The sequence below is a fragment of the Pempheris klunzingeri genome, chromosome 7, assembly GCF_042242105.1.
Source record: "Pempheris klunzingeri isolate RE-2024b chromosome 7, fPemKlu1.hap1, whole genome shotgun sequence".
NCBI classification, from domain to species: Eukaryota; Metazoa; Chordata; class Actinopteri; order Acropomatiformes; family Pempheridae; genus Pempheris; species Pempheris klunzingeri.
The window spans coordinates 7690059-7834237 of NC_092018.1; the positions used below are offsets into that span (position 1 = coordinate 7690059).

At 41.6% G+C, this 144179-nt stretch overlaps 4 protein-coding genes across 5 annotated transcripts; 1 reads left to right on the plus strand and 3 right to left on the minus strand.

Annotated features, from left to right (window-relative positions):
• Positions 1–13502: 13502 nt before the first annotated feature.
• On the minus strand, positions 13503–19036 carry plk2b (polo-like kinase 2b (Drosophila)). The gene is made up of 14 exons (XM_070834209.1): positions 18851–19036; positions 18651–18758; positions 18420–18536; positions 17961–18090; positions 17554–17737; positions 17127–17325; positions 16845–16992; positions 16568–16662; positions 16146–16278; positions 15872–15952; positions 15510–15669; positions 14965–15094; positions 14728–14838; positions 13503–14552 (listed from the first exon to the last, which is right to left on the minus strand). Exons 1-14 carry the CDS (start codon positions 19034–19036, stop codon positions 14361–14363), a joined length of 1974 nt encoding a protein of 657 aa, XP_070690310.1. The 3' UTR covers positions 13503–14360.
• Positions 19037–20796: 1760 nt separating this feature from the next.
• Positions 20797–22673, minus strand: LOC139203584 (adenine nucleotide translocase lysine N-methyltransferase). The gene is made up of 5 exons (XM_070833399.1): positions 22506–22673; positions 21506–21610; positions 21223–21363; positions 21084–21134; positions 20797–20982 (listed from the first exon to the last, which is right to left on the minus strand). Exons 1-5 carry the CDS (start codon positions 22671–22673, stop codon positions 20797–20799), a joined length of 651 nt encoding a protein of 216 aa, XP_070689500.1.
• A 6484-nt stretch (positions 22674–29157) lies between these two features.
• rab3c (RAB3C, member RAS oncogene family) lies at positions 29158–37873 on the plus strand. Its single transcript, XM_070833463.1, has 5 exons — positions 29158–29211; positions 31037–31261; positions 34662–34780; positions 37445–37569; positions 37682–37873. The coding sequence occupies exons 1-5, from the start codon at positions 29194–29196 to the stop codon at positions 37870–37872; spliced, it is 678 nt and encodes a 225-aa protein (XP_070689564.1). The 5' UTR covers positions 29158–29193; the 3' UTR covers position 37873.
• A 4997-nt stretch (positions 37874–42870) lies between these two features.
• Positions 42871–99089, minus strand: pde4d (phosphodiesterase 4D, cAMP-specific). Of its 2 annotated transcripts, XM_070833179.1 has the most exons (16): positions 99023–99089; positions 98895–98990; positions 72837–73028; positions 69055–69091; positions 68900–68976; positions 68433–68482; positions 63397–63509; positions 50010–50103; positions 49575–49750; positions 49326–49424; positions 49071–49235; positions 48751–48850; positions 47163–47317; positions 46935–47057; positions 46483–46665; positions 42871–46395 (listed from the first exon to the last, which is right to left on the minus strand). In XM_070833179.1, the coding sequence occupies exons 2-16, from the start codon at positions 98981–98983 to the stop codon at positions 45865–45867; spliced, it is 2184 nt and encodes a 727-aa protein (XP_070689280.1). In that variant the 5' UTR covers positions 98984–98990; positions 99023–99089; the 3' UTR covers positions 42871–45864. The 2 variants fall into 2 exon arrangements, with proteins under 2 accessions (XP_070689280.1, XP_070689281.1); XM_070833180.1 differs by lacking the exons at positions 98895–98990; positions 99023–99089 and adding an exon at positions 80824–81215.
• Positions 99090–144179: the final 45090 nt, after the last annotated feature.

Here is a 144179-nt window from a genome sequence, read left to right on the forward strand (position 1 = left end):
CCTATTGAAATAGACTAGCACTGTCTCCTCTGGTCCCTGTTTGCACTCTAACACTTTAGAGTAACAAGCCTGTCCTCTGTAGTGTTGGACTATTCTACCATACAGTGCCTCTGTCCTCTCATGGTATTGCACATGTCCGAACGAGATGGGTACGTTATTTTCAAAGGGGTCCCACGTCCCCTTCACCAAACACCAATCCTGTTTCACAACACATCGCAGGACTCTCTCAGTCTCCACTGTGTCCAGCCTGAAACTGTCACACAGTCTCTTTATCTCTGTTAGGAATTCTTCCAAATTTAATTTGGGATAGACGATGCCAGCAGCAGCTTCTTTTACATCTGCATCAGTCCATGGTCTATACACTCTGACAGTGGGGGGTTGATTACTCTGTCCTGCTCTGGGATTTGGCATTTCTATCATAGGAAACATTTCTGCATCTTTAAGTCCTAGATTAGGTACTGGTGGTGTTGGACTGAGGTAATGTAAAGGATTGTATACATTACCGCTTCGGGTCCGGTGTGGTGTGTCCACCCCGGACAGAGATGGTTGTGCAGTCATGGATGATTGAGGCAAGTGGTGGGAGGCAGATGAGGAGGAGGACGGTCCTGGAGGTGAGGACTTTGAAGTGACTTTCCCCAGGAGAGGCCTAGACAGCAGAGGTGGTTGTTGAGGATCCGAGTATGGCGGTAGACTTGGGAAAGGACCCAGGGGTCTGTATTCGTGGTCCTCTCGCTTATCTCGGGCAGAATACAACACAGGATAAAGGTTAGGAATTTTCATGTCCCTTTCTGCTTCCTTCTCCTTTTCTCTCTGTCTCTGCTTTTCCTCCCCCTCTTTTTTCTCCCTCTGGCGCTGAAGGCCAGCTTGTTTGAGTGCTTTGTTTAACCACACCTGGGCTTCTGTAAGGCCTTCCTTTCTTGCTTTTATCTTACTCCCCTTTGTATTTGTTTCAATCTTTGCCACTAATTCTCTGCAATCTCCTACTTGCAGTTTTCCCTTAAACTCATATTTATTTTGCCATTTTTTCAAATATTTTACATTATTTTTTTTTCCTGTTTCATGCGCTTCGCATCCCCTTCATACTGGACCTCGTCAGGTCCCTGACTCCGATAACAACTGCTGCAGCAATTACCCATTTTTTTTTTTTCTTTTTTTTTTTTTTTCTTTTTCTTTTTATTTCTTTTTTAATTTTTTTTCATTTTAATTTTATTTATTTTATTATTATTTTTTTTTTTTTAATTTTAGGGAAAATTTATTTAATAAAAAAAATTCTCTGTGAGTCCCTGACTCCCTGAAGTCCCTGACTTCCCGACGTCTATTATTGTTAACTCAGGCGCTGAGAGATTAGTTTTTTGTCGTCCTTCTAAAGACGCTTTACCGTAAGTCCCTGACTTACCCTAGGTCCCTGACCTATCAGTCTTTCTGAAGACATTTACCGTAAGTCCCTGACTTACCACAAGTCCCTGACTTGCTATAGGTCCCTGACCTATCCTTTTGTTTAACTCACCCCTGTTGTTGAGTCCCGGACTCAGGGTAGCTGGTTCGTCACTCCTCTGCTACACCCCGTCACCATCCCTCTCTCCAGTGGCCCTGGCCTCCCTGTCCAAAACGGGTTTTTAGGAATCCCGCGGTGGAGGTCTTACCTCTGAGTTTTTTCACTCAGCCTTGCGCAAGGTCTGTGGTTTTCACCGGAGGAAGAGAATGGATATTGGGGTCCCTGTTCGGGCGCCAAATTGTCAAAAGACTTCTTCTTTAGGTAGAGGAGATTGGAGCCAGCTTGCAAGTTATAACAAAGTTTAATCTTACATGTAAGAGGAGCGTTTGACAGTGCAACAACATCATGGAGGTTACAGAGTAAAAGGCTCATCTGGTGAGCATATACAGTTAGGTTTTATAATGGGCATTGTGGGTGTAGTTCTCACACATCGTGTTATCATCTACTTCTTCTTGTCCTTGTAGATATGAGGCTTCACACCATTGCAGAGCACACCCTCGATTACCACTCTGTCTGGCAATTCGTGAGCATGTCCTTGGATGGCAATTCTCATAACACTGGTCTTTGCCTTGTAGGCTCTTGTTCAGTGTGTTAAGGTGATCAGTGAGATCCACTAAAAATGCCAACCAGAGAGGGTCACTGAGCTCATGAAGAGGTCCTTCTCTCTTCAAAACTGGTCGATTTCTGATCTCAGGAAATAAAACCGCTGCAGCACAGAGCCACGACTTAGCCAGCGCACATGAGAATGCTAGAGCAGCACCCGCACCCCCCCCCCCAGCACCAGCACCAGCACCAGCACCAGCACCAGCATCAGCATCAGAGAGGGAAGCTTGAAATAGTCTGTGCTAGAGCCCTGGTGCTTGAATTAACAGTCTTACCTCCACTTTCTTGCCCCTCGGCGGACACCGTAGATTCCTTTGCGCTCACCTGTCCCAGCTGGAGCCCCATCCGTCGTACCTCCACACAGCTCCTCCCATTTAACTCCCATCATGCCAACTGCATCTGGCACAGCTTCAAAAACATCCTCACCCGTCGTGGTGCTCTTTAGACTGCTAACATCAAGCAGCTTCTCCGTAATGCAAAAGTGATCGTCATTAGTTATTAGCTGTGCTCTCATCGCACACCGCGTCTCAAACTTTCTACACTCGCTCTCTTACGTTTCCTTAATTCTGCCATTTTGGGTCACCTGTAGCACATTTCTTCTTCTATTACTCATTTTATAGAGAAGCTGCCTCGTTCAAGACAGTTACTCCACCTAGCGGTGAGACTAAGAAGTACAACACAGTCCAGCACAAGTTCCATGTGTGGGCCGTATTACAAAACATTTTTAGAATTTCCTGCGGGCCAATGAAAATTGGCCCGCGGGCCGTAGTTTGGACACCCCTGATCTACTGTATACACTGTACAATTAAATGGCATTTTAAAAAAAACATTTGTCTTAGTGTCCTGTTTTTGAAGTGGTTTTATATTACTCAAGTACATGTTTCCATACACCATCAAACAATAACATGTTTCTAAAATCTTGATAAAAAGTAAAAACAGTTGCTTTGCAGAATTCGCTTTAATTCTCTATAATCATCTTCTAACCCTCTTAAACTGCCAGTTCATTTTCTTTTTGCTATGATATGAGCTTATTGATTAATTTACATCTAAACACCTTACACATTTCTAATAAATGAAATCTAATATTGAACAAATGATAAGTATGTGTCATCTGCAAATGAATGACACTTAAAAGATACAATTATCATTGATATATATATAAAACTGAAAGTATAGGCCTAATACTGAGCCTTGTGGGACTCCAGATAGCAAACCATACCAAGTTATATCATTTATGAACTATCCATCTAATACCATAGACATTTATTAAAATACGTCAAAGTCTATGTTGAGATGTTACATTTCCAGTATTGTTTTTATCACAATGCAGGTGCTGGTGGGGAACTTTCACCTATCTGCATGTGATATAAACATTACTATTCCATGCAGACATACTGTATAATCAATCATACATACTTATTGTAAAAGCACTTAGGGTACTGTACTCAACTGCACACGTTTTGTTAGAGTCAAAAGCTGATGATAGTATTACAGCTTGTGGACTTGCAGTATACAGTACAACACAGTTCTAAACACAAGATGTCTCCTCTGTGTTACATAATCTTTGAGAAGTAAAAACTTGATGTATTTTTAAAGACATCAGTCCCCCTGAGGGCCCTGGTGGTAAAATTTCTCCTCGTCTATGACACAAACACTGATGCTGGAGTCAGTCTTAGTCGTATAACATCGTCTAGCCAATGCGTCACACTCAGGGGAGATTTCCTTTATTCTGAGTAACAAAGGAGAGAGAGCAAGAAGAGAGAGACATATGTTTGAGACAAACTGTCATACGCCTACAGCTTAAAGCTGGAGTTTTACTGCCTGCTCGAAAATAGTCTGCCTCCTGTGAGTGGACACTAAAGCATGTGATCTGATTTTGTGTGTGTCCCATGACTGCTGAGTATTGACATCATCATGTAGAAATCCTGATGAGAAGCTTTATTGTGGCATCAAACTTTCTGCGACAAGTGTGTGAGGGCTGACTCAAAACCAACTCAAAACACAGGAAAGGATAGAGTGATAAAAATACCTGACAGGACCTTTCAGTGAACTGAATGGAGCCTTCATTCCCAGGTGTTGAATTAGAGATAACATCACTGAGAATCCTCTACCTGAATTACCATCTATTCCTGGCATTCTGTTGAATTTCAGTGACAGCGACAAAAATAAAGTGACAGTAATTACAGTGCTCATTCCAGTGGTTTTTGCAATACTTCCCTAAATGCTGAAAATACTTAAATAGAGATTGGAAAGACCCTGACGTATGTGCATGTTTGCCTCTGAGTGCATCTCTTTCTCCCACTTGGTGCATTCCCACTGGAGATCTCTGGACGCTGAAACAAATGCATTAGGCCGATAGATATCTATTCCCCCATGTCTCAGAGAAGATAGCTGGCGCCCACCTCATGACTTCAGACATGCACATATCTCCACATGGTATCTGGGCATCAATATCTTCCTGTAGTTTTGGACAATGGATCCTCACATTAAGAAACATAAGGAACAATGAACAACAGCCTCTTCTGCTCAGAGATGGCAGAGGCAGATTGCAGATAAAAACACTGCAGGGCACAGGGATTGCCCAACCTTATAAGTCTTCTTCCTCATTCTTGATATGGGAGGTTTGAGGGTTGACACTGAAGCATGTTTAGACTTGTTCATACTGTTGCAAAGGCTTGCTTGTGGAATTGATTTCTTACATAGAACTTCTTTGTGCTTTTGAAGGGTAGTCAAGGAGCATGTTTTCTACCACTCTTGTCTGATTGTTGACAGCAGAGAGAGCTGGACTTGTGCAAGATGCTGTAGACTGTATCCAACAAATTCCAGACTAATAATGAACACAAATCCATTCTGCTATCCTCTACAGTTGTTTGTTCACACTCAGGGCAACAGGGGGCTCACCACAGCATGTGTATATAGTGAAAGAAGATGGAGAGGTGAGTCATCTCTCCAGAACCATCTTTCAACACATTCAGCTCTCCAGAAACACCCACCTCTGTCAGCACAGTGATTCCTGTGTGGATACACAGTGGTTATTACAAGTCCTTTACCTGGATAAAAGCAATGATACCACACTATAAATATATACCCGTATATACCAACAGAAGATTTACACTTACATTTATAGTTTAGAGTCCTTTGATCGCGTGAGCTGCATGTCTTCGAACCTTGGAAAGAAAGCCTGGGGAAAACCCACAGACATATGGGGAGCCATGGAAACTGCTCTGAGCCTGTTTGTGCAGATCCTTGCAGATGCACATGACACCATAGATACCTTTAAAAGGTGTTCGTCAAGCTTAGATGTGGGTCTACAGGTGGGCTTTTAGCTGACACACACACAGATGGGCAGAGAAAACGTGCTATAAAAAACAGCCATCACATCACTCTGAACTGAGGGTGAGTAAAGCTGCTTGTCTGTGCTGCTGCTCTCAGCTGTTGTAGTCACACAGGTGAACTCAGGAGAGCTTCACAGTGCATGATGACACCTGCTCCTCAGCACGGAAAGTTAACTCATCTGGAAACCAGACAGTAAGTCCTTATATGGATGTTAAAATACCAAAACAAACGTACATACGCTGGAAACAGAGTTGAGATTGTCTGAGAAATCGTTGTCCTTGGTGTTGCTGTTTAAAGAATATTTCATGAACCTGGGTGACTTCTGTTTCAAATTGTGATTATTTAATATCATTTTCAAAGAATCTTGTTTTTCTCAAGAAAAAAGTAAGAATTATCTCAAACTTTTGATGTGTGACTTAATTAACTATGGCAGCAAACCAAATTTCTTTTGGGAGAGAATAAGGATAATTAAGATGAGATTTTAAAAATTGCATTACCATTTAATTATCTTTAAACTTCATAGATTTATCTCGGGACCCTTTTAGGGAACCACTGTCTTACAGCTCGATATCAGACTTGCCATAAGCTGTATTACTTTAACAATGCCACCAGCATGCTGCTAGATATAATCATATTTTTTGGTTTTGTCAGTAAAAGTGTGTTTTGTTGTTTTGACTTTCCTATTATTTGTTCCATAGGCCACATTTAAATTTAAGAATTTGTAAGGCTGCTTATTATCTTGTCTTTTCTTAAATGCATTCAAACCATTGTATTATTACACTTATTAGTCTTATTATTACACAAGGACTTTCAGAGATTGTAGTCCGCCTCCTCCTTCTTCTGCCAGCCCTAAACTCATCTGGTTTATTGTTCTTATCCTATCCGCCGTGCTAAACAGAGGAAATCCAGTAGGATGTGTTCCTGTTCACTTCCCCTGAAAGGAATACAAACAGTGACAACAGCTATTGTCCTTTCACATGGTTAACAGTAAATGACATGACAGTTTGTCAACATCATTGTGTCACATTTGGCTAGTTAAACATTAATCCACTCCTTCTCTGTTATTCATTAGTGCCACAACAGCTGCTGCTGCTCATTATTTCTTTAACAACCAGTGAAACTGTGATTTTGTGACACTACCTCTCAAACAGCCCATTATCATTCTATACCTTATGAGCATGCAGCTAAAAAAAAAAAGCTGAATCTTATAAACAGATGTGGGACATGTGGTCACCAGTTACCACTGATGAGTTGACTTTTCCATTTTGTCACATTTATATTCTTAGATTGTTACTGAAGGTAACATTTTTGGTTGTTTTTACAGCGCATGAAGTTAACTGATGCTGCAGCTAAAAAGAAATGGTTGAAATGAAGCAACATTAGTGAGATAACACTGTTTGTATAGCAAAATATTTTTGCAAAGGTTTTATCTGGGTGGATACTTCCTGTGGGAGTCTGGAGAGTAACAAAAAGGGGAGTATAACACTTGTGCAAAAATGATAGTGATACAGTTGATGGAAAAAAAATAAGATAAAGAAAGTTTCAAGCAAGAGTTATGACAGCAGATGGTCTCATCTGATAATGGAAAATGAGTCCTGATATCCCCAAACTATGCTGACTGTATTCAAAAACAACTAGAAATCATTTAAAGGTCAGCAACAACCTGCATGTTCAGCACAAAGTCTGAAAACTTCAAATGGTTCTACCCTCTAAAATCCAGATATTCTGTGTGCAAATGGATTAAGAATAATGCTAGCAAACAATTTGCAACCAGAGATGTGCTATGATTCAAATGGTGTGTGTGTAAAGGGGAAAATCATTCAATTCTAAATAAAATAACCAGTGTTACAAAAGTACCAAGTGTGACAAATGTATGAAATAGTATGATTACAACGTTTAACTGAAGAAGTGTGAAGGCAGTACAGGATGACTAACAGAGAGCTGCCAAATGAATTGCAGCTGGATGTTTACGTGCGAGGATGAGAATACCAGTTGCCATGGAAACAGTAGTGTGTCTCCCCCTCAGCTCAATGGGAGAGCAAGTGGAGACTGCTGATCTATTATCAGAGATGATGCATTGATTGGATCATTGATTGGGCTGTCAGACAAGTCCTCAGAAAAGTTGCCCTACCACGCTAATATCATGTCAGACTTCTGGCATTTTGCCTTTTTTTCATGCTGAAGTGAGATTTTTCATGAATGAGAGCACCTTGACACACAAAGTGTTCAGCAATATGTTTAACAGACAGACATAATTGCTGTAAAACTGCCACCTGCATAAATGTAAAAGTACTTTTCATTCACTCATTTCATTGTAATCGCAATTTCTGCCTTAATGAGAGGCGGTTCTTTTTTCTTGCTTTTGGAGAATACATTCAGCCATTAGCCTGCACACAACAACTTGTGAGTAAATAGTACGTCATGATTCTTCTGTACAATTGGATGATGCGCCATACAAAACATTCAGCGGAACATAAGGCTTAGACAAGGTTTTTGTCTATGTGTCCTGAAATGCCAGCACACTGAAGCGTCATCAAAGTATAAGAGTTGACATTGTGGACATTCATCTTCCCTCAGCCAACATCATGAGGCCAGTGCTCCACCATCCAGCACCACATTCGTCCACCCCTGCATCTGTCCTCTGCATGCTGGGAGAACGGCAAATTGGGAAAACATTACCTTTGGCATTTACCAGACGAAAGCTTGTTTCAGTGGGCTCAGAGAAATGCCAAAGGTGCATGGATTGTGTCACAGACCTCTCAGTTACTACTGCTGAACAAACTTTATAATACTTAATAGTAGTCGAAACTTCTTGAACTGAAGGTGCAGATTAAATAAGTGATTTGTAGGAAAAAACATACCTTCACTAAAGGATAAGAACTTCTGTAGTGCTTCACAAATGCACAGTGTTTACTCAGGAGGACTGATTATATATAGTTTGCAGTTTTATTGGCACTAAAGTTTGTGGACAGGTTATGACATTGTGGAAGCTGTAACAGTGAATCAAGATATTACCTTGCATCAATAATTTTGCATCTGCTAGTATTAACTGTGACACATATTTATATGGAAATACAAGATTTACTTGTTGTGTTGTTGCCACCTAAACACCTCTGTATCTGGCAGTGACTATGGAAAGTAAAGCTGCATCATGAACACAGAGATGGACATTAACAGTCAACTTGTTAAGCAACACAGCCCCACCTAAATCCAAACAGAGATGGTGTGTGTGTGTGGTATGTAGGATTTGCTTTGTCCTTTTAACGCTACTGTGAGTCACAGGATTGAAACGCTGCTGCTGAAGCCTTCAGAGTCTCCTCCCTCCACAAGGCAGGGCTGTATTTACACACTTGCCACACTTCACTGATTTCTGCTAAACGCTCCCAAAGGCCCCTTTCCACAAAAAGTGATACCAACAGCACTGAGCTTAAATTGCCTTTCCCACACGCCTACAAGCTAGTTAGCACGATAGAATGATGGGAGGATATATATGGCTATGAGCAATTTGTTTTGATTAATTGTTGGGCATGAGAGACAACTCGTCCCTACATTTTTAATCTGTGTGCATGACATAAATGTATATACAGAGAACCAGCACAACCAGCTGACGGCATGCCACTTGTGGTTCGGTGCCATATGTGGACCCCTATAGTGGTAAGCTGTCCGTGTTCCACTGGCACATACCGTTTCATAATGGTTGGTGTAGTAAAACTACAGTAGTAAAAATGTAGTAAAACCTGGCCTTAATATATATTTTTATCTCCCTTTGGCAACTCTAGAGTTTTATTGGACCTAGTCACTATTTTTCTGATGCTAAAATCACATAGAGGAGATTTGCAACCTTAAAAACTATTGTACAGATATTATAGAGCAGCTTTTGCAGAATAATCAACCTTAAAGTTGATCTTTATCTTAATCTTTAAAACTGCACCTTTAAGTCATTGTTAGAACAAATTAAAATGTGACCAACTGTCCTTGATAAGCAGTTAACTTGCAGACAAGTTGAAACTTTGCAAAGAGGAATTTGAGCATGAGAAAATGAAATTCACTGTAGTGCAACCTTTCATTTGCTGGTATGGATGGAATGCAATTTCTACTTTGATGCAGCTATTCCAAAGAAGAGCTCAAACAGTAATTATCTCCCTTCCCAGTGCATGTCAATGATCATCTGTAAAGCTACTGCGCTATAATGACAGGATGGGGAGGTTGATCCCTTGGGACTTTTGGACAAGCTTTAGTTCCCACAGGAATTTCAACCAAAAAGCTAAACCTCTGGAGTCACAGACAGGTTTTACTGTTGTTTCTGCCATCATGCAGATCTATGGACCTATAAACTAAATTTATCAATGTTTTTTTTTTTTAGATCTATGATTATTATATCACAGAGAGAAATATCTGGCCTAAATACTGGACTGACTGAGTGACCAACTTTATAGAGCAAAGGGTTTTCCCATTGAGATAGAGGAGCTGCAGGAGGTCTGTAATTTGAAGTATTATGTATAGTTCATTTGTTAATGCTGGCTTTTTTTTTACATTCTAGTAATAGTATAGCCATTAAGTTGTATTATATAATTAGATTTACTACTCATAAGTAATGGCTCAAACAAGTTAAATCTTTTATTGCAGCAGAGGATCTTGCAGAGATTTTCTCAGTTTCTCTTCTTCAGTCTTTGCTCTTTGTCAGAAGGCCATCCACATACAACCATGTGAGGATTTTATTAAAAAAGTCAGACGATTCTTACACCATTTCGAGGAAGTCACACTCTCTGCTGACATCATGGAGGAGGGCATGTAACACAATCTGTTATGATAGAAAGTGAGCAATTCAGTCATTCAGATATAACTATGAGCTTGTGATGCTCAGCCACTGCATATGAAAGATTTTCAGGCAATTCAACATGTGACGTAGGTTGTCTGCAGTGATTCATCTCAGTTCATTCCACTTGAGTTAGTCTGATGTGTGATTAATGCCTGACTAAAGAAAACCTCCATACAATCATAGGGTAAAAACAAACATTTAATATAACATGAAGGCCAGACATTTAAGTAATTATTGGAGCTTGGTGCAAATGTTATAGATTGATTGTATTTGGGTATTTCACTCAGGATCCTCATGTTAAGGTTTAAACAATTTATTGGAATAACAATAAAACACATTTTAGCTTGGCTCATGTGATGCTCCGACATGAATCTGATCAAGCATGACAAATACTTCTGCTGAGCTCACAAACCCCCCTGACAGAGCCTGAGAAATACTTAATTTGAGCATGAACACATAGCAAAAGAAATACTTAGAATTCAACAAATTTGCAGGAATCTAAATGCTTATAGTAGGAACTTGGGCGATACAGCGTGTTAAGCAATTTCCCCCTGAGGATTATTAAAGTAATTCTGATTCTGATTAAACTGATGAAAGCAAGCAGTAGTACAGCAACAAGGATTCAGTGCTGCATGATGCAGATGGAATAACGTTCATATCTTCTGCCTAGTGGTAAAGATTGTGGACATACATGACCTGATGTGAGATGAAACATGTGACTTCAGTGCTTTTTTGAACAACAAGTCTCCATATGCTACAAGCTAAAATGCTATGGACAAAAAGAAGCTGTGATTAACAAAAAGCTTATATAATAAACCTTAAATAATAGAGGAAAACATTACATTGAGTGTAAGATTTACATTGCTCAGACTGGTGATGTCGTCATCTGCTCATGTGATTCAAAGAAGACATATACTTGAGTATACAGCAACAGTCTGCTGGTAACAGCATACTTAATCGTCCATTTAGTACGCAGTATGCAGTGTAGACACACACTAAACACTGCATGACAATCTCTCAAGTTTCTGACTTGGACTTCCGACTACAATGATCAGTCCACAGCACTTTTCTGTGTCTGAGGTTGTTTTTTCCGCAATTCCAGTAGTAGTATTCCAGAGTAAGAATGGCACACCATTGGGCATAAGTGACCACTGCATTTTACACTGTGACTCATTCTCAACATTACAGATACTTGATCACCTGGAAGGAAACCTAACATGTTGAGAGGCAAACACATGCACACCTTCTTACATGCTTGAACACACTTAGGAGACACTTTTTTCTTGGTAAGACTATGATGTTTGAGCAAGTTTGCTCTAGCAACTTTGCAAGTTTGACTGCTGTGCATTGCTCATCTTTTGTCGATACTGTAGGCTACAGCAGCAACAACCGGCAAAACTACAGTCATCCCAACTCTCTCTAAAGTACATCTGTTTTTGTCCACATAGTAGGAGGAGGAGCGCTGACATTTGATATGCAAAGACCTTGTAATCCCCCAAGTGCATCGCAGTGTGTTCACATATCAAAGCATGTTTTTTTCTGGCAGAATGTGCCTACTATCATTTTCATTGCCAAACTGACTCACTCTTTTGCCTGCAGAAAACTTTATGATAGAAGCTGAGGTATAAAGATCTCCGTTGTCACTCCAGCTTAGACTCATTCCAGGGCTAAGCCTGTCTGCACGCACAAGACTTTTCCCACTGTCAACGTGGCATTACAGAGAAGCAGCTTTGTGTGGGTGATACTGAAAACTAGCAGTGTTATAAAAAAAATTTCACATGGCAGTGACACTAAGAACATCAAGTGAACTCACACTCAGAGCTTTTTGAACTCTGCAGGGTTTCCTAATTAGTTAACTTCGTGTTATGCTCACAGACGTGTAGAAAGTTCCTATGAGGCCAATAAAGCTGATCGGCTAACATTTGCTGACTCATAGAGGAGATCCCGACCTCCAGAATTTTCACTTAGCTACACTAAATATTATAGCAGCTGAATCTACACTGGACTGATAGATGTTTTCACTCATATAACCTCAGAGAAACTGTCACTTTTGCTCTTGCTTACTTGGAAAGAGCCAGCAGCTTGTTATAAATTTGGTCAAACCCATGACCTCCATCTGATGGAGATGCTGCACTCAGTTCCAATGTTAGGACCAGGGGTAAAAATGCCTTCGAAGGCCGGAAAACGTCACTGACTGAAGCATCCATTCCAGGGGCTATTACTGTCAAAACGCACGCACTCAGACCTGGAGGTGTCGTCATGAATAATTCCAGCTCCTTCTTCTTGTAGGCTTCCTGTTCTGCTTCTGTCTGCGTGGGTATGTTTATGCATGAGGCATTCATTATTAAACTCTGAAGAGCACAGATATTCTGAGTGAACATCCGAAAGGATGACTCAAACATCCACGTTCAACTTCCATCATTACATAAGCTTGGAAGGTGAAGAGGTGTTCAACAGACAGCCGGATCAAATACTGATGTGGAGAACAGAGAGAGTGCAGCGGAAAAAGCCAATCAGTAGCAAAAGACAGGTGTAATCATTTTAGCACAGGAATATCAGGACACAAGCTCTGACGCTCAGCAAGGAGAAGCCGGATGTCTTTTATGCAGCCTTCACAGATTTCTGACACTCACCAAATTGGTCAGTGCTTGCTTGTTTCCATAGTTACAGTCTGTAAATGTGAAAGGATGTCCAAGAATGATAGTAGTCCCTCTGCCTCAAAAGCTCTGATGCAATGGCTGATATAGTGTAGTCTGTCTCCCCTGTTGATCGGTGCCCTTGTTTGAGAAATAATGTGTGCCTGTGTGTGTGCATGCGTGCGTGCATGTTAGTGTGAGACAAGGTCATCCACATTGCGCAGTCCAGTGTAAACATACCCTCTATCATGTATCCATCTCTCTGTATCTGCCCCTTTCCTGTTAGCAAAGCAAGTTTAAAGATAAAATACTTGCTTTGACTTGGACCAGTGCACAGATATGATCTTAATTAAGATTAATCTTAAGCATGAACTAGGGGAGTACTTATTCCACATGAAAGAAGTACATAGTTCATTTCATGTTTGCTCAAATGTTTTATAACACCTTAATACCATCTGAAATATAGCATCTATTTTGAGGACACACTCAGAAAATGTAATAGCACTAAACATCTAAAAGCATCTTCAGGCAGGCACAGCACTGATCAGTGGACAAACACTCAATGAGAAGGACAAGTACTCCGGAGTTGATTTTTTTTTATAGAAAATGTTCTTTATTATTAAATAAATAAATACTGCACTTTTTTACACAATAAGTTACTTATGACATTTTCCACCAAGGTGATAATGGCTCTTAATTGATCTTAGATGATCCCTGGTACTTTTTAATTAGTGTCATTCTCTCATCTAGCACCACTCCCGCCACCTCCCCTCACATCCCTCCTCTGGTTCTCAACTCCATCTGTCAGTAAAGAGAACAAATCACAGTTTTAAAAGTTGGTGTGATTATTACACCCCTCCCACATTCACACACTCACACACACATATATATACAAACTCTGCAGCATCCACACATTTTAGCAAATCATTCCTCTCTACTGCCAAGTTGGCAGTGACATACACTGTACATCATTTACAATATTCCACAGTCTAGCTCTGATTGTGTTCAGAGCATCAATTCATGGATTGTCTCTATGAAACAGCACCAATTGCACTGTACACATTTACGCTGGTGCCAGCCCAGCATTTGCCTTTACTTCCCAAACATCCCTCTTCATCCCCAAACATCTGGGATTCACATTTGTACCAACATGCTTGCTCCATTACGCTCAGTCTTTCCTCTCCTCCAACTATCAACATACAAATCAGCCCTTTAACATCCACTGTCAGTGTGCTACATTTCATTTCCCCATCCACAGAGTCTGTCCGTATTATTTTTTTTCACCTGCACCTCTGCTGGGTCATAGAGGTGCAACAGTGAAGGTACGTTAATTTACTTTTCACAGGTCCGCCCTCAAATTCGCCCTCCTGCACAGATCCTTCCGAATCCTGGTTCCACTGCAGCGCTACAGTAACGGCGCTGGTGGGTAGATTTTTCTGGTGAACTCTTTCCAAAACACATTATTGTAGGTTTAGCTGCATCTCTGCAGAAGCATGTCCAGGGAGTACACCATGCGTTCACGCAGGTCAGTGGGGCAGCCGGACGTCAGCAGGGAGCTGAGTTTGAAGGTTTTGGAGATGCGGTCCTCATTGATGTATGTCAGCATGTACTCATCCCTCTGGCAGCACAGGATGATCTTGGTGTGGTCGTGGTAAAAGTTGATCTTAAGAAAAAAAAGAAAAAAAGTTGATTATTTATTGGTTTTCTTTTCTTTTCTTTTCTTTTCTGATTTGATGTGGTCTAAGCCTCTTCATCTGAATACTGTGTCGTGCTTTGCATCTAAAACAGTGCTCCTCTGAGCATGCCCAGCAATGTCTGTGTTTCCTGTGTGTGTTTACCTGGAAAGTGCCGTCATTAAAGAGCATCATGAGGGCGCGGTCGGACTTCAGCCACTGCAGCAGGTAGAGTCTGGGCATGTGTGCATCTGTCATACTACCCAGGTCCCCACCCTGAGAAAGCACAAGAGTAGCACATCAGAATTAGACAGGCTGCAACATGAATTATACCATTTCTAATGCTCTAATGCAGGGGGTGGAAAGAGAAAGAGGAGTGGGGGAATAGAGATGTTTCCTTACATCCATGAGGTTCTCCTCCATGTAGTGGGAAAAGTACTTGAGCACAGTCACCTGGCCCACAAAGTGTTCAGGAACCTCACATGTGGGGAAGACAGAGCGCTGGCCTAACTCTGCATAGTAATGAATGGTCCTGAAGAGATGAGAGACGGAGATAAAGAAAGTGTTACGCAACCACTCAGATAAACAAATAAACAACAAGAACCAAACATAAATGGATTTCCTTGACATTTAGAATCTAGTGCTATTCCTGACTGAAAAAAAATGCTCGTTTGAAAACAGTTAAGGTGTCAATGAGAATATTAGCAACCCCACCCTGAGCCTGAAAATTCATGTTTTTCCCACTTTCTGGAAAAGAAAAGATAATGTACTTGAATCTAATAAATCATGCCATCTCTTTAATGGGACTTATTTCAAACCACTAACAGGTTCTTGAAATCAGTTCTATGTACGATGGCATGCTTCAACAAGCCATCTGCATCACATGGAGTGACTAACAACTTTCAAACTGAAGGTAGAGTGTTATGAAAGCATAGGATAGTGCATACTTTCTGTCTGGCAGGAGGCTCATGTGAGTGCCGTTGTTGAAAAGAACTCCCACGGTGTGATCGGACAACTGGTAGCCAAAGCCGTACTTGTTGGAATAGTCCACCCATTTAGTCACCCATTGAAGATTGCAGCTGTTTGAGCACTGAGGAATGTTGTCCGCTGCAGGGTGAGAACACAGATGAGGAGGATTAGAGCACAGTTACAAGGAAGATTCAAAGAAACGGCAACCTTAACTGTGCAACTGCAACATTTCAAGGTCAAATACAGATAATAAGCTTTAGCTGTATCATGAAACCTCTCAATGTGGAATTATCTAATCAATGATTACATGTATAGGTTATGGCATGTATAGTTAACTCACCTTTAGGCATATTCTCCAGACATCCTCTCAACACGCTTGCAACAGTCTCAGCAACGCTCCCTGTTGTGCTGTCTTCAAGGCCTTTAGGAACAACAGCAACAGGGGGTCATTGAGGTTGGTGTCATATTGGGGCAGTATAAGAAATTATGTTGCACTCTAGCTGCCACATCCAATCTGTCATCTTTGCATTCGTTCAGTTTTCCTGTGAGTAATTGTCAGTCGCACGAGTTACATAAACTGGGCTGTGTGTGTGAAACAAGGCTGGTGAGCTTACATTCACTGCTGCTGCTGCAGCTCCCCAGACTCCCCCTCACGATCAGACGGATGGTATCTCGCGTCGTCGGGGACTGGCTCTCTGTTGCTGGGGCAACTGGGCTCTCCGCAGATGGCGGAAGTAGACTTCCATTCTGAGGTGGGAATGACGACAGGAGTCAGAATCTGCGAGTTTAGATCATCGCTTCCTACTATGACTCAACAGTCACCCACAGATTCAAAGCTTAAAGGTTGAAAATAAGTGCTTTTGGTTTGTTCTGAAACTTGGCTTGTTATAAAGTTTAGTACATCATCAGAGTGACTCACTGGATTCTCCTCAGCATGATATCCCAAATGGACATATTTATTTAATGGCTGAATGAATAATGTGCCAGCAACCCACACTAAATATCTGATTTTTGTGTTAAATAAATGGCCTCTTACCTCTGAGATCTTTTTGTTCTGTTGTTGGCTGATGACAGTTTTCTCCAGGTCATGCTGCAGTTTGTAGATCTCCTCTTCCTCTTTGGTTAACTTATCTATTAAAGGGAAAACAGCACATAAAAATGAGCACATGACCTTTTTAGCCAACAGTATGGGACAAAATGTGATGTGCTTTCAACCATAATCTTACAAAGTTTAAGACTTGCTTAACTGGCTGGTGTGAAAAGTGGTGTTTTAAGTAGCAGATGAGTGGCTTAGTGGTTGATGTAATACTCACTCAGAGTCTCATAGTATTTGACCTTGTCTCTCTTCCCACCAAAGAGTGCAGCGGCAGCTTTCTTGAAGAAGCTCTTGGCGGGACTAGAGACGTGGAAATCTGGTGGTGAATGGCAACAGCTCGGCAGCAGACGCTCTGGACTGAAGCCCTGTGGAGAACGAAAGTGGGTCAGTGCCGGCTGGCGGGAAAGAGGTCACTGTTATACTCCTACATCGTGACATTGAGCGACGTAGATAGAAAGAGAGAGGAGCAGACAGATAGGGCGGCAAAATGGAATCTAACCTGTGTAAAGAAGTCATGCCTCAGAATGTGGTCCAGGTTGGGTCTGTCCTCTGGGGTCTTAGCTAGCAAGCTGGCAATTAACTGCCTAGCCTGTGGTGACAAGGAGGAGGGCATGGAATAACGTGCCTCTCTAATACACCTGTAGGTCTCCTTCAGGTTGGTGGTTTCAAATGGTGGTCTGCCCAGCAGCATAGTGTACCTGGAGAAGGATAGAGGTCAAAGGTGAGTCGATTTCCACCACTAAAAATCTACAAAGGCTTTATCAGACTAATGACTGTAGGCAAAACAGGAACGCACTAGTCCGTGAAATGCAATGCCAGTGTGTCTTTTCAAGCTGATTATGTGTTAGACTCTTATTCAGTAAAAATGTATATCATTACTAAGCCTTTTAAGTACCTAACGATGAATTTACAGTTTGCCCACTCACATTACACAGCCTAGGGCCCAGATGTCTGATTCACAGCCGTGGCCCTGTTTGTTGAGCACCTCAGGGGACAGGTAGTTGGGAGTTCCACAGATCGTCTTCCTCCTGTTTCCTGCTGGCTCCAACTTGGCAGCCAGACCAAAGTCCCCAACCTTCAGCTCCATCGACTCACTCACAAAGAAGTTACCTGTAGGGAAGAAAGGGAATGAAATAATAAGCACTTGATATTCAACCCAGGATCAAAGGCTGAATGCTGCACAGATACACTGATTACAGCGAGGAAAAAGGAAGGAAGTGAGTTGGTAGATAAATATATAAAAAACAAAGTAGTTGTACAGAATGCATCTTTACAACTGCGTGCAAAGTGTCACAGCACTGTAGTGTGTCACTGCTTAATAAAGATTACTTACCAAGTTTCAGGTCTCTGTGAAGGATCTCTTGTTCGTGCAGGTACCTCAGTCCGGAGACAATCTGTCTCAGATAATAACGCACCTCTGGCTCAGTGAGCACTTTGCGAGCCTTCAGAATATGAGCCAATGACTGCGGAAAAACAAAACAGAAAAGAGAGCTATATTAGAGCCGTTTCCTGAAGGGTAACTGTTCCACAGAAACACACATTTTCCTCTGTGAAGAAAATGTTACCATAATTTATGATTTTTCTTTTAATGCCACATGACTATAAGATGTTCTATATAAATATAACTACTGTATCATACAATGAATTAAAACAGCTCTTTTCTTATGTAGCCAGACTCTGCAAACTGCCAATGCGCTGCCTCACTGACTTTAGGTGCAATGCAGGTGTTATCCAAATTTGAAACACGGCAGTGACTAGGATAAAGTGCAGTGGGGACAAGTGGAGCTCTTACTTTTCTGCTGCAGTATTCCAACAGGATGTAGATGTTCTCCTTGTCCTCAAAATGGTGATAAAAATGCACAATGTGTTTATGGTGCAGGACTCGGTGCAGCTCAATTTCTCTGTCAATCTAGAGGGGGGAGAGACAAAACGGTCACGACACCAATTGAAGGCAATTTTGTGATGATGACGACGTGCTGTCCAGTCGTGCCAGTGCGCACAGGCACCGGAGCTGCGCGCTTACCTTCTCCCGCTGATGAGGTTTGGAGACGCGCGCGTGTGGGATGATTTTTGCTGCATAAACTTTGCTGGTGGAGAGGTCGGTCATCTCATAGCATTTAGCAAACCCTCCCTGGAAAGAGGACAAACACTGTTAACATGCTGCGTCTTCAGGTTAAGTGGTAGATCCAAAAAAGTGGAGAACAGATTCTATGCGTGAGCTACCTTTCCCAAAACTTTTCCACGGCAGTAGCACTTCCCAGTGGCAGGATCGGTGATTATCCTGGCCATCTCTGAGGGCGCACTGCGCTCATCCACTCTCTTTCGGCGGGGTTCACAAGACCTCTGCGTCGATTCGCACATGCTGCTGCTGTTACTCTGTTGGGACCCGATATTTCGCTGTACTTCCATTATGTGGCCGTTTGTGGTCCCGGACTCAGAATGCAGCCTGGAGAGTCCGTCTCTGAGTCTTTATAGTCTGGCACCCTCCCCACCCATGTCTGCCGCCCTCTCTCTGACGTCACAATGTGAGACGAGAGCATGAGGTCTGCCTGATATCGATTGCCTGGCATGTAGGCTGCATAGGTTGGCGGTGGTACAGAAATGAAAGCAAAGGGGATACAAAAAAAAGTGTGGATTCCCTTCTAATCTAATAATCATTATGATTATTTACAAAGTCAGCCGCCATCCATAACAGTAATAAAGACAGACGGTCTGTAGTCCTCCTGTTTTATTCATAGAAATCAGGCAGCTGATGGACCTCTAACATTTTGGTACAAATGATAATTGAAAGTGTTGGAAGTGTGGTGCATCAGGTCAATAAAATATCCTCTATGCAGAGAATCAAATGATCTGTATTCTGCCCAGGCTAACACCATCCAGTGTTTTGCACCAAACTCAGATTGGAGCACTAGCACCCTCAGGTGGGGATTTTAGATACCATTTGGGTTACAGGTGGAGATTACAATTCCTGTTCTGCCTTTGAATCTGACATATGAATGGGAAGTTGTAGAAGTGGTACACTGTAAGATTTATGTTGCTGTAGTTTCCAGGGACATGTATGTTGCAATGACCTATGAGCTCTCCATGAGTCACTGCAGGCACTACAGTACAACAGTTTTGGTGATATGCACAAGACAATACAAAGAGCCATATACCTCCACCAAGGCTGCCAGTCCCCACTTCTGTTATCTTATATTAGCATCTGTATCTGTATCAAAATAAAGTCAGAGTCAGAAAGTCCTCAGGAGAAAATCACAAAAATGCTCAAAGTGCATTGGTGCAATGGTAATAAAATCTTAATTTTGATATGAATCAAAAATTAATCACTTCACTTATTTGGCAAATGGCCTCATGCAAATTTTATTGAAATCTTTTACAAACAGTCAGACCAACACACAGTCACACATAATCATGCTTCCCAGACTTTAGTGCCCATTTCTCTCCCAAGCTACATACTCAATAGGTCAGGTGACAGAATAACATAATTATTTTAGACCACCTGTGAGGTATATGACATCAAACCATCCATGTGCCAAACCCTCAGTAGCTCGTGGAAAGAATCTAAGAAGGGCCTTGACCTCAAGAAATGGCCGTTCACGTTTTTAATATGCACACGAAAACACAAAATAAGATTCTAATAACAACCTCACAAAAGGAACGCTGGACTGAACAGAATAACATACAAAAACATTGGCTTTACAATCCCTCCTGTAGCTACTGGGGAGGTTTAGTAGCGTTGATGTGGAAGTAAAATGATTTGCAGTGGAACCGTTCTTATTTCAAATAGGAGTGTGTGACGGTATTTACGACAAGTCATCAATATGGCAACGGTTTAGCCTGTTCTGGCAGTGCAACGATTGAACAAATACTGCATGGGGTATGTGATGTCAAAATCCTCCTGACATCTGCGTTCAGAGTCCCTCTAACCCTCAGATATCTTTCAGAAGGATCTCTCCTGATCAGTGCTCTTAACTGACAGATAGCAGTGTTTATGTGAGGACCAGCATTTACAAGCACCTAATAAAAATGTGTTTTCTTTCTATGGTGTTCCTTTAAATGTCAAATGTTTGTTCATTTCTGGTCAAAGAAAACAGAGAAGTGTCTGAAGGGTTTAGTGCTGTAGAGAATTATAGTGCTGGAGAAAAAAAGAACCCAGAGACTGTGACTTGTTACACCTCTGTGCTCGGTACATTTCTCAGGTGTGAGCGCACACTGCTAATGTCATAAGCAAAAGTCTGGTCAAGACCAGAGCCAACAGACAACTGTTGTGGCCAGTTGGGGAAAGGAAAACGGCAAGCGATGACACGTGCATCATCAGGAAGCTCTTTCAACAGCTTCTCACCCAGCACCGCCATCTGTAAACCAATCAGAGAAGCCTGAATCAGTCACTAAGCTATGCTTGCTATATGACATGCATAGCAACAAAAAGTCTACAGGAAGGGAAAGAAATACTCGCCACTCCTGGAGCAAGGAAAGCTGTCACATTGTTGTATGAAGATAAATCAGTCTATGAAAGAGGAAAGTCATCACAGGCATGGTCATATAACAACTTTGATCACACTGAAGAGAAGAAACACTTTTTCTTAAGGTCTTACCGTCCAGAAGTCTTTTTTCACAAAGGTCGCCTGGCTGGATGTCACTCCTGTCAAGTGAGCCTTGCTCCTGGCGTAGGTGACTAACATGGAGTTAATCTCAAAGCCGGTGGACTGGAAACCAGCAGAAGAGGCCGCAAACACCTGGAACAACAGAACACACGTGTACACAGCACAGTCATTATTAAACTCTGGGAATTTATTTTCATAAAACATGGAGTCTCATGGAGTCAACTTTGGCCGCATGTGAATGTGTATTTTTCTGAATAAATTGCAGCTCACTAACCAGTCTTCCATCTCCTGATCCAAGATCTGCTAAGCGACCTGTTCGTCCCTCAAGCAGCTTCATAGTGTTCAGTGTCTGATCTCTACTGGAGGGCACATAAGGAACCTGGACAAACATACAACACAGCTAGTAAAGTAATTATTGTAGACATTGAAGGACATCTTATCAAGCTGGGAAATTAGATCTTGAAAACAGAATATTTCACAGTCCCCCGTTGCAGATGAGTCTATTAAATTTAGAAAAGGAGAATTACAATTCAAATCTTCTAACATTCATGACACTCCAACCAGACACTACAGCAATATGAATTTCTTCTTTTTCATGTAAAAACATCTCTGGATATGCTTCAACAGCCAAGTTGTCTGAATGCTCTGACTACAACCTTGAAACTCATCTCCCACTCACTGTCAAAGAAATTAGAACTGTTACGCCATGTATCAGTGAGAGACTCAGCAGGACTCTCTCCTGTCTCTCGCTGTGGTAAACTGGGTTTAATATGTCATCATGTAAAATTCCACTTTTATCATAGCGTAACATGTCTTCTGTCAGAAATAGCTGGCAGGATAAACAAAGCATCATGTCATTAATTCAGAAAAACTTGCAACAACAAATTCTACTAATTTTCAATAATCTGCCGCTGGTCATTATGATTTCTTGTTCATTTTGGTAAGACAGTAGAGGAAAATAGTGCATGACTCATGTTACAAAAATGGATCCCTGGGCGAAATGTTTAGCAGATTAGTGTACTGCAGAAGATGGTGCACCTCTCCATAAAGCATAATCACAGTTATAGACTTACCATTTTCATCTTTTCTCAGGCTTGTTGCTACCATGGAGCACTATGCTCCAAAATAAGCAAATCATTGTTAATGTGCAAGTTATGTTCTCTGTTGGCTTCTTGTCTTGGATTTCACACACAGACACATGCAGCATTTTATTTGAAAAAGTTGAAAGAAGGCACAGCAGGCAGGTAAAAATAGAAAAAGGAAAACTTAAGCACCTTGAGGTTCCATGGGATTTTGCGAAAGCCAGGCATAGCAAAGAGGCTCCATAGTCCATACAGGCCCATAAGCAGTGTGCCTGCACAGGCCGACAGGACGGGATGGGGTTTGTAACTAGGTACGAATCTGCCGTGGTCTTGTAGAATCACCTCAATGGAGTCCTCCATTCCAAACTGTCACAAATACTGTTAAAAGATACAGCAAATAAGGGGCGATTTTACTGCAGTCTGTAACAAATTTGAATATTCTGTAGGGAAATATCTCTGAACACCTCCATCATTCTCTAGTCTGACTGACTTCTCTTCTAGATTATTATGGTCAAGAATTATATTGACATGTGATTATTTTTAAAATTGGGTAACAACCTAGCAGCAGGGTTTTTTTTGTATTTACAGAAACACATAACATAAACATTTATGACAAGAATGGTTTAGATTTGCTTTATTTTTGTGATTCAGCTGTATACCACTGGGAGGAACAGTTGACCAATCAGAGCCTACCAGGGGGGGATTCAGAGCAGGGATGTTAACGTCCTGCATGGCTACCTGGCCTAACCTACCTATGTTCATGAAAAACAGCCACAAAAACATTTTGGCAGACATGGATGGGATTGTGGCAGATGTACAACTTATTGTAAGTTGGCTGACAGAAATACAAAATCTTAAATCAACATATTTACAGTTGCACTTAAGATTATTCAACCCCCAATAGCAAATTAGGTGTATTTGGTGTATCTGAGGAGGCAGGTGGCCAAAAACTGTCGAGTGACACCAGAGGACCTGCAGCAAGACCTGGTGGCAGCAGGCACTGAGGTTTCAGTTTCCACAGTAAGGCGCATACTAAACACTGAAGGCCTCCATGGCTGAACTTCAAGTCGTACAACACTACTGACCCAAAAGCAAAAGACAAGTCGGCTCTGATATGCTGAAACTATATAAATAAGCCACAGAGGTTTTGGGATTCTGTTCTGTGGAGCGATGAAACAAAACTGGAACTTTTCAGGTCTATGGATCAGCGGTTTGTCTGGAGGAGGAAGAATGAGGCATACGCTGAGAAGAACACTCTGTCTACAGTGAAGCTTGGCAGTGGTTATGTGATGCTCTGGGGCTGCTTTGATTTTTCTGGCACTGGAAACCTGCAGCATCCACCAAGGCCTGGCTTCAGAAAAAGTCCTGGAAGATACTGGGCTGACCGTCACAGTCACCTGACTTGAACCCCATAGAAAATCTCTGGGATTTGTAGAAGGTGGTTTCAGCACACAAACCCAAGAACATTAGAGAGCTGATGTTATGAGAATTGCCATCCAAGGACATGCTCACGAATTGCCAGACAGATTGGCAATCGAGGGTGTGCTCTGCAACGGTGGGAAGCCTCATATCTACAAGGACAAGAAGAAGTTCTCACGCCAGTAGATGATGACACGATGTGTGAGAACTACACCCACAACGCCCATTATAAAACCTAACTGTATATGCTCACCAGATGAGCCTTTTACTCTGTAACCTCCATGATGTTGTTGCACTGTCAAACACTCCTCTTACATGTAAGATTAAACTTTGTTATAACTTGCAAGCTGGCTCCAATCTCCTCTACCTAAAGAAGAAGTCTTTTGACAATTTGGCGCCCAACGTGGGGCCCCAATATCCATTCTCTTCCTCCGGTGAAAACCACAGACCTTGCGCAAGGCTGAGTGAAAAAACTCAGAGGTAAGACCTCCACCGCGGGATTCCTAAAAACCCGTTTTGGACAGGGAGGCCAGGGCCACTGGAGAGAGGGATGGTGACGGGGTGTAGCAGAGGAGTGACGAACCAGCTACCCTGAGTCCGGGACTCAACAACAGGGGTGAGTTAAACAAAAGGATAGGTCAGGGACCTATAGCAAGTCAGGGACTTGTGGTAAGTCAGGGACTTACGGTAAATGTCTTCAGAAAGACTGATAGGTCAGGGACCTAGGGTAAGTCAGGGACTTACGGTAAAGCGTCTTTAGAAGGACGACAAAAAACTAATCTCTCAGCGCCTGAGTTAACAATAATAGACGTCGGGAAGTCAGGGACTTCAGGGAGTCAGGGACTCACAGAGAATTTTTTTTATTAAATAAATTTTCCCTAAAATTAAAAAAAAAATAATAATAATAAAATAAATAAAATTAAAATTAAAAAAAATTAAAAAAGAAATAAAAAGAAAAAGAAAAAAAAAAAAAAAAGAAAAAAAAAAAAAGGGTAATTGCTGCAGCAGTTGTTATCGGAGTCAGGGACCTGACGAGGTCCAGTATGAAGGGGATGCGAAGCGCATGAAACAGGAAAAAAAAAAAAAGTAAAATATTTGAAAAAATGGCAAAATAAATATGAGTTTAAGGGAAAACTGCAAGTAGGAGATTGCAGAGAATTAGTGGCAAAGATTGAAACAAATACAAAGGGGGAGTAAGATAAAAGCAAGAAAGGAAGGCCTCACAGAAGCCCAGGTGTGGTTAAACAAAGCACTCAAACAAGCTGGCCTTCAGCGCCAGAGGGAGAAAAAAGAGGGGGAGGAAAAGCAGAGACAGAGAGAAAAGGAGAAGGAAGCAGAAAGGGACATGAAAATTCCTAACCCTTATCCTGTGTTGTATTCTGCCCGAGATAAGCGAGTGCTGCTGTCTAGGCCTCTCCTGGGGAAAGTCACTTCAAAGTCCTCACCTCCAGGACCGTCCTCCTCCTCATCTGCCTCCCACCACTTGCCTCAATCATCCATGACTGCACAACCATCTCTGTCCGGGGTGGACACACCACACCGGACCCGAAGCGGTAATGTATACAATCCTTTACATTACCTCAGTCCAACACCACCACCAGTACCTAATCTAGGACTTAAAGATGCAGAAATGTTTCCTATGATAGAAATGCCAAATCCCAGAGCAGGACAGAGTAATCAACCCCCCACTGTCAGAGTGTATAGACCATGGACTGATGCAGATGTAAAAGAAGCTGCTGCTGGCATCGTCCATCCCAAAACAAATTCAGAAGAATTCCTAACAGAGATAAAGCGACTGTGTGACAGTTTCAGGCTGGACACAGTGGAGACTGAGAGAGTCCTGCGATGTGTTGTGAAACAGGATTGGTGTTTGGTGAAGGGGACATGGGACCCCTTCGAAAATAATGCACCCATCTCGTTCGGACATGTGCAATACAATGAGAGGACAGAGGCATTGTATGGTAGAATAATCCAACACTACAGAGGACAGGCTTGTTACTCTAAAGTGTTAGAGTGAAAACAGGGACCAGAGGAGTCAGTGCTAGTCTATTTCAATAGGCTGAGTCAGATTTTTGCATCTCACAGTGGTATACCTGTAGACCGTGCAGACACGAGTAATTACAACCTACAGCTAAAAAATGCATTCCTGCTCGGAATGCATCAACAAATCTGCAATAACATTAAAAAGCACCTCGTAGGATGGAGGAGTGCAGGGATTCAAACCACCAAAGATCATGCAGAACATGGTGAGGAACAAATGAATGTAAAGAAAAAGAAACTTAAAGCTAAAAGTAATGACACTTTTATTGTTGATGACTGTGATGAATTTCCCACTGATGAATATTATGATGTTTGTTACCGAGGAAATGATCGAAGAGGAGGAGGTAGACGAGGATGGGGACGAGGACACGGAGGGGACGGCAGATGCTTCAATTGTGGCAAATTTGGACATTGGACAGAGGGCCAGAACACAGAGGAGGATCATGAGGAGGATGACGAGTGGCAACAGGACAATGATCAGTCAGCAGAATCATTTTAGATTTGCAGCTATTTTTGATCCATGGGATTTCACATGTATCAACAGGAGGGATGGTATCTGTGATAAATAAAACATTTACAATCTATGGTTATCAAAACTACTCCAAGACAAGGTACATTTCCTGAAGTAACCTACCATTTTCAAATTGTCTGTATGGATTTCATAGAACTAAACAAAAATTGAAGGAAAAAGATACTGTTTGGTGATAATAGATATGTTCCCATATTCACATCCATGTTTTACTTTGTTTTCGTCTATCAGGGAAATAATGATTAGTTATTAGGGGCAGGTCCACTTCACAGGTACGATGGGATGACCAGCCTGGAGGTGGACAGTTTCTGTTCTTTTACGGATGTTCCCATACTCAAAGTTTCCAGAGCAGACAACAGCTATTATTCTCATTGTGTACCGTTTGTGTGCAGTTAATTTTTGACATTATTGTGACCCTCTGGGAGTGCCATAGTGCGGTCACCGGGGCAGCGGGGCCGTAAGAGAATTTTCCTGTCCAGAAAGATTGATTGTTCTGCCAGACAGGTTTTTCGCTCTTACACTCCATGGGCTTTTGATATACATGTAAGGTAAAGTTCTTATATGTTACGTGGAAAGTTGCACTCTTGTGAGTGCAAACAGGAGGGAATGTTATGAGAATTGCCATCCAAGGACATGCTCACGAATTGCCAGACAGAGTGGCAATCGAGGGTGTGCTCTGCAACGGTGGGAAGCCTCATATCTACAAGGACAAGAAGAAGTTCTCACGCCAGTAGATGATAACACAATGTGTGAGAACTACACCCACAACGCCCATTGTAAAACCTAACTGTATATGCTCACCAGATGAGCCTTTTACTCTGTAACCTCCATGATGTTGTTGCACTGTCAAACGCTCCTCTTACATGTAAGATTAAACTTTGTTATAACTTGCAAGCTGGCTCCAATCTCCTCTACCTAAAGAAGAAGTCTTTTGACAGCTGATATGTGGCTGTGCATCACATAGCAGATCATAACAGCAAAAAGCTGCTCTACTAAGTACTAAAGATGCTTGTCAAGAGGGGGTTGAATAATTTTGAGACTGTAGTAGTCATTTAAAGTGGCATATTGTGACAAACTGTAATCTGTAATATTAGTTGTGTTGAGCTGTCTAAATTGTTCTTGTATCAGCTGTTCATTGAACACAGCGAAAAGTTTGTAAATCTTGCCAATACTCCTAATTTGCAATGGGGGTTGAATAATTTTGAGTCCTAACAAACACTACCGAAGCTTCTATGTCAACTGAAAATGAATATGCGAAAATACACACTAACTAGTAATGGTTAAGGATAAAGAATATAAAACACCAACAAGTCAGCAAACACAAGGGTCAGGCTGAATGACTGAAGTGACACAGATGAGCACTTCAGTCTTATTATCAGGCTTTTACTGAGGATAAATAAACTTATCAGTGCTCTCTGGTTGACAAACTATGACATGAAGACACAGTTTGTAAGTGATCTCAAACATTTGGCATTTCTGGACTGCAGTTTCTTGTTGCTTACTGGCCAACATATACGCTTAAACCAATATTGGCGATAATATTATGTCTTACTGAGTCTGGCCAATTTATTAGTCAGGTCTCTCCTTCATTTGTAAAAGTGTGACATTAAAACAGGGTAAGTTTGCTCAGGATAAAATTAACCAAACAGTCTCCTTTTGTAAATAGACTATAGCTGGAAGTCACTTCAGTATCAACACGTCAGGAGGCTTATGTAGCAACACTTATTTGATCTGTGCCAATATTGCTTTGTTAATCATTAACCACAAGGACGCCTTTGAGAATTGCCAGCAGATCAGTAGAGCAGCTTCTCCAACAGCAGATGGTGCCACCGTGGCCTTTTCTCCTGCAGAAACCTCTAGAAAAAGTTTTGTTTACTGCGTTTAGATCATGTTTGAAACACATCTAAAACAACAGCAGCTCTGCTCTGATCAGAGCGATTATGCCTGGAAAGAGGAGCTCCACCACTAGAAATGATTCCAGCACCATTCAAACACGCTAACGCATTTATTTAGGATTTCAGATTGATCTCAATCGAAATCGGACCTGAATATTTAAAAGTAACCCTACTTTGGCGCAAGATGCACACATACAGCGTACAGATTTGGCACATTTGTGAAGTTATGACACAAAACCCGCAGATTTGTAGAGACTCGGTGCCTGCACAGCTTACCTGACCCGCCCCCCTTCGTCTGCTGTGTTCTCAGTCCGCAGCCTGCTCTCACAGATCCTCCTCCACTCCAAGCAGAAGGGCTGTCAATCTGCTCTACAGCCCGCCCATCATCTCACACACGCCCTATCAGGTGCCTGCCAAACTCCAGCCTTATTACACCTGGAGTCTTCGTTTATATAATGTCTGTTGTGTCTGGTACTGTGTTGTTTCGTAGCACATCGTGGACTAATAGAAATACAGGCGTGAGATGAGTAATGGGAGATAATGCAGGCTGGTAATTTAAAGACTACACTGAAAAACACTCAGAATAACTGCTGATATGAGCCTGCCGGTGCTCACTTCCTTATGACAATAGTGCCACATTTGCATCTCTCAAATTAATTATGCAGGCTTTATAATCCGCCTGAAAGAGTTCCGACGTGATTACAATTGCAAAGATGCCCATTTTTTCCCACTTCCGCCGCGGCTTCGTCCCGCACTGCCATTGAAAGGCCCACTGTAATTATAATCACCACCACTCAGGCCTCTTATTTGCTCAGACGCTCGCTCTGTGAAGCGGGGCTGTCTGTGTGGGCGGGGGACGGCAGCACCGACCGAGAGTGACGCAAAACGAGAGGCCATTATATCTGCTTCCTGAAAGAAAAAAAAATGCTGTCCAGCTGGGAGTTTGTTATAGCTAGTGGAGTGATTTCTGTAATAGGGAGACATAATTGAGGTTAAAATGGACTTGTATGGGAAGGTAAGATGCACGACTCTATTACAGGCTGTTTATGACGGACTGGGTCAGGTCTGAGGAGTGAGACTGAACTCAGGTTTCCAGATTTATTTAATTTTAGCCTTACATGCATGATTGGGGGACTGCGGGACAATAGATGCCTGGTTCTTGAAAATGAACTACAAACCCGTTTGGTTTTTCCTATGCTTCCACAGTAAATCACACAGCTGCTGACAGCTGTGCCGCGCTGCATGCTGAGTAACGTAGTCAAATCTCTACTTTTGCTGTCGAAGCCAATCTCTGATGCGACACTGTGCAAAAACTACAACCCCCATCTTCTTAACTACCCCCCCTCCCCGCTCCACCACTTTACCCTGATGACGTCAGAGACGCGCACGAAACGCACTTTCCTTACGCTCGTGCTCACGCGAGCCAGCCTCGTCAGCTCAGGGGCGCGTGCCACATCGGAAGCGGAGGGGACAGCTCCCAGGTGCTGAAACCGGTCGGCGCTGCAAAGAGAAAGCGACACACAGAGGGGGGAAGGAAATCAACGCCCGCATTAGACACAAATATATATATATTTTTAAAAAAAAGCGTATTCTGCAGAACAGGGGCAGATACAGATAGAGCCGAGGCCTTCAAAACAGGTTTGTTCACACAATGTCCTCAACGCCTTTTTGCTAGTTTGATTAATGAATAGTTAAATGGAGGAATTTCATGAATAGATTAAATGACCTCCTGCCCAGAATTGCTTGTCTAACATTAGCTGGCATGCAGCTCCCTGTCTCGACTACACCGTGTGATTTCATATGAGATCGACTGGTTTTATCGTGGTGTGTGTAACTGCCAGCGTTGCACTGATATTTTGAAAGCGGTGTCCTTGCAAATACAGCCTCAGTGTTGGGTTTTTTTTTTTGTGTGTGTGTGTGTGTGTTTTTTTTTTTTTTTTCCATATACGGAAGCGAAGAGAAACCCGGTGCAGGATGTGCAGGATCTGGGTCCGGCATTTTTATAACCGGATAGGCTACAAGGACAGCTTGGCCGCCAGTGTTGGCCACATAAGCGCAGTAGCTTTGTCAAAACATTCACCTTGGAGCAAAGATGACTGTGCTCGTGTCATCTTGCTCGTAGTACTCTTGTCCTCTCAGGCCGCTGACTGCTGACAGCTTGCACGGAAATGCTCCGTGTAAACGCGTTGCTAAGGTGAAAGATTCACGTCTGATATAGCCTTTGCACAACAGCAGTGTGGATGGTGGAAGATGAATTTTGGTGAAGTTGACTGTGTTTCTTGCTTTTCAAATGTACAAGCGAAACATCACACACGTTTAGAAATGCTAATAGTAACATTAAGATTGGAATGTTGTACCACAGTATTTCCCCAGTACAGATCCAGTACTGGATCTGAAATGTGTTTGTGAGCTCCTCTTTAAGTTGCCTAATAACTATAATAACATTAATAAGTTTCATTAAAGGAGTCATTCTGAATAGAAATTGGCCTTATAGAGGACAAACTCAGCTTATCTAAAATCCTGGTTACTTAATACTCATCAATACAACAGCTTGCTGTGTCGGTCATGCTGGTTTGCCTGACACAGCCTTCTGTCACCTCTGATCTGTGGCCTGTACAACAAGCTTGTACTGTACTCCGAGCGCGAAATCCACCTCTTTCCCTCCCTTTCATGTCCCAGCATGCGTACATATAGTAGAAGCTGCTTTCTTAAGTAGTTAAGAGTCAAATGGAAAACATGTTATCCGTTCGGGTCCTCATCTTCTGTGCGTCACGGCTCTGAAAACCTTCTCGTTTACTCAAGGTGAAGCTCTTTTCAGCATCGGTTTTTCTTCTTTGCAGATGGCTGCCACTCAGGATGTGAAAGGGAAGGGAGAGGGAGGGGACCAAAACTTTGATTATATGTTCAAGCTGCTGATCATCGGCAACAGCAGTGTGGGCAAAACGTCTTTCCTGTTCCGCTACGCCGATGACGCCTTCACTTCGGCCTTCGTCAGCACAGTGGGCATCGACTTCAAAGTGAAGACTGTGTACAAGAATGACAAGAGGATCAAACTGCAGATATGGGTATGAAATATTAACAAGGCAGCATCAAACATTTAGAAGTTAGCCACAACAATTTGGATTCTTGACCAAACCAAGAATATAGCTATCAAATATTTGTTATTTCTGATTATCCTGCACTCCAGATACCAACTCATTATTTCCTGTTAAAGAGCCTGTTTTTTTTCTGATAAATCCTTATATATAGAAATATGTATATGACATGTATATCAGAGTGTACGTTTCCCTTTCATGTACATTTTCCTTTCATGTCACGATATCTCCTGTCATGCCAACCATGCATTTCCATTTAACTTCAATCAAGAACATTGATGAACACTGTTGAAACACAGTTAATGTCGGGGAGAAATCTGTTTCCTGTTGTCCTCCAAGGTCTCCTGGAGGACTACCTAAGCTCTAAGGGGGAAGGGGCTCTTCAGAGACACCCTGCCCCCTCGTTTCTCCTGTTTCCTCCCCTCTTTGTGTTCCCACAGAGTGACTCCTGTCAGTAAAAGGCTGTCAGTCTATGCCCAGAGCCCACTTTCTCCTGACCTCTGCCAATATCTTTCTCTGCCGATCAATACGTTTCAAGGACCGTGACAGGTTTTGAGTTGATGGCTTGTATGCTTGGCCACGCAGAGAAGTCCTGCACACACGAGATCACCTATGAATTAATTCAATTCTTGTCAGGGTTTTGGCTCTTCGGAGAGATCATGCTTGGTTGGTATGCTTGGACATACTTCCCTCTCCTTTTCAAAGTAAAGAATGTTTAAATATATTCCTTCTCCTCATTTCAGCATTTCATTGGAAGGTATATAAACAATAATAAAGGGTTTCAACATCAATATAGAAAAAAAGGACCATTTCACCCATGAAGTGTTTCAGCATTCCAACTAAGTCATTTTACAATATTAGTGTTTAAATTTCAGTGTCTCAATTCAGGACAAAATAAAAAAAAGCACAGCTCTTTGTTCCTTAGTCTTAAAAACATGTTGTGAATCGGCTTAATTAATTGAAGAAAGCTTCAGGAAAGGCAGTATTGTGTTTTCTTGGTTTGACACCCTACGATGTACGTACAGAGACAGATGGAAGTCTCAACATCACTGACTGGAGAATAGTAAGCGTTAGTTTTGCACGCAGTGGGGAAGAGCACAGAAGCAACACCTTCCTCAGAATGTGTGGCAAAACTGAAGAACGTCTGAGGCTGTTTAATTAGGAGTTCATCTGAGCTGTTGAAGCAGATTGTCTTGAAATACCTCCGAGATAGTGGGGCGATAGATTGTAGACGCTCCTCTCTTTTTCTCTGTTTCTTGCCGTACTCCACAAAACACCAGCTTTCCTTCAGAGGTTTGGTCTCTCTTGTCATAACTGTTGTCTTTTGCAGCAATTAGCCATCCTCAGACATTTGGTGTTTGCAGATGACACAAAGACACTAAAAGAAGTGCTCCAGCAGGATGTGAAACCTGGATTTGAGCACTCAAATGACTGGCTAATCGAGATAATGTGTTTTCATCATTAGCAAAGACAAGCATATTTAGAGAGAAAAAGGATTGGCCTTGCATCCAGATAATTGGCCTGTCTTTTTTAATTGGGCTCTGAGAGAGCTGAGACTTATTGTAAGTGGCCATTTAAGGTGATGGCTATTGGCTAATGTCATTTTGGTAGTCGCCCCATTAATCTGCCGGGAGATAAAAGCGTCAAAATGCATCTAGAGTCGTGCTCGCTATCGTGTCAGCCTGATGTGAATGAAACCCAGTGCTGAGCATTGCCAAGATGAACTTTGTGACAAACTGAGACTCACTTTACTGAATGAGGAAGAGTTCAGGCGAGTGTCAGCCTCCGCTCGCTACCCCCCCACTTGAAGAAGTCAGCTTCTTGGATTGATTTGGTGAGCTGCAGACTACAAGCGAAGCTATTCAAGGAGCTCCGATTCACCGGACTCAGCATTTTTTTTTTCCTGTCCTGCACGTTTTTTTTTTTTTAACTGAGAACAAGCAAACCGTCTCGCTGAAATAGCCTGGAAATGCAAAAGTCATTGTTAAGCACTTGGACAAGAATCAATAGGCTACTGAAATGTCTGAGACTAAGAATTCAGACAAGATAAAGACTGAGGTGAAAACAACATTCAGATGACTTATACATACTTATATCATGACTTGGTACGTCCACAGTAACAAAAAAACACAACATTTTCATCATCTCTTATGTTGTTCAGAATGTTACTATAGTTACAACACACCGTAGCCGCTGACATTAAAAATGCAAATATTCGCATGCAATTTTGGAGTCATTGTAAACAGACAAAAGGTCCTGGGTGCGGTGTGTGGAAGCTCGGCCGGCTGTGAGCTCTGCCTCTGTAGAGTGAAGGTCAGAGCTGTCCCCTGGCTATAACAGGCACACTGTTGCAGCCATGTGCAGACTGACAGCTAACAAAACCACTGTGGCAAATGCAATCCAGTGCTGCCTGCCGGGCTTCTGTTTAACAAGAGCCAAGTGGAGCAGCCAGAAGTCCTCCATCATGATTCACAGAGGCCTGCAAACATACTTGTTGTGGGTGGAACAGCACAGTAAACATACAGTGTAAACAGGAGGGATTTATTATTGTATAAGTTATAATAAAACAACAAATCTTATACTTACATGAACAATTACTTGCAGGAGGAGGCTTAAAGACCAGATAAACTATACAATTATTCCTGAACTCGTTTCTGTCTTCCTTCCTCATGGACACATTCGCAATAGAAACACTTCATCTATCTGCATCGGGCTCCATTAGCATTTTCAGTGACATCTCGTGGCAAAGGCTGCAGTGGGCGCTTGTTACCAGGGCAGTCTGTGTAAAATGCACTTCTTCTTGAATGCTGGGTAACCACTCACTTGCATTGCCTTTGAGCAATTCATTCAGCCTTGTCATGAACAGCAAGCATTTTTTCAGTGTTTAGATAATTTAATCTCTATTTTCAGCCCCTTCTCTGTGAAATGCATGTCACAAATTGAGCTCTGTATATCCCACCACTGAGTGTTAAACACAGCTGAGTGATTATTTTACTGAGGAGAGGAAAGAATCAATCACATCAGCCAAAACGGAATTGCTGTTTTTGGCATCCTATCAATGCAAAGCCAGCGAGGCAATTAGCATAATGATTGTTTCCACGTCATAGACACAACAAATGTAGCCTCTACAAGTATTTGTAGATGTAGAAATATAGATGACATCCTTCTCTGTGGATTTGGATGAAAGAATCTGTCTTAGTGTGTATAAATAACTGCAGATTAATAATGTACATGTCTGCTAATCTGCCATCATGAACCTGCATATACCATGAGTCTGCTGCGTGGGCTCATGTCAGTGTTGCTGAGCCTGACAGTGTAAATATCAGGCAGCTGGCTAACAGTGATGCTAAATCATGTTGTCTGTGTGTAGGACACAGCAGGCCAGGAGCGTTACAGGACCATCACCACTGCTTACTACCGCGGGGCCATGGGCTTCATCCTAATGTACGACATCACCAACGAGGAGTCCTTCGGCGCTGTGCAGGACTGGTGAGTCGTTTTGGGCTCTTTGGAGTTAATGCTGGTCTGTTTTTAACAAGTTCTGTATGTAGATCAGGTCATCTCATATCCCATTTCTTTCTGTGGGTCATATCTTATTGTTATGAGCATCAGATCGATGCTTCCAGTCTGTCACGATAGCACAATCAGTTGATGTCCTGCACTCTTGATATCTTGATATTTTTCCTACTCATGAGACAAATCTGCAAACCTGAACAGTTAACCATCCCTGTCTCATAGCAGTGACAGTACATGTCTCTCACTTGTTTAGTAGTGTGCATGTGTGCATCTTTGTCAGACTTGGAGATCTAGGGGAAATTTGTCAAGGTCATGGCTCTCTTCCATTCATGAGTCACACGAGCGTCTGCCAGCTGAACGGTAACTCCGAGCCAAGCCCAAATGTCAGTGATTTACGATGATGCATTCATGTCTAAAACAGGACTTGGAAGGCGACGTTCAATTGGCTGCAGAAACCAGGTTTCTGGGTTAGGGTTCTTGGTCCAGACACAAGCATGTTCTCATAAGCACAAACAGTGCTGCACAACAGCTGGGAAGCTTTGGTGAAGCACAGAGGAATTTCAGCTCTGCCTTTAGTGTTAAATGTGTGTTTTGATTCACATTTTGCTGATCTTTCTCCTCACACCCTGGCTCTCCACAGGTGTTATGTTGAGAAACTGTCATCCCCCATTTTATTTACACCCTGCTGTCCTACGGTTATCTCCCTCTGCCAGCCCAAAGAGATTATTGCAGCACAGAATGAGCATTTTAGAGAGGAAAGATTTCTGAATCGTTACTGTAACATTCTCATGATGTTACGCCTGCATCAGCTGCAAGGTAGATGATGATAGATGATTTGACTCGCATGGACTTGATATGGATGGAAGCATGTGACACTGCACCTGCATGCCACTCGGGTTGTACACATTGTAGGACCATGACAATCAGCATTAAGGCCAGTGTCTACTTAGACCTCATCACTTAGGGAGCAGCACTTGACAGCTTCTTTAGGAAGCGCCTGCAATGGCCAAAGCGTCTGCATCTGACCTAAGAGAACACACGATTAAAGTTATTATCTAGGTTATTATTTAAATCGTCAGCATGCATTGTGTTAAAATGTTCCACATTACCAGCCTGATTTGGTAAGAAATAAATTCCTGGTCATTCTACGCTGGGAAAACAAGGCTTTCTTGTAAAGAGAGGTCGGAGCCAGACGCACCTATTATTCTTTTAAAGGCTGTCTGACACTTAGATGGAGTACTGCAGTCTGAGCACTGTCTGTGATGGGTGTCTTAATTATTGGAGCCATGTGTGTCACTGGCAGCAGTGTTACCAGTGAGCTTATTTACCAGACAGCACACAAATCACTCAACTGTATACAAGAGAAGAGTCTCTTTTTTTTACCCGCATATAACCAGAATTCTTTCTTTTTGCCTTTGCCACAGGCTTTTATTCCACTCTCTCTTTCCCTTGTTCCTTGTGACAAGGCTGTAGGAAAAAAAGAGGTTGCCGTGGCAACGGCTCCTTCCCCGACTGTGGCTGAATTAAGCTTGTGACGTGCTCATTTCCTGCCTGTGACAGAGACAAAACAGGGAAATATTGTAATGTAGATATAAAATAAAGGAGAAAGAAAATATGCAAATGAATTGCATTGCACACAAACAAGCTTATTACAGAAACAGCTCAAAGCATTTACTATTCATTTTTCACCTCTCGTCTTCTCTTCTCCAAAGCCTAAATTGTTCAAACATCACTGCTAATTCCAGCCATTCATATGTAGCTCTGGCAGATACAAACACCATTGCTTTTCTGACAGTGAACATTATCAGCAGTTGGATTCAAACTGACCCACATCTGAACTGCCGTAGCGAGTCAGAACTGGACAGAGAGAGGAGGAGTGCCAACATCATGCTGCTTTCTCTCTCTCTGTCTCTCTCTGAGTCGTCGTTTCTTCCTTTCTTTCTTACTGGCTCTCTCTCTGCTGTTGTCAGCCTGTGGTATGTTAGCTGCCCTACTTTTAGTCAAACTGCAACACCACAGGAGATATTTGTTCCCTAAATTGCTTCTCAAAATATGTTTGGCGGTTAAAGCGGTACAAGCACCTCCGTGATTTACATTACATTTCCAGTAAATATAAAATATATATTGAAATTGTTGCCATTGTCATGCAGGAATATTTCACATTTTCAAGGTGTGTGCATCTTCTTTATGGTTTTAGGAATCATACCAGTGTTTCCCATATGTATTTTCAGTCATCACAGTTGTTTGTAGCCCGGACAAGCTTACCAATCAAAATTTAGCAGCAGCCAAAGAACAAATCCAAATATCAAATAGCTGGAAAATAACTAATAGTAATCTACATCTGAGAAATAATGATTGCGTGTTTTCAATACAGAGCGGCAGCTGACCCATTTTTCGACTGCTGCCATGAGTGACTCAAGTATTTCGTGATGCACAACGTGATGTAATCCCTGTTCATGACCGATGCAAATGGCGAACAAACTTTACAACATGCCCCTCGCTCTGCCATCTTGCATGTCAATTTCTTATCCTGTCCAATAAAAAGTGGCACAGAAACAAAAGCCTGACAGGTTTTTACAGAATGCAGCAAGAGCATTTGTTTGACTGTGATGGCTATTTTTTTCTGATTACGTGCAGGTCAACCCAGATAAAAACCTACTCGTGGGATAATGCACAGGTGGTGCTGGCTGGAAATAAGTGTGACATGGAAGAAGAGAGAGTGGTGTCAGTGGATAGTGGCAGGCTGCTGGCAGAGCAGTTGGGTAAGTCTTGGAGCAACACTCACCCTTTTATGTCATTTAAATTGGGTGGTGTCATAATAGCTTTTATTGCCTTTTGGGATATTACACATTACTTGCTTTTTCTCTTTCCAAGGTTTTGAATTCTTTGAGACCAGCGCCAAGGACAACATCAATGTGAAGCAGACCTTTGAACGCCTCGTCGACCTAATTTGCGACAAGATGTCCGAGAGCTTGGACACTGATCCGGCCGTCACCACGGGAGCTCCCACTGCCAAGCTCACAGACAGCGCTCCGCCACTCCAGCAGCCTGGATGCAACTGTTAGTGACTGCAGTTAGGGTGCAAAGGGGGGGGGGGGCAGTGCAGGTCCTGTAAGGTGGTAGAGCGTGCAGAGTTTTGTTTTCCCTCAAGCGTTATCACTCCTGCTAGTGCTGCTTTCTCTGGACTACAGTTCAACCCCTTTTTAGTGGTAGAATTACAAAATGCTGTCGTATTATCTCTCAACTTTATCACCTTATATCTAAAGCAAATAACCAGACAAACAGACATGGCTATTGACAAATGTGTAACATTACAGGATATCTAGAATATAAAGACACCATATTCTCATTCCTCAACTAGTTAGTCAGTTTATAAACCAAGTGTGTATGATAAGACTGGAAATAGTCCACAGTCATGATGTACAGTTAATCCTTAAGACCTTTAAAATCTTTAAGACCTAGAATAATTCTAAAATGAGGGATAGAGTCAGTGAGTGCTTTAATGATTATTTTTATTTTTTGTACAGTATGTGTTTTCCTTTTATAGGATGATTTTGTCTCCTAAAGCTGCCAAATCTATGATTTAGTGCACTATAGGATGTAGCGGCTTTCTTTTGTGTAACAAATGTGTGGTTGTTGTGTGACTGTACGGTTACTGAGTGTGGGTTTGCATGAGTGTGAGTTTCACGTCTGAGTCACAAATGAGTGCAACTCTGTCATCTAAAAATCATCTACCTTGGATAAAAAAGTGGCCTTTTAGCATCTCCAACTCGGCCTCTGTAAGTTCCTCTGTCATGTTTACTTTTGGAATGAGTCCTGTATGTATAACGTTGATGTGAGTACTATTCCACGTTTACCGTCTGTAGATGTGTGATTTCCCCCGATAAGTATATTAGTAAATCTTAAAAGCATCTATTTCTATGTGCTTAGCCTCTAAGATGACCCTTTATAGTTTGATGCGATGAGCATGCTGCCAAAAAGTCAATCATATGTACTGTTTTATCTAAAGATAGATCCTGACCATCCTCAACAATCTAACATTTCATTAAATAGAAATCGGACACTGACAAGGCACAGTACAGTGTATTATATACAACTGATCAGCTCTGGCATGGAAGAAACAGCCATATATATATAAAAAAAAAAAAAAATTGTTTAACTTTTAAGTCAGCATGCTAAAATGTCATGTTTGTGCTATGAAATTAAATCCCTCCTGAAAGAAACATCTCAGTGAGCCACTTAGAAAACATCATAGACATACAGTGTTTTAAAATGGGAAGCCTCCCCTAGCAAGCGTATTCACTACTGTAGTGGTCTTAATGATGAACTTAAGTCCGTATAGTATAAAAGCTGTAGCTCATCTTAAAATCCAGACTTTCAGTTCTGCAGTTCATAGAAAAAAAAAGAAAAAAACATTCGTGCCAAAACGCTACGGTTCCTTTAGCATCGTCAGTTGTTTGTTGCATAGTTGAATAAAAGCTCCAAAAAATTGCATGAAGTCAGTCCTGACTTATCTATGTAGATTTATATAATAAGATAGTGTATATATCACTCTGTGTTACAGATCTAGGAGCATTATCATAGCACTTGCTGTGAGATGCAATGGGCCAATAAGTGCAATATTTTATGAATGAAACCCTGTACATAGTTTCTCCTGTCCTCGAGTACAATGACTCTATCTGCAGTATGTGAGTGACAGTTTGTTCAGAATGGCTCTGAAACTGATGTACAATCTCTCAAAAAAAGAGTGTGTGCTTTGTTCAGTAACTGCAGCCACTGAATGGGTGACATGGTGTGTGTGTGTGTGTGTGTGTGTGTGTGTGTAAGTGTGTATGTGCGTGTACCTGCCATATTGAACTGACAAATTACGTAATATAGTGTATTGTTTGTGTATACCTTTTGTACAAATGTATTCACGTATTCTATGCTGTTCCTGCTAACTGTTGGGTGTTGGTTGAACTTGTATTATCATGTCAAAATGCAGTGTTCTTGTGAAAGATAGTCAGGGAGATAACATAGTCCATGCCATACGCCATACTGTTGTTAATTCCAAGGCAAGGAATACACATAAACTAGTTCAAAGACCCCGTGCATATGTGTGCACACGTGCTTCGTGTGTCTGCATCTGTGTTTGTGTGTGATATTATAATTTTATGCTAATAGCCATGAAATAAATTATTGTATTGATCTCCAGTCAAAAACCATTTAATAGAGGAATAGTTAAGCGGCGGCTCAGAAGCCCAAACATTAGCTCTAGTCAAATCATCTTAGAGCAGTATGACTTCACATATAACTGAATATATTTGTTTCTTGGAGTGCAAGCAAAGTCAGGAATATGTTTTTGAGATTATAGGAAATAAATCAAATTCTATCGGTGGCTTTCTGTGTTCTCTCTTGCTCTCTGCTGACTGTATGGAAGCATTAAGGAGTGATTCAGAGGCTGCTGCCCCCTGACCTCAACCTGCTGCCTCTGCTGTTGCTCTGCTCTGTTGAGGCAGAGCGGGACGCCTCGTTTCATTTCTGGTCAATGTGCACCATCTAGTGTCGGAGTGTGGAGCGTTTCAGAATAGACTGTACAGTATTTACCTACATTGCAGCACCTCAAATGCAGTGGAGCGAAAGAGCATTCACTCAAATACTATATGTAAATACAATTCAGGGTACTTGTATTTCACTTGATGACTCACGTTGTATGCTACTACATATTTGTACTCCACTAGGCTACATTTATCTATTTGACAGCTACAGATCAACAGCACATGTTAAACAGATACAATTAGCCTCACCTCAACAGCTACCTTAAAGTGCTACTTATTTAATGCTACAGAAATAATAATATATTTAATAATATAACCAGTAGTGAAATGTAACTAAAATGTATTCACTCAAGTGTTGTGAAATGTTGAGGTACTTACAGGGCATTTAAATCTTTACTTTACACAAATATTGACATTTACTGCCAAAATGTGATCACTTTATGAAATATGATGCTGTTGTAGATTAAACTACCTGACAGTTGCAAAAGTTGCAAACGCTGTTAACAGTAGCGTTACTTCCAACAGCTAGAGCATGAAAATATTGCTTAAACAGTAATGAATCAGCAATAATTATCCAATATATAATAATATAACACAGAAAGGCTGATACGTTTGTTATTTTCCTTATTGCAGGTAGTAGTTTTACATTGTGTCATAGCTACTTTGCTTAGGTATAAACTACTGTTATTAAACCAAGAACAGGTCAAAGGATTTATTGATCACTTCCTAACTGGTACTATTACAGCACCATCCATCCATCCATTATCTGTACCAGTGATCCTTCAGGGTCGCGGGGGGCTGGAGCCAATCCCAGCTGTCATTGGGCAAGAGGAGGGGTACAGCCTGGACTGGTCACCAGCCGATCACAGGGCCGACACATAGAGACAGACAGACACTCACACTCTCACATCTACAGCCAAGTTAGAGTTATTACAGCACCATGTTTATCTGTTTGGATCCATGATACTAGGTGCTCTGCTGATTGGGTCAGGCTTTGTACTGATGTATCGTCAAATCTGGAAGACGGTGGTAGCAGTCAAGGGCCCCACTCCGCTGCCAACCATGATTGAGGGTTTAGGCAGGGCTCAGGCCACGGCCGTGGCTGCGGTTCTCAACCGCTCGGATAACATCTTGGAGAAGCTTTCGGCTCTGCAGAAAGGATTGGATCGATTGAGTGACCAGAATGGACAATAGAGTAAGCCAAGTCTATTGAATATGGCTGTCTCGCTCTAACCCAAATCATCTAATCTGAATTGGCCTCCCTAAGCAGTGGCCTTGGCCAAGGTCACTGTCTGAACAATCTCCCCTCTGAGTGCACTGCAGCTGGGACGCTCTTCCCCATCCCTCCCCCATCCACCTGGTGTTTGTTGGCTTATCTGGAACCGGACCAGGGACGTCTCCATGGCAACCGCCATGTTATCGCCGACGACCGCGAATGAACTGAGGCGGGTTTTGGGAACTGATGGGCAAACACATCGGGACTTACTCCTGCCCTATATCCAACGCCCTCGCCAGCTTCCACCCCTCCAGTACGAGGGGCGTGGTCCAAGGGCTCGCCTGCACGGGGCTGTAGCCAGTGACCTGCCTCCTGCGGTGCTGGAATTCTCTACTCCCCTTTTCCCATCCCCTGTTGCCATGTTGTTATTGTCATGTGATGTGCAAAAATATGTGCTGAGGTTTTTTTACCGGTCCCACACTGCACTCCACATGAGTACAGTCTGGTGTCGCATGTTTTTTTCTCCTCCCCTCTCTCTCCTCTTGTTTTTTCTCCCCCCACTTTCCCCACCACTGTAAAAATGGAATTTCCCCCCTTGGGGGATCAATAAAGGTGAATTGATTGATATACAAAATGTTCCATTATCTCTTTATTGCACTTCATAGGATATCCACTGCTGGTGAAACATAAAAAAAAAAATACTTAAATAAAAACACAGCAAGTCTAGAGCAGGAGAACTACTGACCACACTCACTGGCTTAGGTCTGATATATGTAAAAATAAAAAGAATATAAAAAGGCTGTCATGTCTTTCATTAGTGAAGCTAATAACCATCCCACACTCGCTTGCATGTTATCCTCTGAAATAATGAGAACAAGAAACCAGTGAGTAGGCAGAATCAACCCATGCTTTTATTTAATCCATTGGATATAAAAACTTTTTTTTTCATTCTTTTTTATTGGTTTTTTACATAAAGTTGTATGATCTACAGTGCTATCCAATAGACTGCAATTAACAAGGAATCCATTAAAATAACATTTTAATTGTCTTGTGAAACTTCCAGACAAGTTGTCATTCTAAAGACATAACCCAAAAAATAATTGTCCTGAAGACCTTTTTTTAAATTACAGTTTGTGTTTTTCTTTCATACCATAAAAAACAGAACACATAATGAGAAAAGAACCCACTGTTTCCATTGGTCCAGGGCTGTTTTAGAATCTACAGTATGTGTGTCAAAATAAGAGCCCCTGTTTCGGGACAATGATGCACTTACCCTAACAACCCCCCTCCCACCCCCACCCCCCCATCACTACAGAAATATACTAAACCCCTCTCCCGTACAGGCAGAAAAATGTCAGTGGTTTTGGATATTGCAAGTAATGTGAGTGGTAGTGTGGGCCGAGCATCGATAACACACCGTCAGTGTTTCAGCCATAATTAATGCAGCAGTGGCTGAACATGCGGATGTGTCTCAAAGCCTCTGTGCTTCGTAGGCTGTGGTCGAGCAGCAACTGCACCCTCCTGTTGCACCCTATTCAGTGTTTGCAGCTATGATACAACCGCGTGGATGCAGACGACACTGCAGTGACTCTGCACAGACACAGCAGAGTCATTCTCATGTTGTTTACATCTGACCGGTTGTGTCACATCTTTAAGTGTAGCGGCAGGGCGTACGGAGGGTGCCAGTTGTTCAGACCAGGTCTACAGCAAAAAACGACTCTTGGACATCCAGCTATAGGCCACACATCACTCAAGTAGTAAATCTATGACTTGTGGTTGACCTGAATCTCTGCCAGCTTCTGCACTGACAACATTTCTTTTTTCAGTGCCACTTTTTCAATTTGTGTTTGGCTGTGATAGTAAAAAGGCAACATTTTCAAATTCTCAGCAGCAGATCAGGCCAACCCAAGCCAAAAGATTCACAAATGCAGCAAAAGAGAACTAGAAAATCAAATTTTAAAAAAAGGCTAAAGTAAATGACATGCGTTGAATTTAAGGCACAGCCCATGGGCCAAGGAACAGTTTCTTTTTAAAAAACAATTTGGCTTTCCCCCTCTCTTCACTGAGCTAGTTCTCAGATAAGCAACATGTCGATGGATCATTTTTACACTGAAGCTCATGTGTAATAAACATTCTCTCAACAAGAGGTACGTAATACAGCCACACCATCACCAAAAGGGATGATAAGAATCAACCATTTACGACAAACGGCATTATGATAGTAATAACATTAATAATTATATATTATATACAGCACAATAAATATATGTTTGTAAACAGCGATAAAATCAGAAATTTTTTATTACAGGTAAGGGCATTGGGTGAGGATGAAAGAGAAAACAAATCTTGGCACAAAATGAAAGATTAAACAAAAAGTTTTGAAATGACATAATTAAAACAAGCACTCTTAAAAAAGCAGTGTGCAGTATTTCAAGTGTTTTTTTCTCCTTTTTTTTGTTTTTTGTTTTTTAAATTTGTTGATTTTCTATATTTTATGTACACAAAGAAAAAAATTATATTTGGGTATTGTAACTGGCAAGCCTGTACTGTGGTCTATGCTACAGTGAAATATTTACTGTACCACCTTTATATTGCAAAAACGACTCAACAAATACAAAAATATACCAATAAATAATAGCATCAGGTGTCGAGTGAAAAATGACAGACACATGGAAAAAGGAAGAGACTCTTGGCTGAGGTGTAAGACAGCACTGTTCAAGACTAATGAGTGAGTGTTTTGGCGAGTTTAAACATATTGAAACATTAAAGTGGTGATATATGAATATATCAGTGCATTAGAGTGTCTATTAGAGGATATTCATATCTGATGACTACACAGCGGAGCTGATTGTCTTGTCAAAAAAACAAAGACAGCAACTGGCTTTAATGTCGTGATGGCAAAACGAGACGTTACTTTGATGAAAAATAAATTCACACAGCTTGACAGGAAATGAGGCAGCTGACAAAGCAGGTATGCAGCTGTTGGTGATGTGTACATCGAACAAATGGGCAAGAAAAATAACAGAGGACAATAAAAGCTTTCACAACATTGGTATAAAATCACCCCAGTAGTTTTTAAACACCATTACTATTTCTGTATGCTCGGAGCACTAATCAAGCTTCTAAAAAAAAGGTGCTTTTTGTATCAACTACAAAGCATTGCATTGTCTCAGGATGTGTTCAAAAGAACTGCAGGCAACATTAATAAAATTCAAAGGCTTCATCCACATCACAAACGATTTCAGTGAGAGTAAAGCACAAGACTTCAGGTTCCTGCTTCCTTCTCAGTGAAACCTCTCACCAAAGTAATAGTTATGAATAAATTCCAAATTTCAACTCACAGGACTAACCAAATATGAGTATAGTGGCATGGGAAGTAGTAGTATAGTAGTAGTAGTAGTATAAATGCTATTGGAGCAAGTGCAAACACCTCAGAACACTCCTAATGTAATCCAGCCGTGAAAATTCCCCTTCAAAACACTGAATATCTGAGACATTATTTCTCCCCATTGTTTTCCAAAAGTTCTCTAATCTTTGCTAACAAAAGAAAGCCTAGGATTGCAAAAGTAAATTCTAGAAAATATCTGAATCTTACATACAGTACAATACAAAAATTAAAGAGGTCTAGGACAGCGTCATGGCTGTTTAGATTTGAGCTTTGTGTCAGTCAGGTTTTCAAGGAAGACTTCCGCATCAGAAATGTGTCTCAAAAAGCTCCCCAGTGTGCTGCAGCTTTCATCTCTGCGGTGTCCCATTAGGTTTTCAGCGGAACGGCAGCATGAAATGCCTCCTAATTCGCAGTGGGAGGGAAATGACCTTGCCGAGAGGGAGATTCTCCTTGAACACACTGATAACTGTCTCTGTAGAGTATGGGCACTTGATAAAACACAGAAACACTGCTAAACTTTCGGGCAAGGCTGAGACAAAGCGGAGGGGAGGAAAATGTGATTATTTATTATCTATTGCATGAATAGCCTTGAGCAGACGGTGAACTGCTTGTCCATGTCCTAAAAGTAAGCTTGTAAAGGGGGAGGTGTAAAAGTGAAATAAAGACACACCATGTCAGTACACTAGGGAATGAAAAGGAGTTTTCCTGAGTGCAAAAAAACTTGAAGTACCAGTGGGCGTGTCGGAACAAAGCTGACGGGAGGAGTGGCCAAGGTGGAGAGCAGCGCACGCTTTGGAACCATAAACATAGATGTATAAAAAACACAGACAGACTCCACAAAACCAAAAAAATATTCTATAAATAATCATCTGTCATTACTAAGAAGAACAGTTCGTCAGGTGCTGTCCATAAACTGCTATGTGTGGGGGGGTTTCTCTTTCTCCTCTTCCTCCTCCTCCTCCTCCTCCTCCTCCTCCTCTTCCTCCTCTGCTACCTCCTCCTCCACAACACATGGTTGTGAGCAGGGTGTCTCCCCCTCTTCCGGTACCTCCTCCTCCTCCTCCTCCTCCTCCTCCTCCCCCACCTGTTCGTCCAAAGGAATCTCTGTTGATTCAGAGTCCTGCGTACAGAGTGTTTTAGAGTCAGTACAGCTGTTTTCCTCCTCTTCCTCCTCCTCGTCTTCCTCCTCCGGCTGGCTGCCGCTGTCTTTCTCAGTGTCCGACTCCCCGTCCTCCTCCAGGGTGAGCTCAAACTGGAACTTATCCCCTCCTGGGGGTCGAGTGCCATCTTCAGGCTCGTCCAAGGCAGGGGAGGGGCTTTGGGGGATGGTGCTTTGGTACCACTCCCTGTTGTCTTCCAACGTGTCCAGGATGTCCTGGGCGTCCGGGTGGACCAGGTCAGCCCACGTCTCCCACAAAGGGTGAACGATATAATCTATGAAACCGACCTACAGCACCGAGGGAAAAATAGGTCACTCAGTGTGTCTATGCACAATATGCATGTGCACGTACGGTGCATTTGTGTGTGTTATTACCTGGCTCTTTTCTACCGAGGCGTTGTGTTTGTCACACATGGGGCTGATCTCCATGCCCCTCTCCCTCTCTCGGTCACCCTGGCTGAAGAACTCCTCCATGATGCGGTCCGTCCACTGCCGGTACAGCTGGAGAGGCTTGGTGGGATTGCTCAGGTCTGCACAGTGCACCATGTTTTGGAGAACCTGAACATAACAAACACCAAAGTCTTAAAACATGGTGCTCTTGAAAAGCACATACACAGCGAGTGAGTCTGAAATCATCTCATTTGAATGAAGTAGCTGTGGATTTGTTTGCAGAGCTGAAGGTAACCTGAAAGTCCAGAATGGAGGAAGCTGACACCCTGGTGTAAGGACACCCAAATGAATTTTGCTGGTAAACTATTCTTTGAATATTCCTGAAAATCTCCAAAGCACAGTGAGAGGGGTCTTGTTGTTACTGGTCGGCAGCTGACCTGTATCCTGTCAGAGTAGTTATCCAGCAGCAACACACCAGAGCTGGTCACCTTCTTGGTTTCCACCATAGTTTTCAGATCAGCCAGCAGATTCATGTGCTTGGACATGTCTGTTGCGAGCACCTGGAAATACCCAGAACAAGCTGTTAGCCTTCAACACAGAAAACAGTGATTGAATTCCACTTTATTTTCCTGTCTGATATTAGAGGTGTAAATCTTTTCACTTACAATGTCAATGACCATCTTTCGCAGTGATTGTCTTTGTTTTTTGGTCAAGTTTTGGAAGATGTCACAGTTCTCCTCCTGTAGAAGCTTGAAACCAACTGCTAGATGGTGGTTTTCCAACACCGACGAGTCATTGTACATCAATGCTAGCTCTGAATCTGCATGGGAGACACGTTTGCGGAATTGAGGTTTTTCAGGTTTAAAAACAGAAGTATATCATCACAATTACAAAGAAAATCAAAGTAGAAATGGATAAAAACATAATATTATGAATTTATGCTTCAGGAAATTTGGAATCATGCTGAATATTTAGTAAGGACATAAATATGCAACAATGCACATCCTTCAACACATGTTTAATACAATCCTTGCTCCTTCAGTACAGCAGAAGAAAGCACCAGCATGTTTTCTGCTGAGAGGTTTCCCCTCGCTGGGTCATCTGAAGGACCTCTGTCTGTATTTAGATTGCCCATTAAGATGCATTGGTCTTGGCCACAGTGGAACAGAGCAGCAGAAGGGGGGAAAGGGATCCTGCTCTGTTGCTCTGAGGCTGACAGAGGATCATTCTGGTGGCTCCTAACTCGGATGACTCACACTGCATTTACTGCAGGGATTCCCCATTTGGGCTTCTGGGAAGCACAACACATTTTGCGTGTTAAGTGTGTGAGACTGTGCAGTGTCTTTTCTGTGCTGATAAGGTATTATTAATACTCTTATGCAACACTCACATTTGTAATGGTCTGCCTTGCCTGCTGCTTAAAGCGATACCCAGTGGATAAAAACTAAATTAGTGTTTGTGTAGCAGAGAGATAGTAGGTTTTCAGTCTCTTGCTTGAGGACACTACAGTTACCAACAAAACACCATGAACCCACTACCAACGGCGCTATTAGTCATGCAGATAGTTGTTTTTCCAGATTTTTGAAAAACAGGAAAGGCCCAGCCTCTACCCCACCTTGTTACCTCAACAACAGCATTTATACTAAAAACATGTCAAACAAAGGCTTCCCTATGCAGTGTGGACGACAACATCTAATGTCTTTGGGAGGATATTGTTGTTTTGTTCCTGAGAACATGTTAGCCTGAATTAAGTTGTGTTAAAAGGAAAGGTTGCTATTGAGGACAATATTGATCTCCTCTTTGAACTCTTCTCTTCTTGGAGTCACATGTTAAAGCCATCACACGTGACTAAAAAGAAACAAGCTGGTGAAGATGTGCACATGCGCAAATAATGCCTGTATATGCACATGTGTGTTAATAAAACACAACAGGTATGAACATAAAAATAACTGATGAAGAAACATAACTTATCATACATAAAGTCTCCTGTGGTTGTGTTTTAACACGTTTGCCCTCCACAGACAGTAAAAATGTATCAGAGTTTGGTTTATATATTAGATTTAATTTATGTGAGAAAGGTTAAGAATATATGCAATAAGTTGGATGGGGGGTGTAACAGTGAGGAAGAGGCTACAGTGTGCATGTTCCCACCTGGGTATTACAGTGTGAGTGTGTTCGTATTTACGAATACGTACTAATGACACTGCTGAACCACTTACATAGCTGCTAAGACAGAGCCGAATTTAGACTTACTGGTGTTGATGAGGAACTGGTTGGAGACTCCTGGATGGTCCACGTCGTGAATTGCACTGGCAAAAATGGCAGCTAGGATCTCGAGGTCTGTGAACACAGCCTGGAAGAAAAGATCCAAGCGCAGAGGGGAGGAGGGAGGGCATTGATGAAAGAATCAAATTGCTGGAAAGCCATTGATTGGACTTTGAGCAGGAGCTTGATTGAAGCTGATTGTGGACACGTGGGGGGCTACGTTTTTGTGCATATGTGTAAATGTGTGTGCAAATGTGTAAGTGTGTTCATTTCCTCTGTGTTTGTGTGTGTGTGTACGTGTGCCTCACCTCAAGGGCGGGGGTGGATAGCAGCACGTGAGTTGACTGGGTGACGTCAGCAGCATGAATGTTGTTATGGTAGGCCACATCGCCATGATAATGGTCCTCTAAGGTCATCAGGTATGTTATAAAGGTGTCAAGTGGAATTTTAAAAGTTTTTAATAAGTCTCTCTCCTACAAACCAGAAAACACAAGAGGGAGTTTATGGTCAAAACAGTTGAACAAGCATTTATTTTGGAGGTGGAGGAGGTGATCATTTTTTACCTGGAATATCGTGTACATCATGACTGTCAGTGGCCGATTCCCAGAGAACTCTGAGATTTTAAAAACGTTAAGGCCCCATTTATTCACATGCTCCAGCTCCTGAAAAAGGAATTAGACACACAATTAGAAACAAAACAGCCCTAATTTAGTTCCTACCACCCAACTCCATTTTGGATCGCACTGTATTTATAACAATGTGTCATGTACATAGTCTGTGTGTACACTGTTTGTCAGGACGCACAAACAAACCTTTGCAAGTTCATCCTCTGTCTCGGTCTTGACTCCAAAGCGAGGGATATTAGAGTTTGTGAGGCTGGAGGAGTGTTGCAGCTTTTTCACCCCGCTGATCTGAGACATGGGCTTGTTCTTCTTCTCCTTCTCCTTCTGCGTTTGAGGTGATGGCATCTCCACTTCATGTTGTTTGTCTGGAGAGACACAATGAATAAAACGTGGAGGGTGAATGTGAGGATGATGAAGTTGTGGCAAACATGTGTGTGTTGTAGTGGTTCAACCAGGAGAAAATCTGGCTTTCGTCCCATAAATAGCAGCTGAGTTTGAGATGCTGGTGTATTCCAGTTTAACACTTTATTTAGGAGATGTTTTAGCAGGGATTCTGAAAAAAGGTGTAATGCAATTTATTTTTATTCCAAACCAGTGAGTCTATCTTCCTCTGTCATCACTCACCCAAGAAGGTGCTGGAGATGAACTCAGACACCTGGTTCCCAGAGCGGCTCATCTCTGATAGGTGAGTCAGCTCCCTGTTCAACATCCTCTTGAACTGAAAGAGGGACACACACAAGGGGTTTCACAGTGAGTAATACAGGGCAGAAAAAACAAAATCACTATTCTTTTTTTAGAGCTGGTTCTCAGAGGTACCATATACATATTTAAATGAATCTTCCCCAAATAACACACAAAACTACATAACTCAAAAGCTGAATAAACTATGATCATTTGTCTATAAATGTTTTTCTAAATATATCTGTGGCCAAAAAAACTGAGGCACCTGCAGAATGAGGCCACTAATACAAAACCTTCCTTCTGTTTTGTTAATAATATATTTTCAGGACATCAGTGAAAAAATGAATTGATTTGTTCAACATGGACAACTCCCTTTATACACACACACACACACACACACACACACACACACACACACACACACACACACACACACAGCAGGTCAGAGGGCTACTTCCAGGGATGTACGTAATCAGTGACCCATTTGCCCAGTTTCTTTCTTTCAATTTCACTTTTTCTCCGTCACACTGCCTGCTCCTCTCTGCCTCTCCCTGAGCAGATTCTCTCTTCTCTCTCATGTGCCTACAGTAACTGGAGGGCCGACCCAAATATAGCTCCAAATTTAGCTACAAGACTAACATGATTGATGTGAAGGAGGATGCTTGAAATCAGGTATTTTCCAAAATGGTTGCAAAATAACAGTTACCAAATAGGCTGCAAATCAAAAACCTCTGGAGCAACGCTGCTGCATTGTATGAATCATTCTGGCTTCGGACCAAATGCATAATGTATGCATATTGATTAATTATAAAAACCAATATTGATCACTTAGAATAGACCATCACAACACTGCAGAGTCCTTACTGCGCAATTGTGTATTGGCATCCTATTGAATAATACCCACGGGCATTCATTGGGTGGCTTTTTAAAATGGAGACAAAAGACACAAAGAATCTGGAGTGTACTTTTGTCGGGTAATAAGAGCAAAAAAAGGACAAAAAAGTGTCTGGTAGAGCTTACTGACATGACACATAATTATGAAATTAATAACAGTGAGATATGGCCACTGCAAACATATATGAATTTAAACACATAAATATGGAAACATATTTAATTTGCTTAGTTAATTTAGGATTTGGCTAAATAAAACCCCACATCTCTCGCGACATCACAAAATATGGAGCAACTCAACTACCCAGAGGACAGTTGACCTAAAAAAGCCCTCACAGAGGTCTGGGAGTTACTGTTTTATTTCATCTAAGAGAGCCTATGTCGCAATAACAAACCTGAAATCACAGACAAGTATTTAACAATTATAGATGTACAGATGTAGTAAAATTGTCAGAGCTTTTAAATCCAAACTCTCTTAAAATGGAACTGTGTGTGTTCTTATTTCGAGCAATGTCTACATTGCAAGCACCATCCACATCCCCATCACAGATACATCAAAATGGATGATGGATCCAGAAATGACAGATCTATGAAGCATTGTTCCATGGGCGACATGTTGGCGAGGAGCTATATACAGTATGTGGTTTCTATTTGTGGTCATATAACCTTGCATCCAAATCCGTGTTAGAGATAAACATCAGTTACAAAAAATACTTCCGCTCACTGGAAATGAATTTAAACAAATTAGAGTATGTGTAGAAAAAAACCTAAAATTAAAATACACCAATCTGAGACCACATCTTACCTTTATGTAACCCCAGGACACAGAGAACAGATAATTTGCTTCAGGCATTTTGACAAATTAGCAAAGTAGATCCAGAAACAGAAAGGTGCAGGCTTGTAGCCCAAAATACAGTTTGTGTGATGAAAGCACTAGACAGCTAGCGAAACAAGAACAGTCCGCAGCTTTGACCGATAGAAGACCTTAACCTGAAGAGGTTCAAAGTAAATTTGCTGCACAGAATCCAAAAACGAAGCACCATGTTCCTGTCCTGTGAATATCCATAAAGGCGAGCCCATGTTCCAGGAAGCAGAGAGGAAAAGCCGATTCTGAGAGAGGAGCGGTGGAAGCGTAGCACCCCAAAGATCCAATGAGAGCATATCGTGACCACACACACTGTGATCCACACTGACATGCGCGCGCATTCACATGCACTCAGATAGAGACACACTGCTGAGCTTGTGAATAATTGATGGTGGTGCGGATGCTTGGTAGATGCCAAAGCACCAGGACAGCAAAAATGTTTCTGTCAACAGCTCCCAAACATTGCTGGCTGCCTGACTTCTGTGTGTATGACACAAGCTCCCATGTGAAGAGCACAGGCTGCTTCTCTCACTGTGTCACACAACAGCAGCAAATCAGGGCCCAGAGATGGAAGAAGTGTGAGCTCATCATCACCTCTGATTGGCTTGGGTTGGAGCAGAGTTGAGATCACCTGCTGTGTGATTCGCTGGGACACAAGCCAGTGGAAAATCTACCCTTTCATTTTCCTTCCATTCCTGCAGTGCAAGGGGATGTGACTTTTTTTTTTGGTGTGAGTGTGCGTGTGTATACAATACATGTTTGTTTGTGTGGAAGACGTACTTGCATTACATCCACTAGTATGTGTGTGTGTATGCGTGTTGAGTGACTTAACCTTCTGTATATTATGATGTACAAGCACAGGTTACCTCATCCTAGCTGACACAATACTGAAAGAGGCCAGCTCTCCAGTACTCCTGGGAGGTGAGTCAGTAACATCACTGATGACATGATGTAAACACATGAAAACCAATTCATCTTGTAAAAAGAATGGGCGTCACAGATATCTGAAGTGGGCTCAGTAGGACAGAAACTGAAAGCACAGGCTGCTGTGTGTGCCACTGAGCTCAAGAGCTTGTCACTAGTTGGAAATGAGGATCAAACCTTATTGAAAAGAGATTTTGAACTGAATTTTTCCATTAGAAACAGCCTGAATATAGATAAAGTAGAAGATATGTATGATACTTCAAATATATTTCATGTGTCTGGCAGCCATTTTGGTTGCCCCTAATTCAGTAGCACTTAATGATCTGCTACTTTAATGTTATTTTATCAAGTCGAGTACAACCACACAGACGAGAAACCATGACAACAAAACATCAAGTCAGATGACCAACAATCAAGCGCTAAAAAAACACTTACAAATCACTTAAAAATCAATGGAAGGGTCATAAAAAGCAAAACCAATCTGGACTGGGAGCCGTTTGCAGCTCATTCCATTTACACCTGAATCCTGTCCCACTAATCCATGATATGGGATGTCTAAAGTGAAGTCATAATTAGACTGTTTCTTGTAGATAGGGTTGGGTATTGAACATTGCTGCTTTTTTTAAATGCCAAATATGTTCTGAAGTATTCGAAAACTGACATTTTACATAAGGATATATCTTTTTATATTGCACATTTCATTGCAGTGGAACTCCATTTGCTTTACACTAAATTACATTCAGCAACTTGATTAATGACTTGAGATTATAACAAATACAATATAGAATTAAAGCTGCAAGCAGCGTTGGAGGGCCCTCGCACCTCCGCGCGCGTCGGGCGTGTGGCGGCTCCGTCCCGCCGCCGGACTCCGACCCTTCCACACGAGCCAGAACGTTCATGTAGTTTGGACAGCGCGTGAAGGACTTACACGTCACTATGTTGCGCTATGAAACGGCCGCTAATGACGTCCTGTATTCCTGTATACGAAGTGTTGACTACACTGTGAAGGTCTTGAGGCTTCTCTGACAAAACATGAGCAGTGTGAAACACACTGGAGAATCTACAGTGAACTTGGAAGAGCTTTCGGTTCCATGGCGAGACACAGAACTTTGACAGCTTGCCACGGGCAAAGCGTAAAAGATTATAGAAAGCTTTTGATAACTTTTCATCGTGAATACTGCTTCTACCAGCTGACCGAGTTTGAAGTCGATCGCTTCAACCCCCTCGGACTAGTTCGCTCATTTACGACCCCTATAAATGGCTGAAATTTTGACACTTGATTCAAAATGGCCGACTTCCTGTTGGGTTTAGGTCAACGCTCCAAGAGGCTTTTTTGTAGGTCCTATCGTCCTGCATAAGTATACCGAATTTGGTAGATGTAGGTAAAACGTAGCCCGGGGGCTAGTTCGTCAAAATGTTGTAGGGGGCGCCGTAGAGCCATTTTGCCCCACCCAAACCTGTTAACCCAATACGATTATTCATTTTAGGCCTCCTGACATGTATGCTAAATTTGGTGAGTCTGCACGTATGCGTAAGCGTGGAAATTAAATTCGTATTTCATGGCGAACAGGGCGTCGCCACGGTGACAGCGTTTGGCGAAACCTCAAGCCCTTCATACCTTTGCATTGACCACATCTTGAGAATGTTTGGCTCAAATTTGAGGTGTCTGTGGTTAACCTGCTGAGAGAGAGACGTCCGAGAAAGAAGACATGTACGGCCTCCCGCCAGTAGGTGGCGCTATGACTATGGTTCAAAATGGCCACGTACATGTCTTCAAAGGTGGACAGTCATCAAACTGTATGAATTTGGTGAAGATAGGACCTTGTACAGTGGAGTTACAGCACTTTTAATTCTGATGGCGAAAAAAAAATTTCAATCGACAGTGTCTGCATCGCCACGGCAACAGCTTTTGACACAGAGTCACACCGTTCGCTCCAGACCAACATCAACATCTTGAGGCTTTCCTAACCAAATTTGAAGTGGATCCGATCAACTGTCTGGTCTTGAGCCATCGTAGCGCAAAACATAAAGTTTCCTGTCAGCACCAGGTGGCGCTATGACTTAAAATGAATATTGACATGTAGATGTGTTCGGGGCGGGACTCTCATCAGACATGTGAAATCTGGTGCATATTGGATCACGTACAGTCAAGTTATTAACAACTTCCTGTTTGACGGCGAGGCACAAACTTTTGACAGCTCGCCACGTCCAAACCGTTAAAGATTATACCAAACCTTTAACAACTTTTCATCCTTGATATTATTTCTACCAGCTGACCAAGTTTGAAGTCGATCGCTTCAACCCCCTCAAACTAGTTCGTTCATTTACGAACCCTACTTTTTAACATAAAATCCAAAATGGCCGACTTCCTGTTGGGTTTAGGTCATTGGTCCAAATTACTTTTTTGTGCGTCTTTAAGTGATACATGAACCCACCAAATTGCGTACACGTACATAAATTGCAGTTCCGGGGGTAGGGGTTTTAGTGTTAGGGGGCGCTATAGAGCCATTTTGCCACGCCCATTTGTGAGACAAATTTGCGTTTGTTTTGACACCAGAATAATAATAATAATAATAATAATCCACACAGTTTCAACTATGTTTCGAGCCCCCTGGTTGGCTGGTTTTTTGCCATGTCGCGTATTTTTTCGAGGCCTACCTGCTCGGGGACTGTGAGGTCCGTACACCTCTTGGTTCTTGGGTACTTGCACGTTTCCTCCCTTTTCCCCCACGCAGTTACAATAGGGTCCTCGCACCGCTTGGTGCTCGGGCCCTAACAAGCACCACTGACAACCACTCACTATCCAACACACACACACACACACACATTATAACCTCAGCCCTAGAAAACAGAAAAGTATTTATTCGTTTGTTTACTTTTTACTGTGGATGCAGTTCATGACAGATCTCCAGTCATCAGGCAGTTTGCTAGGAGAACAGGACTGAAGAATTAGTCGTAGTTCTCTGATCAAATAGTTCCTGATTCCTGAAGCCATTTTATGGACATGAGAACTTTGGCTTCATTAACTAAATAAATAAATGTACATTTTTCAAATCAAGGTATCAAAAATGTATTGGTTGTGGTTTTGGTACCAAAACTCTGGTATCACATCAGCGCTAACACTGAATATATTGAAACAACACCCAGCCCAAGATTTACAAGATTTGAAATGTGTCTTGGAGTGATTTTCCCTTTTTGTCAATTAGGATGTCTATCTAACTTGAAATAAAAAAGCAATGATAAAGTATGACATTTTTGTGATAAAGCAATACACAGGGTTTAACTGTGTAAATCTGCAGTTAAGTGTTTTTTTGTCTATTTGGGGGCAGACAAAACAAGCTGTGAACGCCTTCTGGCCACCTGGTGAATATAAGTCCAATATTTGCTCCCTTTTTGCTCTGCTTTTGGTCTCTGAACACTCCTGAGGGCAATTAGCTCTTAAGCTGGTCCACTATGTTCACCAGCTAGTCTCCGACTGTGTCTGTCTGACCTTCGGAGCACGTAGCGTGCAGCAGGTTTTTAGAGCTTTTTTCATGAAAATGGTTTACTGCTGTGGCCAATGCCAGTGCTTTGATCTTGGTGAGAATGACCAAAAAGAGGAACTTTAGGAGCCAGCAGCTAAACAATTAACTGAAAGTTACTATGAAGCTGAGGGGAGCTGCAGATTCAGGTGATAATTCTGCAGGTTCATAATAATAAGTGACCTCTTTTACAATGAAAAACTTTTTTCACATTGTTATTGTAAAAATATAGATTACATCTGCTTTCATCATGATAAGGTAGCGTTACAATACATTATAAAGAATTAAGTACAGGTGTAAAAGGTGACAAATATAAATTATTTTAAAAAAAGACAACTTTAAATTCTGTACAGAAAACATTTAATTTTGAACCATGAATATTGTTCACAGGCTTCTACAGTCTGTCAACCTGGGACTCAGAGGAAGAAGTCTCTTTTCTTCTCTTGGTGTATGTGTGTGTGTGTATGTGTGTGTGTGTGTGTGTGTGTGTGTACATGCACATGTGTACATGCATGGTGTCGTGTGTCTGTGATGGTCCAGTGGTTACATGGATTGAAAAGGGACCAAACCTGTCTCTGCTTACTTTACACCCCACCTCTACAGCCAGCCAGGCACTGTTGAGTAATTTACAGCTATGCTGGAGCAGATGAGACAACTGGCTAACTGAGATCCAGCAGCTTTGATTGACTCCAAGCCAAGCAGGCCAGCACAGGTCCATCACACACACACACACACACACACAGTTTACTCCCTGCAGGAGAATATACACAATATACAACACAGACACCCCTTCTATCCACACAAACACCCCCTCTCTATCAAACAAATATACTACACACACGTATTGATAGCTTAGCCAAGAGGTGTGAACACAAACTATTGGGTAAAAATTGGAAAGTGTCACACCAAGCTCAGTTGTGACTTGCGTGTAATTTGTTCTTTGGCGGAGTGACCAAAAATATCCACTCCCTGCTGTATATAGCCCATGACACCTCAGGATCTCTGTTGCATTTGTTTCTTTTCTCACATTCCACATTTAATCTGGTGGCAGAGAACAGTCTCTACAAAGAACAGGGAGAGCAGGAACAGTCTAATTGCCGCAACGAATGAATGCAGCACTGACTGTGAGAAAGAGGTCTGCTGTCCATTAATGATCTGAGCAGAACGTGGAGAAGAAAATCAATGAAGTATGTAGGTAGGTACCATTACAAACAGCTAAATGGTAATGGCAAGGGGTAAGACACCAGAATGATACATAAACAAAGAAAGTAACAGAAAGGCAGAGGGATGCAAAGATAAATAGATAAAAGAGGCAATGGAGCCTTTGTCAGCTGACACAACTTACTGTTTGTTTCTCAACTGGGAGCAGCAGCTTAAAAAGTTTGACTGGTATGTTTGGATTAAAGAAACTCCACACTGTTATGAGAATCGCTATCCAAGGACACGCTCAGACGTTGCCAGACAGAGTAGCAATCGAGGGTGTGCTCTGCAACGGTGGGAAGCCTCATATCTACAAGGACAAGAGGAAATTCTCCCGCCAGTAGATGATGACATGATGTATGAGAGCTACACCCACAACGGCCATTATAAAACCTAACTGTATATGCTCACCAGATGAGCCTTTTACTCTGTAACCTCTATGATGTTGTTGCACTGTCAAACACTCCTCTTACATGTAAGATTAAACTTTGTTATAACTTGCAAGCTGGCTCCAATCTCCTCTACCTAAAGAAGAAGTCTTTTGACAATTTGGCGCCCAACGTGGGGCCCCAATATCCATTCTCTTCCTCCGGTGAAAACCACAGACCTTGCGCAAGGCTGAGTGAAAAAACTCAGAGGTAAGACCTCCACCGCGGGATTCCTAAAAACCCGTTTTGGACAGGGAGGCCAGGGCCACTGGAGAGAGGGATGGTGACGGGGTGTAGCAGAGGAGTGACGAACCAGCTACCCTGAGTCCGGCACTCAACAACAGGGGTGAGTTAAACAAAAGGATAGGTCAGGGACCTATAGCAAGTCAGGGACTTGTGGTAAGTCAGGGACTTACGGTAAATGTCTTCAGAAAGACTGATAGGTCAGGGACCTAGGGTAAGTCAGGGACTTACGGTAAAGCGTCTTTAGAAGGACGACAAAAAACTAATCTCTCAGCGCCTGAGTTAACAATAATAGACGTCGGGAAGTCAGGGACTTCAGGGAGTCAGGGACTCACAGAGAATTTTTTTTATTAAATAAATTTTCCCTAAAATTCAAAAAAAATAAAATAAAATAAAATAAATAAAAAGAAAAAGAAAAAAGAAAAAAGAAAAAATTAAAAAAGAAAAAGAAAAAAATGGGTAATTGCTGCAGCAGTTGTTATCGGAGTCAGGGACCTGACGAGGTCCAGTATGAAGGGGATGCGAAGCGCATGAAACAGGAAAAAAAAATAATGTAAAATATTTGAAAAAATGGCAAAATAAATATGAGTTTAAGGGAAAACTGCAAGTAGGAGATTGCAGAGAATTAGTGGCAAAGATTGAAACAAATACAAAGGGGAGTAAGATAAAAGCAAGAAAGGAAGGCCTCACAGAAGCCCAGGTGTGGTTAAACAAAGCACTCAAACAAGCTGGCCTTCAGCGCCAGAGGGAGAAAAAAGAGGGGGAGGAAAAGCAGAGACAGAGAGAAAAGGAGAAGGAAGCAGAAAGGGACATGAAAATTCCTAACCCTTATCCTGTGTTGTATTCTGCCCGAGATAAGCGAGAGGACCACGAATACAGACCCCTGGGTCCTTTCCCAAGTCTACCGCCATACTCGGATCCACAACAACCACCTCTGCTGTCTAGGCCTCTCCTGGGGAAAGTCACTTCAAAGTCCTCACCTCCAGGACCGTCCTCCTCCTCATCTGCCTCCCACCACTTGCCTCAATCATCCATGACTGCACAACCATCTCTGTCCGGGGTGGACACACCACACCGGACCCGAAGCGGTAATGTATACAATCCTTTACATTACCTCAGTCCAACACCACCACCAGTACCTAATCTCGGACTTAAAGATGCAGAAATGTTTCCTATGATAGAAATGCCAAATCCCAGAGCAGGACAGAGTAATCAACCCCCCACTGTCAGAGTGTATAGACCATGGACTGATGCAGATGTAAAAGAAGCTGCTGCTGGCATCGTCCATCCCAAATTAAATTCAGAAGAATTCCTAACAGAGATAAAGAGACTGTGTGACAGTTTCAGGCTGGACACAGTGGAGACTGAGAGAGTCCTGCGATGTGTTGTGAAACAGGATTGGTGTTTGGTGAAGGGGACATGGGACCCCTTCGAAAATAATGCACCCATCTCGTTCGGACATGTGCAATACAATGAGAGGACAGAGGCATTGTATGGTAGAATAATCCAACACTACAGAGGACAGGCTTGTTACTCTAAAGTGTTAGGGTGCAAACAGGGACCAGAGGAGTCAGTGCTAGTCTATTTCGATAGGCTGAGTCAGATTTTTGCAACTCACAGTGGTATACCTGTAGACCGTGCAGACACGAGTAATTACAACCTACAGCTAAAAAATGCATTCCTGCTTGGAATGCATCAACAAATCTGCAATAACATTAAAAAGCACCTTGTAGGATGGAGGAGTGCAGGGATTCAAACCACCAAAGATCATGCAGAACATGGTGAGGAACAAATGAATGTAAAGAAAAAGAAACTTAAAGTTAAAAGTAATGACACTTTTATTGTTGATGACTGTGATGAATTTCCCACTGATGAATATTATGATTATGATTCAATTGTGGCAAATTTGGACATTGGACAGAGGGCCAGAACACAGAGGAGGATCATGAGGAGGATGACGAGTGGCAACATGACAATGATCAGTCAGCAGAATCATTTTAGATTTGCAGCTATTTTTGATCCATGGGATTTCACATGTATCAACAGGAGGGATGGTATCTGTGATAAATAAAACATTTACAATCTATGGTTATCAAAACTACTCCAAGACAAGGTACATTTCCTGAAGTAACCTACCATTTTCAAATTGTCTGTATGGATTTCATAGAACTAAACAAAAATTGAAGGAAAAAGATACTGTTTGGTGATAATAGATATGTTCCCATATTCACATCCATGTTTTACTTTGTTTTCGTCTATTAGGGAAATAATGATTAGTTAGTAGGGGCAGGTCCACTTCACAGGTACGATGGGATGACCAGCCTGGAGGTGGACAGTTTCTGTTCTTTTACGGATGTTCCCATACTCAAAGTTTCCAGAGTAGACAACAGCTATTTTTCTCATTGTGTACCGTTTGTGTGCAGTTAATTTTTGACATTATTGTGACCCTCTGGGAGTGCCATAGTGCGGTCGCCGGGGCAGCGGGACCGTAAGAGAATTTTCCTGTCCAGAAAGATTGATTGTTCTGCCAGACAGGTTTTTCGCTCTTACACTCCATGGGCTTTTGATATACATGTAAGGTAAAGTTCTTATATGTTATGTGGAAAGTTGCACTCTTGTGAGTGCAAACAGGTGGGAATGTTATGAGAATTGCCATCCAAGGACATGCTCACACGTTGCCAGACAGAGTGGTAATCGAGGGAGTGCTCTGCCTCATATCTACAAGGACAAGAAGAAATTCTCCCGCCAGTAGATGATAACGCCCATTATAAAACCTAACTGTATATGCTCACCGGTTGAGCCTTTTACTCTGTAACCTCCATGATGTTGTTGCACTGTCAAACGCTCCTCTTACATGTAAGATTAAACTTTGTTATAACTTGCAAGCTGGCTCCAATCTCCTCTACCTAAAGAAGAAGTCTTTTGACACACACGTATCTGTGTAGGTGTCCATCCATTATCTTTACTGATCGTAAGCTGCTCTTATCTTTTTTCAACCTAAAGAAGCAGGCTGCGAGTGTACGAGTACGACAGCGTATATAGCCAGGAAAACAACTTTTAAAGGCAGATGTATTGAGTAGGCTTGTGTACACCATCAAATGTCAAAGAAAAGGAAATGACCAAGTATTGATCAGTGAATACAACACACATTAGACACTGGACTGGTTATATCGTGTTGTATGAGATTGTATTTCCTTAAGGGTTGGCCACCTAGACACTTGCCTTAACCCAGGAGATACCCTGAGGTCAAGGAACCATGTAAACTGTCCCCTCCCATGTTTTTAGTTACAGCAGCTGTAGATTTCTACACATTTACCTTACCAAGACTGCAACACAGGACGCCTCCACTTCAAAATGTGTTTGTCATCTATGAAAATGAATAATATTCACCATGAGGGGCCTGTACCCTTTGACATCCGACCCCCACCCCCATCCCCTATAAAAAGACACTGAGAAGTGCCTCTAAGAAATGGCTAGGTAAAATGAAAAGTGACACTTTCCAGGGAAAAAGATCTAGATTCCTGCTCAGCTGATCAATTGTTATAGCAGCCTATGGGCTTAATAGAGTAACTCTGAGAAAACTGACATTCAGAGGTGACATGTATTATTTCCCCAGGTCATGTTAAAATCTAATTGGGGTTACTACTCGGGGATGTTGTAAGCAGAAAGAGCTGTGCCACTTCTGCAAAAGTAACGCAAAACAGCAGCAGCTATGCAATGTGACTGCTAAAGGACACACTAAAGCACTAAATGCACATTCAGAGGAAAATGAGGTGCAAATTTGTTGTTATTTAATTCAATACATACATACATAGAGGGAATCCCATTTTATTTTATTGTGTCTTTTAAATGTCAGACTTTCCTTCATTGGTCAATTAGGGCTCATGTTGAGTGTTCAATGAAATTCTGCAAGACACAGACAAAGTAATCGCTATGTGTGGGAGATGTAGTGACAGTAGTACCTATGATGTATGTGTGTGTTGCTGGAGTGAGGCTGGTTAGGCCTGTGGCTGTTGCCATGACAACCACTGATAGCTATACTGGTGAGCAATTGTGAGGCAGTGCATGTTACAATTTTTTTTGTCTCTTTTCACTTTTAAACGATGTAGATGTCCTGGTCATGCATGTCGTGTCGTGTCGACATCAGCCGTGAGTGTGTGCGTTTGTGTAATTCCTTTGTCTGTCCGTCCTCCCTGCCTCTCTTTTTGGTCCGTCCTCCCTGCCTCTCTTTTTGGTCCATCCCCCCTTCGTGTGACATCACAGTGTGTGACATCACCAGAGCCCTGAGCTGATCAGCATTCAAAGCGGCACAGCAGCCTCCCTCCTCACACACACACAATCATATACACACACACACGAGAGGCGACTGAGCATGCTCATTGCACAACTCCCTGCCTGCATGATGATGCTATCACTAACACACATAGAAAATACAACAAACAGTCCAATGTTCACTTTGATTTCGGATTCCTAAAAAAAGACACCACTGCCCATAATATATACTGCTCATATGATAACCAAATATGTATCAAATAGAAACTACTATGGGTCGTGAAACACTTGACAAATGAAAGAGAGGAACACTGAAGAGTTCATATTCATTTAGTATTAAACTACATACATTAAAATCACTCAAATCAACTACCTATAATGTATTAGATCTATTGCTCCCAGTAATATTTAAATAAATAAAATTGTGCTGGATAGCAGTTTGGTCTGTCTTTGAGCAATAAACATAAATTCACTGTTGCTGAATGCTGCACAGTAGGTGTGGATTGATTTAAAAGTCTGATGAAATGACAGTAACCTGTGAACACAGTGCTATTTGCAGCCACCTCCACTGTCAGATGTTTAGACCACCATGAATAAATTCTGTAAACTGTAAAAAACACTAGAAACATGCTATACAGTATATATTGTAATAGTGTAACTTTGGTTAAAGATCAGTATATACACTTTGCACGCACACACACACACACACACACACACACACACACACAGTATGCCACATTCAAATTCATCAGCCACAAAAAACACCACAGTGAATCATGGGTAGCAGCCTCTGGACTTGTTTCAATAAATAACACAGGCAGTGCATTCATAGAATTAGGCATTTGAAGTGTGAAAAAACAAAAACGATATCAATACTAGTAATTGTAATAGCTATATCAATATGAAAGAAACTGCTGTAAGACGAAGGCTTAAGATGAAAGCTTTGCCTTGGCAAGTTAGTGTAAACTTTTTATTGTTGTTCCTACCTTGTTGGAAGCCATCTCACTGACTGAGTGTCTTGTCTGCAGCGTCTCCAACTGGTCCAGACACCAGTCCAGCTCCTCCAGGGTCTCTGTGGCCAGTTTCTGGTAGGCCTCCTCTGCAGGGGCAAGACAGGAGGGCAAGGGGTCAGTAAGGGCCCGCTTCAGAGGGCTAGTGGACGGTCCAGGCCCGGGGTCTCCCGCCCCACATACAGCTAAGCTGGGATACCCCGAGTAGACACATGGACGACTCTTCATACTGGACAGGTGAGCCAACTGTGTAGGCCTGGGAGTAGGGCCTTGTTGTCCTGTATCTTAACCCACAGATGAGCAGTCACAGGTCAGCTGTAGCAAAGCTCACTGATTCCCTTGGAGAAAAGACACCTCCAGTGCACTCCTACAGTTCAAATCCTGGGTTCTTCCTTTTAAGAGTCAATCAGATAAAATCCCAGGGAGTACAGCTGCAGGTGATGTATGGCAAACGGCCACCCTGAGTCAGTTCTGGGTATCCAAATGAATATCAACAGTAAGAAAATCACAGCAGAGAATACAGAGGTAACCCACAGGGCAAGAGGAGCAACAAAAAACAGAAATCTCACACAGACAGACTCACTCACTATCTCACATACACAGCACACATATCACAGTCAGCGATCTAGGCGTGCAAAGTTTACACTGTCATTCATAAGAGAGATGTAATTCCAGTCATGTAGCAGGATGAACAGCAGTCTATTTAGCAGGCCCATGTCTGCCATAGGAGGGATGGAGGGAAGACAGGGACGGTGAAAAAGAATCCAGTGAGAGACTCAGAGCCAGTCAAGATCCATGTCAATACTGTCCAGCACAAAACACACACGAGATTGTTCACAGCATCCTAACAAATACAAAGACATCTCATACACACGGACGCAAATAGACACACACATGCATACACACACACACACTCACACCAGACGAAATGCTAACCATAACACATCATGATTTTGTCTCCTTAGCCTCTTTGCTAATAAAAACATCCATGGTTTCCAGGAAGAAAAGGGTATAATCCAGTGGTGTGTGTGTGCTGGATATTGTTTCCTATAGATGCTGTGTGTATAGGGGGTGGGCTGCTGTTGCTTCGGCGTCCCTGGTAGCCAAACGTGCTGCTCTCCCCAAGCTGTACCTAAAGCCTGAGAGGACTGCACTGTGGATGGGGAAGGGAGAGGAATAAAACATGGACTGGAGTAATAAGGAAACGAAGCCAGAGCTGGGAGCTCCCTATATTGTGTGTACATGCATGCTAATGTGTGTTCAGAATACAAATACACCAAAACAGAGAGGTAAACAAATAGATGGCTAACGTTATGGTAAAGATGAGTTTTAGTGTCACAAGCCCTACGTCAAAGTACTGGTCCATTTCTTTTAATTTGAAATTGAAGGCATGCCCCTCTCAAAGTCAGAAGCCAATTAATATTGATGCTTTGACTAATTTGGGAAAGCACAGGCTTTTAACGCTATGTGATCTGGGAGGGGGGTGACTTTAGCTGTAATTCAATTACACAGACAGAGAAAACAGTGTCAGATTAAAATACACAAGGACCAAATTTAATCACATGATTCCATATCAGCGTAACACAGTTAGCATGTATAATGAATTAAGGCCTTTGGAAAGTACTGTGCTGTCTTTATTTAGGTTTGAATGATAAAAATTATTTTTTTGCATTCGATTAAACACCACATGCAACCTAGAGCATGATAAAAACTCATGTATGCTCTAGGTTGCATGTGGTGTTTAATCGCTCTTGAATAAGGGCTATCACAATTTGCAGTGAATAATTACGTTATTGTACTGTATACTATGTTTGGAAACATGCGAACCATTGTTGTTTCCACGCAGGACTATTCAGTGTGTAAGCATGACCACTGACCATCTCTAAATCTCTTTTGTGACCTCCTATTCTCACCAATGTAACCCCCTATCCTGTTTCATTGTCTTTGATAAATCTCTACCTTGCTACTTTAAATAGTCCCCTTCCTCTCCCACACTATTCGTTTCTTCCACTGGTCTCTGAACATCCTTCCTCCTCCCTCTTTTGTCTCCCCTCTTTCTTTCTCTCTCTCTGTCTCTCTCCCTGGTGTGGTGTCAGAGGCTGGGGTGCTACTCTTTCTGACAGCAACTGCACTGACGTCAATGACATTCTTCTCATGCTTAGTGCGACATCAGACACCGGCGCTCGGAGAGGCCACTCTGCTGCACAGACGCAGAGCTGCAGCCAAACTATGTACCAGAACAGCTCGACAGTGAAGTCGGACTGTGAGGTGCAGGAGGAGGAGGGGGATTGGGGGGAAGGAGGAAAAAAAAAAACATAGACGAGGAGGCAAGGAAAGAGAATAGAGGGTGAACTGCTGAGCAATAATACTGATGTGATATCATTTATTTAGATAATTCATGAGCATATATGTTGTAATTTTACCATACATCAGTCCAAACACTTCCTCAGCCACTTAAGTTACATTGAGACAGTATCATATGCCAATAGTTTTACTAAATAAACCTCATTTATAGATAGTAAAAATATGATCTATAAATTCCAACAGAATGCACTGTTCTACATATGTAATTTGCCAATATGGTTATTTTAAGATGTTTCATTTAATGATGAATAATACTCCATCCTTATGTTGTTTTATACATTCTACTTTTTCCACATGGAACTTCAAATTAAAACGTTTATGTCCTTAAGCCAGTTTTAACAGAATTCAAATGGTATGGATAAACAAGAAAGGACAATATTTGTAAAATACCCATCATTAGTACCTCCACTCTGTCCCATATATGTAGAGAAAGAGCTGTCCATCTCAGGCCTGGGCTACTTAAATAAAATATACTATTTATTTGAGACCTGATATTATCAATATTTGCTGTAGTCGTTGTTGTTTGCATATAAAATCCAAGATGCAATATCAAGGAGAGAAGGTAATGTGGAGTCATTTAGAGTAGTAACTAAATATCCAGAATACAGACCAAAACATGTGTAACATTTTGGATCGAGTAAATGGATGTTAACTGCAGAATATGCTCTGCTGAATGACTGTGAATCAGTGTCTCTCCTTAGCTTTCACTGCATCTTGTATCATCTACAACAGGTAAAAGGTCACAGAACTGCTGGTAATCCTTTTAAATCTTAGATGACCTACAATAATTTTCTTTATTTGTACAGTAAGTCAGTGACAGATGACAGAAAAAAAATGTATTGACAAGCAGGAGATGAGGATAGACAGGAAAGTAGAGAAAGAGCAAAGAAGCTCTCATATAATCCTTCTGAAATTCACTAGTATTCTATCACTGACTGACTCTACTATTAATTCTACTTCCTTTATTGTCTGTATCTGAGTCGCCGCCTCAGCAAGTCTTTGCATTACAAGTAGTCAATACTCTCAAACAATCATGCTCATGACTCACAGCTGTCACCAGTTTATGGCAGGACCCATAATGGCTGTGCACCACTATGATTGTGTTCTAAATATAGCACAGTGTCACCAGTTCCTCATATACAAGCACGTTATGTATCAGGAGTGTGTTTCTTGGGGGGGAATGTCTGGAGTGACCTCCTTCAAATGTGGAAGAGAACAGATTTAAGTACTGCACTTGTAATAATACTAATAAAATAAATGTTTTTTACTGCCTTTACAATATGCATGAATAAGTGTGTCTATGTGATTCCATGGGTGTCTACTCACATGCCTTAGGGATAATTTTACAACACAAAAAACAACACAGTGAAATTATTTATTAATGGTGGGGGTTATATGGTCTCTCCTGCAAACACCAGCTAGGTTACAGCCATTGATACTGCTAAAATGCAAAGTGACTGTCAAGGACAAGTCTATTCTAGCCATCTAAGACTGCCTGTGCCACGTCATCCTCATAACAAAACTCTCAAAGTACGCCAGACAGGCTTTCCAGTGGAAATGGTCTGTCTAGTGGTTATAGCACATCAAACTATCCAAGTCAGGTATGACTTTATTTGTAGGGTGTATTATAGTATTGCACAAACCAAAACTAAACACTTGAGGATCACTTGAGCAAAGAATATTTGACTTCTTCTCTATCTTAACACTCAGACACCAATAATAAAGATAATGGTCCATATACATAAGGTGGATATGACATGTCAGCTTGCAAAGTACCACATAATAGTAGACTTTGAGCTTTTCTTCATGAGTGAACTGCAAGTTTTGCCAAACATCTGTATGTCTAATTAGCTTCCCAGAAACTGATTAAAGATTTGACAGCATCCTGACTGTTCAAACATATTATAGCCACAAAAACCACACCTATCCAAACTATAGAGAAAATAGAAAAAAAACAACAGCTACTGAAAGGGACATATTTGGTCTTGGTTTATTCGTTTACTTATGCTGTCCTTTTTTAGCTCCAGTGAACCAGTTCTCTGCAAAATATGCCGTCCATATTTCTGACTGTGTTGATATTATGTTCATGTTCTCTGGCTCCCTGAGCAGCATGTCTGTGTTTGCCAGGCCCTCAGCAAAACCAACTTATAACCAACCAACTGCTGACAACTTGCAATAGACAAAAATACAATAAAAAACAATATAACTACACTGGCATCCTTTATATTGGTTATAAACCACTGAGCCTTCACTTTAAAAGTATATGTGTGCATACTGCCTCTACTACCAATACCTCTGATGCAATAACACTTTAAGTCTCCCTATTTAGCATTTACAGGCAGTATATAAACAATTAATAAATGGTTTATAACACAAGATGTAATTGTAAGCAGTAAAGTTATAAGACATATCGTATATTATTACAATTGTTTGACTACTACAAAGGCCTCCACTTATGTCCCCCCCCAGGGAGTTGTAGTTGCTGACAAATACATTATGAAACACTTAGATCTGCTTACAACTACATTTTAGTGTTCTATAAACCCTTTAAAACACACACACACACACACACACACACACACACACACACACACACACACACACACACACAGGACACAAGCCATCATGCTGCTTCTTTGACCACATACCTGTAAAAGTGGTCTTGGTAATAGGTGGTGCATTACACATGGGTGATCTCCTATAATGGGTGAAACAAAAACACAGTGAGACATTTCCATCTCAAAACAATACAATCATTAGTTAATCTCAAAATGTTTTATCCAAGACTCTTAGCAGTAAGGAAACTTAATTACCCCTCACTACACATGTGAGGTGCACTGTAGCTGAGGGTACCATTGCAAATTATTACTACTGTTGTTGTAGTACTCAATAGGAACAGCAGAGGGCGAGCAAAGCCAGACTGAGTGAGAGCTGGACACAGTACAGGTAGGTGCAGCATGCCAATGACTTCAAATAACTGCACCTTGCATCATGAAGAGACTGATCAAATATTGCTAAATTCTGGCATGTTGACCATTATTGTCTGTAATATACAATCATTCCTCCCACAACAGATTTTATTGAAAACAAAAAACAGTAAAACTTGGCAACTTACTTATTGGATGCTCTGTCTTGCTGTAGGTTAGTTAATGCACCAAAGTTGTTTCGTACAGTTCTCAAGCTGGCAAGAACCTGAAGTGAAACATGATGAATTAGGACTGAATCGTACAGCATTCAGCAACTCATGAATAAATGGAAACATGTGCTCACCTGTGCAAATGGCGTTACAATCATATCGTCACCATGACTGAAAGACACAAAGAAAGAGAGAGAGGCTTTAATGTTGGAGACAGATCTGTAGTTTACTGACATTCGACAACAGTGGAGTGTCCTCATGTTCTGAAAAGGTCAAGGGCAGAGGGGGAGAGAAGAGCATGGGTCATCACGGTAGATTAGTTTCAGCGTCTCCGATGCACTCAATCATGGTGACATGTTTACTCATCACATCAGTTACCAGCTGAGGCCCTACCTCACAGTGTGTAAAACTTTGAGTGAGAGAACTGAAGGGATCCATTGGTGGACACGTCAGTACAAATAAGGTAGCAAGGACGCTGTAAAACATACAGGTGCTGTCTCTGCACTTGCTGTATGTCTCTCTCACTGTCCCCATTTCTACATGTTCTTTACTTCTATTTTCAGTCCACCCCTTCTCTGCTCTGCACATACACGCAAATCATTATTTCATACTTTCATTGACTTTTATTTATCCAGAGAAAAGTCAGCTGAGCATGTTTCTAACTTTGCTTCACTGATTCCCCTGGTTTTCTCACACGTGGCTCAAGTGTTGAGGTCATTTAATTCCAGCTAAAGGAATTATAACCAGCAAACTTTGTGCCAGAATCCGGGCTATGTAATGACTGTGAACACTGTCAACATTTGCTCAGGTGACAAGAGTGTGTTAGTGACATAGAGCTCTAAGCCTACCGTTTGTTCTACAAGACCACAACCACGTCATGCGTACGCCCAATGGCACGTGAGCTGACGTGCCTGGCATGAAAGTCCAAAGAGATGCAGGCTTGTCATGTGCTCTTATCGCAAGACTAATAGAAGACACTCAGTAGATGACGGGCTGTATACTCTGACAATAATGAACAAGTGTAACTTAGTATGACAAGACAAGCTTCCTCCTGCTAGCTAGTTTCCTTGCGTATGCAAATCAGCAGAAAAAAAGAAAGAATGAGGCATAAAGGCTTAAAGAATACTTATAATAATGTTTTTTAAGTTGGTAACTGGATAGTGGGCGTAGGTCAGGGAAGGGTCATTGGTGTAATGCTCAAAAGGCAGCAGTAAGGAGGAAGTGTAAGGTTACTGCAGGGTATTATTTGTCATCCTTTCGTCTATTTGTCTTCCCTTCAGGCTGGATCGAAATGTTATGTTTTTGGTCAATATTTTTATTTCCTGTAGCACTAAGTGTTCAGCACATGTAACTGGATAGCCACCATTGTGTGGGAAATAAGGAATGGGTTATCAACATATACACTGACTGAAGAAGATGCCTACCGGCTTTTGTAGAGTGTTGTGGTTTGTGTGATCATTTGTCTTTTGTAACTCCACATTGCCTTACATTAACTGGGTTCGTAATACTTTGCAGTGTTTCCCCTAGGTTTACAGCTTTTACGTGTGTAGGAACTCCGCCGTGCACGATACAGAGAGCAGAGGAGGATTGTAAACGTGCCGTCGTGTAAATAAGATAAATAGCATAAGGCTATTTAGTTTGTTTAATAAAAGAACAAGGTATAGACCTGTCCGATAGGAAAGGTACCGTATTTTCCGCACTATAAGGCGCACCGGATTATAAAGCGCACCTTCAATGAATGGCCTATTTTAGAACTGATTTCATATATAGGGCGCACTGGATTATAAGGCGCATAGAATAGAAGATACTGCAGTCAAACGTTTGACTGGGGTTGCGTTGTGCATCCACTAGATGGAGCTGTGCTAAAAGGAATGTCAACAAAACAGTCAGATAAAGTCAAACTTTATTAAGCGTTCTGACAACTTAATGTGCATATTAAACAATATCTCCCAGTCTTGCTCACTCTTCTCCCAAACGTGGAGGGGAACTTTTCCCTGGTTCAGTAAACACGTAGTAAAAGAAACAGTCTGATACCACTAAATCAAACGTTAGTGCATAACTCAACATTGTTCAGTTACGTATAACACGTAAAGCTCACTTTTTCAGTTCAATCCTCGTCCACGAATCCCTCGAATTCTTCTTCTTCAGTGTCCGAATTAAACAGTTGGGCGAGTACGGCATCCAACCTGCCCGGCTCCCTCTCGTCATTATCCAAGTCAGTGTCGCTGCTGTTGCCTGGCAGTTCAGAGATTATTCCTGCCTTCGTGAAGGCTCGGACCACAGTTGAGACTGATATATCAGCCCAGGCATCCACGATCCATTGGCAGATAGTGGCGTAACTCGCCCGGCGCTGTCTCCCCGTCTTGGTGAACGTGTGTTCGCCTTCTGTCATCCACTGCTCCCACGCAGTCCGCAGTCTAGCTTTGAACGCCCTGTTGACACCAATATCTAGCGGCTGGAGTTCTTTAGTTAATCCACCCGGAATGACGGCAAGCTCCGAATTAGTTCGCTTCACTTGTTTTTTGACAGCATCGGTGATATGGGCGCGCATGGAGTCGTAGACCAATAGGGACGGAGCTGTGTGGAAAAAGCCATCCGGTCTCCTAACGTAAATTTCGCTCAGCCACTCACTCATCTTTTCCTCATTCATCCATCCCTTCGGGTTAGCTTTGATGACGACGCCGGCTGGAAAGTTTTCTTTTGGCAAGGTCTTCCTCTTGAAAATAACCATGGGTGGAAGTTTCTGGCCATTAGCCTGGCAGGCGAGAACTACAGTGAAGGATGACTTCTCATTCCCTGTGGTGCGTACAGACACCGTACTGGTCCCCGTTTTTTCCACAGTGCGGTTCACGGGAATATCAAAGGTGAGTGGAACCTCGTCCATGTTGGTGATGTGCTCTGGCCGGATCTTCTTTTCAGTGATCTTCTTTTTGCAGTATGCGCGGAAAGTGACCAGCTTTTCTTGGTAATCTTTTGGCAGTTGCTGCGAGACAGTAGTTCGTGTGCGGATGGAGAGATTACGTCTTTTCATGAAACGAAAGCACCAAGAAGGACCGCCTCGAAATTCCTCGATGTTCATTTCCCGTGCTAGTGCTGTTGCCTTCATTCGAATAGTGACTGTAGAGACGCTTCTACTTGCTGCTCTCTGTTCAACAACCCACTGTTCGAGTTTGTCCTCTAGCTGTGGCCATCTCGCTTTGTTCCCTCGGAAACTCTGTGTAGTTTTCTTAACTTGGCGCAGGTCATCTTCTTGCTTCCTCCACTTCCGTACCATTGATTCATTAATGTTGAATTCTCTCGCTGCTGCTCTGTTCCCATGTTCTACTGCGTGACCGATAGCCTTGAGCTTGAACTCTGCGTCGTAAGCGTGTCTCTTGGAAGGTGCCATTTTGGGGCCGTGTACAACCAGTATGGATCAACCAATTAACCAATTGGTCCATATATAGGGCGCTCCGGATTACAAGGCGCACTGTCGTTTTTTGAGAAAATTAAAGGCTTTTAAGTGCGCCTTATAGTGCGGAAAATACGGTAACCTTGAATGACTTCTGTTGTGATCTGGCGCTATATAGAAAATAAAATTAACTTGACCTTCAAGGGGGGGCCGGGCAGGGCGGGGCACCCCCATAATATAATGGTAGGGGAAACACTGCTTTGTGACTGACCACCTTGTTTACGCTAGTGGATATGACTAAGAATAGATGCGACACCCCACAATCAGCTGTTGATCATGCACACTTCCCACCAGGGCCAAAGCTAGCAGCATGGCATCTTTGAGACATAGCCTAATAAACATCCAGCCGTGACACACAGATTCAGAGAGGCAGAAAAAAAGAGTTAACAACATTGAGCAGAATAGGGAGCATTCAGGTGTATTTGTTGAAGGTTCAGGTGGAAGCAAAAGACACTGTACACTCACATGTCACTAGCAATGGAGGAGTTTCGGGACATCGACTTGGGCGAGAGGTCATAGTCACTGTCGGAGCGGTAGAGGAACGACTCTCGCCGTTGACTGTGGACAAAATTGGCCTGCAGGATGAGGCCTGAGCCCGGGCTGGCCATTGGGTCCAGGGGGCTGCGACCTGATGACGTGCCATTGTCCACATCGAAACTGTATGTGGAGAGAAAGAGAGAGGATCAGAATCTAATAATGTACACCCATACAATTCAGCATTGTAAATGTATAGTATTGAACTCCCCAGTGACACTCCAGAAGAATAAATTGTGTTTGCTAATGATGCTAAACAGCCAAGAGTCACTGTACAGCATGTCTGATGTTCTCAACACTCGAAAGATGAGGGGAGGGATGCAATGATCAAGTTTCCTCACAATCAATTTCAGTCTGACCGTCACCTGAAATGATGCTACGTCTCCAGTCTTTTTACATGCTGATTCTTATAAAAGTACACACCATGCATGAATTAATAAATAAACTTCCAACACAAATGCTGTCTGTAACAGATTGTACTCATGGCTGCATGATGTGGCTCAACTATCCATGTCTAAATAAACCACGGGCCTAATGCAAACAATAATTACATGCTAGTGGTCTTGATGACTTCTGAGCTTACTGACTTATTGACTAAACCAACATAAGTATTTTATTCCATTGCAGCAGCATATGGCGTGCTATGCATTACCATATGCAGCTGCTAATTGGCATGGTCAACAACTATGAAATTCAAAGCATAACCTGACATGCTTGCACTGTATATGACATGTATACAGCATGGGCATAGGCCCTGTTCTAGGCTTTAGACCACTGTTGGCTGACGTCAATTTGCTCATAAACTTAACTATACAAATTATAATCAATCAGTCCCTAATTATCCAGCTGATTATTGGATGATGATCATCATCCTCATCATCATCAGTGAAAGACTAATTGGCACATCACCAACAGTTAGAACTAATGCAGCAATATTCAAAGCCTTCTACATACAACCACAAGTGATTCGCTTCGTTTAATCCCTGCACTGGGCCGCAGGGAATACCCCTGCTCAAACAATGCCACTGACTCACGTTTGAAAGGTGTTTCTAAACCAGTGACACCATTTCCGACTTGGGTGTCACAATGAGCTCCTTAACTTCATTGGGGATTGCTCGGCCAGGTGATGACTAATGCCCGTCACCAGGGATATCTGCCTCATCGCTAAGGCTATCAAGCAATCCCATAATCCCCTCTGGTGTGAATGCTAAGGTCAGGGGGGGATTCCCCTGAGCGCGACACATAATACGCATGAGTATGACGTCCCCTTTGCCATCATCATCATCATCATCATCAACCTGACTATGGAAAAAGCAACACAGTTAATCAGCTACGATACCCTGCTCACCCTGCTGCCCTGTTAGCGTTTCCTGCCCTTATGTTTATGTATGCATGTGGAAGAGCAGAGGATGTCCTAAGAACAGAGAGAACAGTGTGAGTGTACTGTACATGCACATATGTTTGCATGACGTAAAAAAAAAAAAAATCCAACTAACAACTACAGAGTTCCTTGTCAATACACAATGAGAAACGATGAACACTGCTTTCAGTGCCCTTCCTGTTTTCCATCTTGAGCTTATACGTTTTCTTCAGGATATGTCACATCCTCGACAACAGATGATTCACTGATCTAACAGGTGCAACTGAATTGTTTGGCAAGTTTGGTTTGTAGGTTCTGAAAATAAGGGATGAGTTGTGAATGTTTTGTGAGAGAGAGAAGAGAAGAGGAGGAGGTCCCTATGCCTCTCACATTAGAAATCGTTATCTCGGTGTATCTGACCATGCTTGACACAGCCACAACGTTAACAGGACATGCCAGGCATTTTTTTCCATGACTACTAAATGGCTAAAAGCTGTGCTATCTCTCACAGCCAAGTGAGTGTGAACTTGGGCTGTGGAATGGGATAGTTTGGACATCTGCCTGATGACTGAGGAAAGGGCAAACGTATTGTCCTTGTGTCTGTCTCTAACTAGCTCTTAGACAGACACGCACACACTGATAGAATGGTAATGTGTGAGTTGCAATGACTCCAGCGGCTTGTCTCCACAATGTTCATCTTATCTTACACACATCACCCTAATCTCTGTCCCTATCCTATCACTCTATCTTTCTATATTTAGTATGAGATCAGAAGCGTGTCTCCAGTCATACACAACACCAAATCCACACCCTCTTATCACATCAACTGATCCATCTGTTTTCTTCACTGCAGGTGTGAATCCAAACCAGAGACTCACACAAATGACTTATACATTGCCATTGCACATACAGGTCAATCTGTTCTCTAGCTGTTCCGTGTGATAAGTGTGTATAGGTGTGTATATCATGTTTGTGAACAAGACAGAGACAGACAGAGAGAGATGGTGAAAGTGCTGAAGTATAACACCCAGCATATGTTTAACAACTCGTTCATTATTGCACTTGCTCTGACATCACAGCCTACGTGGAAATTCAGCCAAACCTCTTACACAAAACTCCACTCACAGTGTGTGTGTGTGTGTGTGTGTGTGTAACTCCCCAGACACACCCTCTTTGGGAATGACAGAAATGATCTACACAACTAGTTTACTGAGGAATTGCATCAGCATTGACATCACAGTGGGGATATGTGTGGCTTTTCTCTGCACTGACACCAAGCAGCAGCCTTCGATGAGCAAGCATGAGTTGGAAAAAAAGAAAAGAAAAATGTCAACACCCCTATGACTGTTGTGAGAGTCAACAAAATGCACGATTACAACTCACAGGGGCATCATTGTGGAAATGGGAAGTTTATCCAGCATTACTTAGAGAAGCCATAGTTTACCCAAAAAGAGAATGATCCCAATCTATGATATAATTGTCCAGGAAGGAAGGAAGGAGGAGGGAGAGGGACAGTGGGAGAGCCTGATAATCAGTATCTCTACATGTGACCAGTGCTTAAATTAAGTTATTACACCCCTTGCCAAAACAGCAGAAATAATTTAAGTTTTCAGGTAAAAAACTACACCGACATCAATAATCTATGCCGAGTATAGATTTAAGCAAGAGAGACTACAATGTGAAACTATACTGTATAAAAGGTGAGATTTAGGTTGTTACAATAACTTAACAACAAAGCATAACCACATCTAATTCAGTGCAACAACATAAATGCATCTACCTCCCACCAAGCTGGCTGTTAACTTGAAAATGGGGCCCATCACAATTAATTTTCACCTGCAACTGGCAGGTTGATCCCTGAGAATTTCAAGGCCTGCTTTGAGGGTGGCCCTGCTTTTTGGGATATACATTTGACATGAACAAGACTATTATTATTCTTGAAATGACACGTATTTGTGGCTGGAGGGGCTGATGATTGTCATCAAAGAACTATTATCTATTGAGATTGTTTACTAAAAAATGAAAACCAACTGTAAAAATTACAGTGAAAGTCTTACAGACCACTGAGTAGCACTGTGGTTATTAATTTAGCTACAATAGCCCACAGCTACATGAGCAGACAAAAAGACTGCCTGTAGGGACAGCATTTCCCACAGGAGTAGAGTTTCATGCTTGAGTTTAGCTTGCAGGGAAAAAAAGGGGGATTGCTTGTTGCTAGAAAACCTTTCAGCTTCACTGTAACAGAACATGGGTGAAACACCAGAAATGTACTGTAGTTGTAAGGGCACTGAGATGGATGAGAAGTGGCTGTTGTGACTTTATCCTGTAGGACGATGCTGGGTCACACATATGCCTAAGGACACTGCGCAGCTCTTTTATCCTCTCTCCATCTTTGGCTCTCCATCACTTCTGTCTCCATCTTCTCGCTCCTTCTCCATCTGTCTCTCCCTCTCCCTTTCTCTCTCTCTCTCTCAAACTCACTCACACACACACTAAATGGCATAGATCAATGACTCATTCATTTTCAGCCCTGGGTCACTTGAGCAATTATAAACACCACAGGAGTTGATGTGACAGCGCTGTGAGGAGACGTTCTGGAGAGAGAGGTCGGGGCATAAGTGCCTTTGATAAATCCTAAGCTGAGGGGAGGATAGTGCGGCTCTATTTCCCAACAATCATTCAGAGTAGGTAGGCCAGAAAAAGCCAAATAATACAAAAACCAATATGTACTACAAACTTGCTAAGGTGCAAACAAACAACAAATGTTTCAATAGAAGATCTAAAAAAGGGCTAACATTTTCCCTTTCACCAAAACTAGGACACAAATCTGTAAAGAATTAGAACAAATCGGCCCAAACACTGTGGTAACAGATGTGTTTGGAAAAGTGTGGAGTTGTGTTGATCAGAACAGAGCTGTGTGTTTAAGCAGAGAGAGGGAAGACGACACTTGATTTATTTTAGAAAGCTGTGAGGACAAAGAGGGGAGCAGGCAGTGGAGCAAGCACAAGGAGAGACATGTCAGAGCTGTGAGTGTGTGTGTGTGTGTGTGTGTGTTTGTGTGTGTGCGTTCAAGAGTCTGTAATTATGAGGATTGTGAGGACCATGTTCCCCTGCACGTGTGCGGGAGTGTTAGTACATGATCCTAAACTTGTGTGTGGTAACCTTGACAGAGTTCGAAATGCAAAACAGCAACCCATGACCGAGAAAAAGAACCTAGATACAAAAGGTGACACACACAAACGAGAGAGTTGGCACAGGTGACACCTAAGATTCAGACAGACTATGTTGGTTTGGTGATATTTGGCTTTACATGTTTATACCTTAAAGTATAATGTACTGTTAGCAGGAACGCAAATAGAGAAAAGTATTAATCTTTATGTTTTGGGAATGTGACCTACTATGACTCAATGTACTTTCCAAAGAGAACAATGAATCCCATCAGAGACACAACAGGAAATTAGAAGGTGCTCTCTTTCATATTGACCTTACTTAACGTTTGCCATCAGGTCAAAGATATTGAAAACACCACATATATTTCCTCTATATCATCACTGACAAATGTGGCGATGTCATGTGTTTAGAAGTCTTACAAAACAAGAGAAAATGATTACATTCCTTAATCTAGTGATCTAAGGCACTGAAAAAAAGCATTATTTAGCATTAGTACTGAAACTCAGGTATGCATATAAAAATTTCAAATTATCTCCAAAGATATGTTCACAACACTGCATCAGTGGGCTGTAATCTAGCCTTAAAGACCATGAGAAAGTAACAGTTAAGATGTTGATATACTGTATACTGTAGACCAGCTGTATGGCATAAGAAATGTGCCTAACTTTAAATGAGTGAGGGGGAAAGAGAACTGAAAATTCACTTCTGCATCTTATGTGTGTCCTCCCCACCTTGCATGGAAAGACAACAGGGGAGTTGGCAGGACCAAACAACACCTCTCCGCTATATGACACAAGACAGAGGTAACAGAAAAAGTGACTGTACAGGGGCCAGCACCCACAGGGCAGTCAGGCCAAGCAGATAAGTGACTGGCCGCCTGCTGATAACCAAAACACGTTTTCTCTATCTGGCTCGCGCTCATACACACCCCTTATTAGTCACACACTCTCATACGAGCGGAAGCAGCCATACAAACACACATGCACTAAATAAAACACCAAGCAGCAAATGCAGGCAAAATTTGTCTTTTTCAGATGAATCAATAAGGGTTGTTCCACATTAGTGAATAAATTCTAAAGCTGTCAATTTTTTAAAATTCTTTATTAAAGTTCTTGTCTGAATGAAAGTTACAGCATATTACAATGTTTCGTCAAAAATCACCCTTAAAGGTTTGCCTTCTCTCTCTCCCCCTCTGGTTTAAGAAGGTATAAGAAAAGTGGATCCTTTTTATTTCTGTCGTGACACTGCTTGTTGACACTGAACCATTCAGAAAATTCATTCAATCCTGTGAGACATACAAATAAGTCACCATAGCAATGCAGCGTCATCTCAGGTCACATGGTTCAAAGCAAAACAATCCAGTTCTGCTCTCATATACATAGAGGTCCACTTAACTATGAACCCATTTTCAGTCCTATTCATCAGTTCCAGTCCCAGTTCTGTATTACAAAAGGTCAAGTCTGGAAAATATGTTAGGTAACTTGCATGTTGTCAGGCCATATGAGAGGCTAGATAACCTTCAACATTTATAGTCTGCCTGAGAAGCCCAACTGGGGACTGACAAAGGCCAGATGCAAACGCTTATGTTCAGAGTAACACATTCCCCACCTCTCCACACTTCATCTCAGCACATCATACCATCAGTTTCAAAGTGGAGAAGAGGCGCTAAAATAGGTGTGGAGCAAAGAAGATTTTTTAAACATCTGATAATTTCCAAAAGCACACGTTTCACCTTTCCTAAACTCAAGCCAACACACTGATGGACACCCAGAAATCTGCCTACGCAAACCTGCAATAACCCATTTGGGTGGAGTGGGTCTGTTTGGGTTTCTGTCATACCAGGGGGCATGTCTCACTCATTGTGTTAAATACACACATGTAGACAAAAAGGAAATTGCACACAAATACACATTCATTGTCACAAACATAAAGCTTAAAACACACATGCACATGCTTAACTTTGAAAATTAGCCAACTTAAGGAGACAAACACACCCACCCTAACACAAACAGTGTTTTTAAGTTATTGTAAAAGTCACACATCTACTGTATGTCTTGTAAGCTCAGTGATAACAATTATGAAAGGAAAAGCAATGATGAGAATTAGTGAAAGAAGCCTTGATAAAACAGTAAATAACAGAAGAGAGGAGGGCAGGACAGATGGAGGAGGCGGTATGCTTTGTACAGCTGAGTACTGCTTTTGGTAGCCATTCAAGATGGCTCATACAAACCTAACACTGCCAGATTCTCAGCTTTTAACATAAGAAAGCTACATTCTGCAGTCAGCTCTACCACTAATATTACGTTTATGTGTAGCTTCACTATGGCTTTTACACCCTCTTCGAATCAAACCACACCGTGTACTATCTGTGATCCGCACTGCTGAGAGACCCACTGCCTTCAAAGACCTAATTAACTTGTCTTCATTTCACACAAGCGTCATTTCCTGCTGGGGAGGTTGTAGAGCAGATTAATAAACTGACAATGTGGGAACACTGTGAACCCTACAGGGAGAGCCGACAGGGTTCAAACACATGCTGCTGGGCAACCACCACCACACCACCCCCCTATGAACACTGAATATTTGTCCAGATCCATTTACAGCTCTGCCTCAGAGTATCACAATGGAAAAAACTGTGAATATTAACTTCCAATGTTAAAGCCACAGGGCAGTTTCTTACTTGGAAATGAGTGCTGACAGGCAAGGACAAGTTGAGACAGGAGGGGGAAGGAGACAGCAGGGGGAGGGCAGGACGATTTGTGCCCCTGGCAATGCGCTTTGCATCCTGCATATATATGGAGCCATGTGCAAACAGGAGAATGTATGGAGTGACACAAAACATTCCTCAATGAATGATGTCTTTGCTGTTTTACAACCTTGTGTTGTGGGGCAATTTCCCTGGCTGAATAGAAGCACAATACTGAGGGTAGGACACCAGGGTCACATCAACTACAGCGAGTTTTAGAGTTGAGTTGATAGAGCACAAAATACACTTGAGTAAAGGACAGAACTAATCAAATCTGACCACAGAACATGTCATGACTTTCACAGTAAAACAGACACAAAGACCTCAACCTGACATATCTACAGGATACAGAAAGTTTTTGCAGCAATCAAGGAAGAAGCAGCTTTTGATTAAGAAGAAGAGTGATGGCATTCAGCTGACAGAGTTGAAACAGTTGATCCATAAACTCGAAGCACAGCAACAGGGACAAAAACAAAAAGGAAGGACTCGGGATGAAGCCAGTGAGGCAGAGGAAAAGTATTTCAGAGAGCACTGAACAGGCGGATGGAGAACAATAGAGCAACACACACACACACACACATACACACAACAGGATTAACATGAAAATGTTGCCAGCAGGACAAAGTTCTCCGTCTATTTACCATATTCCCTCTGTGTTCTTCAATGAGCTGGTGGAGCGCGACCGTGGCTTAAGGATGATACTCATGGTTTGGCTTTTCTGTCCACATCCGAACACATTACATCTGCAAACACACTCATATAAAGCCACACACACACATCCCCTCTGGGCCACCTGGAGCCCTCTGACCACCCGTACGCTGTGGTCTGACCACTCAGTCTTCAGTGATCTGAAGTGGTCCTGTGGAGCGCTTCCTTCCCTCAGCGTTGCTTCAGTGGAGTGATCAGGTCTGCAGAGCTGCTTGAGACCAAAACTGAGTACAGACAGATCAAACCCTTTGTCCAAGATTACTCCACACTGCTGCCGTTCCACCTCGAGCTCCGATTGTTTGACAGTAGCTGGTTTCTCAGCCTGTTCTCCCTCCCTCCCTCTCTCTCTCTCTCACTTGCACTTATTTTTCTTGCCAGATCAGCGTGCGATCTTCCTCTTTCCTAATCCAGCCATGCACTCACTCTATTACTCTTTCTCACTTTGCTTCTCTCGTTCAACGTCCCTGTTTTTTTTCCCTGACTGGTGGAAATATGATCTCCTCTTCCTCCCACGTCGTTTTTCTTTCCCTCCTTACTTCTGTCTCTCTTGCTGTCTTTTTATGACTGTGTCTCTGAGTTACATGACTCTCCTATTCTCTCTGTCTGTCTCTCTGAGCTGTAGCTTGGGTATGTCTGGAGTGGGAGGGGTTGTTTTGGTAGTAGTAATTCCTTGCAGGGCGGGACTTGTATCCCCTAGCAATCCTAACAATCGTCTCAAGTGTCAATCACTTGGTTGCCACAGTGGCCTAAAACCAACAGCTAAAGCATGCCAATGATCTGGAGAGTGTAGAAAGATGATGTTGGCTGAGTTTCATCATTCCAATAAAAGAAGTAATAAATTGAGAAAGCAGTTTACTGAAAAGTTCATGTGTGCATACAGTAAACAGGGGTTAGAAATGTAGCAACAAGCAGCATTTGTTCAAATTGTCTAAAGAGTTTTTAATTTCTTTTTATCATGGGAAAATCAATTATATAAATTTCTAATGTGTTCATAATGTATATTTGTAAAATGTGTGCATCAATATTGTTGCCAATTCATATATTCTGCACACCAACAGAAGCATAGGCACAATTTCTGCATTTTCTGTCCTACATTTTTCTACTCTCTGCACAAACCTCTTTAAAGAGAGGTCCCTGTAAAAAACACAGCATTTCCCAGCAGCCTCAAACATTTTCGCACTGCATCCAGTCATGAATTATGTGAATCAAGTGTTCCTGTTTCAGCACTCTCTACGACGGCCAAATATTATATCTCACCTTAACACAGTGCCTTTGTTTTACTTCTAATTATACTATTACTATTTTATACAATTTGTTTGGATCGGCAGTGGCTTGCTGGTTCTAAAATGGAACCATTGGTGTCTTACTATCTATGAAATAAGTTTCAGGCATGTGGAGCTCGGATTGCATCATCGGCTGACAGAGTTGTGGGCTAAAGAGCTAACATTAGCACTCCACCAGGCAGACAGGTGTGTCAGTCAATCACACATGAATGAGTAGCCAAGCAAGCCACTCCACCTTTGTATGCACTCTATCCGCGTAGGTTGTAGTGTTTTGGAGGATCACATTGGAAATAATACACGAAGAACCTAACCAATCAATCAAGTAAACTACACAAAGAAGGAAGGAAGAAATATTGAAACATCTACATGCTCTTATTAGGTATAGGTCCAATGGACAGGAAGAGGCGGAAAAGGAAATGTATCCATTTTCAGCTCTCATGAGGGAAGAATAAATCGCTCATTGCACCAATAGACTGATAATACTGTGGTCATCTACTTCATGGCTGCTGATGCTTCACAGTAATTACGTAGATGTGCTTTTATGTCGAAAGTAAGGAGGCAGACTTGAGGAAAGACAAGGTGGATGCTAATTTCTTGCATACGCAGATGGAAATGAGCTGCACATTAGTAAACACATGCGCACTGGTCATACCTGCAGATAAGATAATATAAAAGAAATATATGTGCACAGTTATTATTGGCCTTGCACTAATAAACTTGAAGTACAATGAACAATAATAACTCACTCATGGACAGTGCAGCTGACTTCATGCTGGCAGGGTTTATGGCTGGTATGTTTTACATTGTCATACAGCTAAAGGTACAATATGACCTATATAAGTGAGTTACAGTAAGTTGAATGGGCACATCTAATTCTTTCACTGTAGCATGGCAGACTGATGTAGTTTATAGCTTGGTCAAAGTAGTGAAACTAATCCTATTACCACGGTCTGCACATTCTACGCAGTCAAAGAAAAAGCAACAAAAGGAGAACAGTTTCCTTAAGAAGACTGGGAAGTCTTTTCTCTGCCTTCAAGCCACATAAATCCCAAATGAAAATATAACAGACAGCATGATGACTATGCAAATATTTATCACCCTACGAAGCTCAATATTTAAGAAAACATAACTAAAGTACTTTATTTTAAGATACAGACATGTTTACATAGAAATAACCAGCACTTCAGTGACAAACATCAAGGCTTTAAGTATGAGAGTCACACTATCACTTCTTGTTTTCCAGTCTCTACTGTCTCTTATGAAAAGTGCATGCATCCATCCACATAAACACACTTACACTTACTGAGTATTTACTTTTAGGGTGTGCTGCTCCCATCCCCAGGAAGTGTAACACAAATAATGAACCTAGTGCTGCTCAACAGGGTTTACATTTGCAAGATGCAAAAATGTTACTTTGTCATCAAGTTGGAATAAAATTTTATATTCAGCGTGAAATCAATCTTGCTCGGCAAGCTCAACAATACGTGACTCCCTGTATGTCTTAAAAGATCAATACGTCAGCATACAAGAGAACTTATTCTTACATTTATATAATGTGCCGGTATAACACAAATCTGTTTAAATGTCAGTGGGTTTTTTGGTCTTTCAGTTAGAGCCCAACCAAATCAAATAAATAAGTGAATGAATGAATGAATGACTTTTTAGCTGCATTAATTTAAAAGAAGACTTCTACATCAATTGTACGCTAAAATTTATTATCTCAGTAATGACTTTTTGTACTGACTTGTAGCAATGTCTAATAAGCACCACTTAATGAGGGTAAAACACATTAGAAAACTGTTTCTATGTTACTCAGAGAGACAACATTGCCACCTAGTGGTAAAATGAGTCATAAAGACCAGTTGCATAGATTAAGCGACCACAGTAATTGATGAGACTATTGATTTTTTTTTTAGAAAAGAACCTCTACCATGACCCAGGTTCAGTATATGGTGCAGGTAAACACACTTAGCAAATGCTGATATAAATAGCACTTAACTAAGGAGCAGGCAGTGAGCACAGATGGCAGGTCCATGGTATTGACAATGCACCATCCATATCTATAGGTCTACAAACGTCACCATCCATTACCATTGCTTCATTTTCAAATACTATAGACGCAAAAACACACATACACAATTGAACTTCATATTTATGCACACACACACACACACACACACACACACACTCCCACACACACACGCACACACACAAAGGGCAAGAGGGCACAGATGTGTATCTCGGTTTAGACTGGGGTTGCTGAGAACATATTCATCAGAGAAATGCAGTATGAAAATGGGCTTAACAAGGTCTTACAATTTTCTGAGTGAGCTTTAATGGACACAGAGTGCTCTGATGATTAGCTTACACTCTGCTCTGGTTAGTGGACGGATGTGTCCTTCAGAGCACCTCGATGCCTTAGATGATGACTGGATGAAACCTGCTTATTTATCATTGACCTCACCCATGTTTAGTAAAAGCAGAATAGTTGCTTCACATCAAGCACAGAGAGAGACACAAACATGCACATATACACCATTACAAACACTTCAGGCCGACACCATAGGTTTAGCAGAGTAAACAGCAGCAGTGTAGCTTCGACAATAGAAGCAGCCGCCAAGCAACGACCATTTACACAATGCTCGATTGTTAACACAGCTCCAGTTCTGTGTTGTCCTGGTGGAGCTATTCATCAGCTAATGTCCTGATACAAGAGAGCACATATGTTCATGCAAGTCATACAAAAACACATTACATACTTACAGTTTCCGCACAAAGAGCAGAAAGATAGATTTTAAACTTGGCTGATGTTTTCCTTCTGAGTTGTCTTACTACTTCTCACTTTCTAATTTACTCCATCTCAACCTTTCACATGCAAGCAAGGGTTGGATGTTAAGAAAGAGGAACATAATCAGACCCTGACATCACGTAACAACACAGAATAGTAACTATTAAAAGACTGCAGATCATAGTAAATGTTCCAAGTGAAAACAAATCCTCAGAACGAGACAGCAAGTTCCATCATTGACACGCTCTCTCTCTACCCTCCCACAGTTTCAGTCCAAGGGAGCAATCATACCCTCTTCTGCCACGAGGTTTGATGTCGATGGGCTTGTTCGTGGCGTAGGGTGAGCCATTAGAGCAGGCGTGGCGGTAGCGGGCAATCCTCTCCAAAGATAGATATTCCGAGTTCACAGGCAAACTCATTTTGGTGGCACACTGCCACACACACACACACACACACACACACACTTGTGTCAAGACAGACAAAGAGAGAGAAAGAGGGAGAATGGATGGAGTGACAAGCCTGATAAAGCTATCTTGGTGGGAAGGAGGGAGGGGTGTATGAGTGACCATAGGAGAGGAGCAGGTTTAGGGTGGGTGTGACTTGAACAGGAAAAAGATGGAGAGAGGTGGAGAGTGAGTGAGAGATGCAGGAGAGAGAGGAGCAAAGTGCAGAGGTAAAGCAAACTAATTTATGTTTTCTCTCTGATAACCATCACTTGTCAATAGTGAATCCACAAGAATCATATGTAGATTTGCTGCAACCATGTAGGTATGATGCCATTCAACTTCAGTTAAAGCTTTGTGATGGATAAGAGAAGTAGAAGGATAAGTGCACAGCAAAGATGTTAACTAAGATGACAGTGGCATGATGGCCATCAGAGGTCCAGATGTAACTGAAATACGGTCCCACTGCAGCTAATGTTGACATTTTGTCCATGCACACTGCAGGAAGATAAAATTGTGCAAGAACCCCAACTCGATTATTGTATACTGGTCAGCACAAAACGCTCTATTTTTGGACTTACTGTCCATAAAAAAAGTCACCTCATTTCAGGGCATCATTCTGACAAAAAACAACCTGAGTGCACCAGCTCCAAGCTCCATCTCTCCACTCCAACTTGGGTATAGCCCATTTTCACCACTAGGAGGTAGCAGAACACCACGATAAACAATCCAAAATGAACAGAGCAAACCTGGTATCAAATGTACAGCAGTGAAAGATATTTTCAAGAAATAGTAGAGCAGATATTTGCATCATATTAATTTTGGATAATTAAACATACAGCTGTCTTGGTGGAAAAGGTGTTATAATATTAAGAGCTGTAAGCGGAACAGGATCAACCGAGCATGAAGATTTATGGTCTTCCAAAGGAGATTACTTGTTATCGCATAGCATCATTTCACCAGCATCGAGATAAAATCTAAATCACTCTGACTGATAAATCTCTTAACTGTTCTCAGCAGCCAGCAGGGGGCGGTTTGGAGGCAAAATGCAGGTACAAGAGCTCAACTATCAGCAGCACAAACGCACAGAGCCGTGACTCTCTGTGGAGATACGGCTTCTGCTCAGCACTGACAGAAGCAGCCAGCATGTGACACCAGCTCCTGCGTGGACAGGGAAGCTGTCACAGACACAACCGACAGCCACAACAGGCTTCACCACTCGTACTGAACATCACCGCGAGCACACCCACACACCCACACAGACACACAAGTGCTGACTGAGTGCAAGTCTTAAACATAAGCATGCACACCACAACATGCACATAAGATGCACACAGATCAACAACACAACACAGATTTCTACTTCTTCATTTGCTCCCTCTCACAAACACACAACCTGTAATACAAGCATATGTTTGCCTGGCTGCCGATTTGGCCACACACTGTCAGTGCCAGTGACAAGCTGTAACAGAGCGCCAGGTGACGGTATGACTGTCGTCACTCAACTGCCCCTGAGGCTCAAAGCCATGAAACCAGAACCACTGTATCTGAATGCTGAAACATGTACGTACAAGCTGCATGACATTTATAAACTATTCATGCATGATAACACACACTTAAATTGTCTGTATTTTGAATGTGTTTTGTCTGATTTTGCCACAAAACAGTGATAAAATAGCCCAAAAAAATCTACATAGAGTAGTGCATAAACAACAGACTGTGACTGTTGGTCAGATAGACGGGGAGGGCTTTGTGAAGCACTCTACTCTCATGACTGGTGGGGTCAGCGACCTCATTAGGGACTTAGGGACAATGTAGCCTGACAGACTGGGACTAGGACAGCATGGCAAGGGGAAGCTGAAACGTTAGGATGGATGCAGAAATGTTTGGTAATTTACAGTCATGTAGAGACATGAGAAACCAGCTGTATGGCAAGTTAAGTCATTAAAGGATGAGTTGTTAGTCACTAGTGGCACTAGTAACCCTGGGTATTGCTCTTTGAATTGTCTAGTGCTTTAATTCAATCATTCAGTCAAGGTTGGTATTTTGGCATTTTAGAACCACAGCAATCCCTAGCCTCACATTCCCTCATGTAAAACTTATTCCAATGAGTTCCATGCATTAAAGGATATAAATTTGGAATATTACTAAGAGAGCACTGGCATGGACGCCATACTTTTATCAACAGAGAGAAGGTATTGAAATAAATATTGGGATAGAAAGATTTGGACAGGTGTATCCCTAGTCTTGTATGGTCAAAAAATAAAAGAAAAGACAATTTTGATTCAAAATAGGCACCGTTTGATTGAAGGGTAAGTAAAGATGAGAATAACTTTGACCAGACATGCAATTTTCAGTGTTTGGTGTAATGGACACATTTTGGTCATTACCAGAAAATATCGCGGTTCAGTACCTACTCTTTCTAGTCACTATCACTATCACTATCACTACCAGTGTTTTCTTACTAAAGTAGATGACATTCATACAACAACAGTGTTTTTACATGATTTCCCTCTGAAGACAAAAATATGAGTGAGAGGAATGAAGGGATACAGGAAGGACAATGCCGGCTTATTCAGTTGGCCCTCTGCTGCAAGGCTTTGTCCAGAGACAGACACAGAAAGTGACAGAGGGGGTGGGGGTGGAGGGAAATTTTGCTTTCTACCCATCTGTCAGGTTCAACAGCTGATTTATCCATCAAAAAGCAGCTCCATGCAAACTAATTGAATTGTATTAATCAGCAAGAGGTAACTGCGTGATACAGCATCATGAAAAATAAGGTGCAACTGTGGCTGGCTTAAAGTTACAGTTGCAGCTTAGTGCCATGGCAACTGCAACTCCACCGGTGTTGCAAGAAAATTGAATATGATTACAATGATTGCATATTTGTTTTCCAGTATGTAAATCAGCAAAGGTAATGTGATTAGGAGACAACAATAGAATGGTAATACAGAATCACGCTGCACTGTATTTATGTTAATGGACCGGCTTTCAGCCATTCCTTCGCCTTAGTTAGACTCGCAATTCCTGCCTGCCTGCCTTTACAATCCCCTGCTAGATTCGTGTTTGTGTGGTTGCCATGGTGACCAGGCAGAATTCAAAAGGGACAGGTAGATCCTGACAACCAATCAGCCTCCAGTTGCTGAGGACACAACGGCAGATTGTGTAATGAGAAAATGAGAATGACAATGGGCTTCTCAAAGGGTCAAGGATGGAAAGATGAAGTGAAGTGACACAATCGACACTGATTGTTTTATTTGAGGTATAAACATGTACATGTTGATATACCCTTAAAAGGATCAACCTGCATACTTCGTTGGAGGATGTGACTGTGCTTCGTGCAAAGAAATAAGTTATTCACAGCAGCCACTTAATATGTAAATATTTCACATCAGCCATGCATGACTTACCTGTGCTCTATTCATACATCCTGCTGACTCATAGACTGGAGAGAGGATTTAAGCTGGCTAAACTATTGTTTGTCTCAGAGTCATCAGAGCACAGAGGAGAATAGAGAGCAGCCCTCACCACAAAAATGTAAAAACTTCTGGAGAAGCGTGACTGCTGAAGATAAGACCAACAAAAGTTCCTAGTTGTGCTGCGCATGTGTGTACTGTAAGTGTGTGTTGATCTTGCTTTGTACGCTGACAGCATGAGTGTGTCATGATGCACTGAAGTGATGCTGAACAGTATGAATGTGAGAACCATGTACTGAGACCAGCACGAAGAAATCTGGCTCAGAGGCAAAAAAGCATTTGTGGCAGCACAGCTCTCTCATCCACATCAGAAGCATGGAATACCATCATTTCAGTATTATAAATGTCTGAAACTAACAATTATTTTGATTAATGTATTATTGATTGCATTATTGATTAATGTATCAATTATCTTTTTAGCATCTTTTATACATTTTCAGAATGTCATTCACAATTTCCCCATGGTGACGTCTTGCTGGTTTTATCTCACTGACAGTCCAAAACCTGACCGTTTCTGTATGACAAAATCACATTTTTAAAAACTGATGTAGTGTCTGTGAGAGCTTGTGATGGGGACGCGTCTCAGAACAGCTTGTACTCGACAACCAATCTTCATGTGCACAAATGTGTATTTCCTGCAGACTTGAGGGTTTGTGCCTCAGGGCTCACAGAAATGTCTGAGACTGGCAAATTGTGGTAAAAGTCACGCAATCTGCACTCGTGTCTAATTATGACTTATCTTCATTTGCTGTTCAGTAGACCTCATGAGTCAATTTTCAAAACCCAATCCTTCTAAAATTCCAATCACATTTTCTGAAAACTATAGGCTACTTGTTATTCTGACCAACAGTCTAAAACCAAAAAATCTTAAATTTTTTATGTCATTTACAATGATATAAAACTGAGAGAGGCAGCACACCTTCACATTTGTGAAACTGGGACTAGGCTGCATAGACAATTAACAAAGTACAAACAAGTTTGATGATTATTTTTCTGTGATTGTCTAACTGATTTATTGACTAATTATTACAGTTTTGTGTAATTTGACAAAAGCCACACGAGCCACTGTAAAAAGTACACTAAAAACACTGTATCACTGTATGTATTATATCATAATAGACCAATAATTTCTAAACAAATTTAAATAATACACCCACAAAAGCAATATAGTTTAGGTGTTGCTTTCTGTCATGTAGCTGTTGTTAATGTGGAAGCAGGTGTTTTGATTTCCCAAACAGCAGTGCATGTACAAAGTCACCCGACCACTGGCTCAAACACCAACAAAAGCACTTGTGTGCTAATCTGGACATAGAACAGGATAACAAGCCCTCAAGCGAAATGTCTTCTAGGGTATCCTTTCATGAGTGTGACTGTGTGCCTATAAGAGCAACAAACAAGTTTTCGTGTGCATCTGCAGTGCATGTTGCATAACAATATCATGATATGGGTGTTTTAAGTGCTTCTCATCATCGGAGCTGCCAACCACTCCTGCTAAGCTCTTTGAAGAACTGCTGTTAACTCAATACCACACAGTACGCACTCAGCTGTGGACATCATAGACACCGTCTTGGCTGGCAGACCGTTTTCGATGGACACATTAATGGAGAGATGAATGGATGAATATACTGGATGCAGACACCAATAGACTACACAGTTTCCTCTGTAGGCTCTTGCATATCACACATGGACACACAGTTCTAGCTGTAATGCAACGCAAGCAGATGGTGAAGCTAATAGGTTTAAATTGGCAGCGGTCCCAGTGATGTCAGAGTAATCCCTCATTAAAACCGCGATGACATCACCACACTGGTGAGAGTGTGTGAGAGCTGAGGTCACATGCTTACGGAGATGTTCAAATAGTGCTTGTCTATGGCGGCACAATGTGTGTGTCTGTGGGAGGGATACCCTGCCAGCGATCGCCAAGGGTGCCTTCACCGCAGTCCAGGTAATCCAGGTTAAGCTGTTCCTCAAAACACACATGGGGAGCACCAGCAGCTATCTTAATCATATGTTCTCATATGCAGTTTATTAAGTACACATCCACATTCACACAAACAACTGCAACCTCCAGGAAGAGGATTAAGAAGATTGCAGAAAGGGGTCAATAGAAACCTATTGTGTTAAATATTATTGACTTTCACTTCCACAATAAAATGTGTTCTCATTCCAACAGTCAGGAAATATTTCCACTCCTGGGCTTTCAAATATGCAAATAAAGTGTGCTAATAAATAACACAGCTGAAACAGTGACGAGCAGGGGAGCATTTCAGGACATCTTTTCCTAGTTTAGTGAAGGATATGATGATAAATAAGGATGTGATCAAAAATGGAATACTGAAGAGTGAATCACCTGGCAACATTAGTGGCAACAGCATGAATCTTTCTTGTTGGATGTCAAAATTATAGATTGGTAGTGATGCTGACATAAATGCACAGGGTCTCTTTATACTCCCCTTTATACTATAGTATGTTTATATTGTCAAGATATTGCAGGAAAACGAGGCTTAAGCTTACTTCAGCACCCAGCAGATCAACCAACCTAGTCCCCTTATCTCAAGCCAATAAAAGCACATTTGGGAGGCCATGAAATTTGCAGTATGGGTGTGCAGGTGGAAAGAACAAAATTCGTGTGGAACAGTCAGCAAATGGGGGATACTACTGGCTACTGCTTCTTAAATTAAGTGCAGATATTCAGTGTTGTCATAAATATTCTGTCATTGTCCGTGTTCGTTCCTGTCCTGCTGAGAGAGCGTTATTCTACACCCTGCAATGTGAGAGTCTGTCTTACCGGATGGATGAGAAGTGTAACAGTTAGGGTTGTGCAAGTGGGAGTGTATTTCCTCTAAGGAAGCACTGTACAATTGCATTCATAATATGCCAGTGCTTGCATAAATACAGGAGAAGGTGAAATATGTAGACTAAACATTGGTTATAAAAAGAGCTTGGACAAGCAGAGTTTGGAAAGGAAGTCTGACATAACGCACAAATAAAACTGGACAAAAGAGAAGAGCAGAAACAAACACTGATCAAAGAAAACTCTCAATTCAAGTTATACCAACAGGGTTTTGTGTGAACTTGAACTCAACTCAATACTGCAGCATTGTGTTTGCCAAAATAAAACACAGTAAATAAACACAACTCAACAAGTCATTCACCCTCCTTTACCCTCACAGGTTTCCTGGCAGGCATTAGCGAGAATTACAATACTGTATGCCTATAATATTTCTAAAGCTAGCAAGGTACGTGAGCAGGCGTGTGAGTGAATGTGGGGACTCCCTCTCTCAGGCTAAGCCTTTCTAATCTGTTTGTATGCTTCCCCATAAACACTTTCGTCATCATGGCAATCCTAATCACCATCACCGTCACAAGCAATTCCCTCCTGAGATGAACGCAGTCACCATCATGCTTTCCTGCTAATAAGGATATCATTTGTGAGGTTCTGTGTTTTTTACGTCTATTATGCAGACCACTAAAAACAGCTGACAGAGTCTGAGATTTACTGAGAATGAGCATAGTTTTCGTGGATATGTCAACACACGTTTAGAAATCAAACCTAAAAAGGGATTACCCACTAAGTTACGGCCTCTCACATGGCAGCAGTCAAGAAATCAAAGCCAGATGACCCCCCACCTCCAAACACACACGCACACACACGTAGAGAGAGTGAGCAGTGACGCATGAACCCTTCAGTCTCGGTGTATCTTGAAGAAAAACCCCAGGGCTATGCCTCCAGACTGTTTTCCTTGAAACACTATTCTCTTAATCCTTTTTCATTACAACTGTTTGTTTTCTAGCTGTGCTGGGAGTGTATAATAAACCACTCTCAGAGAGCTGCTTTGTTGCTGCAGGAAAGGGCCTAGGCATGATAACATCTGTTGGCTAACCGCAGGTTTTCTTTGGGTCAAATAGTGACGTACACAGCTGCACAGCGGCACTCCAGCTCACCATAGACTGAGTAATGATATCTCCTAATTTCTTTGTATTTTACCACTGAACCAGCAGTGACATTTTAATGTTTAGAAAGGCCAAGAAGAAAAAAATCATCCCAGTTTGTATCAACAATTTTCTATACTATATAGTTAAATGGAACTTGAGTGTTATGGTGGTCATTAGGGATGCAACTAAATTATTAAGGAAGAAAAATAAGCAAATCCCAACCTTTGAGAGGCTGAAACCTAATGTGGGCTGTCCGAATAAAATATACAAATAAAACGTAAATAAAATCAGTTGGCCATGCCACAGTATTTTCATCATCTTTAATTAAGGACAAAAACATTCAAAATGCACTCTATTTTTTTTTTTTTTTTTACCAAACTGCACTACAAAAACAGCCATTCAGCTGACTATAAAATTAAGTTAGGATTTGCCCATTTTCAATTTACATTTTATTATCAAAAACATCAGCAATCACTGTCGGTCACTGCACTGGCAGTCTCAGCTCCCTTAGCCGCAGCTTCAGCTTGTAACATTTCTATTCTTGATATATGCCGAGCTCATGTAAGCACTTGCAGCTATCCCCCCGCCTCCAATATTTCTAGCTTGTCGTGCTGTATTCTTATTGATCTGTCCATCTTCTTGCCTCTGTCCTGGAGATGAACACAAGATTGAATGCCCCATCTAGCAGCTGCTGTGTGGACAGCGGCGAGCGACAGCACAGGCTGAGATGAATAAAATTGAAATGAAATTGCTATTTAAAATGAATGCGATATCAAGGTGAGCAAGTTAAGCATCTATGGTGGCATCGAGCTGCAGCTGTCAAAACAAGTGGCATGACTATAAAGAGTGCCTCTGTCTTATTGCTCTGTATTTATTAATCATTACAATAAATTAAGTTTAAGGGGAAACCTGTTATAGTTGACAGCTAAAAGGACCTAAAAGTCGACCTCCCTGAATAAAAGTGTTTTTTTGTTCATCACAAGCCAAAACATCAATGAGCTGAAATATTTATATTATTTGAAAATGTTGAAAGCAGCCCATCATTAACTAGATAAACAGACAAATATGTACCAAGATTGATTCATTTTATTTGTCTGGGTAAGAAAAAAATCTGATATGGTAAATTATTTTAATGATGCTAATAGATCTAAACTGTGTTAGTCTTTTGTTGTCTGCCAATGTGAAAGTGCGTTTTTGGCTTTGAGATGCTGTAATGACTAATGACAACACTGTCTCTAGATTGCTCACTCTGCACGGCATCTGATCTGACCTGAGGGGTATGTTTGGTGTTCTGGAAGGTGTATGTGTGTGCGTGGGCGTCTTCAAAAAACACATGAGGTGTTTCTGTATAACACATAGAAGAATGTAACAGGGAAATAAGAGGATCAACTGTAAGTAAGTGGCAGAATAACACAATAAGAAACCCAAGAGCAGCAATGTGTGAAAGAGAAATTGGATGAAGAAGCAAGCGGAGGGCTGGGAGAAAGAGAACACCCCAGCTTGGGCACGAAAAAGTCTTAAGATTGCCAGTACTGACTGACTCAGTGTGTGTGCTCAGCAAGCACACACTAACAGCAAGATGTCCTGCAACTTAGGTGCGAAACAATGAGCTGATCATTTAGCAATTCAAAAAGGGGGTCAATTGAAATTCCTCTAAAAAAGAGAAGGTGAAACAGTGGAGTCTTTGTGAGCGACGGCAGTGCGTGCTACCCTCTATGCAGATTAAAGTGAGAGCCTCAAACATATCAGTAAGAATATGTTGGTCATGCTTCAAGCAACTTTATAATCAATTTAACACTGCGCTGCCTTGTGGGAAAGCTGGAGTAACAACAGACTCTGGTTAATTCTCACCATTAAAGCGCTTATTCACACACTGCAGACATGATTTTAATATTAAGTGAAACTAGTGAAGAGACAGTCATCCCTTTCTTAGAAGGTGTGTGTCACAGGACCTGCTATTCTGCTGCACAAAATCAGTCATTAGTCATAGATCTTGTGGTCAGACTTGCCTGTCACACCATACACAGAAGTTTGACTGATTGCATGACTAAAAGTTGTGTACATGGTCTGAACATTCTGCTTTTGCATCCAAAGTTCAAAGTTTTACATTTTAATGTCTTTCAGTTCATTGTTTTGGTTTTATGGCTTGCAATTCTACTATTTTGTTTCACTCTCAACTCACTATATGTCAGCTGGTGAACTGAGCGGAAAAGCCAGAGAGGCAAATATTTCCATGAAAAGTCAAGACTAAAACAAAGCGAACAGGACAGTGAATTGTCGGGCTTACTGTACATTTGCCAGGTGGCCAGTTACACGACTCCAAATGAATGCTAATGTCGCTCCGTCTGCTGGATGTGCCCCTTTGCCATATCGACTTATAACGTGATAACGTGATCCAAATGCTACAGCTTGTTCTGTTGCTTCAGAGAAGCAAAAAAAAAAGTGATTAATACTGCATTAATGAATAAATAATTTGCTCTGAGGATGTAAATAAGAATTAATAAAGTAAAGTAAATCATTTTCAGTTATTTAAAAAACAGTCAAGCAAGCAGCTCAGACAGTATTTTTCACTTTTTTTTTGCATTTTTGCGATAAGGGCAAGTTGTGGGCCTACATATTTGTAGTGGTATGTGTAAATACAGCCTTTAGTGAATAATGCCAATCAGTTTTTTCTAGAAAGTTAAAATTTTCATAGTGATGTTTGTTTTTTGAAAATGCTTTTTATCTCCATTCTTAAGTCTTAAGTTTTCTTTCACAAAAAACAGCCTGGTTTCTGAGGGAGAATGCAGTGGGAGAAAAAGTGTAGACTGTGTGGTCCTATCAGAGGGACTGAGTGGAGAGCGCCACTAAGAAGGCTGAGTACATCAGCATAACCCTGCGCAGTAGGCTGGCAGAGATTGATGCTGCAGGTGAGCAGTGGCTCTGTAATTCCATGCAAACACACACTCTCAGTACTGGTGGCCCTCTGGGACAACAGTGAGTGATGACTTTGTCTCCTCAAAACTGACAGCAGGTCTCTGCTGTCTCAAAAAAACCCATTTTAAAAGCTCCGCCTCAGTCCCAACAACTTGGAGTGATAGAAAGTAATCTAAAGTTTGGCTGAGATTGACCCGGCAGCGATAGAATCAATGAAAATGTGCAGTGGGAGAAAGCCTTAAAGAAATGAGATAACAATGCTTTGTGTCTTGTTATCTTACTGACAAAATATGGCACACCTAAGGTAGCCACCCTTGGGGCAACCGGGAGAGGAAGAGAAGGGGGTGTTGAGAGAGTGAAACTTGACGAAAAACCTTGCACGAAAAAGCTGAGAAAAACACACCAAAATGACATGTTTATCATCCACTGACTGAGATGACTGACTGACAACAATTTATCACCAGCTGACTATACACACCCTCCAACATTTGGGAGAGAGGGAGAGGGGGAGAAGGGGAGAAGGGGAGAAAGGGAGAGAGAAGTGATGCAGCAATGAATTTCCAATTCCTGTTTTCTAAATATAGCCTCGTCTTTCCTCTCCCCCGGTCTCTGAAGCGCTGGACTCACTTAATTGGATTACTACACACACTTTTCATTTCCTTTCTGGTTAGTGTTTAATGAAGTTTAGACAATCATACATCTTAGTTTATTCATTGTGCTGCTCACAGCAACACCGTGCACATTTTAAGGTAGGATGAAAACAGCGTGCCAATTATCACATCGCCGCCGAGAGTCTCTATACATTAACGGTTGCATGTAGGGCAAGAGCAGGCTAGGGGATCAATAAAGATGCTGACTGTAACAATATAACAATAACCCTATAATGCAGCGTGACCTGAGAGAGAGAGATAGAGAGAGCATTTGCCAATAATGTTACTCCATGGCCTCAATACACTCGCTCACTGGAGTGAATGCGGGACCTGCAAGCACAAATAAATACAGCAAATACATTTGTGCATTCACATCTGGGTAAATGCATGTGTATCCATTCTCTAGACTGTCATATATAAATTTTGTGACTCAGTACTCAGTTCCATAGGTTTGAGCAATCTTTGTAAGCTCTATTTTCTCAGTACTGCTCTGCTTGTACACCTCAGGTCTGACACAGAAAGAGGGGACTGGTCCATTATCAGGGTCCAATGAATAATACAGATCCTCCTGAAAGCTCCTCTGGACTTGGACACGCTCACATACACCATGATGGTGCGTAGCTATACAGTGCAGAAAAAGTGAAAAAAAAATCTCTGCCTGGAGGTTTAAATGGAGTCTGACAGGCTCATCTCCCATTTTCAGAGACTAATGCTCAACTCTGACAACCATGACAGCCCTGAATTGTTGTTGCAACACTGTCACTAGATTTGCTACATCCATCCAATTCAGCAACACAATACATCCCAACAGACTGTGAATTACATCTTAGTCAGATGTTTCTCAAATTAATAAAGAAATTACAGCAACAAGGGATGACTGTACTGAAGCCAGTGCTTGTTAAAAGTAATTTGATTTATTTCCTTTTATTGTTTCTATGACATTTGTGATAGCATTTACTATTATTTACTTTTTATTATTCACAGCTTGTGAATTTCAATTATAACAAGGAGTGTAAATTCAGTGAGTCTAAACTTAAACAGATACTATAATAATATCTATAGATACTATCTAAACGTTCCACCACCTACTGTGCATGTATGATGATCCCTACCAGTGTGTGTAAAGAGGAAAGAAAAGTTTCTGTTTACAATATGTTCATGGATTACCAGGGGATATTTGACAGTGCTTCTGGATCGATGGGGCCATCCCTCTTTTGTGTATGTGTGTGTACGAGAGTAAGTCTGAATAGCTGGGTGGACACACTTATGTGTGTGTTTCTGTGTGTGTTCTTCTGTGTTCCATTTATCTCTTTCACTGTCTCTACTGAAAAGTTCAGTATATGGCCCTCTGTTTATTCTTGTTAAAAGTGTACTCAATTAGATGATGCTGAATTCAACACTAAAACCTACAAATGGCATTACCAGGCACATCTCATCCTCTGTAATATGAGCAGATGTATTAGTTGAATCAATGGCCTCCATTGATGAGTACAATTTGTGCCACATACTGTAGATTGCATTGACATCCGATCTAGTGCTCATCTTTCCACCTCCTCCTGCCTTTACATGCATCATCCACCAGTATAAAGAGAGAGACACAACAGATAAAAAGGATGAATTATAGTGTGCATGTGTGCAGTTAGCTTCAAAATAAAGCACAGAGAATGCCCAGGGGCCTAGAGCTGTGTGTGACTGAAATAAAAACTACAAAAAACATGACCCTGTCTGTGTACTGTCACACCAGAGAACAATAATAATAAAAAAAAAAGCACAGTTGACAAACAGGTCTGGTAGACGGCAATATAACTACCCAAAGCTTTTCTTGAATGGGTCTAATATCTTAAGCCTGGTTAGCGAGAGTACATCAAACCACTGGAAAAAATGTGACTGGAAATATGAGCATTGTTCATACCCCAACAGCTATGCTAACACTATGATGACATCACTGACTCCTCTGTGTCCCTCCCAGTTTATAATGTAGCTGTGAGACAAGAATTCCCATAAGATACCCAGCCTAACTATGACTAATCAAAACAAGACAGCAGAGAAACCAAACACAGCACTTTTATCAAGATGTTTTTCCATGTAGGTTTGGTCTTGAAAAGAAGTCTCCATCTCAGTTTTACAATACCTTTGTGTGCTTACTATTTCTGGACTGACCTCCTGTTTATGGATCAATTTGAGCAGTTAGTGTGGAAGAAAATGACAGGAAATGTCTGGCCCATTTAACATAAAACTTCCCTGAATACAATACAGCTAGGAAAAAAAGACTGGGCTGGGCTAGGCTAGGCTAAGCTAAGCTCCCTAAGGGAGCTCTAACTGTAGCACAAAAACAACACACACACACACACACCAAGAGATAAATCTGAAAAACAGTTAAAATTTTATCCAGATTTTAAAATTAACTCGTGCAGATGGTCTGTTATGTACGCAGTAAAGCAACAGCAGAAAACCCACAAAAAGTTAACAAATTTACACGCATCTTTAACCCATCACCACCACCAATACTCACCATATCCACGAGTGCCTCCTGAAAGGAAAATGGCTGAGGTGCATCATGGATTTGTCACTGGGAACACCTGGACATTGTCCAGGCTTCATACTGAAGCTATGTCAGCACTGACCCTGCGAACAGTTAACCTTTCACCCTCTGAGACCCTCTATCTAACTAGTTATCTATCTACAGACACTGCTCCACAGTATCTGCAGGCCCCAGTCCAATATGTAGTGTCCCATACTGCAGTCCCCTGCTGGGATGCGCCCATTCAGACCAATCCTCCAGTAAAGATCCCCTTCTGAACTTCCAGCCTCACTGATTTGGTCCTAGTGCATCACTGCAAAAAGGGCTGGCTTACATCCAACAAGGCAATCTTAAAAATCAAACTACATAGCACCATAAAATCCATTGAGTTCGAGAAGAGAAATAAAATTCAAATAAATGTGATGATAAAAAACTGACTTAAGCCCAGTGTCACTCTGTCTTTCAGAGAGAGTCTCAGCAGTGCAAGCACACAGGCGGCCACCCAGCAGCACCAGCTACGCTCTCCGGCCGCTGCTCTTTTTTTCGTGGGATTCTTCCGGCAAAGGTTTGGAAATTACTGTCCCACATCCACATGTTGAACCAGTTCAGGGACCCATTCCTCCGGAAAACATTCCTTTTCCTGACAGCCAGCGACGCCGGTTGGAGGCAGCAGTGGTCATACCAGCATGACAGAGCATGTTACACACAGAGTCACTCACACACTCGCTCTCATCCTCTCCGCTTTGCCCCCTTTGTCTCTCTTACTTTGCGTCTGCCTCTCTGTACTGCCCTTTCACAACCTCCCAGGGAGGGAAGTGAAGAAATGGGGAGAGAAAAAAAACCAAAACATTCAACCGACTCTCGGTATCTCCCCTTCTCTCTGTCTCGCTCTTGCTCGTTGCTCTCCCCTTTCCTCCCTCCCTCCCTCCTCTTTCCTCCCTCCTCCTCCCTCCTTTCTCTAGTCAGTGGGATGTCCTGACCCTGTGTAAGAGGTGTGCCTGCTCCTCCGGTATCCAGTCAGCTAAACCTATTGATCCTCTTACAGCACGCTACTGCACTTCATTCAGAGGGGAACATGTACACTCACATGTACAACTTGCATACGCACTGGAGTGCACATATTCCCTCTCCTATATAAAATAAAAGTGTTGGCAGTAGTAATTCACCTCATTTCCCCCTTATATCCATCTTCCGCTCTACTTTTCTTTTCTTTAGTAATACAAGTTTGTCTTTGTCGCCAGCCCTCCTTCGTCATAACAACGCAAGCACTGCTGTTGCCCTGTCACTTTGTTTTTGCTACTCTAAGCAAACCCTCCGTCTGTCTTTACTGTCTGCATGCGTGCCAGTGAACCATGAAATTTTAAACCACAAAACAAATGATATGCATGTGTGTGTGTGTGTGTGTGAAATAAAGTTTGTGTGTGTGTTACTGTGAAAGCATGCAGGGGGCCTCTTAAGGCATGTTTGTTTTGTAAGAAACTTGTTATACAGGATGTCATTGCCTTAAAGCAGTATAATGCATTCTCTGTTTTTACACCAGCGGCTTCAGGCTCCAGATGGAGTCTGTAATCCTTCCTATAAGCCAAACGGCAATCAAAAAGAGTAAATGTCATACTGTCTTTTATATCTACTCAATTATGATAACAAGATAAATCATAGCAAATCTACAATTCATCAAATTCATTGTTATTCGGAGTGCATATCCGTCTAACAGTTTGTTTTTGTATGCATGTGTAGGAGTGGCTTTGCGTGTGCATATCATTTCGCGCATATGTGTGCGAGTGGTGTTGGCAAGGAAGTTAAGAGTCGAGGTTGAGGTTAGCACACTAAGGTTGTGTCTGTCTGTGTGTGTGTGTGTGTGTGTGTGTGTGTGTGTTTTGCATTAACAGTCATAGCTGTGGCTAAGCTCCAGTTGCTGTGGTCTGAAAAACAGGATCCAGCACTGCTTCTTACACACATCCTGCCCAACACACACGTCAGCAGCCTCTCAACTCCTGCCAAAAGTCAAACCACCTCACAGCCTCTGTAAGCCTGCACCTTCAGCCGCAGCAGTCAGTCTTGAATAGGGTGGAGGAGTGCTGAATTTTGAGGAATCTGCTTGCAGGAAAATGAAGACAGAAATGCAGTTCTCTGGGGAGATGTGGGTAGTCTGTGTGTGTAGAGGGGCAGGGCTGACCGTTTAGGGAGAAAAAAAAACAACTTAAGGGGCGTTAAAGGTTAAAAAAGAAAGCAGCTAGAAAGCACTGGAGCACCTGTTATTCATTATATACACATACAGAAAAAAAAATCAACTCTCCATCTGTCTCTGAGATTTACTCTTCAAACAAGACAGACATGTCCTGTGCAGATGGAAACTGGGGCCAGCACTCAAATAGCATAATATACACTGAATGTCCCTGTGTGTCCCTGTGTGTGTGTGCGCGCATGTGTGTGGTATTGCATAATCTCAGTCCATGCTTTGGGGGCTGTTGGCCCCTGCTCTACTCAACACTAGTGAGCTGTCACGACTCATCCTGCAACCAGAAAGAGACTGGAGGAGGGAGGAAAAAATAAGAGCATGTGAAGGCAGAACGGAGTGAAAGAGAGAAACACAGATGGAGAGAGAGTTTAGGGTAGAGGGTTGAAGTGGAGGTACATGCCAGCGTCTTCAGAGCAAGAAGGGCAATGGTGAGACTTGTCTCGTCATTTTTCTAACCATGGGACCAGGATAAGAAAAGATCAGGTAAGATTGGTGATAATCAAATGCAACCTTGAAACAACGATGTACAATGTGCCCGACAGAAATCTAACATAATAACATATTACAGCCATAAAGTACTGGCGCAGTATTAACCCATCATCATCTGTGACCCCTGCTTGGAAACAGAACAATGTACTTTCCATCTATAAAATATCACAACTTATTTGACTCAGCAGGGCTTTCCATTACATTAGTGGCCTGATATGGCTCTCTGTAACTGGGCATCGGGGGAAAGAGGCCGGATTACACAGCGGAACAAGTACATATCGATTTCACGTGTACTGACATTTAGCAAAGTACTTTTCCTCATTTATCTGCGGATCCATGTCCAAAGAATGCTGGCTGAACAACCTCTGCTGTCAAATCAGAGCTGGTCCAACAACGTGGCCTGCCAGGGGGATGGCTGCTAAAGCTCCAGGTATTTTGCAAAATACAACAGACATGATGCAACTCTTCGGGTCATTCAAGCTGAAAATGAATGTAAGGTAAGCTTTGTAACAAGAAAGTCAATTTTTGAACTGTGCTGTATGTTAATGCTTAAGCACGTAATGGAACTGCTATGTACCCAATGACATTGCTATGCCAGAGTTCACTTTTAACAAATTAAAAGGAACATTAAAACCACACAAGCCGAGGCATTTGGTGGTGAAGCTACTCAATCATCATATTAATATAAACAGCTTACATACTTTACATTCAAATAGGAAAGAAAATCTCTGTAGACACAGAGAGAAGAGAACTGGGCCACCATGCACATTTTGTTCCTTTGAGGTAGGCCAGCTGTCCATCACTCTGCATGTCACTGTGGAAATGCCTTGGGCCCAGTCCTCCTCCTTGCCATTCACACATGGTTATGCAGTGGCATTTGAGCAAAGGTTAACTCATTCCCCCTTCGAATCAGATATTTGTAATTAGATTCCTACATCTAATGGGGACATGGAGGCTTCAAGGGCCATTTGTAGAATGTGAAGAATGTTTAAGTGCCCAAAAAATTGCTCACTTGTGGTGTGGAGAGGATTTTTCTACTCTTTGATTTAAGGCAGACCAAAAGACAGAAGGGAGGGATTTAATTCATTAGAAAAACGTGCAGGATTACAGCAAAGCAGCAGTTATGGTCGGCTGTGAAAGACACACGTCCAGCACAGTAAATATAATGAGTACTGTGAGTCTCACATCTTACTGATCAGTGATTTTACTTTTAAGCAATGAAATCAAGGCTGTATATATTGTATTCAGTACACTTTAAGTGTAACTACTCATAAAAAATGTTTTTTGTAAAGCTACAAATTCTACATTCAAGTGATAATACAATTGAGAAAAAAACAACATTTATCTACTGGTTAAAAACACATAGCTTTAGATACTGCAGCTCACAGTTTGCTTACTGTAAGAACACCAAACACTGTGAGCGTGATCAAGGTGCTTTGCTGAAATTACCTACAGTTTAACTACAGTGTCTGTAACATTAAATCTGCAAGAGTATCAAAACAAAAGTGAATTAAATATGAAATGTTCGAAATATATAATTATGAATTAAGCTAAATTTGACAGTGGTCTTATTAGGCAGATATTGTGCTTGATTACAGACTGAAAGGCCACAAAATATTTATTATAAATGAAATTTTAGCCTCTAACACTGTATTCATCAATCTGCCAAAGAGACAGATAATTATGGTGTGCATGTTCTCACTCCCCATAAAATGTGTAATACTTAAAACACAGCTCATAACCAGAAACATATGAGTAGATCCACACAAAACGACTTCAGTTTGCAGTGTTTCACTTTCACTGAACGGGAGATAAAGGAGACTAAATCTGCACTCATTTTTAAATTAGATGGAGTGCCAGACACCATGGTTAAAAGTATCGTAAATATCTAGTTAAGAACCACCATTGTAAATGGTAATATCTATTTTGACTGCTTCATGAGGCTGTTTTCCAAGAGCAGGTACAGATGGGAGCGTACTGCAATATCAATGGTCCATAACCCGAGGCAATCTCCTCTACAACACCATCTGGTGAGGATGGGTCCCACTAACAGTTGGTGAAATCCTCTCTGCTCTTCCTTCTGATACCTTCATTATTCTGTTGCATTGACAGAGACAATATCACTTTTGCTATACTAAAAGTGCCAAAAATGAAATCAACAGGACATGTTTCAAATGCCACATTGTGTACACTGTTGTACATACTCTAATTGGTTACTGGAAACCCGCCAGTACACAATGTACAAACAATGGCATAAGTACAAAGTGTGCACTTTATAGTTTACTATTTTACTGCATTGGCCGACCCCACCATTGGTTTTATGGGGGAAATTGTGATTTGCTACTTGTTACGGAATAGTCACTAAAACATAAAAGCAGACCTAACCATCTTTACATTTTGTCCTTAATATATGTCACAATTTTACAGCATAAGTACAGAGTAAAAGTTGAACTGCAGACCGGGAAACATCTCAACCTGCTAGCTGGAAACATGAGTAGGACATGTAGGAATTTACTGCTGGCCTTGGCCCATTGACGTCACAAATTGCAGAGACATGTCCACACACGTGACACACAGTACAGAGAATCCACAGATTACTGCCAGTCAAAAGTAAGAAACAGTCTTAATCATTGGCGATATTCATACCAACACGGTTAGCTCTATTTATCACTTCAGTGATATATCTATAGCAGACAACATGCTGTAAATTTGACTTCAATAAATGCCACTGTACCATGTGTTTTTTTTTATCATATGTTGACTTTTCCAATGCACCTGGTTTCAATAAGCACTAATTAAGAGTTACAGAGCTGCAGGGTTTATTGCACCATTTATTTGCCACTTGACATCACAAATTGCATGGGTGTGTCTGCACAAGTGATTAACATGGGGCAGCCGCATCTTACAGATTCTTTGTTTTCAATTTTGAAAGTGGGTGATCTGGTTAACTAACGATGGAAGAAATTAAAAACTTTAGCCATAGCGTGTCATTGTTGTCTTTAACTTTCCAGAGAAGATAAACAGCCTGCCGGGTAAATGTGGAAGTCCCTGATCAAAGCCAAACACTATCAAATGAACCGTTGAATAATTAAGTAAAAGCCAGAAGAATGGTGTTTTTATAACCTTTTGTGCATTAGTTCTTTTCACTTTCCCCCAGTTTATGAATTACTTAAGCACTGGAAGTGCTCCATGAAAACTTTGGGGACATGTACATGTAGTTCTTACACCGTGAAGCAGTTGAAATTCTGTTAAACATCAAAAGGTGTTCATGGCAATAAATGTACTATGGACACAATCGCACCGATAGAGGACACATACTGTGTCCAAACTGACCTGCCTCCTTCCCCTCAAACTGTTACATACTGTGTATAAATGTACAAGTACATGCTAAAATTCACAGCAATTATCCAGTGTTCTGTCAATTGCCTGCATTGTGCTTATGACCTGCTGCCATCAGGGTGTAAATAGGACCAATTAGATGCTGCATTGCTCATTGCATTCCAGGGCGATACTATTTATCATGCTGTCTCAATGACTCCAAGCTCTACTGATAAACTTAAATGGAACAGAGCCATAGTTAATGTTATTAAAGACACCTGTGCTTTTCCTGCTATGGCAAGTCAAAATGCCTGCTATTCAAAAATATTCTTACTGAGGAAAATGAAAAGATGTCGTCAGAGCATTAAAGGTAAAATCCTCAAAATCAACCGAAAACTGGAAACCTACAATTAAAAGTTGTCTAATGGCCAATAGCATCCCCACAACCAAAAATATCCCTTTGAAGACATTGCTGATGTTTTGAAACTCAACACCATCACCACTACTACTACTACTAACTACTACTACTACAACAACAACAGTGGAAATTAGATTATTACATAATTCTATTTGTTAAAGCTGACTTGTGATAGGTACTGTGCTCAAATTAAAAACAACATTAGATTGCATTTATTAATTTCCCCGGCTCACACTTGGCCAATGATTGCTAGACATCAATGTAATTAGTTATATGTGATAAACTGCTGGAACTGCTAATTGCCTCTTGTGTCTGTTGTGGTTTTCAACTGTGAGCTGTGAGGACATTTCTCAAAGCTAAGCTTGTTAAAGACGTAGAAAGGTGACAAGACACACAGATGTGTTGAAAACACATACACATGCTTGCTTTTTAGTATATGCTGCTGTCATACACAGTCTCATGATTGCAGCCAACCGTTTCTACAGTTTGCTCCCACTCATACCCCCTAAATATCTGTATCCTTCCCATCCAGTACTCTCCAAACCTCCATTCTCAGCCATGCTGTTGCTCAACCCCTCCAAAAATAGACTTTTCCTGCATTGCACCAACGTTGTGTCACTGTTGCAGCCAAGGCGCTCGACTGGCTCCCCCTGCACTGGCTGACTAGTCTGAGCCTTAATCACAGCACTGGATGGGCTGAGAGAGTATGAGGGTGTGATTAGCAATTCCTCTGTGAGAAGATATGACCCAATGATGACCCCCAGTGATATGCTAATTACTGTAGACTCGAGGGAAAACATGTCTGCTTTTGCACTGAATGAAGAATTTAGCTTAGATCCTCAGTGTAGTTTGTTTTAGGCAGTATATCAAATGTATCATCAACAGTTGAAAAAAATCCAACAATGGATCCTATTGAAACCGTCAGAAATTTGTATTTTGTCTTGGAATATGGAAAATCAATTCAAAATTGATTTTAAAAGATGTGGAATGACCAGAAACCTACATAACTGATCTTCATTATGACTGCATAAGGCCACACTCATGTTCATTTTAGTATCTACAAGTTTATTAAAGAAAAACAAATACAAAAGAGTCTACAGTGCTAACATACTAATGTTTAGCAGGTTTAATGTTCACCATTGTAATTCAGCATATTAAAATTCTACCATCTGCTATTTGGCACAAAACACAAACTACAGATATTTGGTCATAAACCAAAGTATTGGAAGAGACCCAATAGTGGCGAAAGATGAAAAGTCAATGAATCACCTCTGTCATTACAATTAATTCTGAGGGGAACATGAGTGTTTGTTCCAAATGTGATTAAATTCATTACATAGTTGTTGACATGACTGGGAAGCATACATGTCTGTAACATTTGTGTCAGTCCATCAAGTGAATGTAGAGATACTTTGCAGGATAAGTGAAACCATTGCTCTTTGATTTCATGGCAATCCATCCAATAGTTTAAGATTACTTGTTGGTGGTGCTACAGTAAAAGCCCAGAGATCATTAGATTCATACTCTGGGGACCATGAATGTTTGAATATCTAGCTCAACAGCTGGTGGATGGATTTCCTTAAGATTTTGCACAGTCTGGACCAAAGTGGAGTGACACTGCCAACCCCAGAACCATGCTAGTAGCTCCATCCAAACACCCCACAGACCAAAGAAGGGGGAAAGGAAGAGAACAAGACAAAAAAAAATCATTCAAGCTATCTAGATAAACCTCAAAACTCTTTAAATGAACAAGAACTGTGAATGACTTAGATATGTGAATAGCTATCTTGAAGGAAATTGTGTAATGGAAATTCATTGCAAGGCTTTTCTCCCTCATGTTTTTCTTAACTGCCCTAAATTCCATTAAAGGGCATCAATTATGAAGAAGGAGCAGCATGTAGGAAAGAGCATTGTGGGGGACCTGTGTGACATTAAACTGTTAAAGTAATTACAAGTTAGGCGGTGGCTTGCAGGCTGTAAAATTATCTTACTCTGAAAATGGCTCAGTCTGTGACTTTCTGCCTGCAAACTGTGGAGGAAACCACAAAACTCTGTCACACAGAACAGCACACGCCCTTCCAAATACTTGCATAATTGGTTCATATTTTAGTTTACGTGGACAGTGATAAAACACAAGCAAAAGGAGCAGTGTGAATACAGTCACTACAATACTAGTAAAAACACAAATTAAAAAAAAAATCACGCTTAGGCGTCATCTGCTGGGTTACAAGGCCACATAGAGTATTAAGGGAGAAGAGCACCTGTTTTACCAAAGTTAGCATTATTCAAAGCGATACCCAACATGAACAATGTGAGGGTAGATACATCAGAAGTGTGCAACACAGCCACTAGGGTGCACTGTCATCATAAAGTCAAAAAACAAAACACTTTCCAACTGGAGAGTAAACGGAGGATAAACTGTGTAATACAAATGTGCTGCATCTCCATTGCGTGAATGATAAGCTCTTACAACACAAATTTGTTTATTTTCAGGTCTTCCTCTCAGAAATACATATATATGGCGTACTGTGTGTGGGTAGCCCACCTAAGCAGATTTGTCCTCAGCCAAATGGATTTGTGTATGTTGATGTGTGTAATGCTTCGATTTAAAAGCCTGTAAGAAAACGAAGTTTAAAGTGCAATTGATTGCCAGACTGCAAAATACCTAAAATCACATATAAACTCAGACTGCCGAGTAAAAACTTTAAATATGATCACATAATATGTTTTTGTTATTGAGGCTACTATAACCTGAGCTACCAGTATTGTATTACTCTCTGCACATCACTGCCATAATAGCATTCTGTGTTTGCTTCTTGACTGGATGTGACAGGAAAGGCTGAGGAGCAGACACAGATGGCCTTACAGCCCATTTCTGCTGTCATGGCTCCCATGACATTTAAAAGTCAAACTTTCACCCCCTTTCATCCACACCTCACCATCACCAAATGAAATCTGTCAGCTCACTGGAAACCCTGGGCAGGAGTGGTGGCTTCAAGTTAGAGACAGCGGGGAAGAGAAGCGGACAAATGACCAAAGAACAAGAGAAAACATAAAACTTTTTACTGTACAGTAGGGCCTCATCACTCGTAGAGATAATGTAAGTGAGTGATCCGAGATAAGTGGCTTGATAAATACTTGAAAGTGGAGAAGAGAAGAGAAGAGAAGAGTTAAGTGGAAACAGTTCCTGTAAATGTTTTATAAGATGCAATGCTGCACATCTGCAGATGAGATGGGAAAAGGAGTCGAGATTTACGAAGTGTAAAGACTCAGTTAAAGTCAGTGTGGGGGTTGTGCAAAGCTTGTTACATTTGTGTGAAGTCTGTGTGAGGCTGGTGCAGGTTAAGGTTAGCAGGATGAACAATAAGGACATCCTCTGCTGCGCTGAAAGCAACTCAGTCAGTCTCAAAGACTCTCTACTTATTGTCTGCCTTTGCTTCTTCGACAGAGAGCAAAGACGATAAAGTAAACCCTGCTTAATGATTCAGATTCAAATGCAAACAGGGGAGAGAGGAGATAGCTGTGATTTGAGGTGCAAATGTGACTGATTGTGTGCATTGTGTGCCCACATGTATGCACAAGCATATGGACATGCCTCTCTGTACATCTGTGTGTGTTTGATGTGCTTGCAGCCTCCAACAGGCAGACAAGTACAGACACATTAACCACAACTATAAATTCTTATGACATGAGATCAAAGGAAGCACCTACTGCTACCCAGGAAACTAGAAACCATCTGGTGAATCATTTTTGTTGAAAACAGTCACAGAAATGTGACTTCTGGGAAAACTAACACAACAGGGAGGTGCATTGAGCGAAAATATCCCCCATCCAATTGGAGGACCCCCCTCACAGGTATTTACCCCAGTGAAGAGACGGCTAAGGAAAATCCCTGCCTCAGATATGTTGTATAAAAAACACTGATGTTCATTGAATTCTAGGAAATATTTCAAAAGTCCTGCAATTACAAGGATTATTTTCTTACTCTTTTTCCTAAATATTACAGATGTACCTCCTATGAAAAGCACTCTCTCTGTCTATTTTTCTTCATAAGAGAAGTAATAACCCCCTGTTGTGGCAGGTATAAAGGTTGCAGTAAAAAAAAAAAAAAAAATCTTGTTCTCTCCAACTGTGATTCCAGCTGTATCACAGGAAGGTATGCTGCAGAGAATGTGTGGGTGGGGATGGATGCATGGATACTCAGACAGAGGGACTACAGTTCTACTACAAGGAAGGCACAAACAGAAGAGACAAAGAGAGCAAAGCTGAGACAAAAAAGAAAATAAGAGAACAAACAGAATACTGATTGCACACCTCTATAAGATGCTGTCTGCTGCATTGTGGCATGCACTTTCGAGCCCTGCATCAGCATAAAAAATCCTCTAAATTCCACCAAAACACAACTCCCCGGCTCCAAAAAAAACGCTACACTCTGCACATACATACAGAAAAAACAAAAAAGTAGAGAGGGATGAGGAGAGAAAGAGAGAGCGAGAGAAAGGGCAATAGTGTGAGAATAGCATAGTTACATAACAAATAGAAGCAGCATGGGAGCTACCAAAGGGGAGCTCCTGGGCTTCTGCAAGTCGCAGAATGACGCATTGCCCTCTCTCTCACACACACACACACACACACACACACACACACACACACACACCATCCTCAATGCAGCAAATGGCACACATTCACATTGATGTGCTCCATCCAAGAGAAGCCACTCCCACACATTTATAATCTTCTAGCTGATGGCAGCAGAAGTGACGATACATTCATCACAACACTCCCTAGCAGCAGAGGAATAGAAATGCAACTTGTACAAATCAATTTAATCCATAAACTATTTAGAGGCCGTGAACCACCAGGTGTAGAACCAGTCATGAGTCAAATAAATATTGTAGGAGCTGGCTGACATGATAAGTAGCCTTACAACCGCTTTCTCTTCCTCTTTAGCTCCTAAACTGATATTTTGGTCCTAAGCTGATATTTTGGCTTTTCCCCTCCCACAGAGACTCAGAAAAATTCAAAGCTTTTTTATGCCCCCAGCTTTTTTAAGCAGTTTGAGTGATGCTGAATGGTGAGATGAGACAAGCTTAACAGATGTCTAGTGCTGGATTTTGAATGTCTGCAGAAATGGACAGCTGATGGTGCCAACTTAAACCCACTGCAAATTTCACTATCAACAAAGACCATATCAAGCTTACTATCCACATACTGATTATTATTACAAGTGCCCATGACAGCCCTGGATGAACACACATGTAAATCAAAAAAGTTAGTTTCAAATATTGATGCCTTTGTAAAGAATTTGCTTGAAGAATGTGCTTACTAGAATTTATGAAAGGCTGTTGGTTAAAATGGTAACAACGTTTCAGAGAGTCAGCAGAGGTACAGACAATGATGCATTTATATAGCCTTTATCTTTGAGGAGGGTGCTAAAACGATGCTAATAGCCAAATCTTTTTCCAACACCATTCATCCCTTCGTCTCTCTCTTGATGTGTCTCTAAACAACGTTTCTCGAGCAATCAATCTGCTTTTCTAGCTATTTTTACATCGAGGCATGACTGCAGGCACACAAACTCACTCTCACACACACACACACACACTCCCCACAACCCTGAGCTGAGGCGGGATCGATTGATGATCTACGAGGAAAGCAACCTGCATTCCTCCCATCTGGGAATGTAGATGAGGGCTGCTGCAGAGCGCTTTGCTCTAAACACAGGAAATCAATATCCTGCAAGTTAATGAGATAGACCCCCTAACCTTAGCATCTGATTAGATAAACAGATTAGCAGCAAAACACAACACCACCATTAGGTGAAAGCAATGCTGACACATACAGCTCATCCCAGTCCCGTATTACAGACGGGCAGCCTTACAGTTATTAAAAGAAATGAAAAAGATTAATTATGTGGCTGAAAAATAATTCACTACTCCATGTTTTTATTATTTATCACCATCATGTCTTGATGAGCAAGAAACAGTCAAGTAATAAAACTGGAGTTTTTCAAATTTGACTATCATAAAAAAATCCAATTCATGACCACAAAAAAATCAACAATGATTACATTACCTTTTGAGGCATCTCATGTTCAGGTAATATCTTTGTTGTTTTGTTACTTACCTAGAAAGCGAAGAGGAAAGAGACAGAGGGATGGAGGGAGGAAGGAAGAGAAGGAGGGAGACATAGAGAGACAGAAGTTATCAGGACAATCTATTGACAGAAGTGAGATATAATTTGTGCTTAAACATGTGTGGACATGTCACACACACATCAGACAAAATGAGATAGGCTGGGAGTGTATATCAATATACTGCAGTGGTGAGAAAGCTGCTCTCTTTCTCACTCTCTTTCCATTCCAATGCAAGCCTATTGATCCAAGTCAAGCCTCCCAGTTCACTTCTCATCTCTCCCCACACCCTTAAGCCTTTGTTATATAAATGCAGAGTCCTCCTCCCTGACAAAAATTCTGCAAATCAATAAGCAGGACTGCTTTATCTTTATATTGGATTCCAATATGGTTTTCACATGATTGTGATGAGGTACTTTGTCAGGTATTTAATTTACTGAATTAGAGAAAAACAAACATCACTATATAGTTACTTCATCCGTTACAATTTCACAAATGAATTTCAAGGAAATTAATCAAATCCCCATCCTCTTCATGTCTGCATTTCCGGCTTCTGTCTCTCTCTGAATATGTTGTCAACATGTCTGGCCTGGAGAGAACAGACAGCAGGCAGACAAACCAAACTGAATGGACAGAGTGACAGTCAAGAAGGCAAACTCAATCCAAAACCTTTTATTGCAAACTGAGCTCTTTTTGTGAATGAGTTATAAATTCATGTGCAAGTAGAATATTATGTTTTCTTATGTTAGCCATGTTTAAGTCCATATGTAACCTCTGCAAAAGCTCCATGACTCATGACACGGGCATTGCTGGGCCTTTGACTGCACACATGATGCATGAGCTCATGTTAAACTTCTCCTGCATGAGTCTGGTGCTAAAGGCCAGGCTGAAAGCTACAGTGACTAAGGCCCATTCTGCTCCTGGACTTTGAGTACAGGGATAAAGGACAACTCTCTTCAGTTGGCTGGTTCTAATGAGGCCTGTTTTTGTGATGTGCTAGATTCTACGGTGTTGATTTATTGCACCACATGGTCATCACCTCCGAAGCTTCTGGTACTAGAGTGAAGGACGGCAGCTTGTGATCGGGAACAGCTGCGGAAAACAGGTGTGTGCTTCTCATTACAGCCATAGCAAGATAATGATGGCTTTTAATCACTTGCCCTAGATAGAATAGTGAGCGTGTGTGTGCATGTGTGTGTGAAAATTCTTTTCCCTTTGTCCATGTGTGTGTTTTACCTATGCATGGATATTGCATTGTACTGTGCATTTGTCCTTTAATGATGCATTTGTGTGCAGAACATTTGTTTGTCTTTGTGAGTGTATTTCTCTGAGTGAGTGAGTGAGTGAGTGAGTGAGTGAGTGAGTGATGCATAATAATAATAATACATTTTATTTAGGGCGCCTTTCAAGGCTCTCAAGGTCGCCGTACAAAATACAAATAAAAGTGCAATACAACAAGTAAAAACGGGTATAAAAACAGGTATAAAAACAAACAATAAAATACAATAAATACATGCATCCCACTGAACCACAAACTAAAATACATCATCTTTGTTTTCTGGCATGGATTAGAATGCTCTTAATGTGTCTTTTCTCTCTCCTTTTTATGAGGCATCAGTCTTAGAAAACTGAAGCATGATGGAGAGGAAGGATGGCATAACAAAAAAAAAAAATTAAGAGGAAGGAATGCAAGTCTGAGGACTCACCTCTAAGCAGTCCTCACTTAAGAACTTAAGCTCCACAACAAACAAAGATGCCAGACCGGAGCTCTACCTAATCGTAGCAGCTTATTCTCCATGACTTTGTCTACAATTGGGAACCCACCAATAACTGCTTTCCCACCAGTGGAAGACATTGCTGATGCCTTCGCCCTCTTCCAGTATGCTGCAGCCTTGTACACACACACAAGCACATGTGAACATACTGTGTATGCACAGACAATGAAAGAGATGCACATTGAATGCTTTAGAAACAAATCAAACAAACAAAACCACAAATCAAAAGCATCTTACTTGCCACTTTCTTACCCTCTAAATCCCCAATATCATTCATTCCTTAAACAGACTGATGGAGAAACTCTTACCCACCACGGGCCCCATTCCAGCTAAATATCTGGATGTCACAGGTATTGTGAACTTCATTTGGGAGGACGGAAATAATCATTGAAGCAGGTTTACAACTTTCAGGTGAGAGTTGAAGATGAAGATGTTTTATTGCCCATTTGTCTAACATTCTGACTTGCTGCAAGGTTTCACTCCTTTCACAGTAAGCAAAAAAAAAAAAGACTGGGTGGAACATTGGGTGCACGGCCAGCAAAATCCCTGGGGCGTGTCAAGGCACAGGCATCGACAGTATATCTAAGAGTTCTGCAATTAGGGAGGGATTCATTATTGTTTAAACAGAAAATACGAGCTGCTGTTGGCTCAATATGCCTCAGCCACATAGAAGTCATACTGGGGATATTTTACACACATTATGTTTATGACTTACTTGTACGGTTCACTGTAGGTGCATGTGTTGCTATACTGTTGTTTGTTTTGTAATGTCAACTGACAACCTGTCACACGCAATTAATTTCACCCAGGGGACAATAAAGGTATCATCATCATCAAATTACTCACAGCTTGTTACAGCATTTTCCATCTCCATGAATAATGTAGGCCTCCTCTCCTCATGTGGCATCAGTCTGTGAATGCCAACATTATAAATGAGGTCTCTAGAAAACGCTAATCTATGTCATGGATCACATTTCATGATTTATACTTACAGTTCACTGATTTGGGCTAAAGTTTGTTTGTATAATCTAACTATAATTTTCCAAAGTTGATTTGGTGATGAAATAAATATCACAGTAGGATGAGAAAATCTGGATATGACAGAACTCCTCTGAGATCACATTGCATGGCTCCAGGTAAAATGCTTTTTGCTGCATCATTCCTAACCACACTGGTCAGCAACTTAAGAAAATGGTCTATGCAGTTCAACTTGCTGATGCATGCTAAAGTCAACAATCTGATTTATGGCAAATCCCTCATCACTTGCTGCCTCAGCCTTTATGATAGATAAATGGGCACCGTTATCTTGTTTATGTCTCTACTTATGATGGAGTAGTTTATGGGGTTTTGCATAATATCAGACACAGGAACAGGCCTGATCATTGCTCCGTTCTGCTCTAACAGCCCTCTAATAGACCTTATATCACCAGCTGTGTCATACCACAAGAGTTAAAAAAAAGATGAGACATTCTGTACATAAACAATCTGGTCTATCCCATTCACAGAGAAACCTGGGTAACGTGAGAGATGCGAGATCTGAGATGTGGCGAAGAATTAAATCCTGCTGTATTCTGTGGCAGAAAGAGAAAAGAAAGCATTTCGATTTCAGTTTAGAAATACGCCACTGATTCTTGAAATGAACAAGAGTCTAGAGTGAATTTTTTTTAAATAAATGTCTGCAAGACAGGTCTAAGCAGTAATTTACTTGTATTGTAATGAGCAAAACTGTGAGAAAGAGCTTAGTCCGTCCATCCGTGTTTGTTTATTTGATGGCAGCAGGCTAACCAAGGTACCACAGATATCCTATTCCCCAGCTCTCATCCTGAGGGATCCCAAGGCCAGATGGGGTTTGTAATCCCGCCAGCATGTTCTGGGTCTGCCCTTGGGTTTTCTCCTAGTTGGATGTGCCCCCAAAACCTCTGTAGGAAAGGGACCGAGATGCATTCTTAAGATGCCTGAAGCACCTCAAGTGGCTCTTTTCAAAGCAAAGGCACAGTAGTTCTACTTTGGGCTCATTTCCGATGTCTGACCTCCTTGGCCGATCTCTTACCACCCCAAGTCCAACCACCATGCAAAGGAAACTCATTTTGGCTGCTCGAATTCGCTCATTCTTTTGGGTCACTATTCAAAGCTCATGTCCATAAGTAAGGGTTAGGACATGCTGTAGAATCTACAGCCAATCTACAGTGTAGATCAAGTGGTGAACTGTTCACCAGAAGAGCCCAGTAACGCCCACATCACTGCTGACACAGAAACAACCCGCCTTTATCATGCTCCAGCTTACCCTCACTCGAGAGCTTTTCCCCAAAATACTTAAAATTCTTCCACTTGTGAAAGCAACTCAATCGCAACCTGGAAAGTCTCATCAGGTGCACACTCTCCTTACTACTTAATGTGTTCATAGTGTTCACTGATAACTTTCAAATGCCTGTATGACAACATTACACACTATATTTTGGATATTTTGCATCTAAATGAAGAAGATAAAAACGTGATAAGATCAATTTACATCTTGAAAACCAAGATCAAATCACAAGCTGATTCAGCTCTTCAACTCTTCAGCTCTTCTTTTAATGCTGCAGATCAGTTGTTTTTTTTTCAAGAGATCATGCTTCAATGTACGGCACATCCTTCTCTAACAGCTAAATAAAAAGAACATAAGCTGTCTCACAGAGTGCACAGTGTTGAAAATGGCTACTTGGTTGCAAGTCCCATGCTTCATACAGCGGCAAAGAGCTAAGTCTAAACAAAGAAGTCAATGCAAAAATCAAGCCACTGAAGCATAAGACACAGATCCCACTTTCATTTCATTCCTCCTCTCCTTTTTTTCTCCCTCCTCCACCTCCTCCTCTCTGGCTTTCGAGATAAGCTTTCTGTCGAATACCAATTTTAAAAGAAGATTAAGCAGTTCTGGCTCTCAAATCAATTTTACCCCCCACTGCAACATGAAGACAAGAGCATACACATATACACCAGCACACAAGTGCCCACACGCACAGACACCAACACACATCGCATACCCCAGGGAAGATGTGGCATTGCAGCGCCTTAATCAAACACACACCAGAAGTAATTAAGAGAAGATGTGGCATAATAGCCATTACTTCCTTAGTCAAATATTACGGATTCTAAAATTAGCTCCCAATTTCCAACTTGTTATCGATATTACAACAAAGGAAGGTTGGAGTCTAGCACAGTGGCTGTTCCTCTGTGCTAACCTAGCTGTTGTTGGCAAGTCGTGAAATATTGGAAATTTGAGCACAGGTGAAACCAATTATCAGGAAATGCTATGACAGGTCAGAGAACAATCTAAGCATAGCCTAAAATAACTAACACCTTTAGAAAACAGATGCACTTAAGGTCCACAAAGCGAGTGCTGAAATTGAAGTGTAAGCACCAAGGATTAGATACTGTTGACAAGACATGCAATCAAACCTCATGCCAGGAAGAGTGAAGGTACACAGCGATACAGAAAGGTCATCTCTCCACAAGTGAGAAAAAAGCAGAGGGGACACAGAGCTTTCCAACATACTTGGACACACAGCTATCCCTCCTTAACGCTGTTGGCATGAAGAGTTCACATCCAGGTTAGGTGCCTATTGTCAAGGAAACCAATGAGCATGTTTTAAAGAGGCCAGTGGATGGAAGCACCTCTTCTTGGAAATCAATGAGCAATCCAGGTGTCCATGGTCCTCTAACAGCTTCCTAAAACGAACAGTTTCGTCCACTGAACAGCCCGCTGCATCCTGATGTATACGTGTGTTTGTGTGTGCATGTGCATATGCTCATGCCTCAAGAAAAACACTAAATCGGAAGCATACAATACGATTTTCTGCCAGACCAGGTCAGCCTGAGTTCACTCTTCTAAATCACTCTTCCTCGTCTCTCTCTCATCCTGTAGCAATGTTAAAATACTAGGCAGTCTATGATCAGGATGGAGAGGATGTGCAGTATTTTCTTTACAAAACAGTACCGTTGAATTAAGTAATTGTGACGTACTGATACAACAACTGGAAAGACTAGTCAAATAATAACAACATGATCGTTTTGACAAGTTTGAAGTATTAATGACAATTAATTTTGTAGGTCTATGTGAGTATGATTCTGAAAACTATTTCAATTCATCAGTATGGTAAGGACGCTAGCAAATGAGGTCAGTGGATTCATAGAACAGTTTAATTCTGAAACTGACTACAGGGGCCGCTTTAAAGGATTAGTTTGATTTTTTGGGGAAATGCACTTTCAATTTCGCTTTGTTGAACAGACTTGGATGAAAAGATCATTACTACTCTCAGGTGAACACTAAATAAAAAGCTACAGTCAGTAGTCCCTTTGCTTACAGTAGCTTACCAGCTAACTTGGGTCTGTTGAAAGGTAACATAATGCAACTACTATTGTAAAGGTTATCTCTTAAAAACAGACTGAAGGTTAAACTCATTTGGTACCAAGCAGCTGCAGGATATCGCTTAAAACCATTGCCTAAAATGACAGTGTATTCAAACAGTAAATAGAACAGCAGATCCAGCTCAGTGTGATTATCACGTCTTAACCTTTTCAGTGTAGAGTTTAAAAGGAGAAATGCCTAGATTATGAGCTGCTATGCGCAGCAGTTAAATCTCACTTTACAGCAATTGAGCTCTCCCAAGGTGAGCATCTGGACAGTGTTTTTGGAACATACGGAAGAGCCTTTCTCATGTGCCAATAGGCTTTTCTGCAAAATGAGAGGCAACACAAGGGTGGTGGAACAAAACTACTTCTGCAATCTGGGAGAAATTTACAGTAGTTTCCTTACAATGAAAGCAAACAGCAAAAAGGGGATGGCATCTCCATCAGAGCTTTTCAAGAGCAGCAACACACTAGCCATTGCAATTACACTGGCCATTTGAACAACTATAGTCTGGAATTCTCTTGTCATTCATCTATCCAAAGTGGTTGGTGCCCCATCCATTTCACACCTGCAAACCCCATTGTACTTATGAAACTCTTTCAAAATCCCAATGGGACAAAGTGACATCAAGCTAAAGTAAGATTTTATTTCAGCCAACAACAGCTTAAACCACAAATATATATTCTTATGAGGCTGCATAGTGGTGCTTGCTGTTTGAACCTCCACCCAGGGCCGGCTCTAGGCATAGGCCATATAGGCGGTCGCCTAGAGCGCCAGCTGCTGGAGGGGCGCTGCCGGTAATAATTTGCATCCCTGAGTGGCGCCCCCCGTCCGTCCGCCACTCGAGACGCGCGCCATGGAAGGGGCACGGGGCGAGTGATCGGTGCGCATCTCGCCTAGGGCACCATTATGGCTAGCGCCGGCTCTGCCTCCACCTGTGTGTGAGTTTGCATGTACCCCTCGTGCTTGCATGGGTTCTCTTCCTCGCACAGTCCAGAGACAAGCAGGTTGGGTTATTTGGTGACTTTAAATTTCCCATAGGTGTGAATGTGAGCGTGAATGGTTGCTGTCTCTCTGTTTTGGCCATGTGAATTGGCCCTGTGAATGACTGGCAACCAGTCCAGGGTGTACACTACCTTCCTGGGATTGGCTCCAGCCCTCCACAGCCCTCCCAGGATAAGCAATATAGACAATAGATGGATATATATTCTCATTAGTGTGAGACATTTTACATATATTTTATGCAATGAACTAGTAAACATGTTATTAGGGAAGCGAGCACTTATGTCTGACACTAACAACAGAAATACACAGCTATACACAGTAACTAGAAATCTTTGGAGTGTCTACATGCATGTGTGTTTGTACATGTTGTGGGAGAAGTGTGATGTAACTATTTTCCTGTGTGTTTCCTGTTTCCCTGTTTATTTAATGTGTGGGCATTGTTGCAGTGCATGTTGCCAAGCTACTGAGCCTTTGGGATAGAAGAGCAGATATTGTTCAGTTTGCTGCAAAAATGCACTGGATAATAAGAGAGGTCAAAAAGCAACAATTGAAGCCATGTTTATTAAGCAAAAAAGGACAACCGGTATGTGAACTTGCTAATTATTGGAGTAGTATTGGAGAAAATACAGCATGTGAGTGACCTTTAAGTAATGAAACCAGTGTTTTCAGTGTTTGAGTAAAAATGGTACAGTTGGCTTTGAAGAAGATAAATATTTTGGAAAATATCATATGATTGCTCCACCAGGCCAACGATAGCTTACACTTGCTCATTTCCTGATGCCATACCCTATCTTTTCATTCTCCTGTGGTTTGACAGTTGCTCTGGCCAAGAGCATCCATTAAAAGCCATGAGAAGTGGTCTGAGGTGATGATCTGTGAAGTACCTGCACTAATCCTTCCACTCTAGGTCAATATCCAGACACTCCCTGAAAGCAAGCAAAAACACCTTGTTAATGCAGCCAGACTACTGCAACACACTCACATATTGATTTCTATAAATAGAAATCTTCAGAGGTGTTGGGAGAGCCATTAAAATCAGAACAGAATACAAAAGACCATGCATTATGCTGAGTTTATTAAGACAAATGTTTTTCCTTTGAGCACTTGGGATTTTAATTATGACATTATTAGTCTAAATGACACATTGGAATCTGCTATTGCATGTGAGAATGCAATCATGAAAACATCCATCCTTCCTCTGGGGCATGATGTAAAAGAGAGTCTCTCTAAGACCTTCATAATTTTGCTAGGACCAAAATAAGGCTGTTGACTACAACTGTGTGAGTAAGTATTCCACTGTGAGGTGCGGTCCATGCGGTGATACTGAGGACTACAAAAAAGCCAGATACGACCTACGTAGATCCATCAGGGAAGCCAAGAGACAGTACAGGTCGGAGCTGGAAGGACACTATAACAACTCTGATTCCCGACGCATGTGGCAGGGCCTCCATCACATCACAGACCTCCGACAGAGGAGCAACATCATCTCGACCAGCAGCAACAACACACTGCCAGATGAACTGAACGAGTTCTACGCCTGCTTCGACGCACTCAACACTGACCGACGCAGAGAGATTATACCAACAGAGGCAGCGCAGAGCTCCCCTCTCACTGTGTCATCAGCTGAGGTGTGTAAAGTTCTCAGGAGGACTAACCCCCGGAAAGCAGCAGGCCCTGACAACATCCCTGGCCGAGTTCTGAGGGTCTGTTCCTCAGAGCTGGCGGAAGTGTTTACGGACATTTTTAACCTGTCCCTCATTCACTCATCTGTGCCCACCTGTTTCAAATCCACCACCACAGTGCCCCTCCCCAAGAAAAACCCAGTTACCTGCCTGAATGACTATCATCGCATTGCACTCACCTCAGTTGTGATGAAGTGCTTTGAGAAAGTAGTAATGACACATATAAATAAGGTTGTCCAGGACACACTGGACCCCCTGCAATTCGCCTATCATCAGAACCGCTCCACCGACGATGCCGTCAACACAGTCATCCACACAGCCCTCACACACCTCACAAAAAAGGACACTTATGTCCGAATGCTGTTTATTGACTACAGCTCAGCATTCAACACGGTCATCCCAAGCAGACTGGCTGAGAAACTGCTCACCCTCGGACTAACACCCCTCCTCTGCAACTGGGTGCTGGACTTCCTCACAGACAGACCCCAGAAAGTCAAGGTTGGCAACAGGTCATCAGGCACAAGAACAGTGAGCACAGGGACCCCCCAGGGCTGTGTGCTCAGCCCTCTCCTGTTCACCCTCTTCACCCATGACTGCATCTCCTCCCAGGATGACACCACCATCATCAAGTTTGCTGATAACACAACAGTCATTGGCCTGATCACCGGTGGAGAAGAGGCAGGCTACAGGGAAGAGGTGGCTCAGCTGGGATCCTGGTGCCATGAAAATAATCTCTCTTTAAATGCTGAATAAACTAAAGAGATGATTATTGATCCGAGGCAGAAGAAAGAGCAGCTTGCACCACTCATCATCAGTGGGACTCAGGTGGAGAGGGTGAAAACCTTCAAACTCCTTGGTACTCACATCAGTGAAGACCTCAAATGGACTCACAATACACAGCACATCATCAGGAAGGCTCAACAGAGACTGTACTTCTTAAGGAAGTTGAGAAAATTCAGACTACCCACCAAACTTCTCAGCAACTTCTACAGATGTACAGTGGACCTGACCAACTCCATCACAGTATTGTATGGGAACTGTACCATACAGGAGAGGAAGGCTCTCATTAAAACTGCACAGTACATCTGCGGAGCAGCCTTCACACCACTCCATCACATATATGACAGCCATGTCACAAAGAGGGCACAGAACATTATCAGAGACAGCACACACCCACAACACACACTCTTCACACTCCTTCCATCTGGCAGACGCTACAGGAGCGCCACCGCCAGAACAACGAGACTGAAAAACAGCTTCTATCCACAGGCCATCAGACTCTTAAATAAATACAATAAATACATTACCTCTGCAACCCATAAATACTTGAATATTTTTGCACATTATATTTGTACTATCCTTTTAAATTATTCTTCTGTACATTGCCTTCTTTTTTTATATTTATGGCCCGAGCACCAAGCGTGAACATGCACGAAAACTCACGAAAGTTTGCAGAAAATTCAGTCGTGGTGAAAAATTACGTATTTCATAGGTTTCGCAAATGGGTGTGACAAAATGGCTCTGTAGCGCCACCTAAACTCAGCCCCGGAACTGCGTTTTATGTACATGTACGAAATTCGGTGGGAGGAATCCACCTCTGCACCAGCGTCTGCAGAAAGCCCTAACCGACCTTCACTATGAAAGAGGTTTGAGACGTAGGGAGCAGCAAACTTCTTACAATGAGAAGTACATGCGTGAAGAAGCAGACTGGAAACTGAAGCAGCAGCAGAGCTTGAGGTTCGATCTAGACAAGGAGGTGGTGAGGCTCAAACAGGAAATCAAGAGTCTCTCCTCCACAGCCCTCGCAGCCGAGCCCCTGGACAGGTCGAACAACAACAAAGACGACCTGATCAAAGATCTCACAGATCAAGTCCAGGCTGAAAGGCAGAGAGCTGACCTCCTGAAAAAAGAACTGGAGGAACTCAGGCTTGAGTTTAATGAGAGAGTCACCAAAGTCCTGAGCCTGGAAGAAAGGCTGAAAGGCGAAAGAGACTCTCTGTTGGTCTTCAAACTAAAGACGCATGAACTGCAGAAACAAGTTGATACCTACAAAAACCCAATGATGCTCCAGGTGTGTGAGCAGATTGGAAAACCCCCCATTTCAAAGGTAAACAACTTGATCACAACTGACCTCCATGCACCACAGAACACTTCTGTCGCAGAGGAGGTTGCCCTTCCGGAGGAGTCCCAGGTCGCTCCACTGGAGGAGGCCCAAGTCACCGAAGAGGTCGCCCCAAAGGAGGAGGCCCAAGTTACCAAGGAGGTCGCCCCACTGGAGGAGGCCCAAGTCACCGAAGAGGTCGCGCCACTTGAGGAGGCCCAAGTCACCGAGGAGGTCGCCCCACTGGAGGAGGCCCAAGTCACCGAAGAGGTCGCCCCACTGGAGGAGACCCAAGTCACCAAAGAGGTCGCCCCAAAGGAGGAGGCCCAAGTCACCGAAGAGGTCGCCCCACTGGAGGTGACCCAAGTCAGCAAGGAGGTCGCCCCAGAGGAGGAGGCCCAAGTCACCGAAGAGGTCGCCCCAAAGGAGGAGGCCCAAGTCAACAAGGAGGTTTTCCCACTTGAAGAGGCCCAGGTCCCTGATGAGGTCGCCCCACAGGGGGAGGGCCAAGTCACTGATGAGGTCGCCCCACTGGGGGAGGGCCAAGTCACTGATGAGGTCGCCCCACTGGGGGAGGCCCAAGTCACCGGCCAGCCGTCTTTGTGGAGGCGCTTCAAGAAAGCTCTAACACCGAAACACCGCCGCCAGTACAAGAACAAGAAGCAGAAAAATAAGGAGGCGTGAAACAAGACACTCAGCACGGAGGTTCAGTCTCATGTCCTGGCAGACGGGAGCGATCCGTCGGTCAGGATCTGATCTGTTGCTCCGGTTTATCCAACATACAAAAAACAAACAAACAAAAAATATGAAATAATTTGAAATAAAAACTTAAATTAGAAATTAAATATTGATTTCCTGTGTAGTTGTTCCTCTGTAGAGCATCGTTCAGAACTCTTCAGACTGGTGTCTTACTGTTCATATCATACTGGGATACAATCAAGGACTGTTTACTGAGTATCAGCTGATCTGATTTGATTTAATGTTGCACATAAAAATAATATTGTAATATTATAATATGTATCATATAATAAAATGACATTTTAATTTAATTGTCTAATTGTAGCATGAAGAAACATTTTCAGAAATGTGCTATTTAGCATTCTCTCCAAGAGTGAGATGAGGTCACTCCAGCACGTAACTCACCCTGAAACCACGGTGTTATTTTTACATTTCTGTTTGTGTTCACACTCAACCCAGACACAACGTGTTTTCGTCTATGAGTTTTAGAGGTGTTCACAGGTGTGTTTTTGAACTCTGGACAGATCCAGGCTGGCTGTTTCCCCCTGCTTCCACTCTTTATGCTAAGCTAGGATAACCACGTCCTGCCTCCAGCTCCAGCTCTTCTTTTAAATTGAGGAGTCACGGACAAAGTGTGTTTTCATATAATTAGATATTATCACTGGTGCATTTACAGGCCAAAAAAAATCTAAACACAAAGGGAACAGCACTCAGACACATTTGTTTTTAAAGGAAACCTTCAAATAAATATTGTAGTGACAAAATGGGTTATTTCAACCAGAATTATAATGTAATATTTCCTACTGCAGCGTTACAAATCAGCTTGTGTTGTGTTCAGGTGTGTGATCAGGATGTACGACACATCTTCTGCTCTTAGTATGCGACGGTGTGAAGCGATGAGGTGTCACGTCGTCACATGGGTCAGAGTCTCCCTGCAGGAACCTCCAGCTGGTTTCCTCATGACAGAACCAACTAATCCTGCAGTCACACTGAAGCTTTCCTCGTTTCACTGCAGCTCAGTCAGACATTAAAGTGGAACTTTAAAAAAAAAAAAAATTGGTCCAGTTTGCCTCAGTCGACTGCCAACTGCACCTGATCACAGTAGGTCCACTAAAAGTGCTTGTTTGATCCACTGACAGGCTCAGAGTGTTATTCTAAGTGTGTGACAGCATTATGGAAAGGATCCCTACAGAGAGAGACCTGGAAGATCCTTTTGGTTTAACCACAAACAGCCGTTATATCGCTCTCTGCACACACACCAGACTACATTCACTAAAACAGGGATTTTACCACACAGAACACAGGAAGCTGCTGCTCTGCTGCTGCCTCATTCGGTTAGTATGTTTGTGTTGTTGTGTGCTATATAAATATTTCTTTGGATCCAAACTAACCATTAAAAGCATCGAAGTAACACAATGACATAAACAAACTCACTGATTGAGTCAGCTGTAGAAGAGAAGCACTGATGTTCTGTTCGGTAAAATCCCTGTTTTATCGCATGGAAGGGTCAGAGTCCAGCAACAGGACGGAGCCGCCGCACGCCACGACGTGCACGGAGGTGCGAGGGCCCTCCAACGCTGCTTGCAGCTTTAATTATAATTGTTTTTGTCTATGTGGAGGGAAACAAGCAAAGTAAGAATTTCATTGCTCAGTGTTACCACCGTGTTCTTACTGTGCACATGATAAATAAAGATCTTGAATCTTGAATTTTCACCTTCTGACATTATTGCATGTACCACTCCTAATCTTCTTGGTGCTGGGCAGCCCGACAGAAAATTACGCCATCCATCCCAACTCTCCTCATCCACTCAACTTTCTCTCCTCCATCGCACCTGCTGTACAGACTTAACGTTCATTCCTCCAAAACATCAGCTTGCTCAGATATAAACCTGTAAATCAAGCGTCAGACTTAAACAGCAATTTGGCCAATCTAGCTCTGCAAAACGAGTGTTACTCAAACAATTTACCCAAAAGGTTACAGGTTAAATGTGTTTGAAGGCTACAGATTTTGCATTGAAACTGCTTTGTAATATCTTTATTGTGACTTAATTTGAAGCCATTTGCATACAAGTTTTGATGCTGTCAATGATTTCATAGTCTTGCCATGTCCTGTAACATGATCTGAATGTATAGCTGTACTACAGATGGCTGTAGATTGGATCAGTTGTAGCATTGCATAAGCAACAGTGTGACTCAAAACTCTAAAATGAGCAATCACAACAGACTTGTATATATAACTGGCCAAGATGATTTTGGTGCCAATATCACACAAATATGAACATTACAATGAAGCTCTGAATGTTGAGCATTCTGTCATCCAAAATACACCGGAGAGAGATAATCACACCAAATGCACGGACACACACGCTTATATACACATAGAGCTGCACACACATGGAATTCCTCCCTCAATCACCCCCATACTTTGCCTTCTGAGAAACTACGTATAGATCAATTGCCTCGTACTCAGAGCACGCTGTTCGTTTATCATCTTTTAATACTGCATGCATAGCCAATCGAATCGATGCAATCAGGGGAGACAGCCCCAGTGGTCAGACAGACAAACATCAGAAGGTTGGTAATGAGGATAGGGACTGACACAAACAACACACACTTATAAAAACGCTCCCTCACACACACACACACACAAACGTGCAGATGTATTTGCAAAGTCTATATTAGCACACACATACGCACACAAATGCAAGCACATAAAAGATGAAAACACACCCTCATAAAGACCAGGATATTGGAAGCAGCTATGAAAAATGATCAAGGGATGACATCAATAACAGGATGGCTCTCACAACACAGGAGGCAGCTGCATCTTAATTGGACACGCACCTCATTAGATCTGCTAGAGGTGGACACTGTCGCTCTGTACTGAAGCCTTATTCAGAGAGATAGGCAAGGTGCATTGAAGAAGCTGGGTGGGTTGCAAAAGCGGAAGAGAAACAGATGAATTGCTACCGACTGCCTTGAAAATGTAGGCAACAATGCAGATTGGATTTCCATCAACACTCAGTCTCCTGTTGCAGTTTGACAGGTGCATCTCCTCAAAAGTTGAAGTTTTTCAACATTTCTTTCACACTATGTAACAATCAAAGGGAGCCAGGTCACAACGCCCCCAACCCCACCTGATAACTAGAGGTTATAGTCTACGCGTCCTTTCCTCTTTTTGTCCTGCATCATCTTTGCAATTGCTGCATGGATGACAAAATTCCTTTCTGGCTTACAACAAATAAAACTAGAGAAGTGAAGTGAATTTAAAGGATGTCTTGTTTGATTATGAAAGATGACCGGACCTCAGAAGAGCCAAATACTGTAAAATGTCCTTGTGCTCTGCTTCAGATCAAGCCTTGAAAAGCTGATATAAGGTCCACACAGAACAGGCATTTTGTGAGTTGTAGCCAGAGGAGCAGAGAAGGATCATACATTAAAAAAAAAAGGTCAAACATTCTCTTTTTTTTTTTTTTACAGAGAGACTTGCAAGTTTCTTCAGGTCATCATTTCTTGACAAGAAATCTCCTGTACATCCTCCTGTACCAGATCTCTCTCAAACAAATTTCTCATCTTTGGGATAAAGACAAGGCTGCCTCTTCCCAATGGTTCCACAGCCATTGAACATAGGTATCCAACCCACAAATCTAAATCGTACACATATATCTTTCTTGGTGCAGAATACACATGTATTAACTTAATAATGTTAGTAAGTGAAATAAAAATATACTGTTTTATGGAAAAACTTAAACTAACAACAGCCTGATATAAACCAAATATTGTGAATATTTTGTGCAGACACACTATTTTTGAATAACTGCCTGCAACAGATGTGTGTTTACTTCTTTAAAAAAAAAAACAGATGGCCTATAAAGTTTTCCATCTGCCTGCTCTTCTGTTGATAAGAAGCCATTTATAAAGAAGTAGTGCAGGTTTCATGATTTTTGTATGGCAGAACTGATATGTGAGATATATGTGACTCCAGGTACAGAAAAATAGACGTTATGATTTAAGAGTTGTACTTTCAATTATTCTTTAATAGACTGAGCCTGCAATCTATAATCAGACATGATGGATAGGGTTAGGCTTAGCAAACAGGGCAAGGTGAGGTTAAGTTTTCTCATGTGTCCTCTTCTGTACTTAGTTAAGGCATTTTCTCAAACACTGTGAACTCATTTTGAATTGATTTCAGTTCTGTGCCTGCATCCTCTTTGTGTTCACACTTTTTTCCTTGTATGCTCGTTAACAGTTCCTTCAAATCTTTTTTTTTTTGCTGGTTGCTCGGCACCTGGAGAGGATGTCTGCCGACTTTGACCTCCAATTTCCGGTAAACAGACATTGTCCATAAGATTTTCTTTTAAGGTAACAAAACTGTGCTTGAATCTGAGGTTAAGAAATGCGTCTCTCTTCAGTATCAGCTTCAGGTGTCTGTTCTCATATATTTGTCAGAGGTCTCATCAAATATTTTCTTTAAGTTGACATTTTAGATTGTTGTTATTTTCCTCAACTGTCAAAGTAGAAAATACCCTCTAACTGAGGGGCACGAGGAAGTGGTGCATTTTTCACCCCTAAGGGCATCTGTGAAAGACCTTCCATGTTTTGTGTCTCCTCAGAGGTCAGTATGTCAGTCCTTCAGGTGCTTTGCTCTGTTAGCACCTTTCTTTAGCACTGCACTGTGGGTTTGCTTGTATCCTTTTCCTTTCCTTGTTCACTTGCTTCAAATGTGAAGTATTTCCAAACAGCACTCCTGCTATTTCAGGCTGCCTGGAGTGATGTATTGATAGTGCGGAAAATGAGCATTGAAACCTTTGTAAATATTCAGAATCAATACGCATCAAAAAAACGTTATGTGTAACAACACTAACTGCCATGCATCAATGGATCTCACCTTAGGCTCTAACATAAGGCTCTAACAGAGAAAATGATAATGAAAGCTTTAGGCTAATTCCAAATACTCTTGAGTCATAAAACTTTTAATTTTTCTCACTTTGATTAGGAGAATTGTCACTGTGATGTAAATGGAACTGTCAAAAGGGAAGGAAATATAGCCAGTACCTCTAAACCTCCACAGTGGCCCTATCAGGTATGCACAAAAGAGTACATGACCATCTGCAGTCCATTACAAAGATACTCATGTCTATAAAAAAAAACCAAAAGAAACTGCCCCTCACATTGGCAGCCATCTTCTGTAAATGAATTCTTCCTGAGCAACCAAGTCAAAGTTCTGAAATCGGTAGAAATAAAATACAGCTGGTGATAATGAAGGTGTGAGGAAGATAATGAGAGAAGAGATTGTAAAGGAAAAAGGTAAGGAAGGAAGGAGGCAGATCAGGGACAGGTAGACCTCTGAAACCTTGTACTGTATAAGGTGTAATTACTTTCTCCTATTCTAAATACTAAAAAGATAAAACATTCCATCATTTTTTTGTTACTCCCTTCATATTCATTAACCATCTGCCTGTATGTGTAATGAGTGGAATTAAGTTTACATAAAGGCTTACAGACATTCATAATCTATTCATTTTATTCCTGTATTGCAGCAAAACTAAAACCAATAAATAAATATGCATATAATGAACAAGATGTGAAGAACACACAAAAATGGAAACACAAATACGTGAATGGCTGACAAGGTAGAGCAAGCACTGACAGAATCTCTCAGTCATTTTGTTGAATCAAAAAGACATCAACATATCAAAAGGCCTTTGATGAAGCCCTGCAGCTGTGGCCTCTTTAGCTCCGATTCATTCTGGTCATCATTTAATTAAATCTAGTAGTGCTGTAACCGCTGCTAGCACACCTTCATGTGTCTGGACCTGTTGGATGCAAATGATTATCAATATGCAAGTAACACTTTATTTCAGTTCACTAAAGACCTGCTGAACTGAACTGAGCTGAATGCCACATGGACCGACGAGCTTCAGGAAAATGACAATCCTATTCAGACTGGGTAGTATCCTAACTTTTAACAGGTAAAAAATAAGCTCTGCCAGCAGAAATGGAGGCAATGTTGGTGTCCCCAATTGTTTTCAAAATGTTTTTTTGAATTTGGCATGTAACGGGTGTGAGGCCTGACTACTTCTGGCATTGCACTGGGCTTGATGATCACGATGTTAACAAAACGAAAAGCAGAGGAAGGACACTGAGCTGAAAGGCCGTAGAGATTCACAGGGGCTTGGACAGACTCAGATGTACGAATTTGGATACATCCACTTACAACGCTTTTCAAAATCATAGACTGCAGGGGCTGGTTTGTGACCATTTCTTCTTCTGTCTGACATCACATTCAGCATTCAGAGTGAATACATTAAGCATCCATGCATGTGGTAAAATCAGGTCAATTAGACAACTCATGTGTGAGCAGATGTGAGTTATGAGCTATGAGTAACCACTTAAACCACCCTTGATTCAACATACACGTAGCCCCTGATTTCAGAATATTGATAATCATTTTGACTTTAACATATCTAAGTTTCAATGTACTTACTGCTTTGTCACATCCTCTCAGTCATGCACATTTAATGATAAAACCAAAACGTTGCTAGATTGTACCAGAGTCCCCTGAAAACACTTCAGTAAAATATGGGTCTTATCCTTACCTTAAGTCAGGTAGGTCAACGGTTTCTGTGTTTGCTTAACAGCCACTTAGAATTAGTTTGACAGTGAAAAGAGTGCTGGCATTATTTAAAGACTGACTGATTAGCCCACGGATTTAAAAATATGCGGCATAAACCTTTATGGTTGGCGGAACACATAAATGTGTGATTCCGTGTTTCCGTTACCAAACCAAAGTTAATCTACTCTAAATTTAGGTTACTGAAGTTATCAAATTGAAAAATTACACAAATGTATTTGTATAGGAATCCACAGGCTTGTTTTTATCATACTTCCAAAATTTATTCCTTTATTTTGGTTTAATTATCTTATATTTAATGTTCTATGACTGTTGTTCGATTTTTGGCCTTTCAAAATTTCAAAAGAGGATTTTTTTTTTAAATCCATTTCTTTTCAATGAAAACGTTTGTAGAAGCTTTTCTTTGCTTCCTTGAGGTTTGCAGTTCTAGGTAGATTAGTGTCTCTGTAGAGAAGCCTTCCCATAATTTGGATTTTTTTTTGACAACATATGACTGTTCTACAGTCATTTGAGGTCAGTAAATGGCCACTAAACTCAAATACAAGGTACAACATGGAATAAAGCATCAAGACTTGCATTTATAATAGGGCAGTGTGGAACTGATGTATTAGTAATTTAAAAATTAATCCAGTTCTGTTCTGTAACTCTATATTAAATAGGATGATTGGATTACAGCAGTAATTCCAGGATGCTTCTTCCTTTTTATAAGTGATATCACAGTTGGTGGGATATGGAATACACTTCCAGCATATAAACATTAAAAAAAAACTCTTCCTCTATCCCTCTCCACCTCACTCATCTTTCCTCTCTCCCTCACAGTCTTGTCCATCACACAGTTATATAATCTTAGTTTTCTTATTCATCTCAGCCAACACTGACTTGGCCACTAGCTCAGAATACAAAGTCAAAGCTGAGTCACATAGCCAGGGTTCTGTCTAATCTCTAATAGTGGGAGAATCACGGGGAGTGCGTACGTATCTATAAGTGTACGTTTGTGTGCATGTATGCAAGCGCATGTATGCGTGATCTCACTGATTAGTCCAAATCTGCATGTCTTCACAAATAAAAAGCCTGTACTGAGCTGATGTGTCATGCAGCCAGCACTGTTAACACAGTAGCAGCAGCACTGCTCAAATGCTCATATGTATGCAAATCACAGGCGCTCTATTCTCCCGGGTACAGAGCAGTGTTTGGGCTGATAAAACCTGAAGAATCCTGCTTGCTGCACAGCAGGATGACAGATGCAAACCAAAACTGCCTCAAAGGAACGGAAGGTAGTTACCTAAGCAAATCTCCATCCTGAAAACAAAAAAATGGTAGGAAGGTATGGACTATGGACTGGGAGGGTGGGAATACAATACAATAACAGGCAAAATGGTGTCGACTATTAATAGAAATGTCATCTAAAGCCACAACCAGAGGTAACTATAGAGTGCTATTTGACCTGGAATACAAACTCACTGTAAACTCTCACCGAGGAGCCAGCAAGAGGGCTTTAGTTTTAAAAGGCAAACACCTCAATGGACAAATCACCTCCGCATCAAGGTACTGAGAAAACTTTTGACAGGTAGTTCTGAATTTAACCATCTGAACCACCTCATATTTAATTTGTATTTACCAGGAAGACAGACAAGTACATCTTGTATCTGGGCCACTGGGGCAGTTGGGATTTCAGGGCTTTGCTGAAGGGTATTTTGTTAGAGAACTGTGTTACTTATTAATTCACCCTAAACGCATTTACACTTCTCTTGCACTGCTCTATTTTTGAACTTATGGGAAGAAGTTCAGTAGTTTTGGCATTCACATTAAAAAGATCCTATTGATTATGGCAAAAATGGCCATTACAATATCCAAAATATCATCCAAGGTCATATATTGAACTTGTACATTTTGTCTAACCAACAGTTCAAAATGTCAAGACATTCAGATTACTGTCATGTATTTAAAAAAACAGCAAAAAAAAGCCCAAAACAGGAAAACAATAAAATGATCGATCAATTATCAAATTTGTTTGATTTTCAGCTCCAATACTGATGTTTAATCAAAGTGATAGATACATATACCACATATATTCTACGACTTTGACAACTGAAAGGAGAGATATAGATTGCAGAGTTACTGAGAGTTAGATCAGAAGAATGCTATCACTGTTATGTCTGTGGGATAAACATGAAGCAACCATCAGCAGCCAGATAGCTAAATTCAACATGTACACTGGAAACGGTGGGAAATAGCCTGCCTGCTGATGAAAAGGTAAGAAAATCTGCCAACCAGTTATCATGTTAAACCATGTTTGTTTAATCCATACAAAAAAAAGAAAAATGTCAAACTAATTATTTAAAAAAAAAAGTTTGTCAGACTCCAACTAAGTACAAACCATGTCTATGACCAAGAATTACTGTAGGAACTGCATCAGCTGCCTTCAAGAAAGAAGTGGGACATGAGAAAGAAAGCGGGAACGACATAGAGACAGATGATATAACCATGTGAGAAGTAGAGAGAGTCATGCTCTGCCTAGATTAGCACCACTGTGTTTAGCTTGAGGTACTCTACTCCCACACTCTCCCTCTCTTCTGCTCTACCTCCTTCCTTACATCCTGCCATTCCTGCATTCATCCACCTTTCAATCAACCATCATTCATCCAACAATTCATCATTCATCTGTCATCATCTATCCAACCTTCCAGCAATCCCCATCAAAATCTCCCCAGTCGGACACCTCAGCCAGAGAAGCAGCACTGGCATCAGCACGACCAGTTGGAGCCACCTGTTCTCCCCTCGCTGAAATCCCCCTTTCCTGTTACATAAAGAGACACTCGCACTGTTGCAATGCAGCATCAGATGCTGTTGTGCAACAGCATTAAAAATACCTCAGGGTCAGTGAAGAGGAAAGTTGAAAACTGGATATCAGCAGAGTTATTCTGATGGAGAGAAAACAAAAACTCGTGAGTCGTGAGTGTCTGCCTGTCTGTCATTTGAAGGTAAGAGCGCACCACTGAGTCCTTGCTTTATATGTACTGTGCAATCGAAGGTCAGCTTTGTCAATGATGCCTTCTCACATGTGCATATTCAGGGGCCCTTATTCAATATTAGTTACCCTATGCTCTGTTAAAACACTATGTAAGCAGTATGAAGCAGACGTGATACAGTATGAACGGGGGGTTAATTGCTTTCAAGAGTCATAAGACCATGCACCGTAAGCATGTTACAGAAGGCGCTGTATGTTGGCAATGAATTTGTCAGTATATCTGAAAGACAGTTTTTCCTACTGTACATACAGTTAGAAAAAGAAACATTCATTTAATATTAAGGAATAATTAAACTGCACCGAAAACCAATTTGCATGTATCACAAGCATCAACTCCCATCCCCCTCAAATTAATGACTGCGTTTTTCCAACTACTGCAGGTCTAATGTGCCATAGCTATTGTGAAAAAACAACTCAAATCCTCAAGGTTTCCCCTGATAGCGAGGCACCATGTAACGCTGAGTCGTAAGCTTGTTGTCAACGCATCCAATTTTACAGAAAGCCACAATGCTGCTTCTGCTGTTGTCGGGGGTAGAGCTGCAGTTTAGGTTGTAATGATACTGACAATTGGATAAGAACTACAACGCTCCACTTAAAATCCTCTCAACCAAATTAAGCCCTGCTCAAATATTTACAGCTTTCAAAATTCCATTATACTATCATCACATTTTGTCAACAACAATTGTTGAGAGTTCAAGTTTTGCTGTAAAATAAGACCAAACCCTTTGGAAAAGGATTCAGCAAATCATTAAATTCCATTAAATCCCCAGTACCCTTCTTTATGTCTTTGCAAATAATTACAGCCAATCAAATTCATTTAGAGCAGTGAAGCCAATCAGCATTTGGGATGCATTCTCTAAAGTATTCTCAAAATGACTGTAAAACAATTTGAGTATGGTTTTCATTGTGTTATGCCCATAAGAACAGTAGAGTAGTACATCAGGCCAATCGGTCGATGGAGAAGGATTGTCTTGTTAATGAAGTGTGGAGTAGAGCCACTGAGGCCTGTGTATGTCACCAGATTTACAGCTCAGCAGCCCAGTGATTCCCTGCAGCTGTAAAACAATGAGGAGGTGATTGGAGTAAATTACACTGCAGTTGTCAACCTCCCAACCGCTTACAGCCATTTGGTGGTGTGTCTGTCTTACAAATTGTCTCTCTCCCGTGCCCCTTGCTCACACATGTTCACAGAAACACAGCAATCTTTCTCCTAACCTCCCACACTCTCTTTATCTCTGTCTGATATTCTGTCACGTATTTTCAAATGTCAAGACACAGCACATGGCCAACAACTTACACAGTGATTAAGTGGTCTTTGTTCCTCGTTATCACAGTCTTTTCCTGCTCTTGATCTCCTGTCACCCAAACAGTCATGACGCAAAGACCAGTGTCAAACTATACACATTTTACATCGAGGTTCACACTGACTCGGAGAGTGTGAGCAGAAAGCGAAAAGGTGTTTTATTCAAATTTTGTGTCCAAAGATGAACACCAGAATAAGTGTTAGCTCTGACATTTCAAAAACTTAAATCTAAATATACTTAAATGCCTTGAAAACCAACTAGAAAGTATTAGATTAAGATACTCAAGAGCATATACACTAGCTACAATTAGGCCCATCTTTACCTGCTGCAAAATTACAGTAATGCTTGCACATTCATTGATGCATACATGAATATAATTAAATGATACCATACATATGATTCTGCATAATGAGTACTTTTACTTGTGGTAAGTACATAGGTATTAATGTCAAAATATACTTTATATTTTATATATACAAATATACTTTTCTGATTAGTAATTCTAGTCATATTGCTACTTTTACCTAAATGCACTGTATGTAATATCTGCCACTAGGGGTCTCTCAATCAAAACAATACCAAAAGACACGTACTTAACCGATGTTGTGAAATAGCGCGGAATCATGGGAGTTGAAGCAGAAGACGGGGAAGCTAGTGGGCCTTCAAACTAAGGTAATGGCTATGCCGAACAAGCTACAAAGTACTTCCTCTGATTTTCAAAAATTGGGCTACTCCTCTGCACGCAAAAAGTGAACTATAGATCTCAAAGAGAGAGGAAGTGTAAGTCTTTGATTTAACAGTAATCTAAATCAGTTGGAGACAAAATTCAAAAGTAACTCCCCCATAAAAGAATGACCAGAGGGCTCCCTCCATGCTCGTACTGACTGTCATATAAGAATCATAAAAGAATATACTGAGCAGCATTTTATCAAAATATGAGCTAACATTAGTTTTTGTTTTTTTGTTTTTTAAATCACGGCTACTTTCTAAAATGAATGCATTGTCATGCTGTGACCCGTTGTCTTTTCACTCCTGCTATTTTCATCAGTTGCAGATATTTAACAAGAGCAATTTTCCTGAAAATCAGGCCAATTACAAGGCTGAGCATCACAACAGAACAGGGAAAATCCATTTCAAGAATGAAAGTGGTTCTGCTTCTTAACATATAACTGTGAGAAATAGCTTTGCGCTTAAAGTGGCACATGGGAGAATGATGGTGGTGATGTGAAAGATTACATAATCTGAATTAGCAACCACATAAAAAACATCACATTTGCACATACACACACACAGACACAGTCTAATTTTGCACACAGATAATTAATTCATAAAATTTGAATTATACAGACACACAGGAAGCAGAGAGCCTCTAAAATAGACAAAAGTTATAGGAGCCATAAGATACTGTATATCTCCCTGAGTTATTAACACCATCAATTACAAGAAAGAAACGGAAAGAAAAAGAAGCAGGGAGGAAAGGTGATAATTGAGACAGAGGAGTAGGTAAGGAACATGACAGGAAACGGGGTAATAAAGAAGACAAATAAAAGTGGCACAGTTAAGAATTTCTGATATGAGAATGTATATGAATATGTGAATTTTTTTTACGTCATGAGTCCAATCCAGAAGGAGCCAGATGTGAGGTATTTAATGGGAAAAAATTGGGGGAGGAGGAAGTGGGACATGTGGATTAAGACAGAGAGAGAGAGGGGCAACAGAAATATGGAGAGCGAAGAAAGAGAGAGATGAGTGGTAAAAAATGGAGAAGATGAGAATGCATGGCGGAGGGGTGAGGGGAGGAGGGAGGGGGAACTAAAATGGTTAAAGGGGAGAAAAAAACGAGAGTGGATAGGAGGCAAGAGGTACATTGGGGAGATAGGGGAATGGGGAATAGAAATGAGATGAAGGGAGGGGATGAGGCGTGGGCGGGTGCAACAGAGGCTGACAGACAGCCAGGAATAGAAGACTAATTAATAGTCAAAAACTGCAGACAGGCAGGTATGGAGAGAAAACCACAGCAGTCGGGTAGAAATGTAGTGATGGATGGCTACACCTAACTAGCAAGACAGGCAGTTTAGGGGTATACCTCTCCACATATTGCACTACTGTATGTTACACAGAGGTAAAAGCAGAGACAGCACAAGAACGGGGAGGCAAGTGAAAGATAGAGGGAGTGAGAATGAGTAACAGACATACATGGGGGGAGAGAGGGAGAGAGATAGATTAAACTGGACAGAGAGGAAGAACAAGAGAGAAATTCATTATCTAAGGTGAGGAGAGGGTTTCCTTGGAGATTTGACATGAACAAACCCACAAGGGACATTTGCTCAAACACACTCCTGCCATTTCTCTATTAGAGGTAAGCATTCAAGTTCAACCGCAAACAAAGTTTAATTACTCAAATGGCTTATCTCCACTGCCATCGCACACAGTGTTCAACAAACACAGGTCCGACCTTGAAAGTTTGCCACGGGTGCGGTTTAGATGACATGCTGTCTGACGAAAGACAAACTCACATATACACTTTGTAAGTATGCACAGCTCTCTTTCTAACAACACACAGAAGACACAATAGCTACCAATTTTCTAGTCACTATTCATCACACCCATCTATGTCTCACCATGTGTGTGCGACAGTAAAGCGCCTCTGTTTGTGGATGTTGTTGTTAAGCAGCATGCGGCGAAGCAGTCGCGGCGAGTTACGGGGAGAAAGGCGTGGGGAGATGGAGGAGGGTGACCGTCGGTGTCCTCTTGGCCTCTCCGGCTGCAGCAGATTCTCCCGCAGGATCTTCACCAGGTCTTCATTCAGGCCGGAGTGTTTGGGCATGGGGGGCACTGCCAGGGTGTCCTGGTGGGTCACCCCCATGCCTGCCTGCTGGGCCATGCCTGCCCCCGGCTTCACCACCGCCACCACCAGCACCAGCCAAATGAATAAACAGGAAAGTCAGCCAAGCCAAGATAAATCAGAGACAAAGCAACACACGCACTAAATATATGCTTCTTCTCTGTCCGAGTCCAATGATTTCCTCAAAATGTAGGAATCTGTAAAACAAAAATACACAAATCCAAATTTTGGATGAAAAAATGAAATGCTCAACTGGTAATTCTTCACACCAGCAGCTCCCTCCGTACAAAAGCAGGAGATGTAGAAAAAAAACTGTTCTATTTTTCCCTTTCCGTCTTTTAAGGAGCCAGCAGATGAACAGAGGCACTGAGGGCTGCTGTCTTTGTCTGCTCTGCAACACTAGATATCTGCTGTGAAAGGGAGAAGATGAGGAGAGAGGGAGAGCGGGATAAAAAAAAAACCAGGGAATTCCGTCTATTCCAGCCCCTTCTCTCCCAGGCCTGCAGGCAAACTCAACACAGTCCAATGAAATTGAGCCCAGCAAGAGTTTAGCTGAACTAATTCAGTCTATTCGAGCCCAGAAAAGCCCAGCTCTGTCTGCAGCCCAACAGGGAATCCGTGTTGGTTCACCAGTAAAAAGCCCCAGCCCAGTATGACTCAATCCAGTAAGGCTTGGCTGAGTTCTGTTCTATCCAGTCGAAGTAATTTATCCTTCCTTCCTCCCTACACAGAGAGACTGACTGCTGACTGCAGCCAGTTTATAAGCTACTGATCCTTTGGAGCTGAGCAGAGCGTGAGCATGTGTGAGAATGTGTGTGTGTGTGTGCGCGGGCGAGTATGTGTGTGTGAGAGAGAGAGAGAGAGAGAGGGAGAGAGAGGGAGAGAGAGAGAGAGAGAGAGAAATGGTAAGCTTGAGTAACACCGCAAAAATGTTGTATGGATGCATGCGCCTGAGAGTCGAGGCACATGCATCTGTGATGGGTGCATTTCTGTATGCAGCGGACCGAACTAAAAGCACGCATTAGTTATTGAGTAACCCTCAATCCAGATTCAGCTTGAGAGGACATCCCTAGGAACCGCAAATGATGCCATGTGTATACCCAGATGTGCGCATGTGCACAAATTTGTATTTGCATTTTTCTAAAATTTGCACATATTCAAGAAAAAACTAGGTAACCAGCGTCATCTTGCCTCAAGCTTCTGCCACTCTTGTTCACTGTATTAGCTTTTCAAATGAGGTTAGACATGCTTGTAAAGATGAAAACATTCCCTCCTCAACCTAGCAACCGGCAGCTTATCTGGATTGCGGAGTATACCTGCTTCTAACCAGCTTTTAGTCGTTCTACCTTCAACCACTAGACACTCTTAAAAACGTACCTCCAGGTACTATATGGAGCGCCTACATAAGCAACAAAGTACACACATATCATCTGATTATTCATCAGTCAACAGGAATTGCTTCATCCTGGTGCCATGTTTTGAAGATTTGAATCATCTTAATACAAATACATACATGCACGCACGCGCACACACACACACACAGACACAGACACACAAACTATTTGACTGCTCTCTAGAATATACTAGTGGTCTTAAGCTCTAGCTTAACAAAGTAAGTTGTAGTAAGTTTTTAAGTGTCACAGAGAAAATATTCCACTCAAGTCACCACACAGTAACCCCTTAAAACGTTATAGAAAAAAAAAAGTCTTACAAAACTAAAAAGAAGTTTGTTACGATGGTCAACGTGTCAAATTGGCAAGGTGATTATAGAGTCATAAAAACAAATTCTGACAAGCAAATATTTTTGTCAGGAAGGGATGGGTGGGTGGTTGTCACCTACCATGATATCCTACACAGGACAAAACTTATAATTGTAAAGCCCAACACCCATTTTTATTCCCGATGCCCTATGGCTGTCTGGTTAAGCTATTATCGGACAGATTTCATGCTCTCTGAGATCAGCATTTCCAAATCCAACCAAGTAGAAACCATTTGAAATGCCTCCCTGTAACACTGCAACACCCTAACGACTGCACACTCAACACACAATCAACCACCAATAAGTGCAAACTTTTAGCAATATCTTGGCAATAATCTTACACCATAGCAACCATCCAGCAATACCTCAATAACCCATGCTAGCGAAAATCCTGGCAACCGCTTAGCAACAAGCTAGCGACACCTTAGATTCATCCAATATAACAGTATATGCCACTTTGGCAACAATCTTACAAGAGCTTTGAAGCCAAAGCTACCTACCTACCTTCAAATGACCAAAAAAAAAAAAATTTCAAATACACTGTAGCACCTGTGAACTGCCACACCACTCTTCACCATAACAGCCACATTCTAGAAATTAAAGAACACATTAATGTTCAAGTTGTTACAATACAACCATTTAGGGATAGCAAGCATTATGTATTTTTGTCAGGACAGAGCGGGGAATTTCTTAATGAACACATTCCCATGTAATGCTAATCAAAACTGTATCATTACTGGTTGTATTGTGTTGTATTGTAAACCTTAAATGGGTTTAGGGGCAGCAGGTAGAGAACGGGTTCATGCCACACTTCACCCTTGGGCTACCAATGTGCAGCGGGGAACGCATGACAAAGACAGCAGAAAAATGGGCTTTGATTCCTGGTGGCACAACCTCCAACTTGGTTTTGCATTCAAAAGATGGTGGATTTGGGAGTGCTCCAAGCATGTTACTCCCTCACAGAGGAGCTCCTTGCTGGCAGGTAAATAGAAATTGTTGCCAACACTATGTATTACAGAGGAAGCAAATGTTGGTCTGCTCCCTACTTTTGCTCTCCCGTCTTAGTGATTTCACTGCTTTACTTCCACTGATGGCATGTTCCTTTATAGTATGGGAAATTCTATTAAACTTGGATTTATAAAATCATTTTCAATTAATTAGAAAAAGTCTTGCTACAAAAATGAATTTCTTTAAGCTGTGATGGTTGGCGCTGTGGCCTGTCAACATCATTAAAATACAACCCTCAATCAAAGGCAAGCTATTCCAGTCAGACACTTTCAGTTATGACAGCAATGGAGAAGCTGTTGGCTTTCATTTGACAGCTCGCAATTTATCATCACCTTACTTACAATAGTCAAAAGAGATGAATGCCATTCTTTGAGGAAATGTTTCATTTGTTTTTCTGTCACATGATTAACACACATGAATACTGTCAGTTTCCCACTTCTGGTTCTCTGTTATACTTTTTCTTTCCTCTTATCTGCTATATGTCTTGCTGCCTGTCTCTTTCTCTCCTTTTCTTTGTGAAACATTTTTTTCTTAACCCCTCCCTGTTGCTGAGCATGACGTCTATGTGCATTTCCCCCTGGTTACCAGGGGCAACATGGATGGAGAGGGACAAGTGGATCTGTCAAGAACTAAAAGGAACAAAAGAAAGAAAAGGGAAGACAATGTGCAGGGCAAAACTATAGTGTATGCGCACATTGAGTAGACACTCAAACAGACCCACATCACACAAACACTGCAGTCCATAATGGCAAACAACTCTGGCATGTACTAGGAACTACTAAGCTACTAAGCATGATGTATGAACTAGCACAGCCTGCCAATTTCTTTTTAAAAATGTTTTACACGAAAGAAAAAAAGAATCTGTATGACTAAGTGCAGTCGTTGTAGATTTTATTAATGTACAGCAAAAAATCTAGCAAACTATTTTAACACTGGAATTAACAGTGGGAATGAGCCAACAACTTTCCCCATTTCTGTCACACACAGGAAGTGAACACAAAAGCATGAATACCTCAGGGTGAAATGTAATCCAATAGCCTTCCCAAAATACTTAATCCAATATCATGCAGTCCAATCTCACAAAAATACACCCTAAGCCCTCAAAAATGAACATCTAGAGTCTCTGTGTCTCTCTCTGTGTCTCTCTGAGAGTCTCAACAGTAACTCAGCATTATAGGCTTCACATTGCAGCATTTTGCGTTGGTTTTGATAATATAGTCTCAAGGCTTGTGCATGCCACACACTATAACAGATGTATGATCCATAGCTGATCTCTAGACGAGATGATAATAACAGAATATCATAGTATTTAGATTTCTTTGTATTCACCTTCATAGGAAATCCAGCTCTGCCTTAGTTTGGACAAATGTTTTGTCCAAATGGTTTCATTTCCCATTTCTCTTCTTTGGACAACACTGTGCACTCAATGATACATCAAATCTGTGTGTAAATCTGAGCTCATTGCCCACAAACTCCTTGCAAAATATTGTTTAATCTTGACAGATTGGATGCCTTTCTTTTGGCAGAACACAGCACGCTGTCACCTCACAGAGCACAGTCTTTAGTCTGGGTTGTTTCTGGCAAAGGGTTCTCTGCATGACACTTGACTATCAAATCAGTTCACTCAATTTTATGTCTAATATTATGTCTAAGGACATCTAAGATGACTAAGAGTTATTACATGTAGCTGTTGCTATAGTTACCACTTGCATAAATGCAATGGTCTTGAGAACATATGAATGGTGAGGGTCCAGTGCTGAAATAGTATTGAAGTAGTATTTAGTGGAAGGAGAGGGGGTGACAAGCAGTTAAAGAGCTAACAAGAGGGTGTGAAAGGGTGACTTAAACAAGGGCTTCTCTTCAGCTCAATGTGGGACCAAGTCTTTACAATTCATTATTATTGACTGACACAGTGCATCCAAAACCTTTTTGCAGCTCTGCCTCCCTCAAGTGGACATCTTCGACTACTGTGAGATTCAGTGACTGGTCCTGTGAACAGGCGCGGTGCTGCTGGAGCTGTTTAGACCGCTGTGTTTTCTCTTTTGACTTGCACATTTGTAATTGGCGTATGTTTTCACTCAGTTAATAACACCAGTGCTTGGCATTCATGATTAAGTTGACACTATCAGATTAAATGTGGGTACATTCAAATTAACCCAGTCATTAGCTAACCATACATTTTAAAAGATAATGCAGAGATTGACAAAATAATACGGAACTAACAGGCTTCAACTCACTCTGATGTACAGACTGACATTTAAAAAGGTTCACAGGAGCTAACCATGCTTTCTGAGGAGGCATTTTAGATGGGAAATGCTGTGCACTTGTAAAATGGATGTACATAGTATTTTTTGGCAAAACATCTCAGCCTCCTTCCGAATAAATTAGTAGAGTATTCATAATCATAATGTATTAATAAGTGACATAAAAAAATCTAGACTATAAAGATTATATCCTGAAAAATTATTATTTCTGTTACAGTTGCTGCAAAAAATATGGCATAACAGATATTCAACCTTATAAGAAAAGTCAGAGAGCACTTTCACCATGCCAGACTGGATCCACAGCTGTACAAAATGTCCATGTGTGAATATTTTTTAGTTATTAAGTTATTTAGTAGCCATCCCTAAATATTTTGGTACAGCTTTAAAATTCTACTATAAAAAGTATTCTTTACAAAGACTAAAACCAGCCACTAAGTTCTGCAGTAAACTATGGAAAAACGATTTAGGTCTAAACTGATAAACTGGTAAACTGGTAAACTGGACTGGACACATTAATGCAAATATGAATTACTCACTCATCATTCACATTGAAACTGAGATAAATGACATTATGTCTACATCTTAGCCAAGTAAGATGACTATAAAAGTGCCTTCAGTATTAAGGAATTTGGTAAATGGCCAGCTGTAATGCTAAACATGCTCTTTCATGTACAAGAAACGCATAATAAAAATCATGAAAGCAGGTTCTAGTGAGAAACCAGTATAAAGCACAGAGTTCATTTATATAAATGACCAATAGATGGCAGCATTTCTTTAGATATGTTTTGTAGCAAACAAAGTTATCAGACAGACAGATCAACAGTGATATGACTGCTTATGCAGTTAGACTCTGTTAGTCTTTGGCATATCCATTTTGTTCTGGTCTCATCTCTATCTTAGGCCATGTGGGCTCACTACAGCTATACTTTCATGTTACATTAATTGTCATTTTTAACGTGACCCTGCAGTGCTGTTAATAAGCTCCGTTTTCATCCTTTTGAGCAGTGACATTTTTCTTTACAGTTTTAACATTTAAAGAGCTCGCCGCTTCAGATGACTCACAGCCTGCGGTGAAAGCAGTCAGCCTTGTGAATGCAAGATGGAGCCAGTCCACCCTTCCAAAAAAATGAAAAAAAAGTGAGAAACAAACTGTAGATTGAGTGTGAATTATCAGCACCTCTCACAGGTTTTTATGAAGGACAGTGTGGTCCAACAAAATGACATAAGACGTAGCAATAGTTCTCAAGTGAAACTGGGTTCTATATCACTGCTCAACTTGAGCAACTCCAGTGTAAATCACAAATAACCCAGCACTGTCTCATGAGACAGAGCTGAATACCGACGGGAGCAAAACCTACACGCAAGTACGCCATCAAAAAAACCCTCTGAAACACACTTGAAGAGAATTTGAATTTTGAGATACAGTTTGCCGTTCTATAATGAACTGTTCTATTCTTATCTTTATTCATGAACTTGAGGGATCTGCTTTTGTTTTCATAATTCTGAATCTCTGGACCACAAGTGCAAAGTCTATTCCCATCTGCCTGCTTTCATTCTCTCTCTGCCTGAGTAAAACACAGATTCTTTAGCCTACTTTTCCTGTTTGTTTCAATCCTCAATCCACAATCCTATTTCTACCTGCTATCCCCTCCTCTCCCTTCTACCCAAGTACATCTTCCTGCCGACTTGTACAGCTGGTCTCTCAGCCACAGTGAGGTTATGTTATGGACCGTTAGTTGGCTAGCGCAGCTGTCATACTGACCCTGACAGGGACTGTGGTCTAATTCCCTTCCTCCCACTGAGGTCACAAACTCACCCCTCCTTGCCTGAAAGCACATACACATGCTCACACATACTGGCACATACACACAGATGAATTACAGCTGACAGGCTGGCAGTGGTAGACCTGGGTTATTCTGTGATTAATAGGCAAGTCAGTGTTACAGTTCAGGATGTGCAGATCTTAAAATCATATCTGTTATTAGGTTCCCTCGGCCAGTAGGCACCGAATGAGCTATGGGTTGTGTTTTCAAATTCATAATTATGAAATCAAGTGCACTAATGCTTTCTAAAGCCAGCACTGACCAATACTAACCATAATGGCTCAAATAACCTCAACACCAACATAATACCGGATCAGGAGAAGTGG

Bases quoted from the DNA above. Each gene is read 5' to 3' on its own strand.
- plk2b (XM_070834209.1), bottom strand. From the start codon at position 19,036: ATGGAAGTACAGCGAAATATCGGGTCCCAACAGAGTAACAGCAGCAGC. The intron at 18,759-18,850 runs GTAGCTCACGCA...TCCTCTTTCCAG, and splicing joins GTGGAAAAGTTTTGGGAAAG to GGAGGGTTTGCTAAATGCTA. The intron at 15,953-16,145 runs GTAAGCTCACCA...TTGTTCCTAAAG, and splicing joins CTGCAGCAGCAGCAGTGAAT to GCCTTGAAGACAGCACAACA.
- LOC139203584 (XM_070833399.1), bottom strand. From the start codon at position 22,673: ATGGAGGACTCCATTGAGGTGATTCTACAAGACCACGGCAGATTCGTA. The intron at 21,611-22,505 runs GTGCTTAAGTTT...ATGTTTGTCCAG, and splicing joins AAATCCCATGGAACCTCAAG to GTTCCTTATGTGCCCTCCAG. The intron at 21,135-21,222 runs GTAAGACCTTAA...CCTCTTTCATAG, and splicing joins TGAAAAAAGACTTCTGGACG to ACTGATTTATCTTCATACAA.
- rab3c (XM_070833463.1), top strand. The intron at 31,262-34,661 runs GTATGAAATATT...GTCTGTGTGTAG, and splicing joins GGATCAAACTGCAGATATGG to GACACAGCAGGCCAGGAGCG. The intron at 34,781-37,444 runs GTGAGTCGTTTT...GATTACGTGCAG, and splicing joins TTCGGCGCTGTGCAGGACTG to GTCAACCCAGATAAAAACCT.
- pde4d (XM_070833179.1), bottom strand. From the start codon at position 98,983: ATGAAGCCTGGACAATGTCCAGGTGTTCCCAGTGACAAATCCATGATG. The intron at 49,751-50,009 runs GTGAGTGATGAC...GTGTCTCTCCAG, and splicing joins CATCTCCAGCACCTTCTTGG to ACAAACAACATGAAGTGGAG. The intron at 49,425-49,574 runs GTTTGTTTGTGC...TTCCTTTTTCAG, and splicing joins CAGAGGATGAACTTGCAAAG to GAGCTGGAGCATGTGAATAA.